Genomic DNA, 107902 nt, shown 5'->3' with positions numbered 1-107902 from the left:
GAGGATCTTATTTATTCGGTTCATCAGCTGCTGAGGTACAATCCTCCGCAGCTCGGGCATGCCAATTGCCCTATTCGTCACAGACGCGTGGATACCGGGCATGTCTCCACGCGTCTGTGAGGGAATGACCCGGCGTATGTACTGAGAGATGGAGGATTCTCTTGATGTTCATCATGATGAGGCGGTCGGCGTCTTTTAAGACACCTCCTGTGACCGCGGTGTTCTGCAATCCGTACAACAGTCTCGGGATCAGGTAAGTGCTTACAACTTTAAGTTTCTTGTCCGACTTCAAAGGAGCCCTGACAACCCGGTCCAGCCAGTCGCGTAAATTGGGAACCTACGGCTTTAATAGCCCGGTAGGCTCGAAATAGTGACCCGGATATTTGAAAGCTTCAAGGGTCTGAAGCTCCGTGTTTTGGCCCCGAGAATTTGGTACGCGCTATTCGAGACCGGGTAGTTTAAGAAATCGAACAAGCCGGGAGCCGTGGATACGGCCGCGCACTTGCCCGTATTTATACTCATCCCTCTAACAAAGAACGTCATGTCCGAACATGTTCTTGCCTCCTCTTAAGCTGTCCTCGAGCACGACAAGGTCATCGGCAAAAGCCACGAACGACACCCTGCCACCAGGGAGTGGGCCACCATCCCTTCCTGAATTCAGCTCGTCCAACAACTCGTCCACCACCAGGTTGAAAAGAAAGGGTGATAAAAGATCGCCCTGGTTTACTCCTTGCCTTATATTGGCGAATGAAAATATACCACAAATATATTGGCTTGGTGGACTGGCGGCGGACCCGAATGGTCGCGTTTGAACCATCAAGTCCACACATGAGAATTCAGACCAGCTCGAGTTAAAGATCTACCGATGGTCTTATGGCTGACTGAGACAAGACGTTAAAAGCCTTGTTCTCATTCTTCCGGAAGCGGATGTAAGTGTCGACACGCAAGACATTGATCAACGTGCCCTTGGTCTTAGAGAACCCTCGCAGATGTGTGTTATGGGCGTGTTGTCTTCGCCACCCGCGCGGGCCGGACGCCGATTTCCCTGTCGTCGACAGGAGACATCGTCTCAAAGATCCCCCCGTACAAACCCTGAACACTCTCACACTAGGCACCTCCGGGTCCTGATCAAGGGGCAGACCCTATAAAAGGGTATCTGCCAGTCCCCCCGGATCCTCGCGGATCCTGCCTTGTAGGCACTCGTCTTCCTCGAACCTTTCACCTCAGTCTGAGACACAACCGGTCTCAAAATAGCATTTCTTTCCAGAGAGATGCCTCCTTCCTTCCTTGGTCTGCACCTTGCGGTGAGAGTTGAGACGGGGTGTCCTCCCGCGGTCTTTGCTTGAACGCAGTGGTGCGTAGACGGTCGCGCACTCGAAGCGCAGCACTCAGGAGCAGGTTGGAAACGGTGCGCTTCCGGCCGGTTTTCCCCTTCATCGGAACAGGCAGTGGCCCCCGGGACGACAGCAGAGGCCCCGGAGGCAAGCCTCCGTTCCTCCTCCAGGAGTACCTGGTATTGCCGCCTCTTCCGCCCGTAGCGGACCTGGTCTACAATCCAACCCGTGCGGTCGGACAGCACACGGTTAATGATGGGAATATTTCCACTCGCCTAGATACCAGCCGTAATCCTAAGGATTCTGGTTTCGTCCCCGGTACCGAGGTTTTTACTCTGCTGCTCATACTCCTAGGAATGTGCCCATCTTTCATGCGACCTCGTGCTCTTGAAGCGCGCACTTCGTCCTATCACCGCACTCACGCGCCCTTATATGCCGCGATAATTTCGCCGCATCGGGAAACACTTTTTCGCAGTTTACACACATATGATGGTTAGAGGGAACGGATAAAACATGGCCCTCATTGCCCGCGCTTACGGGTTTTTGGGTGGCACCATCCATGTCAGATTCGCCTCTTCTACTGGCTGGAGGCGGTGCCTTTGTTCTACTGCTACCCGCCAAAAAAGAAGCCATAAAAAGGCCGACGACCAGGACTGATCCGAGCCGTCGGCCATTAGTACATCACGTCTTCTATTTGGGGCAGCCAAAGACAGAGCGCGTATGTTATGAGCCTGTTGTCTTCGCAGTTTGGTGAGGAGAACTCGATGTAGGAGCCTTTGGACGGCAGAACCGATTGTTATCGGCCGCCAGTTAGACGGGTCTTTTCTATCCCCAGATTTGTAAACGAGTGTTCGGAGCCTCTTTTCAGGTAAGATAACACCTTACCTAAATTACCATTCAGATAAGATAACACATCGGCCTAATAATGCGATAAATAAGACCGAGAGCTCTGCGGATTTGAGCCCTTTAACATCGGTTACCCGGATCCCATCGAAACCAGGGGCCGAATTCTGCCAGTCTTTCTTGGCTTCGTTCACGTCCCCGACGTTAGTCGGACTTATGGGCGCCACACGCGCGGGGCGTTCCTTGTCGTCGACAGGAGACATCGTCTCAAAGATACCCCCGTACAATCCCTCAACACTAGCACCTCCGGGTCCCGATCAAGGGGCAGATCCTGTAAAAGGGTATCTGCCAGTCCCCCCTGATCCCATCTGTACAAGTCCTGTGCCGTTTTATAAAGCGCTGCGCGCTCACCGCAGCCTCTCCTCCGCTGGTTATAAGACCTCGAAGGTCGTTGGACTTTAGTTCCCCGGTCTTTTGGTTACCCACCAAAAAACGAGTCAACGAGTCCGGCGACCCGGACTGATCCGATCCGTCGGCCATTTGTACATCACGTCTTCTATTGGGGCAGCTTCCCAAAGACAGAGCGCGGCTTGCCATAGCCGTCTTGGGACCTGAAGCGGTGTTAGGTGGTCCCCTAAAAATGCCTACCTCTATCTCGGTATCTACACACGTGTGCACTGTGATCGGCAGTAGAACACTGACGCTTTCGCTTTCGCTCGAAATTCACTAAAGTATCACGTGGGACTCAACTCTTATTACGTCGGATTAAGAGAGTCAGGGAGTGTTAATGCAAAAGATCTAAGGTCATTGTTACATACCTTTTCCGAGTCATTGGCAATGTTAAATGCACTTCAATTTCAAACAGAACATTGATATTTCATACTTTTTCACTTACTTCTAGTAAAGCTTGACATAGAAACTCTTATTAATTTTGAGATTAAGTTCAGTAACGTCAAAATTCCAAGTTATAATGATCTGTTTGAATTTCTCGAAAATAAATGTAGGGCTCTAGAATCAGTTCAACATTTGACTACCAACGTTAAAGCAAATAAATCTGCATTTTATAATTTAAATTCATTAGGTCACTCAAAGGTAAAAAGAAAAAAATCTTGATTTGCTTTCCATCAAAAGGTGCATCATCGTTCTACCCCTTCCACGATCAAATGCTATCGTGGAAGGGGTATATGTGCGCCAAGCCTCATACACTTTCAAAATGCACAAGTTTTTTGGAAAGGTCACTAAATGAGCAACTAACTTATGTTAAACAAGCTAAATGAAATTCGTTCATTTCCAGCTCCGATTTTCAAAATAATTCAGGTGGTATTTCCAATCGAGGCAAGCTTGTTGATACTTTGACTACTGTTTCCAGTTCCACTTCCACTACTGTTGCCAATACATTTAGTGTGCATAGTACAGTGTTATTAGGCACAGCAATGGTAGACATTTTCGATGGCAAGGGGAATTGCCAACCTATTCGTATTCTTATCGTTTTCGGTAGTCAGTCAAACTTCATAAGCGAGCGCTGCATTCGTCGTTTAGGTTTGCCAAGACGTAATTTTTTTAGTTCTATTTTTGGTCTTAATGAAATGACATCTGTCTCTACGAAAGATTGGACACTGTACAATAAAAGCAAAACATCTTTCAGAGCCTAAGTATTCTTTTGACGCAATTGTTGTTCAGAAACTTTGTTCAAATATGCCATCTTTTGCGTTACCAAATCACACTTGGTACCATCTAGAGGGTTTAAATTAGCAGACTAACGTTTTTACTTTTCTAGTTCAATCGATTTGTTAATTGGCCCCGAACTGTTTACTCAAATTTTGTGTTCTGCTAAAATAGTAGGTCAGGCTGGTCAACCAACTGCCCTAGAAACAACATTTGGTTGGGTTTTGATTGGTAAGGTATCAGGTATAGTTAATAATTAATCTTTAAATACATTTCTTGCTTCTTCAGAAATCAATCTTGACTTGCTTCTTCCAACATTCTGGGAAATAGAACATATATGTTCCAAAGCGTTTTCTTCACCTGATGACATAAAATGCGAAAACATGTATCGCAACACGATTAGTCTACAGGGAGATTCATAGTTTCTCTTCCATTCAAGAATTTGGAACCAGATCTTGGTGATTCTTATTCTCAGGCCCATCGTAGATTTGTCACTTGAATCAAGACTTACAAAAAATTCTACTTTGTATGCTTTCCATTGTGAATTTATGAAGGACTACGTTGATAGTGGTCACATGTCTCTAGTTACACATTCAACGTCGAGGCCATCTCTTTGCGCTACTTACCGCATCATTGCGAACCTGATAGTGTTAGCACTAAACTGCGTGTCGTTTGGGATGGGTCAGCTAAGGGTCCAAAACGATTGAGTTTAAAAGATACATTACTTGCAGGTCCAAAATTACAACAGGATATATTTTCCCTGCTTCCAAATTTTTGCGATCATCCTTTGGTATTCATTGCCGAAGTCAAACAAATGTTTTATCAGGTTCTTAATACTCCATCTCATAGAGATTTTCAGAGAATACTCTGGCGATTTTCTCCTGATGAACCACTTTCTGAGTGGACATTGAATACAGTTACATTCGGTTTGATTTGCAGTCAATATTTACCCTGTAATTTTAAGTTTTGGGTTTATTTCCCCGTTTTCTCCTACCCTGACTTCTTTATTTCCCCGTAATTTTTTCCTTACTTTTTCTAGTTCCCTTCTGTTATCAAAAGCCGCTATCACCCTCTTCCCCCCCTGACCTCTTTGAGACCACTGATCACATTTACCTCTGATTCCCTTATAAACTCCGTCACTTATCAGTTCCTGCCCCTTTTTGCCTTCCCTTTATATAATCAGCTCGAACCTGACGCTTTCCTTCCTTGGTGGGGTTTTCCACCCTTCTCTTATTAACCCCCCCTCTTTTATCCCTTGCCAGTGCCTCAGCAAAAGTCTTTTTACGTCGGATCGTTTCCCATTCCCCCTCACTTTCCGTTACGCCCCGTGCCCTTGCCAAACCCTCGTCGCCCGAGGTGTCAGTGGTGATCACCAGCACTTCTCTCGAGGTTTTATTGATTGCCCCAGTGCTTTTGACGCCTGCCCCTGATATGTTCCCCACCTGAGTTTGTCTACCATTATTTTCGGTTACCCTAACTTCCTTCTCTGCCCCACTGAAAGTTTGCTTACTACCCCTTGCCGCGTTTCCCACACCCTGGGCCCGTTCAAACAATCCGAGCCTTTCCACGACCGCCTCACTAATTTTGCCTTCCCTGTATTTCTGTAGCTCCTTCTCTTTTTTTTTTCTAATTGTTCCGGAGATAATTCGCATGGTGTTATTTAGCTGTACATCAATCTTGCTCACATGGGCGCTGTTTAACCAGACAGTCGCACAGTATTCAGCTGCAGAGAAGACCAGGCTTAAATCTGAAGTTCGTAGAGTCTCAGCAGATGATTCCCAGGTGGAGCCGAATAATTTTTGGATTATGTTGTTCCTGCTTCTAACCTTCGCAGCAGTTTTTGAGAGGCGAGCTTTGAACGTGAGAGTTCTGTCCAGTGCCCTAGGTATGTAGGTTGTTTGTTATGTGTAAGGCGTCTTCCGTCGAGGCACACCTCAAGCTCCTTCTAAGCTAGCCTGTTGTTAACGTGGAAGCAGGATGCTTCCGTCTTAGTCACGTTAGTTGAGTCGCCATTTGCAGAAATATTCTGCTAACATAGAGAGGTCGGACGTTAGGACAGCTTCTGTGTCAGCGACTGACTAAGTCTGGTAGCTTTAGCCCAATTGTCAGCGTAACCAAACTTTATGCTGTCGGTTTTTTGTTTGTCGACTATACAGGGTGATTCCAAAGTTGGTGCTTTCCTTTCACCTACGAATAGGGCTTCAAAAAATAAAGTTTTTTTTCCCTTTGACGCTTTTTCGAAATATGAACAATAACGAAGGGTGTCAAAGTTTTATTGAAAAAAAAACAAAATAAAAAATAACTTAAATTTAATTTTAACTAACTACAGGTTATTCCTTATCAACAAACATAAACAAAAACAAAAGATTTCAGCCGCCTTTGAACTAAGTTTTAATAATTTGACATTTTAAATTAAAACAGCATATAATTTAAGGCACGCATTAAGACGGTTGTTATTTTTTTTACTGGGAAACGGTGCGTCGTAGCAAAAAATAATAAAAGGTTTTATTTTTAGAATTGAACAAGGAATTTAATAATAAATTTTATGTTGAAAAAAAGCCAGTAGGGTAATATTTTTTTTTCAAAAATGTTTTAAAAAAATTATACGCGCACCACTGGTAAACGCAAGAAAATTGTTGTTTCTTGGAAAATTTGCTTTCCACGTAGCTACTGACACCTACAAAATTTTGTTTAATTACTTTAAGTGGTTTGGCCAAAATCATTAAATTTTTATTTTTTCAGTAAAACTTTGACACCCTGTATCTTCGTTATTGTACATACTTCGAAAAAGCGTCAAAGAGAAAAAAACTTTATTTTTTGAAGCCCTATTCACAGGTGAAAGGAAAGCACCAACTTTGGAATCACCCTGTATATAGACTGAAAAGTAAAGGGGCCAGAACCGACCCTAGTGGCAGGCGGTTGTTGAGCACTTTCAGGCTGCTTATTTTATTTTCCATGATAACCTGGAAACTTCTCTCGCCGATCATTCTATCAATGAGCTTTGCCGTTCAGCAGCTTACAAATGAGCCCCTGTCTCCAGGCGGTGCCATACGCCGCAGAGAGATCGATGAAGACGACAGACGTTTTCAGATTTTTCTGGAAGCCTGCTTCTATGTGTGACGTTGGGGACAGAATTTGGTCCGTGCAGCTTCAGTTGAGATGGAAGCCGGCCTGCTCGACAGGATTTTTAGCAAATAATGCGGGGCTAATTCTGTTATATAGCACTCGTTCCAGGAGCTTGTAATTTGCTTCAGCAGTGCAATAGGTAACTTTGTGGGAGGTGTGCAGATTTGCCTGGCTTTAGGATTGCAACAATCTTGGCAATTTCGGTTGACCATGTTACATAAAAACATAACAACACAATATAACATATAAAAACAGATAATAGAAAGATAATAAATATAACAAACTCCATATAACATCACAATTCGCTAATTACATATAATCTCAAAAGAGTCTTAAATTGGTTTAAGTTATCACAGTTCTTTATGTGTACCGGCAACTTGTTAAAATCACTTGTGCCCCTATACAAAACAGATTTTTGCATTCGACTAGTGCTACATTTCTGCAATATAAAATCAGTGCAATTTCTAGTACTATACTTATGAATATCCTTAAAAAGTTTTAATCTATCACAGATATATTCAGGTAACAAGTTGTGCTTCAGCTTAAATACAAACAAATGCATGTTGAACTCAAGTCTTTGTCTAACGGACAGTATATTTAAAACATTTAACATTGATTTAACGGGAGTACAACGATTGCAATCAAACCTGACAGTTAAAAATTTTTGGCACGGGTGATTTTTCAAATACCAAAACCAAACACAGTATCAGCGTTCTTTATATTTTTATGTTTATGTTATATGTTTAAAGGAAAACATCTGAAGACGAGAGAGGCCTACGTTCGTATACCTTTTTTCATGTACTGTAGTCAAGCACTAGTGGTTCTTCTTTTTTGTGAGTCCATAATAAAGTTTCAATCCAACTATCCAAAATGCTTTGAAATTGAATAAAAAAATTGGGCTTTTTCGATTCAGGTTTGGGGTCTGCGAATCACACCGCAAAACTCATTACCTTCTATCATTTGTCTGAAAAAATTGGATTGGCTTTAAGGATGGTTTGTACTGTTTACCAGTACTATACTAAACAGTATTGCAGATGTATTGGATCTTCTGAACAAGACAGTAGTACTGAAACTACCTTTCGACTGTTAGGCTTTGTACTGAGGTCTCTTAATGTCGTATGTATTCACATTGAATGACTTATTTAGCCAGAAACTGACATACTGGAAAAAGATTTTGACGGTATTGATTCCTTCACTAAACACAATGAACAGTTGATCACAACAACTATAGTCCAGTTTTCCGTAATCAATTGAAGATGTGGATTATGAAAGGAGATAAAGTAGTATCTTTTAAAAATGTGGAATTTCAGCTTGGAAATTCGATTTGTCGCATTGCATTGCTTGGTCGAGTTGGAAATTACAGAAAATTGTATGCATTTAATGCCTGAAACCATTCCAATTTTGGCGGAATTGTCGAAAGGGTGGAACGTTCGTTCAAAGAGACGATACGTGAAATGGAGAATAAGGTAGCCTAACTGCTCTAATTCAGAAGTAGTTTCTCTTGAAACCATAGTAACACTAATCTAATTTGCTTTTTTGTTAGTGGGAGGTAAAATTTTTCGATTTTTTTTTTCGATAATAGATTACACTTTCTTAATAACATTTTAATAAAAGAGTTACTTGTACGTTGATAAAATACTTAACTCTAATACTTACGATAAAATATCCCTTATCAAAAATCTTAATAATTGTCTTATTTCGACTGAACAATGTACCCATTTTTCTAAATTGGACATTTTTATGGATGAAAATGTACCATCGAAACACCGGCACCGAAAAACAGGCTAATCTGTTTCAGATCCAAACCAACTCACGAGTGTACTTTTCCAGTTAGTATTTTTATACCTGTATGACTACACAGTAAGTTCTATAGCAACTTCAGTTCTGCCGCCGTTTCTCATTACAGAGTGAATAACCATGTTGTTAAACTATCTGTTTCTAAACCTGTTTCGCTTTTTACGTTTCGTTTGGTATAAAATGGTATATTTAATAGAGCTTCATTATTCAGAATGTTGGGTTACAGTAATGGGGACTAGGGTTATGAGTGTGGGCATCCATTGTTATGATGAAACCTCACGTTAATGAGATTTCAACATTTTTTAATTAGATAGCTCAAGGTCGTGGATTAATTGCATGAGTTCATAACTAGCTATAGATGAACATACTTGGATATACAGCAGGAAATCAAACGAACCACTCGTTGTATATGTACACGTGTATATTACAAATTAAAATTTTACAAACAAACTACAATGTTTACAACTTTACAAAAATTTACAAAATTTACAAAAGTTGCCGAGAAACAAATTATTGAAAGAATTTAAATTAGAATAAAAGAAAACAAAATGGAAGTTAAATTTAAAACAAATGAAAAAAAAACAAGAAAAGTTAAATTTGAAATTTAAAAAAAACAGGAAAAGTTTTCCCAGTGCCAAACTGTCTCTAACTGCCCTTACCAGTTCTTAAGACGATGTTTGGGTCCTGGAACCTCCAGTATCCTCTTCCCAGTAGTCAGTAGTGGCCACCGCTGATTTCCAGGTAAGAAATGGGGTCCAGAGACTGGTGACAGGTACCTAAGGCAGAAAACAGCAGAACACCAGGGAAAACGAACAAACAGCTTCAACACTTGTTCCGGCAACCAAAAAGGTGACCAGAGGTGATGACAAGTGTTGAAGTTGTTTAGAGCAAACTAATATAACTTAAAAATAAAAATAAAATAAAATTGAATAAAACTAAATCAAGTGAGGAATTGTGGTGGTTCGACTCTGACCTTTTGAGACTCTGTGGCCGGTGGTCGGCTTTTCCAACACGTGAGTTGGTCCGGAAAACTCTGGACAAAGCAGTCCCAGTCAAGCTGATTCAATCCCCGATTGAAATGTTATTTGGTCGGGAAAACCCTTGGATCTTTGGTCGGAAAGCCCTTGAAATTCCGGTCGGAAAGCCCTTGAAATTCCGGTCGGAAAGTCCTTGAAATTCCGGTTGGAAAAATCTCTGAATATCCGGTTGGGCCGAACACAATGCTGTAATTCGGCCAGATGATCACGGATTAAAAATTCACACGCGCTATACCGCTCAGAAAAAAGATCAGATGTCGGCAGTTCGAGTGCTGTAGTGGTAAAAAGACCGATATCAAAAAGTGGGGTGATTAAATAGGCACATGGCACCCGACACAAAGAAACACGACCACAAACCGACGCTTCCCCGACAAAAATCGAAACCAATTACGTGACTACGGCACCTGATAACTTACCAGGTCACGCACCCACATTTACAAAATGTGCACAAAGTGCAATTGGAGGATTTAAGCGATCGGAATCGGTCTACTAGTGTAACTAGGCCCATGTACATTAAAAACACAAATCAAACGAGTTAACGGACGAAAACTCTATTTCGTACGTAACACACTCCCCTAAGTAAACAAAAAAAAATTAAACTTGTTCAATTTTTTTTTAAATGAAAAAGCACCTCGAAACTGACCTGAAGAAAAGCAAACCAAAAGACGATAAACCACCAAAATCAAGAAAACAAATGATGGGCGCCAGTATACCATTTGAAGGAGGCATACAACCTTTCAAACGAAAATGAAGCTCATCACAGCTATGAAGTAGCTCTGAAGAGGAGAAAAACAAACACAAGGTACCAGTTGACTCGCTCCAGTCTCCCACTCAAACAATATTCCCAGGAGAAGTCGTCATGACCCTACAAATCTCTAACCGGTTTAAGTCCAGAAAATTAAAACGGGGTTGAACATGAAACCAACGTTGCGTAAACCTCGTTATGTGAGAGGAAACCTCATTCATTGGTCTCGCTAGAGATAAACAGAGACAGGACTCAACGCTCAGGAAAACCACAGAAAGAGAAACCAAAACAAATCACCTGGCAGGTGGAAATGAAATAAAGAAAACTAACAGGAAAGAGAAGACAATCGTCCACCAACAAAAGGAAAGGTTTTTGATAGGAACCCTCTCTAGAAAACCCGAAAAATACACCGAACGGTTAGTGTATTAGTAACCACACAAAAAAAATTAAATCTACTGGGGTGTTCCGAACGAAACCACTGACGCCAAATCCCACTCAACTAAGCAATTGGGACTGAGGTCGAACACAGTAGAAAGTCCCCGTACTCCAGGGCCATTAAGGTACTTACAGGGACTCTAAGACTTTTCCCCCATGAACTACCCTCCCAAAAACCGTAGAGGTTAAGGGACCATGGCGGCACCCAATTCCGCTCAGCCCTTTACAACAAAGCAAAGTGGTTACAAAGTCAAATCCGGTAAAAGTCAAAATCAGGTAAATTGTCAAAACTGACAACAAGACAAAATAGAGAATAGAAAAAAAAACGAAATTCCCTACATGTACGCAAGATTAAACATTAACGCATACAAGTTGCGGGGAAAAAACAATTGACACAATCGAGCAAAAGAAAAATTGACTCCCTGACACTCCTAAATCGTCCCAAGAACCCTGACCACACGGTAACACTCGTTCCTGAACAAAAAACTAAGAGGAGTATCCAAAACGGAAAAAATCAATAAAGTTACAATTGAGGAAAAATATACTCCCTGACACTCCCAAATCATTCAAGGAACCCTGACCACACGGTAACACTCATTCCAGAACAAACAAATAAAGGGGAGTATCCAAAGCGGGAAAATCAATCAATTAAAGTCACAATCGAAAAAAATTAAATCCAATAATAAACAAGTCAAATTAAATTAAATTAAAAATGATACACGATGTTAAAATGTGTTATTCTGGGTAATACGGTATCCACAGAATCTTTCAATTAAACAATTGAGTATATAAGTACCCGCCACTGTCCCTTAATAATGACACTTATTGAAAAAGATGTTAGGTAACAAATGTCATTATCACCAAAACAAGAAAACAAAAACTTGTTCATTATGGATTCAATCAATTAGAAAACATACGACCGACTCAATTCGTGTACACCTATTAAACCAACGGAATTGCATACAAAGTTAGAGACAATCCTAACAAAAACTAAATCTCAATAATCAGTCAGACGAATGAGCATCAGAATGCCCAGACTCGTCACTTAAAGTCACATCCGGTTTAATGTCGGATACATGCCAATCTCCCAAATTATTTCCATCCCTGTCAACCAAACGGTATACTAAATTAGAGAGGACTTTAGAAATAGTACACGGAATGTACCTAGGTGCCAACTTGGCAGCAAAACCGTCTACTGCTTTAGATAAAATATAATTTTTCTTCCAGACCTGATCTCCAACATGATACTTGACATCTCTCTTTCGAAAATCATAACGTTGTTTACTTTGAATGTAAGATTTATGAAGTCGTTTCCGAACTTCTTCATAGATGTTAGGTAATTCCTGAACTGTATTGGGGTTATGCACTTTATCAGAAATTTCCACCTTATTGTCAGCATTATCACTAATTAAACCATAAAATGAACCATCAACAGGTATATTCCTGCCAAAGTTTAAAAATGCAGGAGAGAAACCAGTAATTTCATGTTTAGCCAGTCTAATAGCCTGGGCAACTTGGAAAATAGATTTATCCCAATCCCTGTGATTTTCATGAATGTAGGATCTTATTGCAGTGATTATCACTTGGTTGACTCTTTCAGTATGGTTCACTTGTGCATGATATCGAGCGTTATACCAAATTTTCTGGACATTATACTTAGTCATGAGATTTTTAAAATCCTTGCTAGTAAACTGACTACCATTGTCACAAGAGAAAATTTGGCAAACCCCAAACAAAAGAAAAACTTGATTTTCTATGAACTTAACTATGGCCTTAGAAGTCGCCTTCGCCATAGGGTGCACAAGTACAAATTTAGTGAACCAATCCACCACAACAAAAACGTACTGGTTTCCCGATTTTGATCTTGGATAAGGACCAATAAGATCAGCTGACAATAACTGGAAAGGAAAATTAACTTTTCGGTATTGACCCATAAGACCTGCCTGGGTTAAATGACTAGATTTACTAGCAGCGCAAATAGTGCATTTTCTAACATAACGGTAAACAGAATCTCGCATATTTGCCCAATAATACAGTTCAGCAACCCTAGACAACGTTTTAGAGATGCCTAAATGACCGGCTGTTTCATGATCGTGAAACTTTTCAAGAATTTCCTGTCTATGAGCCGTAGGTACAACAATTTTCCAATTGGAAACATTGCCATCCAAGTTGTACCTAGAAAATACATGTTTATAAAGACAGTTATTTTTCACCTTAAAAGTCGGAAATTTATCAGGTGATTCTTGAACTTTCACTAACATGTCACGATACCATTTATCCAAAATTAGATTGGTCACATTTAAAACTGCAACATCTTCCAAACTTCTCGAAAGAGCATCAGCTACAGTATTGGCAACACCCTTTCTATGCACGATATTAAATGAATACTGAGATAACTTAACAATCCATTTAGCTATACGAGCAGAAGGATTTTTCATGTTATTCAACCAAACTAAAGAGGAATGATCAGTATGGACCGTAAAATGTGTCCCTTCCAAATAATATCGGAATTTTTCAATGCCAAACAAAACAGCTAACAATTCCTTTTCAGTGGTTGTATATTTACGTTGACATTTGTTCAAAGTTCTACTCGCATAGGCAATAGGGTGTTCCAAACCGTCCTCCTCTTGATACAACACACAGCCAACTCCTGTGTCAGAAGCATCACACATTAAACTAAAAGGCTTGGTATAATCAGGACTGGCAAGAACAGGAGCAGTAGTAAGTACCTCTTTAATTTTAGCAAAAGCAATGCTTGCTTCAGGGGTCCAAACAATAGGTTGACCTTTTTTACGCCCTTTCAAAAGATCTGTAATTGGACTACATAGGGACGAAAAATCCTTAAGAAACCTACGATAATAACCTATCAAACCGACAAGTCGTTAGGAACAGGGTAATCCAAAATAGCAGAAACTTTATCAGGGTTGGTCCTAAGCCCATCACGATCAACAATATAACCTAAAAATTTGAGAGACGACCTACAAAATTGACTTTTGTCCAAATTAATAGTCTAACCAGCATCCTTAAGACGCATAAATAGTTTTTTCAAAATCTCACAGTGTGTGTCAAAGTCAGGTGTGACAATAATAATGTCATCAAGATAATAAAATACATAAGGCTCTAAAGCCGGTCCTATAACCATGTCCATTAATCGACACATACTTTGGGCACTATCATTCAATCCAAAAGGTAAAACTTTATAATGGAAAAGCCCTCTACCATGCACTGCAAAAGCGGTTTTCTCTTTTGAAGTGTCATCAAGTGGAATTTGATGAAAAGCTTGCTTTAAATCAATTGAAGACAGGAATTTCGCATCTCGAACCTTGGTGACAATAGAATCAATAAGAGGCATTGGATATGCACTAGGAATACTAACAGAGTTAAGCTTCCGGGCATCCAAGCACACTCTAAATGAGCCATAACTTTTTTTGACAAGCCACATAGGCGAACACCAAGGTGAATTAGAAGGTTCTATTATACCAAGCTCTAGCATTTCATCCACCTGCTCGTTAAGACACTTTTGCATTGCATATGATAATGGGTATTGTCTCTGTTTGACAGGCTTTTCATTACCGGTGTTAATGGTATGTTTAATTAAATGGGTTAAACCCAATTTATTTTTTGGTGCAATAGTTTTATACAGATCCTTGATCTTATTAAGTTCTTCAGTCTGTGTCAAAGTTAACTCTTCAGCAGACTGAATCTTATTTATAACAGACACCGAATTAAAGATTGATTGATATGACAGGTTTCTAAAATTTAACTGAATATTAAATGCTTTAAGAAAATCATTGCCCAAAATCAACTCATGTTTTAAAGAAGGAATAACTAAAATTTTCAAAAGTCTGGTAACATTACTTAAAGTCATAGGAGCCCAAAAATATCCTGACACACTCTGTAAGTTTCCGTCAGCAGTAGTGACGTGAAATGACGAATCTTCGGTCAAACATAAGTCTACGTCTTTAAGTATCTGCAGACCATCAAAACCCAAAATAGAGATAGAACTACCACTATCGATCAAAGCCAAAAACGAACAATCAGAAATTCTAACATTTAAATATGGACGGTCATCAAACGATTTTTTAGCACAAACAGGGTTAACGGAAATTTTCGCGGACAAAGACAACGCACCGTCTTCAGTAACTTGACTATCACCAACAATAGGAACTTTTTCAGACATAAAAAATTTCACTTGGTCCAACCATTTATGCCAATCCAAAAGATCAGTCACTACTGACTGACTTTTTTGTTCTCTTTCTTTTGAGAATTTTTTGTCAACCTGACAGAAGGATTGTTGGTCTTCCTGCCAGGTCTTGTGACGTTTTTTGAACAATTAGGACAGTTGGACTTCGTAAAATTTTCTTTACCACAACTGTAGCAATACAAACTCCTTTCGGCAGTACATTCAGTGTTTATATGACCGCGTTTCCTACAATTCCAACAAACCACACTGGAGGAAACAGAACTAATATTTCCAGAAAAGCCTGGCCTACTAAGATCAGGTTCCATTAAATTACCTCTATGTGTAGTTGGTCGGTACTGATTTGAAACATAGAGACTGTTCTCTATTCGTTTACACAAAGAAGTCAAGTCACTGACAGCGGTTATGTCATGCAATGCCAAAGTCCTAACATAATCCGGCATTAAATTTTTTCTGATAATGTCTACAACTTCTTTTTCAGAAGGAGCCTCAGTTAATCGATTGAAAAGACCCTCCATAGAACTAATAAATAAACAAACTGGTTCTTTAGGGTTTTGTTTCCTAGCTTTGATTTCTTCTAATAAGTTTCTATCATAGTGGTCACGCAAAAAAGTATCTTTTAATTTACCCACTAAATCATCCCAATCAATAAAACGCCCCTTTTTATGATGATTATACCACCAAGTCCAAGCTTGCGAATCAAAAAGGTCTCCAGCAGAAGCAAAAACCTCATCTGTTGAGCAGCCACGAGACATTCTAAAGGTTTCTACCTTTTCAAGAAAAGCCATTAATGAACCCTCGCCAGTAAACTTTTGCAGTCCCCATTTATGTACAGGCACAGACTTGCTAACAACCTGATTAACTGCATTAGCATTAAAACTGACAGAACCCAAATTTGGGTCAAGAGGAGTTGAAGCAGCTGGAAAAACTTTAGCATCGAGATCATTTTCAAAAGTTAATATCTCAACATATAAATCATTCTTCCTTTGAGTTTCCTCATCAGAAGTATGATTCATACGATTAAGTCGGCCTGAGACACGCCAGAGCCAAGTTGAAATGTTTTTGTATGAAGGATCACTAGATGTACCGGTAAAACCTACTATTTTAACCTTAATTGATGCAATAGATAACGCCAGCTCCTTTTCATCAAAATCAAATTCAAATGGGTTCGACACTTGACAAATACTACGATTGGCATTTTCTTGAGCCAACAGTCCCCTCAAAATTTTACGTCTCTGATCAACAGTACCCAATGGCTTCATAGATCTGATAGAAATTTCATAATCCAGCTCATGGGCTTGCAAGGCATTAATTTGGAGAGCCATTATTAAAATTTCCAGTTTAACCCCAAAAACTAAATAAACACAAGTGATATATAAATTCTACAGCTAAAGTGCAACAAAAACAACTGACTTGGACAACAATCAAAAACTTGATCACTACCTGTGATCCAAGTTACTCAAAACTGATTAAATAAATCAGTCAATCAATAATTAAACACTTAATCAAATTAAGGAAAATTAAAATTGTCCAAATCAGTACAAATATAATCTCTACCAAAAGAGAAAATTAATTCGCACTTTTAACTGCAAAACCGAACCACAATGTTATAGGTAAAACTATAAAAAAAACCTTAAGATAACGGGGCAAATCTGAAACTTCGGTCTAAAAATAGATTGGCACGGTCACAAGCAAAGCAAAAGGTAAAAATGCAACGATAATACGATAAACCAGCAATTCCAAACTTGACACTCTTTAATTTAAGAATAAATATCTTATACTATCAACACGTCTGGCACCGCGAAAAAACTAAGTAAATATTGTAGCCATGCAAAAATACACATGCACAAACAAGGCAGTCTGATAACCCACAATCCAAGCGTGCTCAATCCACTAAAAATCAAAAAGGCCCTTCACGTTGGTCGCCAATTTGTTATGATGAAACCTCACGTTAATGAGATTTCAACATATTTTAATTAGATAGCTCAAGGTCGTGGATTAATTGCATGAGTTCATAACTAGCTATAGATGAACACACTTGGATATACCGCAGGAAATCAAACGAACCACTCGTTGTATATGTACACGTGTATATTACAAATTAAAATTTTACAAACAAACTACAATGTTTACAACTTTACAAAAATTTACAAAATTTACAAAAGTTGCCGAGAAACAAATTATTGAAAGAATTTAAATTAGAATAAAAGAAAACAAAATGGAAGTTAAATTTAAAACAAATGAAAAAAAAACAAGAAAAGTTAAATTTGAAATTTAAAAAAAACAGGAAAAGTTTTCCCAGTGCCAAACTGTCTCTAACTGCCCTTACCAGTTCTTAAGACGATGTTTGGGTCCTGGAACCTCCAGTATCCTCTTCCCAGTAGTCAGTAGTGGCCACCGCTGATTTCCAGGTAGGAAATGGGGTCCAGAGACTGGTGACAGGTACCTAAGGCAGAAAACAGCAGAACACCAGGGAAAACGAACAAACAGCTTCAACACTTGTTCCGGCAACCAAAAAGGTGACCAGAGGTGATGACAAGTGTTGAAGTTGTTTAGAGCGAACTAATATAACTTAAAAATAAAAATAAAATAAAATTGAATAAAACTAAATCAAGTGAGGAATTGTGGTGGTTCGACTCTGACCTTTTGAGACTCTGTGGCCGGTGGTCGGCTTTTCCAACACGTGGGTTGGTCCGGAAAACTCTGGACAAAGCAGTCCCAGTCAGGCTGATTCAATCCCCGATTGAAATGTTATTTGGTCGGGAAAACCCTTGGATCTTTGGTCGGAAAGCCCTTGAAATTCCGGTCGGAAGTCCTTGAAATTCCGGTCGGAAAGTCCTTGAAATTCCGGTTGGAAAAGTCTCTGAATCCCCGGTTGGAAAAATCTCTGAATATCCGGTTGGAAAAATCTCTGAATATCCGGTTGAGCCGAACACAATGCTGTAATTCGGCCAGATGATCACGGATTAAAAATTCGCACGCGCCACACCGCTCAGAAAAAAGATCAGATGTCGGCAGTTCGAGTGCTGTAGTGGTAAAGAGACCGATATCACAAAGTGGGGTGATTAAGTAGGCACATGGCACCTGACACAAAGAAACACGACCACAAACCGACGCTTCCCCGACAAAAATCGAAACCAATCACGTGACTACGGCACCTGATAACTTACCAGGTCACGCACCCACATTTACAACAAAATGTGCACAAAGTGCAATTGGAGGATTTAAGCGATCGGAATCGGTCTACTAGTGTAACTAGGCCCATGTACATTAAAAACACAAATTAAACGAGTCAACGGACGAAAACTCTATTTCGTACGTAACACCATTAAATTGAATTTACGTTTCATCCAATTTATCAATTATACCATCCCATTCAATAAAATCAGCATCTCCAGCGGAAACTATTTGATGGCGGACAACATTTAATTCCAACTATTGCTATTCATCAAACTCCACAATACATTGCAGACACCCGTACTTGACTGGTCTAGTGTAATGGGACTAAGTTTTTAGGTTCGTTCTGCACATCACTCGTGCCACGGTTGCTTTTTATTTTATTTTATTAATTCTAGTTAGGATTTATAGATAGCCACGTTGTTATAATAAAAAAGTCCTGTAAAATCTGCTTTCCGTATACCAGGTGTCCAAGAGCACCCTGGACATAGGAGATTAACATGGGAAAACGGTTTTGATTTTTTTGCGCCTGTACGGTTGATTTGATTGAAAAATCGTATTAATGAAAGTTGTAGTACCTATCACGGACTAATTTTCTGTATTTACAGTATATTTTCAGATCTCTAACTTGAGCCCTTTCGTAGTAAAACACGAACAAAAATGCGAAAATTTTAACTTTTTACCTGCACTGTATAAGCGGTTGTCGAGCAACCGTACCAGCAACAATGAAATGTTTACCCGTTGCCCGACAACCGCCTATACAGTGCAGGCCAAAAGTTTAAATTTTCTCATTTTTGTTCATGTTTTATGACGAAAGGGCTCAAGTTAGAGATCCGAAAAAAATACAGAAAACTAGTCCGTTATAGGTACTACAACTTTCATTAATACGATTTTTCAATCAAATCAACCGTACAGGCGCAAAAAAATCAAAACCGTTTTCCCATGTTAATCTCCTATGTCCAGGGTGCTCTTGGACACCTGGTATAATAAAGCTATCCATATTATGTCTTCTGGGATGTCTGTGGAAAACTTTCATTAGGAGTGTCAAGTCGAAAGCTGTGAATTGCAACTGAACTGTTATCTCAAATACCGTAATGACTAATATGTTCTATATTGTCACGTTTAATTTATGAGCCCTTCTGGATTCATTAATCAAACTAAGCGTCGCGCCGGGATCTCAGTTTTAAGGATGGAATCAAACACTGAGTTTTCTATTAAACACTTAAATCTATTAAATATAGTATACACAAATGGGTCTGCACAATACGGCCATAAACACACTAAAAGTTGACAATTTAACAATTGTACTTACATAGACTGATAAGCTAAGGACTTAGCATTTTCTGGCGGCTGGCTTGGTCACTTTCGTGTTGGAACAATTCTGGAGAATGGACTACTTAACTTGATCTTCTTCGCCGAGGAGAGTCGACATTTCGACTTCTTGGATCAGCTGGTCGCGCTACTGTCGATTGGTTCACACTCCCCCCATACTGCTGAAATCGGCGTGTTTTATACCCGATTGATCGGCTGACGTAGTTTGTTATTGTTCGTCGCCTATTTTTCATATTCCTGCAAAGCAGGTGGCGGTGACTCATCACTGATATGGTGCACCCGGTGCATGATACACTCGGTGCATCATGGTGCGACCTTGCCTCGTGCGCTTAATATTTCGCAATCCTCGAATATTCTTATGTTTTTAAGTCAATAAGTCCATCTTTTGAATTAATGGATTTTCCATTCGTGACAATATTATAAAAAGTTAAAGCAGCAGCAAATCAAATAAAACCGCACATAATTTAACGACTTATTCACACGATATCTAATTAAATAAATTACTAAAAATAAATGTTAGAGTGTTATTTATTTTTGTGTGATGGGATTTTTGCATCACTGCTCATTAACAAAAATGCAATTTCGCAATAATTTCTAATAAGTTAAAATAACATTGAGGTAGTCGCCACACCATTAACTTAGACTCGGTCTTGATTCCTGACTGCTTTGGGCTTGAGACCTTCCTGAGGCTTGGGAGTCATTAATACAAGTAGAAAAATTTGATAACAAAACGAAATTAGCTAAATTTTAAAGAAGTGTTAGCAGCAAATTCAAGTTCGACGTTCAAGCGTGCGATTATAGAAGTCAATTTTTACGGCAGCCCCATAACATAACGTGGGACTTTCTGGTTAGTCACAAATTGACGCTGGATAAATTTTTCCAACAATTTCACTGTATTAAAAGTTATTTCTACGTAGACTTTTTTTATCTGTGTCTGCGAATGCAATTAGAGTGTAGATCGGCCTTAGTCATTTTAGATAGTACGTATAGTTCAGCATTTGCTATGTCTATATTCGTTACTACTACAACTCCTCCAGCTAGTTCACCTACACTGAGTAGGTCCACTAAACGAGCCCCCAGATAGTCACACATTACGTTTATTGTTATCTCTAGAATTATAATTTCCAATGCCAATGGATGTGCGCTTATAGACGGCCATTCATACACATTATTCCGGTATAGTAATTCATTCCGTCGTTAGCCCCTAAACAGACGGTTTCTTGACGCTTTGACAAAATGTTCTTTCGCATCATCAGAGTTATCCACTCCCTTGAGTAGAGAAACGTCAAGCTTTTCATTGTGACTTGGCACCGAAAAGAAAAAATTCATGATGTTTAGAGTATTGATTAAATCGCTAAAGTGACAGACAAAAAAGCTACAAAGAGAACTGCAGTGAATAACAGCATTTCTAAAAAGGACATAATAAATGGTCTCAGTCAGACCCTGATTTGAAAGTAATCAGAAAATGGTTGAAGAAGAATTTGAAACCAGATTGGCAACAGATTTCCAGATATGGACCAAGAGTAACGGGTTACTGATTGCAGTGGAATTCGCTTCTACTGCGAGATGACTTAATTACTCGCAAATGGGAAAGTGCAGACTGCAAACGATTTGTTTACCAAACAATAGTGCCCAATTCCTGGAAAGATAATGTGCTTCGAGAACTACATGACAGTCGAGAAGGAGGACACTTTGGAGTAAACCAGACTTTGGCTAAAACCAAGTCAATGGCCATTAGCTCGAATAACCGAAGCGCACGCGGATAAGGACGGAATTGTTCGAGTAGTGTCAATAAAGAAGCCAGGGGGAGTAATTACCAAACGGCCGATTCATAAGCTTATACCGTTACGTGGAGAATCAGAAAAAAAGGCAGTAGAATATGGAAATAAGAGAAATCAATTTAAAGGCAAAACAAGGTCAGCGAATTTGTGGAAGAAAGCCGTTGTTGCGATTTTATTCATATTAAGCTTAGTAAATTCAGCAAAGGCTCAATATAAGATAGAATATCCAAAACCAGGATTGTACATTGAACATATTGGACAAGCAAAAATAGAAAGGGGAATCTTTCGAATTGACATAAAGCTGAATAAATCTGATATCAGCTTCCACATAAAAAACATAAAAAATGTTACAGCCCAGATTCAGAACGTATGCCAAAATGTGGCAGAGATATCAGAAAAAACTGAATGCAACACATTAATTTCCGATATGCAATTAAAAGAAACTAGACTAGAGTGGGTTATAAAAGGAATATACGACGTTACAAGGCCAAGGAAACGGCGAGGATTACTTGGAAAACTGATGACTTCAATTTTTGGCGTAAATGACGAAGTATACACCGAAATTAACAATCTAGAAAAGAATCAACAACAATTAATACATGCATCTAGTCATCAAACTAAATTTATGCTGCAGGCACTATCTCTGTTTAACGACACCGAAAACAGAATTTACAGCAAGCTTAAGCAGTTTCAAGAAAAGGTTATCAGAAGCCAAGCCGCTATAACTGAGATGAAGCAAAGCTGGTTTCAAGCGGTGGACGAAAACAGACTTAGCATTCACCTTCTGAGCTCATATCAAGTTGGGAACAATTATTTAGATGAAGTATATGACTATTATAAAAGTCTGTCTGACATCTTATACAACACAGGCAACGTATACTCAATGTTAACACCGGGGCAGATAAGGGAAATAATCCAAACTGCAGAGCGCAAAATGCCACCAAGCATTGAAATTTTACCTCAACCCATATTGAAAACTGAACTTGAGGAAACAAAAAAAACAACTACACGTGTATGTGTATTTTATAGTAACTGAGTTCAGCAATTTTACCGTAGTCAAGGTCAGTGCGATACCGTCTGCAGTGGAAGGCGACACGTATTTAACAATTGACCTACCTCAAGAACTGCTAGCTAGTGATTACAATGAACAAAAATATTTTCACATAAGTGAAGAAGAATTTAAGAATTGCATAGGAATCAGAAAACATTTATTCGTATGCTCACCGCCTTTAATAAGGAACATTGAAAACAGCCCGAATTGCATTGTAGATGAAATATATCAACGAACTGAACATTCGAGCTGTCCCGTTAAGCGAGTGAAAATTAAAGCAATGCAATGGATTCAACTTTACACCAAAAATTTGTGGATTTTTGTGTCACCTGATTCATCAAAAGTTGCAATAACGTGTAACGGTAATAGAGAAAATTTAGTCTTAAATAAAACAGGAATCATTTCGATTTCATCAAATTGCATTATATCGACTAATAAAATATCTATAGCAGCTAGGCGCAGCGACGTATTTGCGGTTCTAGCAGGTTTTATCAAGCAGGTGGCGGTAAACTTGACCACGTCAGTAAAGCAACCACCTCAAAGCCAATACGAAGAAAACATCATTTATCCCTCAGATGATTTTCCAAAGCTAAAAGAAATGGAGGAAGACATTGAAACCGAACTAGGACAACATCACTGGAAATCCATAACTAAACATTCTATGTTCACAGGTGCACTGATATCAGCAGCGGTAGTACTTATTATCATGGCGGTCATAGGTAGCAGTCAACAAATGCCGTCGGGCACTAACTACTGCCAGATCTCAACCATCACATAAAACATCTTCAGAGATGATAGAACTGGCATCGCTAAGACGACACAGTCTCAACAATGAGGCCTGATATGAAATCATCAACCTCTAATTCAGCTCGCCAAATTCAGTCGAGCCCGGCAAGATGTTTAGTCTTCAGCTAAACATATATATATCTTAATGTTATATAAATAATCAGGGTAATTAAGGACAATCATAGTTTATGAGTTTTTAACATTTCATAATTACAATTAGTAAGCAAAACGATAATTGTTTAACTATATTCAAAACAGCGTAACATAGCGTTCTATATTATTTAACAGTGGTTGCAATAATTATAGTTCAGCAGCCACCAAACTGTTTATATATTGTTTACAAATGATGACTGTAACAACCATGTCAAAACCATAGAGTTTAATTGTTTCTGAGCCACTGGTATGGTTAATAGTTTAGTAAGATTGTTAGTTACATGCGTAGGATTAAATCAGTATTGAAATGGCATTCAAGACTCTCAATAACTCTACCCACCCAATCTAAACCTTCAGCCTCCTCAATAATAAACAATTATTTGGAAGAAACTGAGTACCAATAAAACTTTGCGAGTGTCATCTATTGGCAAGATGGCCATGTCATCTTTTAGTAGAGCATGTTGTCTATTGCTTAAAACGCATGTCATCTTTTAGCAAATTGGGCATATTTATGTAAAGAGTAAACACACTTCAAAATGAATAAAAGTTATACATTTTATGTCGAACCTTTTATAAAAAAAACTGCTACATAGGTCGATGAAAAAGGCTATGGCAAATTAGTGCATACAATTTGTTTAAAAACATAATAGTTTAAAACTGTATTTATTATTAAGTGTTTACATTTAATAATAATATATATATATAATATTTTATCTTCAGAGTGCCACATATAAGAATGATTACTTTAGTATACAGGGTGTTCAATTTTAAAGCAAATATTTTCTATACCGCAATTTTCTGGGAAAGCCTGTTTCAACCGACACTTATTTTATATACAGCACACTGTATATTAACTTGTCTAAAAATGTTTTTATTTGTAGCTTATTGTAATTTGTTGTTGCATCGGATGGCGCTAATACAAATTCAACATGCAAAAAAAATGTGAAATGCCTAACATATAGAGAAGGGACATAATTCCTTTGATGTTGGGGTGATGTTTTTGGCTGACCTCGAGTTCCCTTTGGTAGGAAACAGGTTGCCGGTTGTCTCTTTCTTTGAAATAAAAATGGCATCCAATTATCAGAATCAAATATAATATAAACTAAATTCTTATAATCATTGTTTACTTCTTTTGAGTCAAAGTGTTTTAAGTTCGCCTATTAATCATTGGAAAATATCAGTCCTTATTAACTATTATTAACTTTAAACCGATGTTTCAAAACAAATATTTGATGTGGTCTGTGATACGGCAACGTTTTTCAACAACTTGAATAAACAACCAATAAAACTCCTGATATTCAACGGCCAAAGCCGATATCAGTCGCTTGTCAATTAAACTTTGGTAGGAAGAGTCCATCTCTCTCTAATTCGCTTTCTCTTTTCAACTGTCTGTTCTTGTTACATAGCAATTCTTTGATATTAGCTACTAAATAGTGTCACGAATAACATAAATTGCACTAAGTTCCGTTACCTAGTTGGGCCCCGGTCTCCCCTAGTGCACTGTCTGAATCAGCAAGACCGGCAAATTGGGGTCACGATGTGGGTATTTAATCAGCGTCTCAAGCCATCGACGACCACCGAACTCTGGGGTCATCCCCAGAGGGAGGTCACGAGCGACAGTCCGAACTTACTAGTGCCCGGACGGCTCTTTACCCTGTTGCAGTACGCACATAGACCCACACCCCCACACCCCCTCCTGGACGGTGTTCGATGCTAAGAGTGCCAAATAAAGACGACATACTTAAGCTACATCTTGTTTCTCTTCCGACGCTACCCCCTAAACGTGACATGGTGGAGGCGCTCCGTTCAATCCCCGTCTATTAATCTTCATATTGATAGACACACCCTCGCAAATTGAAGCCAATTAAGTCACAGGAAAAAGATGAAGAAATAACAGAGAAGAAAGAAGAGAGGCAAAGACCAGAAGAAAGAAGAGAGACAAAGAGAGAGAAATAAAGAGAGACCAGGAGACGACACAACAATGCCCACCCCCACAAGTTCAAACACACCCCAGAAGAATCAAGACGAGTTTTGAAGGACCAGCCTGCAGGTTCGCAGTTGCTTGAACTGAGTAGGGCAATATCAAGAGCGGCCTGTAGGTTGCCCTAAACATTTTAGTGCATAGGAGCACATATTAGTTTGTATAGTATTGGGTAAGATAAAACTAAATTTTTTTTGATAACTAGGTTTCATAAAATAAGTGTATGTATAGTAACAGTATCTCGATTTCTAGACCAGTGACGCCATTCCCGACCTAGGTACTTTGCTGAGGTAGCAAAATCGCGCAAGTATCAGGGGCCACCTAATTACCTCGTTGCGTCCATCGACAAATTGACATGATTAAAGAAGCGAGGAGAAGAGGAGCAAGCCTAGGAGAAACCAGCATCTTCGGATGGGTTCCGCACCGTCGGTTCTACAGCCGCGTGCACCCAGAGTCCCTTAAATGACGGGCTGAAGAAGGTTCTCCAGATGGGCTTAGAAATGATGTATAGTAGTCCAAAGCAACGTGTGCTAAAAAGAGAGCACGCAATGGACCAAAGATGTCGAAGCTAAGCGATGGATTTCCGCTTAGACAATGTAGTGCCGAGAGAAGGTACTAGAAGATGGTGCCCGATGCAGGGGACAATTTACGCTTAAATGAGAAGGCAAGAAGATGGACGCAACAACAAGGTTGAAAGGTGACCCAACGAAAGGAATAAGTCTTTTTTGGGTATGCAAACATGGCAACGTTTAAAAATCGAGAAGTAGTTAAGATATTTGTTCAATAAAGTTTTTCCACCCCTTTTCTAGAAGATAAGTAACATGTGTTAGTTTAAGAAGTAATATTTGATGATAGGTTGGTTTAAATAAAGTACTCCCCCACCTGCATTAGAAAATAAGAATAGAAAATAAGTGAGTTGATTTTGTAAACATGGACTTTTAGTGTTCGGGGCGAACACTTGTTGGAAGGGGGAGATGTCACAAATAACATAAATTGCACTAAGTTCCGTTACCTAGTCGGGCCCCGGTCTCCCCTAGTGCACTGTCTGAATCAGCAAGACCGGCAAATTGGGGTCACGATGTGGGTATTTAATCAGCGTCTCAAGCCATTGACGACCACCGAACTCTGGGGTCATCCCCAGAGGGAGGTCACGAGCGACAGTCCGAACTTACTAGTGCCCGGACGGCTCGTTACCCTGTTGCAGTGCCTTAAGTAAGTCCTTTGGGCGTGTCGGCCATACACCCACACCGACACAACCCCCTCTTGTACAGTGTTCACTGCCTAGCCTAATAAAGAAGACATACTTGAGCTACGATTGTTGTTTCTCTTCCTACGCTACCCCCTAAACGTGACAATAGTATTCAAACAATACTGTCTTAAATTTTTATAGCAATCCATTCAAGAATGGTATACTTTTACTACTATACTTTTATTTTACTGACTCTTAACCTAGTACACAATTACTATCAAATTAAATGAACGTAAAAATGTAAAAAATGACTTCTGTCCATTTGAAAATTTTTACATTTTTGGCTGACATTTTTGTATAACAAAATACTGACATTTTTCACAACCCTTAGAGAGCTTGAACTAAGACTTTAAATTAGTAAATGCTAATTAGTTAGATAAGTTTAAGTTGGTTATTCTTATAAGTTACTTTTCAAAAACTGCACTGTGTTCGAACTAAGGTGCAACACCATAAAATGTAATATTAAAATAGACATTACGCTTGCAAGTTTGTGAATTAAATTTTAAAAATCTCTAAACGTGTGTTTTGAGATACAATTCAGGCCTATTATTGTATATGACACAACTAAAGTTCTAAAATATTCCCAGCTATTAAATAAACTAGGTTGTATGCAAAAACGTCTAGTACAATATTTCTTACCCTGTATTCTGTAATTAATAAAGGAATTACTTTTATTGAAAATCAATCTGTGCATCTCATCTTATAAGAAACGGTTTTTCGAACCCCTCTTTGCTATTAAGCGTCCAAAATCCAAAATTGGAGATTCAGGTCGTTCAAAATAACCAGAAATTTTGCTGTTTTAAAAGAATATCGGAAATATTTAAATTTTTGGTTATTTTCCAAGTTAGCGCAAGATCAATCAAAATCGAAAACTTATAATAGACAGAATAGCTCAATTATTAATTAAAAAAATTAAGTCAACCAGTTGATCTCTACTTCCGACGCGAATAAAAGTGCCTCTCCTAAATATTGTTACGGTCTGGGCCTACTATGCTCGATACTTCTTAACAAGCGCTCGCTTCGGGATGAAACCGATGCGCCGTAATATCTGGCCGGGCGCATATTAAAGTAGGCCACAGTTAGGAAGCGCCGGACCTGGAACAATCGTTAATATTCGACGCAAATCGCGAACCGTTTCGCGGTCATTCTAGAACGTGGTTTGCGAATATAAAAGACGCGGTGTAAACCGCGGGAGTAGTGAATTTGGGAACGCGGTAAAGTTTAAATAGCTGAATAATTGTGGAATTGTAGTAGTGTTTTTAGTAGCTGTGTTAATTATTTTACGGAGTGTTTTGAAGTATTAATAAAGTTATTAATTGTTGAGTTAAACTGACTTTGTGTGAACCCACGGGAAAATCGTAACAATTGGTGTCAGAAGTGCGATCAGATTTTAGTGCGACGTGAATTGGAACTAAACTTCGGGTTAGAGACTTGTGTTCAGAACCGGACTAGAGATTTTCGGAACAGTGGTGTGTTAAATTTATTTTATGCCAATAACAAGACGTCAAAGTGCAAACATGGAGGCCCAACTTGCAGCTATTATGGCAATGCTTGGAAAACAAGAAGAGATTCGACAGCAAGACAAAGAAGAACAAGAAAGGATTCGACAACAAGACAAGGAAGAACGACAACAAGACAAGGAAGAACAAGAAAGGATTCGACAACAAGAGAAGGAAGAACAAGAAAGGATTCGACAACAAGAGAAGGAAGAACAAGAAAAGATTCGACAACAAGATATGGAAATGCGTCAAGAAGATAGAGAGCGTAACGTAGAAATATTGAACGCTCTAGCGGGGACCAAAACAGAAATCCAAGAGTATGTAACCCATAGTCTCAAAAAGATGGCGTGTGATGTTCAGGTAAAATTAGACGATGTTCGGGAGGACATTAATAAAATTCAGGTTGATGTTCGGGAGGACATTAATAAAATTCAGATTGATGTTCGGGACATTCATAAAAATCAGAATGATGTTGAGATAAAGCTACGCGACTTAGAGCAGAAAATTGACAGCAGAGGAGTCAGCTCTACAGTGTTCACCGGAAACGGGCTCAACAAGATCAAGCCTCCCACATACGATGGTCAAACTTCATGGGCAACGTACCAACTCCAATTTGAGGCCGCTGCAAATGCAAATCGATGGAGTAACGAGGAAAAGGCTGTAGCACTGGTGGTGGCATTACGAGGACCTGCATTGGAGCTGTTACAGACTCTGCCTATCGCCCAACAAAGCAACTATGACGCATTAGTAGCTGCATTAGAACGACGTTATGGGGATCAGCATAGGAAAGGAGTGTACCAAACACAATTAAAGGCAAGACTGCAGAAAACTGGTGAAAATTTACAAGAGTTTGAGGCCGAAATTCGTCGCCTTGTGCATCTGGCTTACCCAGCCGTCCCGGATGAAATCCAAGAAGAACTTGTGGCACAGTGTTTTGTAGATGGGATTCGAGATCTGGAAGTAAACAAAATGCTGAAGATGTTCAAAGGAAGCAACAGCAGCGAATTACTAGTTCGAGCGCTGGAAGTTGAAGCTGCGTGCAATGACTTAAAGCCAAGGATCAGGGCCGTGACTATTCAAGAGGAGAGAGAACCGCCAGCCGATCATGCTGCTATACCAATGAATAAAATTGAATCAATGTTCGGCCAAATAGTGCAACAAATGGCAGCATTAGCAAATGGCCAGTCCACACAGTTAGAACGGTCACGCCCGATCACTAGAGTGGAGTGTTATCGATGCGGACGTACGGGACACATCAAACGAGATTGTCGAGTAAGGATACCGTCCCGCTCTCCAACGAGGGACGTACAACCATCCAGGAGGGACCAGGAAAACTCCCACTAGTCAACATTACGGGGCGAATGTTGACTAGCGAAGACAAAGCCCCCAGAATTATCTCCATCAGAAGCCTGGGTAGATCAATGGGAAGCCTGAACGTAGATGGAAAGGTGGATGCGATGAACGTTACTTTTACTTTGGATACCGGTGCGGCAGTATCTTTGATCCGGTCAAACCTTGTGGATAAAAGTCAAATTAAGCCTTTACGAAGAAGTATTCTCCTGCGCACTGTGACTGGAGAATCGGCTAAAGTTTTAGGAGAAATAACAGTCAAGATTTGCCTTGGAAGGATTACGTTTTACCACACTGTGTTAGTAGCGGATATTGAAGATGAATTTATTGTGGGAATGGACCTGATTCGTCAACATGGATTTTCTTTTGATCCCGAACAAAATATCCTAAGGTTTGGAAGTGAAGAGTTCATCCTGTCAACCAGTCACCGCTGTGAGTCACCCATTAATGTTTTGGCATCTCAGACAGTAAAAATAAGCGGCAATTCCGAGCAAATAATTATTGGACAATTGGAGCAGAATTCTGGGAGCTGTGTTGGACTTGTACGAAACCCGGACCGACCAGGAAGATGCCTCATTGGGAAATCACTTGTAAATGGAGGAAGTGAAGTCCCAATAAGAGTTGCAAACATTTTTTCAGACGACGTAAAAATCAACAAAGGCGAAATTATTGCGGTATTCGAGCCTGTAGTCAAAATAACCAATTGCGATGGGTTACCAAAACAGGAGGAGCAGTTGGGGGAAAACAAGCTCTTAAATGAACTTGAAAAGACCTGGAAACATCTGTCAACACCACAACTGAAGAAGGCTCGGAAACTGATTTTGGACCATGGTAGCATATTTGGAACACCGAACAATATGGGAAAAACTACCATTGTAAAACACCGAATTAACACCGGCAATGCACAACCGATTCGACAACCACCTAGGAGACTACCAATAGCCAAACAACAGGAAGTGCAGGAATTAGTGGACAGGATGCTTGACGACGGAGTTATAGAAGAATTCTGCAGCCCTTGGTCATCACCTGTTGTTCTGGTCACTAAGAAAGATGAATCAAGCAGATTTTGTGTAGATTACCGAAAACTGAATGACGTGACCAAAAAGGACAGCTATCCACTTCCCCGTATCGACGACACACTGACGACTTTGGCAGGATCCTGTTGGTTTTCTACTTTAGATTTGAAGAGTGGGTACTGGCAAGTTGGCATTGAGGAGCAAGATAAGGAGAAGACTGCTTTTTCTGCTGGAAATGGGCTGTACCAATTCAATGTGATGCCCTTCGGACTTTGTAATGCTCCTGCTACGTTTGAAAGACTAATGGAAATTGTGCTTCGTGGCCTTAACTGGAAGACTTGCTTGGTTTATCTGGACGATATCATGGTGATGGGAAAAACTTTTGAAGAACATCTGGACAACTTGCAAGAAGTATTTGCTAGAATAGGTGGTGCCCATCTTCGATTGAACGCCAAAAAGTGTTGGTTCTTCCAAAAGCAAGTCGAATTCCTTGGGCATGTGGTGACAGTCGACGGAATCCAGACGGACGACAAGAAGATCCAAGCAATTAGAGAATGGCCAGTACCAAAGGATAAACACGAACTCAGAAGCTTTCTAGGATTTGCCACCTACTACAGACGGTTTGTGGAAGGATTTGCCAACATCGCAGCTCCGCTACATCAACTTACTGAGGACAAAACACCCTACTGTTGGAATACCCAATGTGATCAGGCGTTCAGAAGATTAAAGGCATCACTTTGCTCCAGTCCCATCCTCAGTTATCCACAACCAAAAGGAAAGTTCATTTTAGACACAGATGCCAGTAATTCTGGTATTGGAGCTGTATTGTCTCAAGTCCAAAACGGAGAAGAACATGTCATAGAATACTTCAGTAGGAAACTTACCAAAGCAGAACGGAACTACTGTGTAACGAGAAAAGAGCTACTGGCAATAGTAAAATCAGTCGATCACTTTCACAAGTACTTGTACGGACAGGAATTTTTGATAAGGACTGACCATGCGGCACTCAAGTGGCTCCTCGGAATGAAACAACCGGAAGGACAAGTAGCAAGATGGCTTGAAAAACTCCAGCAGTATAATTTCAACATCAAGCATCGACCCGGAAAGCTGCATAATAACGCAGATGCTCTATCAAGAAGACCTTGCGCCGAAGAATGCAAACATTGCCAGAAAGCGGAACAACGTGAAGGCGTTGTGTCCATCAGAATGGTTCAGCTGAAGACCGATGACGAATGGAGTCCCGATGAGATTAGGAAGGATCAACTAGAAGACAGCGACATAGGCCCATTGTTGTTGAGAAAGGAACAAAGCGAGACAAGACCAACATGGCAAGAAATCTCTAGCAAAGGCCTGACGTTCAAAGCACTTTGGGCTCAGTGGGACTCGCTTGTGGTTGAAGGCGGCTTGCTAAAAAGAGCTTGGGAGAGTGCCGATGGAAAAGAGATAAGGAAGCAGCTGGTAGTTCCCAGAGGAAGGGTCGACCACGTACTGGAGGAAATGCATAATGGAAAGACTGGTGCTCATTTGGGAGTAAATAAGACTTTGGACAAAATCCGGCAACGCTTTTACTGGGTGAACTACTGCCAAGACGTGAAATCATGGTGTCGACAATGTTCCATTTGTGCAGCTAGCCACGGACCACAGACGAGATCCCGGGGACCTATGAAGCAGTACAACGTAGGATTGCCGTTCGAACGTTTAGCCATAGACGTCGCTGGGCCTTTTCCTGAGACCAACAGAGGCAACAAGTACATTCTTGTTGCCATGGATTACTTTAGCAAATGGCCTGAGGTGTTTGCGATTCCAAATCAGGAAGCCAGCACAGTCGCTGATATTCTCGTCGAAAATGTCTTCAGTAGATTTGGTGTGCCGTTGGAGTTACACTCTGATCAGGGACGAAACTTTGAGTCCAAGCTCTTTCAGAGGCTCTGTGACCTGCTAGGCATTAGGAAGACCCGAACAACGCCGCTTCATCCTCAGTCGGATGGAATGGTCGAGAGATTTAATACCGAGAGGTTAAGACCATAGAGCAACATCTCTCAAAGGTGGTTGATCAGCATCAGATAGATTGGGACCAGCATATTCCGCTCTTCTTGATGGCTTATAGAGCAGCAGTCCACAACTCAACGGGACAGTCACCATCTAAAGTTCTGTTTGGTCGAGAACTGCGACTTCCATGTGATGTGGTGTTCGGATCTCCAACAGGCCAAAGCACGAACATTGAGAACTACGTTGACGAGTTGCAAGACAGATTACTGAACATCCATGATCTGGTCAGGGAAAGTTTGAATCTAGCTAGCGATAAGATGAAAGCTCGTTATGATCTGAGGGCCAATTCGGGAGGGTTCCAGAAGGATGATAAAGTTTGGTTGTTTAACCCTCAGAGGAAGAAAGGCAAATCACCGAAATTAACACCTGTTTGGGAGGGACCTTACAATGTGGTAAAAAGGTTAAACGACGTCGTGTACAGAGTCCAACGCAGCCCCAAAGCCAAGATGAAAATTGTCCATCTGGACAGACTCAAGAAATACCACGGATTAGATGAAGCGGATCGGGACGATCAGCTTTAAGAGGGGGGCAGTGTTACGGTCTGGGCCTACTATGCTCGATACTTCTTAACAAGCGCTCGCTTCGGGATGAAACCGATGCGCCGTAATATCTGGCCGGGCGCATATTAAAGTAGGCCACAGTTAGGAAGCGCCGGACCTGGAACAATCGTTAATATTCGACGCAAATCGCGAAGCGTTTCGCGGTCATTCTAGAACGTGGTTTGCGAATATAAAAGACGCGGTGTAAACCGCGGGAGTAGTGAATTTGGGAACGCGGTAAAGTTTAAATAGCGGAATAATTGTGGAATTGTAGTAGTGTTTTTAGTAGCTGTGTTAATTATTGTACGGAGTGTTTTGAAGTATTAATAAAGTTATTAATTGTTGAGTTAAACTGACTTTGTGTGAACCCACGGGAAAATCGTAACAATATTCTAAATGAGTATGCCAAGTCAGCTTTAGTTTGAGACATAACTTTTTAAAAGATCACATTATTAATTGAATAAAGCTGATATTGGTGCGACACTCTGTATAAGATAGCAAACTAGTTAGGACGCGCAGTATATATTAATATAAGGTAAGTGGCCTTCAAATTGGTTATGTACTCTCGATCGTTTGGCCTCCACCCCCCTCACTCTTATATGCAACGACGAAATTTGGTATATGCTCTCGATCAACTGGCCTCCAGTGTGTAATTCCGCGGTGTTGCCGCTTTTTTGAGTCGGATTAGCGGTATTTCATGCGGAGTTGATGCCGCACAGGCCATGTGTCGTTTGTATAAACGTATGAGATTGCTCCGCCACGTGGTGGAATTTTTGTGAACTACATTGTATAACTGTATATGTGTATTGCTAAAATGGCCTCCGACATAAATTTTGCGTACGGCCTCCAGGAGACCAGAGAGACATCCTGAGAAATTATTAAGGTCGATTCGTATTGGCCTCCGATTTTTCGAATTCGCCTCCGTTTTGGAGGCGTGTGCGAATGTTAAAGTATGCGAGTCGGAGGTGTATATGTCGAAATGCATATATATACATCCGACTATCATCGAAGCGTCCATACATTAACAAATATCTATCTCCTGGGCGTCCATCGCATCCGAGAGTCCGTATACGGACGCCCTGAATCGATTTCTTTGAAACTCGTCGCATTTTAATATACTGACTGCCATAAGACTGTACGCAAAATTTGATTTTGACGCCGTGAAGATAGCACCGCGAACGCTGGACGTATATAAATGTATATCGTAGTTCAGTTGCTTTGCCGCTGCGAGCGATCGCGTTGTATACGTTGTGTATATTTTGCTTCGACTTTACTGATTGGTGAGCGTCGGTTAATTTTAGAATTGTTTCAGACCGGGAGAATTTAAATGCACCAGACATGTTAATTTGGCACCATCGCATTTTAGTTTCAAGTTAAGATGAGACGTGCGCGCAGTGGTTTTTCAAAGGACTATGTAAGTATAGTTTTACTTGTGGTATTGTTTGATTCTACTTCTTGATTAGTAATTTTATTGCCTTGATTATAACGATGGATAGCTGTAAGCCTATGACTACGCGTTTCTTTAAACAAACAACTTTTTTTGTCCTAAACTACAACAGTAATATTTATTTGCAAGTTCTTTAAATGACTAACAACACATATTGTGCTTTATTTTAAAACTTGTTAGTTTATATTCAGTTTTCTATATTTCATATCATTATATTTTTTCTCGCCTTACAGTGGATTTAATTAAAACATTGTATCGAAAACAGTTAGTTTTTAGGATTATAATGTTAGTGCCACAATTGCTATAACGTATAAACTTATGAATTGTACCATAGTAGTACAGGGTAATTTGACGATAGCGTAATAGTTATTTATGAAACAAGTGTGTTATGAAGCAAATAAGTCTCGATTATGTATGATACAGAAGCGTATTATACAAAATTTTATGCAACACCTCTAGTACTTCGTTAAAAACGCATTTTTTCTATTGACAATTATTTTTTTTTAGGTTTGCATCATCCGTCAAATTAATGTGTCAAATAAAAACGCTATAATTGTCAATAGATAAAATTTTATTTTTAACGAAGTTGTAGAGATGTTGGATAAAATTATGTATGATACGCTTGTGTTGTCGCAAATAAGTCACTCCAGAAAAATAAACCACTAGCCTGACGGCTCAAGATAAATCTCTAAATCTCTTTAACTTTTCTTGTTAGTGAGTTATGCTTTAACCCACTAGTGAGTTATAAATTATAAGTCACTATTGAGTTATGAGCTATCTAACTCATTTAAAATGACCATAGTTATGCTGTTAAAATGATGAGGTGTTATAATGATAAAGTTCATAATCTCAATTACTTGGAGAAAACTTTTTTTTTCAGAGAGGGGGTGTGTGGGTGTGTGGGTGTATATGCGTAAGCCCTCCTGAAGTGTCGCCAAGCAAAACCCGCTAGATACGAGCAGGGAGCCCCTATGACCGACACGCCCAAAGGACTTACTTAAGGCACTGCGCGAGCCCTCCTGAAGTGTCGCCTAGCAAAACCCGCTCGGTACGAGCAGGGAACCCCTATGACCGACACGCCCAAAGGACTTGCTTAAGGTACTGATAGGGTCAAGAGTTCGGACGGTCACCTTGTGGTATGCGTAAGAACTCTTGTCTTTTCAGCCTGGGCTTCCAAGAAGGTATCGAGCCGTCCGGGCACTAGAAAGTTCGGACTGTTGCTCGAAGACCGACCTAGAGACCAGTGATCTTAGATGGTTTGAGACGCTGATTAAATACCCACATCATGACCCTAATTTGCCGGTCTTGCTGATTCAGACGGTGCACTGGGGGAGACCGGGGTCAGACTAGGTAACGGAACATAGTGCAACTTATGTTATTTGTGACATCTCCCCCCTCCGAAGAGTGTTCGCCCCGGACACTTAACCCTAACTTAACTGTATAACCTACGTGCCCCATGGCTTTATTTACATCGTGTGACCATTCGTAACTTAAGTTTATTACGCTCCTCTCGTTGTCTCCCATGTGGTTCTCCTGGAATCTGTCGCTCCTTCGTGGAGGGCGGCCTTGTCCTGCTTCGTCTTGTCTTTCTGCGCGCCAGAACACCCGTTACTCAGTTCGCGGGTGGTGGCGCCCTCTAATGACTTTCCTTGTCAACTTCGAAGTGTGCGGGATGGTCGCTCATTTTGTGGGTTCCTAGGTTGTGCTGTCCTGGCGGGAGAGGGCGTAACGGTCGGTCAACCTACTTAAATATGTATTTTGTAAGTTATGTTTTATTGTTTATGCTTAATTGTTTAGACTATGTAAGCTTTATGAAATATACTGAGTTTGCAACCTACATATGCAAAATGTTACCCTTACAACCTATTTCATTATTCAACTGGTCGCCGAAGTGCAACGTTAAAAGGAAACAATGGAGTCATGTAAGTTCACTTTTTCCCGCTTCTCTCTATTTTTTTCTTCTTCTCTTTCTTCTTTTTAGCCCCAAGTTACCAAGGTTTCCCCTGTAGTCGACGGCGGCTAAAGGCCCGGGTGCTGCGCCTACTGCACTCTAACCGTCCTGACTTGCCCCAAGTATGTTACTGTAAGAGTTGATTTGGGACTGCCATTTGTTTTTTTTTTTTTTTTTCTTCTTCTTTTTTAAGGGATTTGTACCGGAGATGTACGTTTTCAAGGTGCAGTTTGGGGACTGGCCTCCATGTTACCCGGATACGCACGTTCTGCTCCGCGAGGGGTCTTTTTGTGGTCAGTTATGCCTGATCACATTTACCCCTCCCCTTCGGCGACCTGTATTACACCTATATTATTAGTTTTTAGTATTGTGTACTTTTCTAGTCTTAAATATACTTCTATCCTATCTAGTTGTTTGCTTGTTCTATGCAAAATTTGTGTGACCTGCCTTATTGCTCGTCTACTGTGCGCGCGTTTCCTGTCAGCTGTCGTTCTAGCCGATGAGCCACACCTTCGGTCAATGTCTTGCCTAATTCTGATGATTCGTCAATTTTCAACATGAAGGTTCTCGGTACCTGATGGCGTCCATCTGCTACCACGCTTGATATCTCTAAATTTGCCTGGCTTTTTTGCTTTAAACCTTCAGTTTCGGTGCTCTGACGGGGTGATTTGTGTTTTTTACGGGAGGTAAGGTAGTGTTTCAGAAGGCCGTATAATATGATGCCGATCACTATTCCTCCAATTAGCCACGTTGTTACGCCCAGCCAGTATTCCTGCGTGCCCCCCCCGAGTGCTTGGGGGGCCCCGTTTTCCGTGTGGGCTGTCTGTGCCAATGCAAGTAATGTTGGTCTTCGTAGTAGTAAGTAAATTACCGCTATTGATAAGACTATGTTCCACGTGAACATGAAGGTGTGGTTGCCCTGGTGTATTTCCACGTGGGCCAGCCTTACTTCTTTTTCTGAGGTTAGGTTGACGTGTGGCAAGTTTGTGGTCCAGTTACTGTTTAGGCATTCTGATTAGGTTATGGAAGGTAGGTAAAAACGCGTGGTTATCTGATGGTTTTAATACGAATGTTTTTAGGTTAGTCCATGCAGCTGGTAGTATGCGGCGTATGGAAGCTGGGTTTTCTTCGTCTTTGCAAGGAAATCGTTTTTGGATGACAATGTCCTTGTCTACTAATAGCTGGCACTTGCATGGTAAGTTGATTTTTAATGCCCCTGGTAGTCTTAACATTTCCTCCCCGAGTTTATTGGTGCTTTTAGGGCAGCTGATTGTCGTGTTTGCTTTTGGGTGCGTGATGAGGAATTCTTCGGACCCCGTTTCTGATATGACCATTAGGTTTGACTGGTGGCAATGCATGGGGCAATGTTCCGCTATGTCTTCCACTGTGCATCCATGAAACAGTTTTCGAGCGCACGAAGGGCCTTGAGTTTGGTCGCCGGAGAATCTTGGTAAGTAGCACAGCCTGTCTTGAAATGGTTTGCATTCGTGTAGTGCAATGCCTGTGATTTATTTTAGGACCGTGGTTCGCTGGTTATTAGCTACGGCCATCATCAGTGGTGAGTGTTTTAATGTGCATGTCTGACCTTGCCATGCAAATGGGTTTGTCTGGAGTTGGAATAGCTGCCACTGGTGGTTTTTAGTTACTGTTGGTACCTTGACATGTACTACCAGCTGTTCTCCGGAGAAGGTGCACTCGCTTATTGGTATACGGAAGTATGATGCTAAGTTGGATACAGGTATAGCCAAATCGATGTTGTCTTTCCCTATTTCGTATTTTATTTTATTTAGATCGCTCCTTAACGTTTCAGGTTGAATTAGTGACAGTGGTATATGTTTATGTCTACATTCTTGTATTGCGGATTGGCTCCGCATTCTTCTAATTAGTAAGATCATTTTCGTTGCCATTCCAAGATTTGCTTATATGTTTCCCTCTAGAGACCCTGTCGCTAATTCCCTTCCTGCTAGTTCCCTTTTCCGAACCTCGTTTAGGAATTGTGCACCCTATTTTCTGTTGTCTTGATTGCCATGTTGGTTTCTTCCTGGCAGCGTTTTTGTTCTTCAGAATGTGTGCTGATTAGTTTCAGCGTATCACTCATAGTGCCATGTAGGGCATTTATATGTGCCTCCAGTTTACCCTCTTCCATGGACATTGAGTCAAGTTTTTCCTGGGTTGCTACCCCGCAGCAGTAATTAAGCCCGTCCGCGATGAATCCCAGTGAGAACGTTCGTTTCTGACGTTTTTTCTTACTAGTCTCTGTCCACTCCGGGTACCATGCTGCTTTGTACTTGTCCATTTCTATATCTATTGCCCTTTGTAATTCTTCTAAGTGTTTTTTGGCTCTGCAGTATATCTGTTGGTCACTGCTCAAGCAATTATCTACTCGTCTGAACCCTGGTTCTGGGCTTAGTCTAGGTTCTGTCCATGGGATAACGTATGTCAGTGCTATAGTGCCCTCATAAAGTATTTTTTCTGGTAGCGTTTTCCATGTTGCTCCTGCTGACACTTCCACATGCTGTGTATCCGACGTGCCTGGCCTACAAAAATTGTTTTTATTACTGTCTCCGTTCCTTGTGGACCGACCGACTCGTGCTAGTCATTGTTCCTCTTCCTTGCTTTCTACGTCTGAATCTACATCGGATATATCCCCCAATGTCCATTCATCATAGAATGGTAAAATCCTCCCTATGTGCACTATATCCGTTTTTTTCCCTTTTTCCTGTTTTACTTCATAGTTAACTTCACTGAGTTTCTTTATTATTCTGTAGGGTCCGAACCATCGTAGCAGTAATTTCTCGCTTTTTCCTACTTTCCTGATTGGGATGAATATTTTCACCCTCCTATCCTCCTACCTCAAATTCACCATCTCTGTGATATTTGTCGTAAATGTCTTTGTCCTTTTCCTGTTTTTTGTGGATATTCTCTACAGCAATTGCCCTTAGTAGTAAAGCTTTCTCTCGTAGTTTGTTCGTGTTCGGTTCGTCCTCAGTTTCTAGGAGGGTGGCGTCCAGTGGTAGTGTGGGGTTTTTTGCGAATATTAGTTGAAACGGGCTAAAACGTGTCGTCTCTTGTTTGGCCGTATTGTATGCGAATGTCACGAATGGTAGATAAGTGCACCAATCTGTCTGCTCTGTATTGCAGTATAGTGACAGCATGTCAGCCAACGTTTTGTTTAAGCGTTCAGTTAGGCCGTTGCACGAGGGGTGGTATGCCGTTGTAAAAGTGCTTTTTAATCCCATAATCTGCTGTAATTCCTGCACTAGTTAGGACTGGAATACCTTGCCTCTATCGCTGAGGATGCTTCTAGGAACGCCGTGAATTAGTATTACTCGTTCTAATAGAAACCTTGCCACAGATCCTGCCTTCCCGTTAGGCAGGGCCGCTGTGATGGCGTATTTTGTCGCGTAGTCTGTCACCACTACTATCGTTGTCTTGCCTTGGTTACTCCTCCGGAATGGTCCCAGTAGGTCTATCCCTACTTTATCAAATACCTTGCCCACTTTTATTGGCTGGAGTAACCCCAGTTGGTTGTTATTTGTCGGTACTTTTCTTGCCTGACAGTCCCTGCATCCTTTAATGTAATTTTTGACGTCCTTAGTCATAAAATCCCAATAGTATTTGGGGGTGAGTCTACTTATGGTTTTTGTTACCCCCATATGTCCGCTGGTAGGTGCGTTGTGAGCTTCCCACAAAATTTCTTCCCTAAGTGACCGGGGTATCACGAGTGCGTGTTCCAGTCCTTCCTTAGTTTGTGTTGCTCTATACAGGACGCCCTCTTTCAGCCTAAAGTTCTTTATTTTTCGTCGTGTCAATGCGTCAACGTTCGTTGCTTCGGGGTTGCTTATTGCTGATTTTAATTCAAGTATGGTCTTATCCTTATTCTGCAATTCTCCTATGTCTAAAGTTGATACCGTGAATGTGGGTATATCATCTAATTCGTCCAATTCAACTTCGCTCCACCCTGCCACTGGGTTCCGTGATAGACAATCCGCGTCTTGGCGCTTACTGCCTTTTTTGTAGACTACCGTGTAGTCAAATTCTGCCAACTTGAGAGCCCAACGTGCTAATCTTCTCGAGTGATCTTTCACATTGTGTATCCAGCGTAATGCGTGGTGATCTGTTTTTACAGGGTGTCCATAAATTAGATGCCTTAGGTAGGTCATTCCCCAGACTGCTGCTAATAGCTCCAGCTCGCAGATTGAATAGTTCTTCTCACCTTGTGACAAGGACCGGCTTATATATGCTATAGGGTGGTCTTGACCGTCACTGCCTTCTTGGAGCAGAATTGCCCCTATCCCATCTATACAGGCGTCCGTGTGCATTGTACACCCTACATTCGGATTGTAATGTTTCAATACTGGGGTGACGTGAGTTTTTCTTTCAGCCGCTGAAATGGTTTTACTTGATCTTCACCCCAGCAGAATTTGATTTTTTTTGTAGCCTCATGTATTAAGATCAGATTGGCTTCTCTCATTCTCTGGAATACTTTTTGTAATTTAGCTAAGTGGTCCTCTAAGTTCTCTGAATAAATAATAATATCATCTAGATATATTAGTATGTCCCTCCACTTTAAGTCCCTAAATATTTTATCTGCAAGTTGTTGGAAGGTTGCTGGTGCATTGCATAGACCAAAGCTTAATACGTTGAATTCGTATGATCCATGTCCCTGTGCCGTGAAAGCCGTGTATTGCTTGGATGACTCTTCTATAGGTATCTGCCAGTAACCCGAGAACATGTCCAGAGTTGTAAAGTACTTGGCATTTCCCATGTATGTGAGAATGTCATCGATTTGTGGTATTGGGTAACATGATTTTTTGGTGACCGGGTTTATAGTTCTTTTGTAGTCCACGCAGAACCTAGTGGTGCCATCTTTCTTTTTCACCAGTACAACGGGGCTCGCCCATGGCGAGTGGCATGGTCTTATTACCCCGCAATCGAGCTTTTCTTGTATTTGTGTGTCAATGATATCTCGCTCGGATTGTGAGACTCTATAAGGGCGGCATTTTACTGGTTTATCTTCTGTCACTTCTATTTTGTGCTCTATAAGTTGTGTTTTGCCCATATATTTTGGTGACTTGCAAAACACATCCTCATATTCAACCAGTAGACTTTCTAGTTCCCTTTTGAACTGCTTGTCCCTAAAGTGGTCCAGTTTGTGGTCACTGTGGTCTAATGTCACAACTTCTTCGTCTATTCTCTGTGTTGTAAAGAGTGCTGTTGTGCTCAAACCACTGGGCTCTTCTAGCCGTGCCACTGTTGTGTCTTTGTAAATAACCCTTCTAGTTGGCCCTATGTTCTTGAGGGTCAACGATATAGAGTTTTCGGCTCTTTCTAGGTTGCATAGTAAGTTGTTGCGTACTAGCCATCCCTCATTTTGTACTAACATCATTTCTGTAGATAAGGGTATTTCTGGTGCAGTTTTGATGGATTTTTTTCTCTCCTGGCTTCAGGGTGTAATCTTCCTTTGCTTGCAACTTAATTATCAAGCGGTCATCGTTCTCTATGTAGTTCCAGGGGCTGGTTTCTTGTGTCTTGATTTTTCTTGGTCGGGGTTCTTTATTTCTTGAAACCAGCACCGTCATACTTGTTTCCTTGAATGTCTCATACAGAAAGTCTTTAAGCTTCTCCCAATCTGACTCGCTGTTTGCAGATGTCAATCTAGGTATAGCCACCTTACTTATTTTATTTCGTATTGCCCAATCTTTCAATTTCCTACAGCAATGTTGGAGCATATGAGTAGGGATATATTCGCTACCCTCTTCTTTTACTATCATCTGTAGGGTATGTCTGTTTTTCCTAAACAAACTGACCACGCTCCCTATGGGTAGCTCTTCTGTGTTGTAATCTGCCAAATGGTCCCTGATAGCTTTTCCCACACCTCTGTCCTTACTGGGAGCAGAAGAGACTGCAACGGCCCATGCAGTGCTGCTCGGAAGACTGAAGATGGACCCAGGTATTTCCTGGACCACCTCTGTCCAGCTCCGTGTTATGCATGGTTTCTTGGGTGCAGAATTTCGCTTTCCCCCGAGCGGTAACACCAAGTCATGATTTAGGGTGAGTGTGTTGGATATTAAGCAAATTGCTGCCTGCATTTCTCTTAAGAATTCCACGCCCAAAATAAGAGGTTGTGGTGTATTCTCCAATATTGTTGCTTTAATCTCTATTTTTTTCCTGTAGTTCCCTATGAGCTCCAGTGATGCCATTGTTTCGCCTAGACTTCTTACTTTCTGACCGCCTGCTGTCACAAGCAACGTGGGTGGGTCTCTGATGTTTTTTGTTGACTAGGAGATGGCTTATCACATTTAGTTCCGCACCTGTGTCGATGATCGCCGGTACGTAACAGTCATTTACAACAGTATTAATATATAGTATTTTGTAGAACGTCGGGCCCCGAGTCGAGAGGGTGACGGGGCTTAGTTTTGCCACCCCCTGGAGTTTGGGTGTTGCTGTCTACTTCTGCAAACAGCAGCAAAGTGGCCTATTCTACCGCAGTTGTAGCATCTAGGCCTATTATCGTACGTCCTGGTGGATTGGTGCTGTCTTCCAGGAGTACTGGCATGGTTTGTGCCATAGACTTTCCTGGGCGGTGGAGGGGTTCTGTTCTGGCGGGGACTGTAAAAGGGTGGCTGTCTTTGCCCTACTGGCCCATAGTCTTTCCTGGGCGGCGCCGGGGTTCTGTACGAGCGAGTACTGTCAAACGGAGATTGTCTTTGCGCTACTGGCCGTTCTTCTGTTTGACGCTGTGGTCTGAAGGTAAGTGGCGTCGAGTATTCTTCAGGGGCATTGTCTATAGTAGCGCAAAGTTTTTTGACCTCGTCCAAACTCCTGGGTGGGTGGAATAGTGGAGTAGCCAACCAAAGAGGAAGAGAGCTCGGAACTTTCCTGGATAGAAGAGAAGATATAGATGTGATAGCACCGGAAGAACCCACGCACTTCAGAACCAACAACGGAGTGAACGATGTACTAGATTTCGCACTCATTCGCAACCTTGCAATGAGATACGAAATCACAGTAAACAATGAAGGTTTGTCCGACCACAATCCAGTCTTCCTAGCACTAGGAGAAGAAGGAAACCAGCAAGAAACGACATTCACCAGCAGAACAACTGACTGGGAAAAATTCCAAGCAATCCTGCAGCGCGATTTTCCCCCGATTCCTAGACTCGAACATCGTCAGGATATCGAAGACGCAATACTTGCATTGGAAAATGCAATAAATGCAGCGATAGAGGCCAGTACCACCACACAAACCAGGCCAAGAATCAGGAATTATCTTGCTGGAATTCCTGAGACTACTAAACAACTGATCCAGGAAAGAAGACGAGCCAAAAGAACTGCCATCAGGACAAACGATCCCGGAGACCGAAACCTCCAGAATCGACTCAACAGGAGAGTGACAGCAGCCCTGCAAGAACACCGAGACAAGCAGTGGCAAGAACATCTAGAAACTCTAGCCCCACAAGACCGCAGCGTCTGGAAAACCTGCAGAACGCTCAAAATAAAGAGAAAACCAATACCGCCTTTGCATGGAGAAAACGGGATCGTTTTCCTGAAACAAGACAAGGCAGAAACATTCACCGACAGTTTGGAGCAACAGTTTCGAGAAAATGACACCGAAGATCTCGAAGCTGAAGATTCGGAAACCGAAGTTGAGAGAAGAGCCCGAGGTATCAATGGACAGCCGGACAACATACCAATTCGGCATACCTCGCCTGAAGAGCTCCGAGACATCATACGGAGTCTCAAACCCAGAAAGGCACCAGGATGTGATGGAATTGGAAACATTCCACTGAGAAAACTGCCAAGACAACCACTAGCCGCACTGACCAACATTATCAACGCATCACAGCGTTTGCGGCCTTTTCCAGACCGATGGAAAATGGCAGATGTGATTTTGTTTCCAAAACCAGGAAAAGATCACCTATTTCCCCAAAATTACAGACCAATCAACTTACTTCCAAGCATGGGGAAATTAACGGAAGCAATCATCCTGAAGAGGCTCAAAGAAACTGAAGAAGAACTGCACATCATTCCTGATGAGCAGTTTGGATTCAGACATGGACACTCGACAGAACAACAAATCCACCGAATGGTTGAATTCATCACAAGTGGATTCAATCACAGGGAAGCAACCGGAGCAGTCTTGCTGGACGTATCAAAAGCCTTTGATCGCGTTTGGCACAAAGGACTGCTCATCAAGATGCTGGATCCCGGATTCCCAATCAGCCAAGTAAAGATAGTGAGATCTTTCCTGACCGCGCGAAAATTCAGAGTAAAGACTGAAGTAGTCTGCTCGACGTACAGGGAGATGGAAGCAGGGGTACCGCAGGGGGCGGTCCTCTCACCGTTCCTGTACAACATCTACACAAGCGACATACCGCGCGCAGCAGGATGGAACCTGGCGCTATACGCAGACGACACCGCGCTACTGGCCCCCGGAACGTCAGGCTACTCACTCTAAGACTCCAAGGCGAACTGGAGACACTGGAAAAATGGTGCACAAAATAGAAAATCAAACTGAACGCCGCCAAGACACAAGCTATACTTTTTAGCAAGCGGCGCAAACTCAGACCGGCAACCAACCTCCGAGTCCAAGATGAAGATATTCCATGGAGAAACAACGTGACATACCTCGGCGTCGACCTAGACAAGACACTAACATGGAAGTGTCAAGTCGAAAAAGCCAGGGCGAAAGCAAAGCTTGCCAGGGCTCAGCTCTACCCAGTCATCGGTAGAGATGCGAAAACTAGCATCAAAACAAAGCTGACTCTTATCAGGACAATCATACAGCCGCACCTGACATATGCCTCAGCAGCCTGGGGATATGCAGCAAAGACCCGACTTGAAACGCCTTCAAGCAGTGGAAAACATAGCGCTAAGATCAGCCATAGACGCCCCATGGTATGTCAGAAACGACACCATCACCAGAGATCTCCAATACAAAACAGCGACAGTAAAGATCAAAGAACATGCACGCAAGTTCTTTGACAAGATGGCGGAACACCAGAATCCACTCATAAGGAACGCCATCGACTATGACCCAGAAATGGAAGCCCCCCATAAACGGCCAAGACATCAGTTGCTGGACGATAGATGACAGCACTGAACACCCGATCATGACCACACCCGAAATTGACAACACCCGATTATGACTTCAACTTCATTTTTGGACCAAGTATTATTAATGTTTTCTGTTTTTATGTTACAGGTAGCAGCCATGACCAATCCAGCCAGGATAAAGAAGACCAACCCCTCCACCAACGACTTTCCCCCCGGGTGGCGAGAATTTATTCTCAAAACTTGGGTATAACCCAACCGGGTATAACCCCCGAAAGGGAAATACCAGTGACTGTTAACGGAGTCCTTCTTCCGGACCTTTCCTTTTGGTCTACAGCGATGGGAGGGTAAAAAGCAGTAGTCTTGCTTGACCCGCTTATATGAGACCATTCTCTCCTGTCATTTATAATGGCGCACCTAACTTATCAAATTTTAAAATTGCTACCTTTCGACCTAACATCCTCATGACTTGATTAGATTACTTCAACAGAAGAAAAAATACCTGCTTAGTGCAAGGAACCCCAATTAAAAGTGACCCCGATAAGGAGGACGTGGAATGTAATAAAACTGGAAGAAATATTTTGTATGCCCTTGATCTGGTAAGGCAGGATGAGGTCCGATGTACACCGTGAAAATCCATCGTGGTCGTCACATTATGTCACATTTGGGTACCAAATTGCGCGACTTCTTCTTCTTGTGCCCTGTGCTTGGCCGCACGGTGGCGTCTGCACTCTTCATACAATGCGCAGAGTGCCGTTCTCGGCTCTTCGAAACATGGTGTCTGCGTCGCTGATGTTACACCAGTTTCGTATGTTTCTTAGCCAGGAGTGTTGCTTTCTTTCTGGACCTCGACGTCCCTCTATTTTTCCTTGTAGAATGAGTGTAGGAATGTTATATTTGCCTCCTTTAAGAATATGGCCAAGACAGGCTACTTTTTTTTCTTTAATGATGTTAATTATTTCTCGTTCGTAGCCTGCAATTCTTAAAATTTCTTCATTCGGTGCATGTGCGATCCACGGCACGCGCTAGAATCTCCGGAGGGTCCACATTTCAAACGCCTCGATGCGATTCAGGATTCCAGCTTTGAGAGACCACGTTTCTACGCCGTATAGTAAGATGGGCCAAATGTAACACAACACTTTACTACCCGTAGTCTAAGTGTTACAGGCAGACTGCGAGCTAATAGGAAGTTTTTATGTTGGAAAAATGTTGTTTTTGCATAGTTCCTTCTAAGTTTAAGCGCGACTACAACCGGACAAAATAAAAAGAACACCGAACAGGTGGAGGTTGGTAAGGATTAAAAAAATTCATAAAACTTGCTGTAGAATGCCAATCAGTTGGAAAATAAATCGTAAGTTTGATAGATATGAATGGCTAATTGCTGGTCTTTGTTCACTCCCAATGTCAACTTCTGCACAGTTACTCAGTTCGCCATGCGTAGATTGACATTAAAAGGAATAGAAAATAAAGACACTTTTCCTGATACACATTACCCACATTAAATAAAAACTCTTCGGCCAAATACTGTGGAGCTGACAAAAGAATAAATTACGCCCATAATAAATGTAGCAAAACAGTAACAAGTAACTATAAATGTTATTAAGTACTGTCATAGAAAAGCAAAATAGCAAATAAAACTACACACAACTCACCTTTCCATCTTTAGTTTATTATTGAAATAAATAATTCCGTGCTATTAAATACACTTATTTATTTTATATCAGATGCATTGAAACATTTTCAAGGCTTTAGTACTCTTGGTAAAATCTTCTAGCATTCAAAGTTTTTAAGCAATAAATATTTTTGTCTCCCTGCTGTTTACTGTTTCATACATTTACTTATTACAAATAACGTAGCCACCAGTTGATTTGATAACTATGAATTCACTATCATACCGATAGTCTGACACTTCTAATTAAGAAATTACCGACATGGTCAATTATTATCTTAATCCTTATTTATTCATTTTCATATAATTTCTTCATTTGAATTCGCCATTGATTGTTTGAAACAATTTCTTAAACTGTCACCAACGTCAAAACTTTCACTAGTCAGTAGACAGTTAACAAAATAACTGGGGGTTACATTATTTGCAATGAAAATCTGTAAAATGACAAATAGCACGAAGACAGAAAAACATTCTGGTTCTGGTATTTTTTGAATCAAGCGACTGAAGAACTTGCCACTTGCTAAAGACAGATATTTTATTAATAAAAACATGAGCCTTACTTGCAGACAAGTCTAGTGCAAGATTCATTAAAATCAATCGAAACGTTCTCGAAATATTGCTAAACTGAACTAACTCTGAAAATAGTTTTTTTTTAAGAAATTGGATCATCAATAGCAATGGAACCAGGCACTTCTTCCTAATGACAATTACGTCAAATCGTCATATTTTGATCTAAAGAAGGTCACGGTACCTTATTGATCATAGTCTTACTGTACACTCTGTAGAATACCTAACTTTGAGAAATAATATTGTAGTACCTGATGCTCTTCTCGAATCTGATCTGATCAGAAAAACTGAATAAATAGTGTAAAGATTTGTGATAACTATCCATGCGATAAGTGATTTTAGTGAGTTTTGATACTGTTAATGATAAGGAATAGGTTATTTTTATTTTTCCTACACCTGAGTTTGAAATTTGTATTACTTTAATAGAGTAATTTTATCAATAGCATGACAATTTTATTTTTTGTATTGTTCTTAATCAAGAACATGAAAATTTTATGACGTAGCGGACATTGAAATCCGGCTGAAGGCGAAAAAAGTTTTTACTACATCATAAAATTTCTATTTCTTGATTAATTTACGGACGGAAATTCTCACTTTATTATACATTTTTTATTATTCCAAAAATTATAAAATCGATTCAAGCCAGATTTTTGTATTATAAATAATTATGGCAGTTAAGTAAACAGGTTACATATTGTATTTATTATACAGGGTGTCCCATAAGTGACACGTCACAGTGACACCGCAGGTAGGTCAGCCAAAGAGACACCGAACCAGCCTAACATGACCCTAGTAAAAGTTGCATGGTTTTCGAGTTATTAGCAAATTACGATTTTTCATGAATTTTCACATTTTTTAACATTGTCAGTGCCAGAGTTCTGTTGGAAAGCTCTCGAAGCTTATTTTTTTATTGTATGGAATCCTAAATAGTTACTTAAGATGCCATGAACATGTTTTTGTCAAAAAGTAATGTAAAGTTCCGAAAATAACTGGATAAATCTTGATTTAAATTATCAGCAAAATAAGAATTTTCACTTTGGGCACTTGCCGTTAAAAAAAAATGTTGAAACGAAACGAGCAAATAACGTCAAAAGATTAAGAACGTTATGCAAATTCAGATATGGTACAATACAAGTATCTTATTCCGATAAAATTAGGTATTTTCATAACTTTACCGATACCCTATTAAACTAAGTTAAAACTAGGAACCCCGCTAGCCATCGCTGTCAGGTAATTTTGCCGCTCGCTATGATATCGCATTTGATACCGGGCTTTCTCACCAAAGGAAAAAGATGGATAAGGTGAAGAGAGGGAGGAATATCAGGAATTGTAGGTAGTTTGCCCCGTTTAAGATAGCAGGCAACTCGACCGGTCCTACTATTTGTCCGTTAAAAATTCCCGTCCACAAATTGAATTTAAATTGGTATTGGGACCGGTCTTCTCTTACTTCATGCGGGTTTTCTAATTGCCAGCTGTGGATATTATGCAAATTGGCATATCCATCCCTTCTGCAGGCCGATTCATCACTCCAGAATACTTCATTAAAAAAGTTGGGATTTCCTCTCCATTTTTGGATCATTTTGCGACAAAAGTCAACGGTGCGTAGTCAGCTGAGTGTGTTCGCGTTGGATTTGGAAGGGATGGTATTTGTGCCGTTTCAAAATACGGTGTGCTGAGGATTTTGGGACGCTAGTGCGGCGTTCAATGGTTCGCACTGAAGTGCCCGGCTCCACTCGTACTTCTTCTAAAACCACGTCGTCGTCAACAGTCCGAGGTCTTCCAGCTCGGGTATTCGTACCTGGTAGCCTGCCCTCGCGATAAGCATTTACGGCTCTCAAAATAACATCATAGTTCGTAGGATTACGACTTGGATATCGTTACTAATACAACCTTGCAGCTAATCTTGCATTGTAAGTCACATTGCCTCGATTCGAAACACGCCTAGTTTCGCCATAAATCAGGTGCATGTCAGCGTACTCACTATGAGTAAACTGGAGATTGCGATTCGCCATTGATGCATACAAAAATCAGTCTCCGATAGAGTGCCGAGTTGTCGTTTTATTCCACAAACAGTCCACAAATAAAGAGTAAATCAGAGTCCAGAGAAATGCCAAGTCGATTTTAGTTTAGGAACACACGAATACAGAGACACGGAGAACACGGGTATCGCACGAAACGCAAGGTAACGAACTGATTTGCTTCGCAGGGCCACTGCTGCTCGTGCTACATGTAAATTATCGGACAAAGCATTCTATCCATCCCTTTCTTTAACAAGTTGATAAAGACAGGACAAAGCCCGTGATGTGGGGGTAATAGTAATAATAATAATAAATAAAAAAAAAATCGTAATTTGCTAATAACTCGAAAACCATGCAACTTTTACTAGGGTCATGTTAGGCTGGTTCGGTGCCTCTTTGGCTGACCTACCTGCGGTGTCACTGTGACGTGTCACTTATGGGACACCCTGTATACCACCATACCAAATAATTATTAATATACTAATAATATCTTGGCATACTATCGGTTTGTGTCTCCTGTAAAAATTGCCAAAAAACGCAAATATTTGTCAAATCGACGTCGACATTAAGAAGCGTTTACGAGGTAATCAAAACACAAACAAAAACATAGCTGGGTAAGGGTACTGTTCTGTGAGCTGATGCTGTATAAAAATGTATACAAACAAACAAAAGAACAACTTAAATGTTTACTTAAAACAATTAGGAGAAAAGTTTTATTTTACATTAAAATTACTTTCCAATGGTGTGAACCCTATTCTGTCTATTTGATTACCCTAATATGATAAAATAAATTATAGTCATTTTTATTTTAAAATGTGTGCTAAAGTCAGGTTGGGTATGGAAGCATTTATTACAGAACTTGCAATGATAATAGTTTTCTAAGTCATGGTTGATATTATGATGATCTTTTTTGTCAGAGGTATGGGTGTTTGGTTTTTCGTTTTAATAACAGTTCGCACTTAAGATTGGTTCGGAAATGGAACGGATTTCTGGGTGCTTTTTTACATTAAAAGAAGACACATTTAAATCAGTTTGCATAACGCGAGTCTCACAATTTGCATCTGGTAATTGATGTGATGTGACATTTTTCAATGAAGCTCTTTTAAAAAACAAAAACAAACAGTCTGTGCATTTATACTCGGGTTCTGGTTTATAGAAGGTTCTAGGTTCATGCTGTGTCCAATGACATAGATCACAATTGCTAATTTGGGTATCAAGTTGCAGGATTGTTGATGTTGGTGACATTTGACCACGCGACCATCCTTTCGCGGTTCTAGGCGCGTCAAACATTTGTAATAAGGTCGTTTTGCTTCATGATCCACATTTGGAAATTGTGTACACAGCGACTTATGTCTGAAATAAAAACTAGTTTACTTTCAATTCCCAATCAACTTAAATGTAATTTGTTAAAGGATAGATTACCTATTTGTATATATCTAAACTGCTCGTCAAAAAGAATGGGACAGCAAAATTTTTGCTCTTTTTTGAGCGGCTGCTTCTTCAAATTGATTTACTTGATTCTAATAATTTTTGTGAGGATTAAAAGGTATTTTCTTCCTCTTTTATTTGACCTAAATAATCTTTTTGAAAGGTGCCACGGATCCGAGTATACAGGGTGTGACTGAGGAGTAGTCAAACAATGAAAAATTCGGTATAACGCCATTTCTCGCAAACAAATTTTTTACGTTTTACAATAGCCTTAATCGAGTCTTGCGGTCAATATCTCTAAACGTTTTCGCCAGTTTGGCGATTAAAGGCCGTTTACAAAATTTATTGCAAAATTTTTAAAATGTGGTAACTTTTGATTCTCTTGTTTAAAATTAAACAATTTCTTTAGATCTTTTGTGGAAGAAGAGCAGGATTAGCAAGTTTACACTTAAAACTACCCAGTTTAAGTAAAAAACATACACTGCGAGATACAGGGTGACCCAAAAAAAAAATTGAAAATAAAATCATATGTTTTATCATAAATCTTAGCACGTTTACTCATTTTAATGGAAAATAATGATATTGGATAGAGAAGCACACTATTTGTTTAGTAATCCAATTCATATCTCTAGACGTTTTCGCCAGTTTGGCGATTAAGTGGCGTTTACGATATTTATTTGCTCTATTACGTTCATATCCGGTGACCTTGCAGGCCACTCCGTTCGTTCGATGTTGTTCTCTCTCAAAATTTCTCGCACGATTCTGGCTCGATGTGGACGAGCATTCTCGTCAATTTTTCCCAAAGTTTCGAGAAAAGGAAACAACGATATCACGTATACACATATTCCTGTACCTTTGCGCATTCATACGATCCTCAATCAAAATGACTAAATCTGTTCTTCCATTCCTCATAATCCCGCCCCAAACTGTAATTCCACCTCCCCGAAAAGCAACCCTAGCATCCATGCATTCTTCCATATATCGTTCATTTCTTTCTCTCCATACCAATAATCGCCCGTCAGATTCATACAAATTGAACCGACATTCATCCGTGAACATACACTTACTCCATTCATCAATTCCCCATCATGACATCAATAATGTCATTCGATGCCAAAAATTCGAAGCGTCGAAATAAATTGTCATTATTGACAATAGCGTGTTGCTATGGTACTCAACACACGTCTACAAATGCATGCACATAAGATTTTATTTTGATTTTTTTTTGGTTCACCTTGTATGAATGCAGTTTACTGCTGCTAAGTTTTTACTTAAATTGGGTAGTTTTAAGTGTAATTTTTCTAATCTCGTATTTCATCCGAAAAGGATCTAAAGAAATAAATTGTTAAATTTAAAACAAGGGAATTAAAAATAACCACATTTAAAAAAAATTCAATAAATATCGTAAACGCCCCTTAATCGCCAAACTGGCGAAAACGTCTAGAGATATGAATTGGATTACTAAACAAATAGTGTGCTTCTCTATCCAATATCATTATTTTCCATTAAAATTACTAAACATGCTAAGATTTATGATAAAACATATGATTCATCTAATCCCTGGTATTTCTTGAGTCTGTCCAGATGGACAATTTTCATCTTGCCTTTGGGGCTGCGTTGGACTCTGTACACGACGTTGTTTAACCTTTTTACCACATTGTAAGGTCCCTCCCAAACAGGTGTTAATTTCGGTGATTTGCCTTTCTTCCTCTGAGGGTTAAACAACCAAACTTTATCATCCTTCTGGAACCCTCCCGAATTGGCCCTCAGATCATAACGAGCTTTCATCTTGTCGCTAGCTAGATTCAAACTTTCCCTGACCAGATCATGGATGTTCAGTAATCTGTCTTGCAACTCGTCAACGTAGTTCTCAATGTTCGTGCTTTGGCCTGTTGGAGATCCGAACACCACATCACATGGAAGTCGCAGTTCTCGACCAAACAGAACTTTAGATGGTGACTGTCCCGTTGAGTTGTGGACTGCTGCTCTATAAGCCATCAAGAAGAGCGGAATATGCTGGTCCCAATCTTTCTGATGCTGATCAACAACCTTTGAGAGATGTTGCTCTATGGTCTTATTAAATCTCTCGACCATGCCATCCGACTGAGAATGAAGCGGCGTTGTTCGGGTCTTCCTAATGCCTAGCAGGTCACAGAGTCTCTGAAAGAGCTTGGACTCAAAGTTTCGTCCCTGATCAGAGTGTAATTCCAACGGCACACCAAATCTACTGAAGACATTTTCGACGAGAATATCAGCGACTGTGCTGGCTTCTTGATTTGGAATTGCAAACACCTCAGGCCATTTGCTAAAGTAATCCATGGCAACAAGAATGTACTTGTTGCCTCTGTTGGTCTCAGGAAAAGGCCCAGCAACGTCTATGGCTAAACGTTCGAACGGCAATCCTACGTTGTACTGCTTCATAGGCCCCCGGGATCTCGTCTGTGGTCCGTGGCTAGCTGCACAAATGGAACATTGTCGATACCATGATTTCACGTCTTGGCAGTAGTTCACCCAGTAAAAGCGTTGCCGGATTTTGTCCAAAGTCTTATTTACTCCCAAATGAGCACCAGTCTTTCCATTGTGCATTTCCTCCAGTACGTGGTCGACCCTTCCTCTGGGAACTACCAGCTGCTTCCTTATCTCTTTTCCTTCGGCACTCTCCTAAGCTCTTTTTAGCAAGCCGCCTTCAACCACAAGCGAGTCCCACTGAGCCCAAAGTGCTTTGAACGTCAGGCCTTTGCTAGAGATTTCTTGCCATGTTGGTCTTGGCTCGCTTTGTTCCTTTCTCAACAACAATGGGCCTATGTCGCTGTCTTCTAGTTGATCCTTCCTAATCTCATCGGGACTCCATTCATCATCGGTCTTTAGCTGAACCATTCTGATGGACACAACTCCCTCACGTTGTTCCGCTTTCTGGCAATGTTTGCATTCTTCGGCGCAAGGTCTTCTTGATAGAGCATCTGCGTTATTATGCAGCTTCCCGGGTCGATGCTTGATGTTGAAATTATACTGCTGGAGTTTTTCAAGCCATCTTGCTACTTGTCCTTCCGGTTGTTTCATTCCGAGGAGCCACTTGAGTGCCGCATGGTCAGTCCTTATCAAAAATTCCTGTCCGTACAAGTACTTGTGAAAGTGATTGACTGATTTTACTATTGCCAGTAGCTCTTTTCTCGTTACACAGTAGTTCCGTTCTGCTTTGGTAAGTTTCCTACTGAAGCATTCTATAACATGTTCTTCTCCGTTTTGGATTTGAGACAGTACAGATCCAATACCAGAATTACTGGCATCTGTGTCTAAAATGAACTTTCCTTTTGGTTGTGGATAACTGAGGATGGGACTGGAGCATAGTGATGCCTTTAATGTTCTGAACGCCTGATCACATTGGGTATTCCAACAGTAGGGTGTTTTGTCCTCAGTAAGTTGATGTAGCGGAGCTGCGATGTTGGCAAATCCTTCCACAAACCGTCTGTAGTAGGTGGCAAGTCCTAGAAAGCTTCTGAGTTCGTGTTTATCCTTTGGTACTGGCCATTCTCTAATTGCTTGGATCTTCTTGTCATCCGTCTGGATTCCGTCGACCGACACCACATGCCCAAGAAATTCGACTTGCTTTTGGAAGAACCAACACTTTTTGGCGTTCAATCGAAGATGGGCACCACCTATTCTAGCAAATACTTCTTGCAAGTTGTTCAGATGTTGATGTCTTTCAAACGTAGCAGGAGCATTACAAAGTCCGAAGGGCATCACATTGAATTGGTACAGCCCATTTCCAGCAGAAAAGCAGTCTTCTCCTTATCTTGCTCCTCAATGCCAACTTGCCAGTACCCACTCTTCAAATCTAAAGTGGAAAACCAACAGGATCCTGCCAAAGTCGTCAGTGTATCGTCGATACGGGGAAGTGGATAGCTGTCCTTTTTGGTCACGTCATTCAGTTTTCGGTAATCTACACAAAATCTGCTTGATCCATCTTTCTTAGTGACCAGAACAACAGGCGATGACCAAGGGCTGCAGGATTCTTCTATAACTCCGTCGTCAAACATCCTGTCCACTAATTCCTGCACTTCCTGTTGTTTGGCTATTGGTAGTCTCCTAGGTGGTTGTCGAATCGGTTGTGCATTGCCGGTGTTAATTCGGTGTTTTACAATGGTAGTTTTTCCCATATTGTTCGGTGTTCCAAATATGCTAGCATGGTCCAAAATCAGTTTCCGAGCCTTCTTCAGTTGTGGTGTTGACAGATGTTTCCAGGTCTTTTCAAGTTCATTTAAGAGCTTGTTTTCCCCCAACTGCTCCTCCTGTTCTGGTAACCCATCGCAATTGGTTACTTTGACTACAGGCTCAAATACCGCAATAATTTCGCCTTTGTTGATTTTGACGTCGTCTGGAAAAATGTTTGCAACTCTAATTGGGACTTCACTTCCTCCATTTACAAGTGATTTCCCAATGAGGCATCTTCCTGGTCGGTCCGGGTTTCGTACAAGTCCAACACAGCTCCCAGAATTCTGCTCCAAATGTCCAATGATTATTTGCTCGGAAATGCCGCTTATTTTTACTGTCTGAGATGCCAAAACATTAATGGGTGACTCACAGCGGTGACTGGTTGACAGGATGAACTCTTCACTTCCAAACCTTAGGATATTTTGCTCGGGATCAAAAGAAAATCCATGTTGACGAATCAGGTCCATTCCCAGAATAAATTCATCTTCAATATCCGCTACTAACACGGTGTGGTAAAACGTAATCTTTCCAAGGTAAATCTTGACTGTTATTTCTCCTAAAACTTTAGCCGATTCTCCAGTCACAGTGCGCAGGAGAATACTTCTTCGTAAGGGCTTAATTGACTTTTATCCACAAGGTTTGACCGGATCAAAGATACTGCCGCACCGGTGTCCAAAGTAAAAGTAACGTTCATCGCATCCACCTTTCCATTTACGTTCAGGCTTCCCATTGATCTACCCAGGCTTCTGATGGAGATAATTCTGGGGGCTTTGTTTTCGCTAGTCAACATTCGCCCCGTAATGTTGACTAGTGGGAGTTTTCCTGGTCCCTTCCGGATGGTTGTACGTCCCTCGTTGGAGAGCGGGACGGTATCCTTACTCGACAATCTCGTTTAATGTGTCCCGTACGTCCGCATCGATAACACTCCACTCTAGTGATCGGGCGTGACCGTTCTAACTGTGTGGACTGGCCATTTGCTAATGCTGCCATTTGTTGCACTATTTGGCCGAACATTGATTCAATTCTATTCATTGGTGTAGCAGCATGATCAGCTGGCGGTTCTCTCTCCTCTTGAATAGTCACGGCCCTGATCCTTGGCTTTAAGTCATTGCACGCAGCTTCAACTTCCAGCGCTCGAACCAGTAATTCGCTGCTGTTGCTTCCTTTGAACATCTTCAGCATTTTCTTTACTTCCAGATCTCGAATCCCATCTACAAAATACTGTGCCACAAGTTCTTCTTGGATTTCATCCGGGACGGCTGGGTAAGCCAGATGCACAAGTCGACGAATTTCGGCCTCAAACTCTTGTAAATTTTCTCCAGTTTTCTGCAGTCTTGCCTTTAATTGTGTTTGGTACACTCCTTTCCTATGCTGATCCCCATAACGTCGTTCTAATGCAGCTACTAATGCGTCATAGTTGCTTTGTTGGGCGATAGGCAGAGTCTGTAACAGCTCCAATGCAGGTCCTCGTAATGCGACCACCAGTGCTACAGCCATTTCCTCGTTACTCCATCTATTTGCATTTGCAGCGGCCTCAAATTGGAGTTGGTACGTTGCCCATGAAGTTTGACCGTCGTATGTGGGAGGCTTGATCTTGTTTCCGGTGATCACTGTAGAGTTGACTCCTCTGCTGTCAATTTTTCGCTCTAAGTCGCGTAGCTTTATCTCGACATCATTCTGAATTTTATTTATGTCCTCCCGAACATCATTAATGTCCTCCCGAACACCGTTCTGAATTTTATTAATGTCCTCCCGAACATCGTTCTGAATTTTATTAATGTCCTCCCGAACATCATTGAGACTATGGGTTACATACTCTTGAATTTCTGTCTTGGTCCCCGCTAGAACGTTCAATATTTCTACGTTACGTTTTTCTTGCCGCTCTCTATCTTCTTGACGCATTTCTATATCTTGTTGTAGCATTCTTTCTTGTTGTTGTCGAATCCTTTCTTGTTCTTCCTTCTCTTGTTGTCGAATCCTTTCTTGTTCTTCCTTGTCTTGTTGTCGAATCCTTTCTTGTTCTTGTCGAATCCTTTCTTGTTCTTCCTTGTCTTGTTGTCGAATCCTTTCTCGTTCTTCTTTGTCTTGTTTAAGCATTGCCATAATAGCTGCAAATTGGGCCTCCATGTTTGCACTTTGACGTCTTGTTATTGGCATAAAATAAATTTAACACACCACTGTTCCGAAAATCTCTAGTCCGGTTCTGAACACAAGTCTCTAACCCGAAGTTTAGTTCCAATTCACGTCGCACTAAAGTCTGATAGCACTTCTGACACCAATTGTTACGATTTTCCCGTGGGTTCACACAAAGTCAATTTAACTCAACAATTAAAAAATTTATTACACTTCAAAACACTCCGTACAATAATTAACACAGCTACTAAAAACACTACTACAATTCAACAATTATTCCACTATTTAAACTTAACCGCGTTCCCAAATTCACTACTACTGCGGTTGACACCGCGTCTTTTATATTAGCAAACCACGTTCTAGAATGACCGCGAAACGCTTCGCGGGTTGCCTTGACCATTCAAGAATCTTCCAGGTAACGCTTCCTAACTGTGGCCTACTTTAATACGCGCCCGGCCAGATATTGCGGCGCATCAGTTTCATCCCGAAGCGAGCGCTCGTTAAGAAGTATCGAGCATAGTAGGCCCAGACCGTAACAATATTATAAAAATTTCTAAAGATTTTTTGTAAAGAATGTCATATTATCTGTAACGAATGTTTTCTCTTTTCCTTTCATATTAGGTTTACGTAGTTAACCAGCTAATAAACATATAATATTATTATAAAACTATTGTTATTTATTACAAAAGTAGGATCAATAAAAAATCTGTCTGCATACAGGATTTTATTTTATTTTTCACCGAGATCGTTTTAGACAGTCGTACAAAAAATATAGTTTTATCGGGGTTAATACCAGAAGAGCTCAGAATTAGCCAGATAATTTTTGCAATTGTCTTAGAATACCTACTTGTTTTTGGTGTAACTGCACTAGAGCCGTTGTAACTAATATACCCTGTGTTCGTAGTCACGCATAAATTCTATTAAAAATCAGAAACTCTCTCTCAGAAGTTACCCTTGTAACGCCTTTACGTACCGGTACTGGTACGGTTTTTGCCACACCTAGGGGTAGGTGCTTCGAAACTCGGGCGCCACCTTATTTTTATTTGGAGAAGCGTAACTAAGGAACTCGCTTCGTATACCTGGGGAGCTTTTACACAGTCGAAGACAGAGTTCACGTTTATCTGTGAAGGGATGAAGGGAGTGGGATAAAAATAAGGAAACACAGGGTTGTCAGCAAAACTAAACAAGTCGTGTTAACTAGGAAAAATAACAGTTAACAATCATTCATATTCTAACCTACTTAAAAACTGTATCAGAACAGAACAAACGGAGAACAACACAGTATCGTGTTCAAATCAATAAACGGTACAGTCGGACCTGGAGATCTCAACTAAATTAATACGGTAACTTTGAAACGGAAAACAAACGGACAACACAACCTAGTGTTCAGAACGGGGAACGGTACGGAGAACTAAGACGGTTTCGAAACGGTTTTCCCAGCCAGGGTAAACAGACGGTTACGGTATGAATGACGGATTCGGACGGTACGAAAACTGTGCTATGGGGGCACAGACGGGCTCAAAGAATCGGTATCAGCTTTCAAAAGGTCGGCCTTGGGAGTCGACCAGTTGGGGGTTAAAACGGCCGGAGCTGACAGTCCGAAGAAATCAGTTCGGAAAGACCTGGGTGAATTCAGGCTTGGTTACAGGATTTCGGTTACAGATAACCGGCAGTGTTATAACATCCAGTACCGGCGGTCCGAAGGAAACAGTTCGGAAATACCTAGGCGATAGTGAGATTGTAGCCTCCGAAGTTGACCAGCAGTGTTATAACATCCGGTACTGGCAGTCCAGAGGAAACAACTCAAATCACCGAGAGGTTTTCGGAGTCGTGGCCCTCGAAGTTAACCAGCAGTGTTATAACATCCTGTACTGGCGGTCCGAAGGAAACGATTCCGAAATACCTTCACCTTCAAAGCTTGCCCCCAGGAACAATAAAATTTACCGTTCAGCTGGCTGAAGCGTCGGTCGGTAGTCACTAGTCGATGGTCCGGGATGAACTGAATGTGTAGCGCGCGGCGCATTACTGTTTACCAGCTCGCGAGTCGCGACGGCGCGATGTTGCTTCGTTTACGCTACCGCGGCTGCGCGCTGAACCTTTATCAATCGCGGTGGTGCGTTCACCATTCTGTCGCGAAGACGCATTGTAACTTAAGCGTGTGAGGCTGCGCATTGTTTTCTTTAATCTAATACTACATATTAACAAAAAAAAATTAGTAACTTCGTTACACCCTTTACTGAGGAGTTTACTTTATCGCGTTGCCTACGGTAGCGAGGGATAAAATTTTTTTCGCTTGCTGTCTAGAGCAACGGCCACAATGCATGCCATTATTGGAAATGTCAGTGTCACCAGTTTGATGTCAGTATTCAATTGTGTATAGTTTTGATCCCGTTTTTGAGTACCTACGCAGTAAGGTTAGTTGTATTAGATATTTAGCGGTTTGTAGAAAAAATATTGTATGTATTACGCGCACAATGTGACTTTAATGACTCCACTTTGTGTCGCGCAGCAAACGTCATTCTCAGAGCATAAAAGTCATACATTTTGCGGTTAATACATAAATAACTATTATGCGCGACTTTTCGGACCCACTGTATAGTATATTATTAAACATTCGTACAAAAAATAAGTTTCAAAATCTTTGCTGTTCTGGTGGCTGCAACGAGTTGGTAGTAAATAAACAAAATATGGTATTTTTTTATCAATTTTATTAATTTCCAAAAACATGCTTTAAAAAAATGGCAGCTAATTGGTCTGCAAAGAGAAGAAAATAGTATTAAAAGAAAATGTTTTATTGATGTAAGCTTACTCCTTGTGAGGTTAAGGCCTCCACCGCCCCTCCAACCACGGCGCCGGCTCTGGCCCTGGCCCTGTCCACGGCCCCAATCTCCCCGGCCCCGGGCTGAGCCCCTGTTGTTGTCTCCGGCCTCCCGGGGCTGCTGGCCAGTTATAGGACGGACCTAGCCAGGTTCGGGTCGCTGGGGACGTTCGGGGCACTTGGGGGGCTGTTGCGTACAGAAGTCGCACATACACATCGCATCTGCAAAAAAAAAAATAATAAATTTTCCCGAACGTTAATTTACTATTGTCAAAAAATATTTAAATACATGTTTGTTTTATTTCCTGAAATATAAGGTTTTGGTTCATTAAAAAAATAATAGAATATAATTAAAAAACTGAAAAGATAAACTAACCAAATAAAAAACTACTTTTTTGAGAATGTCGACTGAGCACTATGTTGCTTTTTACTGCAAATGGCCGCCAAAGTCAAAGCCAACAAAAATAAACTATTTTTCAGCTTTTTCAACATACAAACAAACATTTTTTGTAACATGTAATATACCATTTTAAAACAAAAACCTCCTCCTCCTCGGGGATGGATGCCAGAGTCTCTGGCATCTCAAGTTTATTATTGTTTTGACTCCTGAAACAATTTGGTAAAGTAATTGCAAAGCGAGTAATTTAAAAAAACAACAATGTAGTCTAGTCTAGTGATCGACCGATATGAAATTTCGGGCCGATACCGATTATAGCCTATATATCAGTATCGGTCGATCACTACTAGTCTAATTTTGCTAAATGAAACGCTGGACAGTTAAAACATATCACTTCAAAATAATTTAACTGAAATTTCTTCGAAAGAAATCGAGCGGTTTCTTTCAACAATATGCCAGCAATTTAGTTAATTAACACGAGATATTATTGGCGCTAGACGAGTACCTATTTAATTACTTACATTTTTTCAGAACACCACTACAAACTACCAACACCAAGATCAAAACAGAAATGAAGCCACCCAACACCCAACGAAACCGAGAAAGCCTTAAAACCAACAAAGATAAGAGACAAAAACGAACAATTCTGACCAATTCCCATTGTATAACCATACCATTGTAAAAAAGTTGCCAGATTTTATTAGATTAAATTGCGTTCGCTAGAATAGATAATTCAAAATTGCCACCCTCTGTATCGGCACGTATAGGAACACCTGCATTCTTGCCTTCATGGAATTACCCAAAACGCCACTAAAAAACTGTTTTGATATATATCCCCCGATTTACCGCTCCCTGTTCTAGGCACGTACACGTCTGTTATATGGCGCCAGAGTGGAAATTTTCAGTTTGAACTTGTTAAACCACATACATTTACAAAATACATTTTGCGATTAGACGCTATACTTGCAAAAAATCTAATTATTCTTAAACATGGCTCTACTATGGGTAATGTAACAATAACTGGAAGTTTCTATCCCAAAAACCAAAAACCAACAATATATGCTTAGTATTCGTATTCATTATGTTCAATTTTCAAAGTCCCTACGGCATGCAAGGACAAGTGATTGGTACCCAAATGTATCTACTAATAGTCACTATTAAAGGCCAGAAAGACAATGTGGGAGGCGGGACAGTTTGTCCAGAAACCAAGAAAAACCATCAAAATATACGCTTAGTATTCTTATTCATTATGTTCAATTTTCAAAGTCCCTACGGCATGCAAGGACAAGTGATTGGTACCAAAATGTACCTACTAATAGTCACTATTATAGGCCAGAAAGACAATGTGGGAGGCGGGACAGTTTGTCCAGAAACCAAGAAAAACCATCAAAATATACGCTTAGTATTCGTATTCATTATGTTCAATTTTCAAAGTCCCTACGGCATGCAAGGACAAGTGATTGGTACCAAAATGTACCTACTAATAGTCACTATTATAGGCCAGAAAGACAATGTGGGAGGCGGGACAGTTTGTCCAGAAACCAAGAAAAAACAACAATATATGTTTAGTATTCGTATTCATTATGTACAATTTTCAAAGTCCCTACGGCATGCAAGAACAAGTGGTTGGTACCCAAATGTATTGTTGCGAAGCGAACTTTTGATTATTAGTTAGGATTTCTTTAGTTATTTGTTGTTACCCCTGTATGTTATGTTGCTTTGTTTACGTTCTACATTCTTTTGTCTGTGTTCTAGAAAATCCTGGCTCCGTTGCTTATATAGAGAGAGATTTATGTTATAGCTTAATGAGTGTGAGAGAGAAAGTCTATTTCATGAATATTTGGGAACTTTCTAGAAACCATGGAAGCCTATATAAGCAGCTGAACCAGGCCTGGTTAGTTAGTTGTTGAGTTGATGGTTGTAGTGAAGTCGAAGTTGACAGATAACGAGGTTAAGTGTCAGTGTCAGTTTATTGTTTGTAAACAATATACAGTGTTGTACAAGAAGTGTGTCATTAAGGAGTACGACGGTACATTTGGTGTCAGAAGTGGGATAGGAGAATCGAAGAAGAGTTCCAGAGGAAGACAGAATAAACCGACAAAAGCAGAAGGTGTGTTGGATGCCTGTGAGTACACGACAACAAAGCGCCAAAATGGATGAAGGAATGAAACAACTTATGGAGATGATTCAAGCAATGAAAGCAAGCCAAGACCAAAAGCTCGAAGAAATGAAAGCAAGCCAAATAAGTCAAGAGCAGTTCAAAGCAAGCCAAGACCAAATTAAAGACCAGTTTCAACGACAAGATGAACAATTATACCGAGTAATAAATGAAATAAAAGGAGAAATGGACAACAGGATGGAAATTTTGGAAGAAAAGGTAAATGAGAGGATAAGCGGTATGGAGGAGACCGTTCAGACCTTGCGAGAGGAATTTGACAAACTACAGGAAAAGTCTTCAAAGCCAACCGTAGTCGCCAGTTCTAGTGTCTGCTCAAATATTAAGCCACCAGTTTTCTACGGTAAGACCTCATGGCAGGTTTACAAAAAACAGTTTGAGGCTGCCGCAGAGGCCAACAATTGGACATCAAGTGACAAAGCCACTGCCTTGGTTTTGTCACTTCGAGAAGAAGCACTGGAGGTTTTGCAGACTTTGGACGAGAGCCAGTACAAAAACTACGACGACTTAACCCAACATTTAGAGATGAGATTTGGAAATAAGCACCTAGAACAAGTATACGAAGCTCAGTTGTCTAGTAGGACCCAAAGAAGCACGGAAACACTTCAACAGTATGAAGCCGACATTGCTCGATTAGTTTGTCTGGCCTATCCAACGGCCTCTCACGACATTAGAGAGCGAATGGCAGTACGGGCTTTTGTACGAGGTCTTAAAGATTGTGACACAGAGCAAGCAATACGATTAGCGAGATGCCAAACTTTGCATGATGCTCTTGCCTACGCTTTGGAGTTTGAGGCGGTCAAGCAAGTATCACGAGGACATACTCGACTGCGTCAAGTCAGAAGCCTTACACCGGAACCGAGAAACCGATATTCCAATTCAGATCACACAATCACTCAGTCAGACTTGAATCGTCAGCTGGAGACATTTCGAAAAGAACTATTGGGAGCGTTAAATAGAAGAAGTCAGAACAACCGAAACGCTCAAACCACCACGTTTACTCGGTCATTGGAATGCTGGAACTGTGGAGAAAAGGGGCACATTCAATCGCAGTGCCGCAAACCTAGAAGAATGCAGAACCAGGAAAACGAAGAGTAGCCAGTTTTCCGGGGCAAAAGCTGGCTACGCAACACTGTCAAGCCCCACCAACCATAATTAAAGTAGCCCGTCTTCAGCACGAAAACACCAGCTTAATAGTGACCGGTAAGATTTGCGGCCGGGATTGCCAAATGGTTGTTGATACCGGTTCTTGCCATACTATCGTAAGGCCGGACATAGTGAAACACTGCAGGATTAGCGACACTGGTACAAAGTTTATATTGGAAACTGCCGCTGGTGAGTCAATGCCTGTTCTGGGAATCCATGAAGCTGAAGTGAAGCTTGGGCGGCATGTCTTCAACCATACCGTTTTTGTGGCCAACATAACTGATGACGTCTTAATGGGCTTAGATCTTATGGAGCAACACAAGTTCCAGCTGGATTTCGAGAATAGACTGATCAAGACTGGACAAGACGAGATTGTTATGATGACACCCGAACAAGATATGCGTGTGAGGAAAGTTACGTTGCAAGAAGATGTCAACTTACCTGCAAGATCAGAGACCATCGTTAAAGTTAATTTGGATAGAAAAGCGGAATTGAGCAAACTTCAGCTGATAGAACCGAGTTATGAAGATGAAGATGATGCTGTGAAGAAGGGAGTTCTTGTAGCCCGCACTCTAGTCCAGCAGAAAAACGGCCAAGCATACGTAAAAGTCGCCAATTTGAAAGAATGTGGTCAAAGATTAAAAAAAGGCGATATAACAGCCAAATCCGAACCAGTACTTATGGTGACTAAGGAGTCGCACGAAACAAAACCAAACCCCGACAGTGACCTTCCTGAGTGTTTGGTGCACTTAATGAAAAAGACGAGCTCAATTTTGACTGATCAAGAAAAACAGACTTTTGACCGTTTGCTTCACGACTACAAGGACGTGTTCGCCTTAAATGAAACGGATTTGGGAAGAACTCATTTAGTGAGGCATAAAATTGAAACAGGGGATTATTTGCCCATTAAGCAAAGACCCAGACGACTCCCATTGGCTAAGCAGGTAGAAGTGGAAAGTCTTATACAGGACATGGCGGATCGCAGCTTCATTGAGCCATCCACCAGCCCTTGGAGTTCTCCTGTGGTACTTGTTACTAAGAAAGATGGGTCGACAAGATTCTGCGTGGACTATAGAAGACTAAATGAAGTTACTAAGAAAGACAGTTATCCCTTGCCCAGAATAGATGACACCATAGACACTCTGGCTAACGCAAAGTGGTTTTCCACCTTGGATCTAAAAAGTGGATACTGGCAAGTGGAGATGGATCAACGGGACAAAGAGAAAACTGCCTTCTCAACTGGAAATGGCTTGTGGCATTTTAACGTCATGCCTTTTGGACTTTGCAATGCTCCGGCAACCTTCGAAAGATTAATGGAAACGGTTCTACGAGGATTGACTTGGAAAACCTGTCTTGTTTATTTAGACGACATCATTATTATGGGCAAAACATTTGAAGAACACCTGCAAAACGTTGAAGAAATCTTCAAGAAGTTCAGAGGGGCAAACCTGAAATTAAATCCGAAGAAGTGCAGCTTTTTCCAAGAAGAAGTCGAATACTTGGGACACGTTATATCGTCAAAAGGAGTAAAAACCGACCCGAAGAAAACTGAAGCTGTAAAAAATTGGCCTGTTCCGAAAGACAAGCATGAATTAAGAAGTTTTCTGGGATTGTGTTCCTATTACAGAAGGTTTGTTCGTGGATTTGCTGATATAGCTAGACCCCTACACAAATTGACGGAGAATAACCAGCCCTTCGAATGGACTACAACATGTCAGGAAGCCATGGAAGAACTGAAAGTAACCCTTTGTTCTCCACCAGTTTTGGCTTTTCCACGACCTGGGGAAGAGTTTATTGTGGACGCAGATGCTAGTAATATTGGTTTAGGCGGAGTTTTATCTCAAATCCAAGATGGTGAAGAACGAGTGATCGCCTATTTCAGCAAATCACTATCAAAGCCAGAGAGAAATTATTGCGTAACCAGGAAGGAGCTATTAGCCGTAGTGAAAACAGTCGAGCAGTTTCACAAATACCTGTACGGACAACGATTCAGACTAAGGACGGACCATGCCTCTCTGAAATGGCTATTTCAATTCAAAAATCCAGAAGGACAAATAGCTCGATGGTTGCAAAGACTTCAAGAATATGACTTCCAGATTGAACACAGAAAGGGACGTTTGCACGGAAACGCGGACGCAGTGTCACGAAGACCTTGTGTGGAAGGTTGCAATCACTGTAAACGCCTGGAGATAGCTGAATTTGGAAAGCCTTGTCGAAGGATCGCTCTGAAAAACGACATCGCATGGGATCGGGAAAACTTGGCTGCCGATCAACGAGAAGACCCCGATTTAGGACAGATAATTAACTGGAAAGAGCGTGGAGAAAGACCAAATTGGGAGGAGATTTCCGCTAAGTCTCCAACATTAAAGGGATATTGGGCATTATGGGAGTCCCTTATTATTGATGGAGATTTACTAAAAAGAAAATGGGAAAGTCCGGATGGGAAAGAAGAACGACTACAGGTAGTTCTGCCAAGAAACCGAGTTAGTGACGTACTGAAAGAAGCCCATAATGGAATTGGTGGAGGGCACTTTGGCATCAACAAAACGTTAAATAAAGTTAGGGAAAGGTTCTATTGGCTACAAAGCCGCTCAGATGTAGAAGATTGGTGTCGGCGTTGCGCAGACTGTTTCAGTAGCAAGGGTCCCAAAACTCGAAGCCGAGGATGTATGAAGCAGTATAATGTCGGAGCTCCGTTTGAGAGGATTGCCGTTGATGTAGCTGGACCTTTTCCCAAAACTAATTCCGGAAATCGCTATGTCTTGGTTGCAATGGACTACTTCAGTAAATGGCCAGAAGTATACGCAATACCAAACCAGGAAGCCGCTACTGTAGCAGAAGTTCTGGTTGACAACTTCTTCTGCAGATTTGGAGTACCGAGGGAGCTGCATTCGGATCAAGGGCGTAATTTCGAATCGGCAGTATTCACGGAAGTGTGTGACCGATTGGGAATTAAGAAAACCAGAACTACTCCATTACACCCACAGTCAGACGGAATGGTGGAACGTTTCAACCGGACACTAGACAACTACCTAAGGACAGTCGTCGATAACAATCAGACAGATTGGGATCAGCACATTCCGTTGTTCCTGATGGCTTATCGATCGGCAGTACATGATTCCACTGGCAAAACACCAGCTAGTGTTGTCTTTGGAAGGGAGCTTCGTTTGCCAATGGATCTTCTTTTTGGACGACCGGAAGAACCCCCAGCCTCTTGTGATAGCTATTCAGAAAAATTGGCGCAACGCTTGCACGTGATCCATGAGGAAGTCCGGCAGAAGTTGAAATTTGCAAGCGACCGACTAAAGACAAGATATGACAAAAGGGCCAACAGCAGCGGATTCCAAGCCGGTGATCAGGTCTGGTTATACAATCCTGCTCGAAAGAAAGGAAAGTCACCGAAGCTACAGAGGTCATGGGAGGGACCCTACGACGTTATAAAGCGTCTGAACGACGTCGTCTACAGAATACAGCGAGGACATCGGGCGAAAATGAAAATAGTTCATCTGGATCGACTTGCACCTTACCGACCACCCAAAGCTGGTGGAGTTGATGATCGGGACGATCAACTCTAGGAGGGGGGCAGTGTTGCGAAGCGAACTTTTGATTATTAGTTAGGATTTCTTTAGTTATTTGTTGTTACCCCTGTATGTTATGTTGCTTTGTTTACTTTCTCCATTCTTTTGTCTGTGTTCTAGAAAATTCTGGCTCCGTTGCTTATATAGAGAGAGATTTATGTTATAGCTTAATGAGTGTGAGAGAGAAAGTCTATTTCATGAATATTTGGGAACTTTCTAGAAACCATGGAAGCCTATATAAGCAGCTGAACCAGGCCTGGTTAGTTAGTTGTTGAGTTGATGGTTGTAGTGAAGTCGAAGTTGACAGATAACGAGGTTAAGTGTCAGTGTCAGTTTATTGTTTGTAAACAATATACAGTGTTGTACAAGAAGTGTGTCATTAAGGAGTACGACGGTACAGTATCTACTAATAGTCACTATTAAAGGCCAGAAAGACAATGTGGGAGGCGGGACAGTTTGTTCAGAAACCAAGAAAAACCATTAAAATAGACGCTTAGTATTCGTATTCATTATGTTCAATTTTCAAAGTCTCTACGGCATGCAAGGACAAGTGATTGGTACCCAAATGTACCTACTAATATACACTATTATAGGCCAGAAAGACAATGTGGGAGGCGGGACAGTTTGTCCAGAAACCAAGAAAAACCAACAATATATGTTTAGTATTCGTATTCATTATGTGCAATTTTCAAAGTCCCTACGGCATGCAAGGACAAGTGATTGGTACCAAAATGTACCTACTAATAGTCACTATTATAGGCCAGAAAGACAATGTGGGAGGCGGGACAGTTTGTCCAGAAACCAAGAAAAACCAACAATATATGCTTAGTATTCGTATTCATTATGTGCAATTTTCAAAGTCCCTACGGCATGCAAGGACAAGTGGTTGGTACCCAAATGTACCCACTAATAGTCGCTATTATCGGCCAGAAAGACAATGTGGGAGGCGGGACAGTTTGTCCAGAAACCAAGAAAAACCAACAATATATGCTTAGTATTCGTATTCATTATGTTCAATTTTCAAAGTCCCTACGGCATGCAAGGACAAGTGGTTGGTACCCAAATGTACCTACTAATAGTCACTATTAAAGGCCAGAAAGACAATGTGCGAGGCGGGACAGTTTGTCCAGAAACCAAGAAAAACCATCAAAATATACGCTTAGTATTCGTATTCATTATGTACAATTTTCAAAGTCCCTACGGCATGCAAGGACAAGTGATTGGTACCAAAATGTACCTACTAATAGTCACTATTATAGGCCAGAGAGACAATGTGGGAGGCGGGACAGTTTGTCCAGAAACCAAGAAAAACCAACAATATATGCTTAGTATTGGTATTCATTATGTTCAATTTTCAAAGTCCCTACGGCATGCAAGGACAAGTGATTGGTACCCAAATATACCTACTAATAGTCACTATTATAGGCCAGAAAGACAATGTGGGAGGCGGGACAGTTTGTCCAGAAACCACGAAAAACCAACAATATATGTTTAGTATTCGTATTCATTATGTACAATTTTCAAAGTCCCTACGGCATGCAAGAACAAGTGGTTGGTACCCAAATGTACCTACTAATAGTCACTATTAAAGGCCAGAAAGACAATGTGGGAGGCGGGACAGTTTGTCCAGAAACCAAGAAAAACCATCAAAATATACGCTTAGTATTCGTTTTAATTATGTACAATTTTCAAAGTCCTTACGGTATGCAAGGACAAGTGATTGGTACCAAAATGTATCTACTAATATACACTATTATAGGACAGAAAGACAATGTGGGAGGCGGGACAGTTTGTCCAGAAACCAAGAAAAACCAACAATATATGCTTAGTATTGGTATTCATTATGTTCAATTTTCAAAGTCCCTACGGCATGCAAGGACAAGTGATTGGTACCCAAATGTACCTACTAATAGTCACTATTATAGGCCAGAAAGACAATGTGGGAGGCGGGACAGTTTGTCCAGAAACCAAGAAAAACCAACAATATATGCTTAGTATTCGTATTCATTATGTTCAATTTTCAAAGTCCCTACGGCATGCAAGGACAAGTGGTTGGTACCCAAATGTACCTACTAATAGTCACTATTAAAGGCCAGAAAGACAATGTGGAAGGCGGGACAGTTTGTCCAGAAACCAAGAAAAACCATCAAAATATACGCTTAGTATTCGTATTCATTATGTACAATTTTCAAAGTCCCTACGGCATGCAAGGACAAGTGATTGGTACCAAAATGTACCTACTAATATACACTATTATAGGCCAGAAAGACAATGTGGGATGCGGGACAGTTTGTCCAGAAACCAAGAAAAACCAACAATATATGCTTAGTATTGGTATTCATTATGTTCAATGTTCAAAGTCCCTACGGCATGCAAGGACAAGTGGTTGGTACCCAAATGTACCTACTAATAGTCACTATTAAAGGCCAGAAAGACAATGTGGGAGGCGGGACAGTTTGTCCAGAAACCAAGAAAAACCATCAAAATATACGCTTAGTATTCGTATTCATTATGTACAATTTTCAAAGTTCCTACGGCATGCAAGGACAAGTGATTGGTACCAAAATGTACCTACTAATAGTCACTATTATCGGCCAGAAAGACAATGTGGGAGGCGGGACAGTTTGTCCAGAAACCAAGAAAAACCAACAATATATGCTTAGTATTCGTATTCATTATGTTCAATTTTCAAAGTCCCTACGGCATGCAAGGACAAGTGGTTGGTACCGAAATGTACCTACTAATAGTCACTATTAAAGGCCAGAAAGACAATGTGGGAGGCGGGACAGTTTGTCCAGAAACCAATAAAAACCATCAAAATATACGCTTAGTATTCGTATTCATTATGTACAATTTTCAAAGTCCCTACGGCATGCAAGGACAAGTGATTGGTACCAAAATGTACCTACTAATATACACTATTATAGGCCAGAAAGACAATGTGGGAGGCGGGACAGTTTGTCCAGAAACCAAGAAAAACCAGCAATATATGCTTAGTATTGGTATTCATTATGTTCAATTTTCAAAGTCCCTACGGCATGCAAGGACAAGTGATTGGTACCCAAATGTACCTACTAATAGTCACTATTATAGGCCAGAAAGACAATGTGGGAGGCGGGACAGTTTGTCCAGAAACCAAGAAAAACCAACAATATATGCTTAGTATTCGTATTCATTATGTTCAATTTTCAAAGTCCCTACTACAATTTTTCAAGTTTTTAAGTCAGTAAGTCCATCTTTTGAATTAATGCATTTTCCATTCGTGACAGTATTTCAAGATGGGGGGCATGTTTACGTTTTGAATCGCCTAGCTGAATGGCAACAAGCAGCCAACGCCCGATGCGCCAGCGCCATCACCTGTTACGGCGGTCCGCCGCACCGCCGCAGTAATTGTCTATGAAGCCCCAAGTCGTTGGTATCGTTTGCCACGGTTCATTGGCATTTTTTCGTAGACACCACAGCCCCCCATCGTTATTAATACGTTTATTTCATTAATATACCGTTCAAGGTGGAGCTGGGCATTTTCATTTATCAGTAACAATCCGTTTTGATTAATAGAGTCAATTAACATGGACCACACGACCACAAAACCATAGTCAATCAACTAACTAACTAACAACTAACTAGTCAATCAACTATGGTTTTGTGGGCCTGAATGGCTCGAAACCTCTGAAGAAACGTGACCTATTGACATTACCAACGTTACGTTTCAACGGAAACCTACATTACACCGAAAGGGCTATTTTCAGTATATATATTCAAGTGTGACAGGGTAACCTAAAAAGTGTGACTTTATAGAATATAATATTTTTAAATATTATTTAGTATATTTTATATCACCAGTTGCAGTAGTTGTAGTTGAAAAAAAAAGATTATTTTTTAATGTTCCCTTTATATTTATTATACAGTCTTTGGCAATACCTACTAATCCGCTTAAGTTCCGCTTTAAAGTTGATATGATTTTTTTATCAAATATAACCATAGATAGCCTTTAAAAAGACGGCCTCTTTTCGTGGCCTGCTAAGTCACCCGATGTCTCTAGATTATATGATACAATTTGAACAATTGCATTCGAAATATTTTTTGTGTTTAGAGCTGAAAAACGATTTTTTGTGCAATACAGTAATTTAAAGAGTAAAAAGTGATATGATGGCGAATCACGCATGACGAATGTTGATAGATTGGAATATGCAGGGCCTTGACGGTTTAGAATTTAACTTTTTTTTATTATTCTGAAATTATCACGGTACCACGAGAGATTTAAAATTACCAGTAACTTTTTTGGTGGCTTAGTTGCAACTTTGCAAATTTCACTCGTCCTAAAGGACTAGTGTAATTATGGGAAACATGTTAGAATAAAAATTATCTGGTTAATTTAAAAGCGCGAGCGGTATTTATGCCTGGTTTCTATAGAAACTTAACATTAAAAAAATAATAAAGGGAGGTCCAAATTAATTGTACGATACTTAAAGGGTGGAGAGTAAAAAATAAACACCAAAGTGTTGTAACGAAGTTACTAATTTTTATTAATTTTATTTCTTGGATACGCGTGACCTTCACTGCTGGGTGCTTGACCGCGGCCGTCGTGGCGTCGATGTAGTCGGGGCCGTCCGGAGCCGTTCGAAATGGTTCGGTGGGCGCTGGTAGTGGGTACCGCCACTAACAGCCCCACCGTTGGTTGGATTCTTCGATCACCAAAAGATCGAAACCAGCCAGCCTAGCCGTTCCGTGCCGTTGATAACTCTTAACTCCGCGTATCTGTAAGTAAAAAATATGCACATACCGACGGCACGTCCGGTATTTGTTTTGTTTGCTGTTTTAAACCCGTACCGTTAACTGTAGTTATTTTAACAAACTGTAAACTGGGGCATTTTCAGTATTTTTCCGGGGTTTTCCGTTTGGGGCTATATTTCAATATCTAATATCAATATTTCAATATCTTTACTGAACGGTATTCCATTTGAGGGTATTTCTGGTAAGACGGCGCCGGCTGCAGTTACTTTATTTTGAAAAGAGATAGGTAATCCTTCTGGTCCTGTTCCGGAGAAACGGTGTAGCAAGCAGGAACGGTGAATCCTGTAGCTCGTTTACTTGGCTCAGGGAAACGGAGTAGTGAACGGGTTTGGGGTACTGGAGGGATTAGCGGCTGTGTGACTGGTAACGTCACGAGACTTGAAACCTCTGTTGCATGATTCTGGGGAAACAGTGTGCAACGGAGGCTCTGTTTGTCGAACCCCGGTGAATCGGGGCGGCATATAGAGATTAGGTCGAGTGACGGGAACACCGCTGGTCACGTAATTGGGCCCCTTAAGGTTTTTGGAGCAAACTCCGGCGCCGAGTAGCCAGTTCTACATAACCGTACCGTACCGCCGTACTTACACCGTGTCTGCATAGTGACAGTCATAATCTACAGTAGTCAGGCTAAACAGTAGTGAAGGGTCCGTAGCTAGTTTTCTTTACCGTTACACGCTTTCCCCGAACCACCGAACAAGGTAGCTTTCGATTCATTAGGTAACCGTTACCGTAAGTATTTGCTGTATGTACAGAGAGCCGCAATACAGTACGTTTAGTGAAAACAGTTGTTTTGATTTTGTTTATTTCCCGAACCCTCTGGAACTTTCTTCAGCTCTCTAAAGGCTACCCAGGCACCGCAAAGTGGACCTTCAGCCACTATAAATAACGAAGGTGGCGCCCGAGGCAACGTAACCGAGGAAATCCGCTAGAAAAGCGCTACAGTGTCATGTAAACTATGGTTGAGAAGTGTGCCTCAATATGTGCCCCTTTTAATTAACTAACCAAAAAAATTCGTATTTGGGATGCTTATATTTTAAAGTGCTACTATTTTAAACTGATTATTTATAAATTTTTTAAATTTTTAAATAATAATCTGGACTGGTACGATTTTTTTTCATCATGTGTTAGAGTATCAAAATGACGGTATCTGAAAAACTATGCAAAATGAAAATAAATACTCAGACAAGCATTTTCAAGGAGAAAGTATGAAATATCAGATGTGCCACATCAGAATGACTTAAAATTACAGCTTAAATAAATTTGAAGATGTCAAATTTTTGATCGACCACCGTCTCTGTCCAGATTATTTTCAAGAATTGACAAACTCTCATATGATCACTTTAAAATGGCGAATGTGGTTTGTGGCATTAGGATGAGCACTCCGCAGAGACACTTTTCGGCTACAGTTTTTATGAGATTTTGGAGTCTATTTTTTTGTACTTTCAAACCTTGAATTATCCGACAATCAATTTTGACCACCCTATATAAAATAAAATAAAATATGAAGTTTCTGGAGGGTTTATACAGTCAAAATAAAATAAGGTTTATGAATTTTATAAAGTTGAAGTATGTTTTGATAAACACATACATATTGTTACGATTTTCCCGTGGGTTCACACTAAGTCAATTTAACTCAACGATTAATAAATTTATTACACTTCAAAACACTCCGTACAATAATTAACACAGCTACTAAAAACACTACTACAATTCCACAATTATTCCGCTATTTAAACTTATCCGCGTTCCCAAATTCACTACTCCCGCGGTTTACACCGCGTCTTTTATATTCGCAAACCACGTTCTAGAATGACCGCGAAACGCTTCGCGATTTGCGTCGAATTTTAACGATTGTTCCAGGTCCGGCGCTTCCTAACTGTGGCCTACTTTAATACGCGCCCGGCCAGATATTACGGCGCATCGGTTTCATCCCGAAGCGAGCGCTTGTTAAGAAGTATCGAGCATAGTAGGCCCAGACCGTAACACTGCCCCCCTCTTAAAGCTGATCGTCCCGATCCGCTTCATCTAATCCGTGGTATTTCTTGAGTCTGTCCAGATGGACAATTTTTATCTTGGCTTTGGGGCTGCGTTGGACTCTGTACACGACATCGTTTAACCTTTTTACCACATTGTAAGGTCCCTCCCAAACAGGTGTTAATTTTGGTGATTTGCCTTTCTTCCTCTGAGGGTTAAACAACCAAACTTTATCATCCTTCTGGAACCCTCCCGAATTGGCCCTCAGATCATAACGAGCTTTCATCTTGTCGCTAGTTAGATTCAAACTTTCCCTGACCAGATCATGGACGTTCAGTAATCTGTCTTGCAACTCGTCAACGTAGTTCTCAATGTTTCTGCTTTGGCCTGTTGGAGATCCGAACACCACATCACATGGAAGTCGCATTTCTCGACCAAACAGAACTTTAGATGGTGACTGTCCCGTTGAGTTGTGGACTGCTGCTCTATAAGCCATCAAGAAGAGCGGAATATGCTGGTCCCAATCTTTCTGATGCTGATCAACCACCTTTGAGAGATGTTGCTCTATGGTCTTATTAAATCTCTCGACCATTCCATCCGACTGAGGATGAAGCGGCGTTGTTCGGGTCTTCCTAATGCCTAGCAGGTCACAGAGCCTCTGAAAGAGCTTGGACTCAAAGTTTCGTCCCTGATCAGAGTGTAACTCCAACGGCACACCAAATCTACTGAAGACATTTTCGACGAGAATATCAGCGACTGTGCTGGCTTGCTGATTTGGAATCGCAAACACCTCAGGCCATTTGCTAAAGTAATCCATGGCAACAAGATTGTACTTGAAAATGGTGAGGTTTTGTTTTTTGTTTATCAATCCCAATCCTCTGACCGGTTTCGCCGTATTACGGCTCATCAGAGAGGCTATAGGGCTTGATAACCAAAGAACAAAACCTTCGTTCCAGTATAGTCAACTGGATGCCAGAAATGAGAGTTGTGTGCAACCTCTGGTGACATCTGTACTCAACTCTATGAGTTAGAAAGTACAGATGGCGTTCCAAAATCTAGGAACAGCACCATTAATGCCGAATGATGCGGCATGACCGTAACATAATTGTACCGTGGTATTATTATGATTCGATGAAGACGTAAAGTTACAGATAATTTTTGTGTTCCTATGTTTTCCATAATTTCACGAGGACGAGGAAAATTTGTAAGGAAAACATGCTATGGAAAATTAACTGGTTAATTTAAAAGTTCGAGCGGAATTTAGTAAGATCATCTCGCAATGTCACCAAAACGTCTCATTTTTATTAGGTTGAAGATTACAAACTATTTTCCTCTATCTCACAACCTCTTTAAGACTCTATGGCAAATTTTATTTTTTAAGCGTCAATATATCGAAAATAATTGAATATAGATATAGGATATGATACATGAAACATACTTGGAATCGTCAGGAGTATTTAAAAGTGTAGCAAAAACAGAATGTTTGATTTAAAATAAGCAAGTACTTACTTCCGGCACAACAGGAAGTGCTGTAACAATGAAAATATTTTAATAGAATTGGACATGATGGCTTTACTATGTTGCCAAGTTTTCAAAACTCATCTATTTATCGTCTTTCTTATATCAATCGATGTCTTTAGTCATGGGACATCTTGTATACATTGACAATTTTATAAAAAGGAAATTTACAAACCAAAAATTTTTTTTTTTTTAAATATTTTGTGTGCAGTAATGTTTCAATAACAGGTTTTCTGAAGAACTGGAAACATATATTCCAGGGCACGTTCTAAATAACAGACTAACCACTGTATGTGTATGCTACGTTTTGTGTAGCGAAGTGTTTCATTCTTGAGTTATTTCCGAAAAACCAAAAACGAGCAGTTTCAAAAAAGTGCTGTATTATCTCTAATTTGAAAATTTTTCTGAACATTGTTAGAGCAATTTTTTAATTACTATTTTCCTGTGTATTTTGTTTTCAATTCCCACGTTTCGGTTTCAAGATACTATCTTCAACTTTTTTTCCATGAACTCCATTTTGTTTTTATCTGGTTTTTTTGCTTTAAAAATAGGATGATATAACATGTTAAAAAACATAAAAAGTAGTTTCTATCTAAGTTGGCATTGACTTCATAAAAAAGTTTTTTGGTAGTGTGACGCTATTTATTCGGGAGTTCTAATTAAAGTGTGTTTTAGAATTAAAGTTATTGAGAATTGCTTCTGGCGCCACCTGGTTTCAATAAAGTATTTAGAGTTTTCGAAATGTGAATCAGGAAACACAATTCGTATGCTTTGGTAGCTTTTAAACAGCTGGAGACAAAGTTCCCATTAATCTGTAGTAACAGTGGTTCAGGTGGTGACAAAGCTAATAAAAGCCAAAAGTATCAAACAACTACCTTTTTTTCTTCTTTCGTTACTCTATAATTTCAGCAAGCTTAAGAGAACCAATTAACTGCTCAAATAAGCATTTTTTAAATCCCCCCCTTACTTTAATCTAATCGAGAATGAGAGTGTGCAACTTGGTTACGGTACGGGTCGGATGAGATGCTACTAAGCAATTAACCGTCCTAGTGCAAACAAAGTTACGGTGTCACGGGTCAGTAAAAGAGTCGGCAGGAGGTACTATTGAAATATTGAAACCACCCTCGTATAGACCGAGCCTTGTAGTGGTCCAGTTGTCAAGCTAATGGTTTTTGTCACCTTTGCCCGGTCTAGCGAACCTTGTAGCGTAGCCAACAAAAAAAACAGGGACAGGACGTGTGGCCGGACTGTCAACTGTCACAAACGCCCGGTCTATCAAACCATGTAGCGGTTGTGTTAAATTCGGAACTAACGTGTAGCGCCCGGTCTGTCGAGCTTCGATGCTACGAAACTAAGAGGGCCGGAGAATGGCCAGACTGGGGAAATGACACAAACGCCCGGTCTATCGAACCATGTAGCGCTTGTGTTGAATGCGGAATTAACGTATAGCGCCCGGTCTGTCGAGACTCGACGCTACGAAACTAATAGGGCCGTAAAATGACCGTACTGGGAAAATGACACAAGCGCCCGGTCTATCGAACCATTTAGCGTTTGTGTTGAATGCGGAACTAACGTGTAGCGCCCGGTCTATCTGTTTAATATTGAGGAGGTTGAAGGTTTAGATTGGGTGGGTAGAGTTATTGAGAGTCTTGAGTGCCATTTCAATACTGATTTAATCCTACGCATGTAACTAACAATCTTACTAAACTATTAAACATACCAGTGGCTCAGAAACAATTAAACTCTATGGTTTTGACATGGTTGTTACAGTCATCGTTTGTAAACAATTTATAAACAGTTTGGTGGCTGCTGAACTATAATTATTGCAACCACTGTTAAATAATATAGAACGCTATGTTACGCTGTTTTGAATATAGTTAAACAATTATCGTTTTGCTTACTAATTGTAATTATGAAATGTTAAAAGATCTATAAACTATGATTGTCCTTAATTACCCTGATTATTTATATAACATTAAGATATATGTTTAGCTGAAGACTAAACATCTTGCCGGGCTCGACTGAATTTGGCGAGCTGAATTAGAGGTTGATGATTTAATATCAGGCCTCATTGTTGAGACTGTGTCGTCTTAGCGATGCCAGTTCTATCATCTCTGAAGATGTCTTATGTTTGGTTGTTGGTTGAGATCTGGCAGTAGTTAGTGCCCGACGGCATTTGTTGACTCCTACTATGACCGCCATGATAATAAGTACTACCGCTGCTGATGTCAGTGCACCTGTGAACATAGAATGTTTAGTTATGGATTTCCAGTGATGTTGTCCTAGCTCGGTTTCAATGTCTTCCTCCATTTCTTTTAGCTTTCGAAAATCATCTGAGGGATGAATGATGTTTTCTTCGTATTGGCTTTGAGGTGGTTGCTTTATTGACGTGGTCAAGTTTACCGCCACCTGCTTGATAAAACCTGCTAGAACCGGAAATACGTCGCTGCGCCTAGGAGCTATAGATATTTTATTAGTCGATATAATGCAATTTGATGAAATCGAAATGATTCCTGTTTTATTTAAGACTAAATCTTCTCTATTACCGTTACACGTTATTGCAACTTTTGATGAATCAGGTGACACAAACATCCACGAATTTTTGGTGTAAAGTTGAATCCATTGCATTGCTTTAATTTTCACTCGCTTAACGGGACAGCTCGAATGTTCAGTTCGTTGATATATTTCATCTAAAATGCAATTCGGGCTGTTTTCAATGTTCCTTATTAAAGGCGGTGAGCATACGAATAAATGTTTTCTGATTCCTATGCAATTCTTAAATTCTTCTTCACTTATGTGAAAATATTTTTGTTCATTGTAATCACTAGCTAGCAGTTCTTGAGGTAGGTCAATTGTGAAATACGTGTCGCCTTCCACTGCAGACGGTATCGCACTGACCTTGACTACGGTAAAATTGCTGAACTCAGTTACTATAAAATACACATAAACGTGTAGTTGTTTTTCTGTTTCCTCAAGTTCAGTTTTCAATATGGGTTGAGGTAAGATTTCAATGCTTGGTGGCATTTTGCGCTCTGCAGTTTGGATTATTTCCCTTATCTGCCCCGGTGTTAACATTGAGTATATGTTGCCTGTGTTGTATAAGATGTCAGACAGACTTTTATAATAGTCATATACTTCATCTAAATAATTGTTCCCAACTTGATATGAGCTCAGAAGGTTGCTAAGTCTGTTTTCGTCCACCGCTTGAAACCAGCTTTGCTTCATCTCAGTTATAGCGGCTTGGCTTCTGATAACCTTTTCTTGAAACTGCTTAAGCTTGCTGTAAATTCTGTTTTCGGTGTCGTTAAACTGAGATAGTGCCTGCAGCATAAATTTAGTTTGATGACTAGATGCACGTATTAATTGTTGTTGATTCTTTTCTAGATTGTTAATGTCGGTGTATACTTCGTCATTTACGCCAAAAATTGAAGTCATCAGTTTTCCAAGTAATCCTCGCCGTTTCCTTGACCTTGTAACGTCGTATATTCCTTTTATAACCCACTCTAGTCTAGTTTCTTTTAATTGCATATCGGAAATTAATGTGTTGCATTCAGTTTTTTCTGATATTTCTGCCACATTTTGGCATACGTTCTGAATCTGGGCTGTAACATTTTTTATGTTTTTTATGTGGTAGCTGATATCAGATTTATTCAGCTTTATGTCAATTCGAAAGATTCCCCTTTCTATTTTTGCTTGTCCAATATGTTCAATGTACAATCCTGGTTTTGGATATTCTATCTTATATTGAGCCTTTGCTGAATTTACTAAGCTTAATATGAATAAAATCGCTACAACGGCTTTCTTCCACAACTTCGCTGACCTTGTTTTGCCTTTAAATTGATTTCTCTCATTTCCATATTCTACTGCCTTTTTTTCTGATTCTCCACGTAACGGTATAAGCTTATGAATCGGCCGTTTGGTAATTACTCCCCCTGGCTTCTTTATTGACACTACTCGAACAATTCCGTCCTTATCCGCGTCATCATCATCATCATCATCAAACAGCCTGTCTCGTCCACTGCTGAACATAGGCCTCCGTTAACGATCTCCATCTATTTCGATCCTGGGCATCCTGGATCCAATTTGGTGCTACTCTTTTTATGTCATCCGTCCACCGGGTCGGCGGACGACCTCTGTTCCTGAACGCATCCTGCCTAGGTCTCCACTCTATGATCTTTTTGGTCCATCTTTCGTTGGTCATTCTTGCGACATGTCCAGCCTAGTTCCACTTTAGATATGTTATTCGCTGGATTGCATCGGTAACCCCTGTTCTCCGACGTATCCGATCATTCCGAATCCTGTCTCTCAGCGTGGCTCCCAACATGAAACGTTCCATGGCTCGCTGGGCCACTCTTACTTTATTTACTGATTTTCGTGGTAGAGTTAAGGTCTCCGAACCATAAGTCAGAACCGGCAGAACACACTGATCAAACACCCTCCGCTTAAGGCATATGGGGGTGTCGGACTTAAAAATGTGCTTCAGCTTCCCATAGGCGGCCCACGTTAGTCCTATCCTTCTTTTGATTTCGCAGGTTTGATTGTCTCTGCCAATCGTAATATCATGGCCCAGATATCTGTAGGATGTAACTTGGGAAATTTCTTTTCCTTCTACTAAGTAGTTTCGGTTTGGGACTAGATTTGTCATGAACATTGTTTTCGATGGATTGATTTTAAGCCCAACTTTATGTGAAGCAGATGTTAGTCTCATAAGGAGTTTCTCTGCCTTATCCAAGCCATCTGAGATCAGTACAATATCGTCAGCGAACCGAAGGTGACTGAAATTTTCGCCGTTAATATTTATACCCATATTCTCCAACTCGACACTCTTGAACATATACTCCAGCAAAGTGGTAAACAGTTTAGGGGAGATTGTGTCGCCCTGTCGTACACCGCGCTGCACTCTGAATCTATCTGTCTCTCCATGGAGTCTTACGCTCGCTGTTGCATTTTCGTATATATGTTGCAGTATAGCAGAGTATCTGTGGTCTACTCGGCAGTCGGCAAGTGCTTTAAACATCTCGCTGTGCTTGATGGAATCAAACGCCTTTTCGTAGTCCACAAATATTAACACGAGTGGCTTGTTGTACTCAACGGACTTCTCGATCAATGTCTTAATAACTTGCAGATGGTCATTTGTTCCGTATCCGGATCGGAAACCTGCCTGTTCTGTCGGCTGGTAGAGGTCCAGTCTTATCCGCGTGCGCTTCGGTTATTCGAGCTAATGGCCATTGACTTGGTTTTACGTTATCTTCTTTTAAGATTACTACTTCTCCCGTTTCTAAATTGTTTGATTTGGATGCCCATTTGTACCGCTGCTGAAGTTGATGTATGTACTCTTGCATCCATGTATTCCAAAATTCTTTACGCATTTTTTGTATCATTTTCCATCTTTGATTCATATTACTAATGATGTCTTCGCAGATTGGGGTAATCGGTGACAATAGTTCTCTTCCGATTAGAAAGTGACCTGGTGTGAGAACGGCAACATCGTTTATGTCTTCGGACAACGGACACAAAGGCCTTGAGTTCAATGATGCCTCAATAAGTGTTAACAACGTATATCGAAAGTCAATGTTGTATCTCCAATCACTCGTCTTAAATGATACTTTGTGGATTTGATGCCCGCTTCCCAAAGACCACCAAAATGAGGTGCTGAGGGAGGGATAAAGTGCCACTGTATGCCCAACGATGTGCTTCGATCCTCAATTTTCTCCTTTCTGAGTAACGCGATAACTTCTGACTCGATTAAGTTGTTTGCCCCTACAAAAGTTGTGCCATTGTCACTATAGATGTGTGCACATTTTCCTCGTCTAGATATGAACCGTTTTAACGCTGCTAAAAATGTTTCAGCTAGCATGTCACTTACTAGTTCAAGATGTTGTGCCTTAGTTGCTAAGCACACAAATACTACAATATAACCCTTGTATGATTTATTTCCTCGTCCTTTTGTGGTTCGCACTTGAATTGGTCCTGCATAATCAATTCCAGTGTGTAAAAATGCCGCTGATTGAGTCACTCGATGTGGTGGTAACTGTCCCATTAACTGCTGTGCTGTAGCAGCTTTATATCTGATACATTTTACACAATTGTTAATTATCTTTTTTACTGCCTTTTTTCCATTAATCAGCCAAAATTTTCTTCTAATGAACGCTAAGGTATTCTGGCTACCTTGATGTAATGTTGTGGTATGCGCATCTCTTATAATCAAGTTTGTTAAATGACATCTTCCTGGTAAAATTATGGGATGTTTTTCTGTGTATTTTAATAGTGAATGTTTAAGTCTCCCTCCTACTCGTAGGATATTGTTTTTGTCGATAAACGGACTTAAATTGACTATTTTACTTTGTTTATCTATTAAACACGGTCCTTCGAGTCTAAAATAATTAATCAGTAACCTATGTTAGCCACAGAACAAAAAATCTAATCAAGTAATATTCGGCCGCGAGTCGCGTATACAAATCGATAACTCAGTGCAGATCGCGTATACAAGTGCAGATAACAAGTAAAGTGAAGTGATTCATTCAGTGCAAGTGAAGAGTTTAATCTCAACACAAAAATGGAAACCGTTAACAAATTAAGCAAAGCTCAAGAGGTATTAGGACAAGAGATCAAACGCATTCACACCAATATAAAGAAAGACCCATTAAACAGAAAAACCCTACAATACGTTGAAGAAAGGAGAACTCAAGTTCAGAAGCTATGGAACGAAGTTAAAGTAAATGACACCCAGCTCAAAGAGCTGAAAACATTAGAAACGCAACACGCTACGTACTTTGCTATCAATTACTTTGAACAAATCAGAACCATTTATAACAATGCTCTACAAGAGTTAAACAACTGCAAGGAAAAACTACTAGACGAAGAGAGAAAACAAGAATTAAAGCAACAAGATAAGCAGAAAAAAGTGCCACTCTAAATCAACTCACGCAGGAACAAACCTTGCGAATGAGCGATTTGGATGAACTGGTTGAAGAATTCACTGCAACATTTGATCCCGAGGTAAAAAGTGGACTTTTTGACAATTTTGACAATTTTGAAAGACTGGAACATCGTAACATCCTTACACTGGGAAATTTCAAAATTGGACGTTGATAAAGTCTCAAAATATTTTGAGGAAAACAAATTCAAGCAACTTCGTACCTTGATTGCCAAAATTCAAGGACAATCTAACAGCAAATCATCACCTCTGAAAAGCGAGGTAGAAAACCAACAACCACAAACGTCAGTGAATAGAACCAATAACATCAGCCTACCTCAAATAAAGACTGACGATTCCATAAGATTTAAGGTGGCGTTAGCACCGTCACAAAAGCTTTCGAAAAGAACAATATTAGCGGACATTGCAAAACTATTCGATCCGTTAGGATGGCTAAGTCCAGTATTAGTCAAAGCAAAATTGATCATGCAAACATTATGGTTAGAAAAACTTAGCTGGGATGAAGAAGTCTCATAAGAAATAGCAGCTTGTTGGAATAAGTCTCGGCAGCAGTTAAAGTCCGTTGAAGAAATCAGCATTCCGCGTTGGACGTATCAATCAACCAAGAACAAAATTGAACTACACGGATTTAGCGATGCTTCAGAGAAGGCATACGGAGCTGTAGTTTACGTAAAAACTATAAATAACGACAAAAGCATCAAAATCACACTATTGACTGCAAAGTCAAAAGTAGCACCAATAAAAACAAAAACAACACTACCAAAACTTGAGTTATGTGCAGCAGTATTGTTAGCAAGATTACTAACTAGAGTTAAAACGGCTCTACGTTTGAATAAAACACCCACATACGCTTGGATTGATTCCATGATAGCATTATCATGGATCCAAGGAACGCCCAATAATTGGAAAACATTTGTGGCAAATCGAGTATCTGAGATACAAAACTTGGTGCCATCTCAGCATTCGAATCATGTGAAATCTGAAGAAAATGTAGCAGATGTAATATCACGAGGCATTGATCCCTCTAAAATCAAAGACTTTGTTCCATGGTGGCAAGGCCCAACGTGGCTGCAAGGAAACAAATACCCAGTAAACGCAAAAATTCCAGAGACCGAAGAAGAAAGGAAAAAGAGCATACAAGTAAATGTAGCGCAAAGAAGTGAACCCAAAATTCATGAAAAAATTTCATCATTGCTGTCAATGAATCGCATAATTGCCTATTGTTATAGATTCATTAACAATTGCAAAAAAACAGGCATCAGGAAAGGTACATTAACAATTCAGGAAATTAGCAACGCTGAAGAAAAAATTGTTCGGTTAGAACAAGCTGGAGCATTTCACGCGGAAATTCAAGCTCTAAAATCAAATAAAACAATTTATAAACAGTTTGGTGGCTGCTGAACTATAATTATTGCAACCACTGTTAAATAATATAGAACGCTATGTTACGCTGTTTTGAATATAGTTAAACAATTATCGTTTTGCTTACTAATTGTAATTATGAAATGTTAAAAGATCTATAAACTATGATTGTCCTTAATTACCCTGATCCGGCTCGAAGGACCATGTTTAATATTGAGGAGGTTGAAGGTTTAGATTGGGTGGGTAGAGTTATTGAGAGTCTTGAGTGCCATTTCAATACTGATTTAATCCTACGCATGTAACTAACAATCTTACTAAACTATTAAACATACCAGTGGCTCAGAAACAATTAAACTCTATGGTTTTGACATGGTTGTTACAGTCATCGTTTGTAAACAATTTATAAACAGTTTGGTGGCTGCTGAACTATAATTATTGCAACCACTGTTAAATAATATAGAACGCTATGTTACGCTGTTTTGAATATAGTTAAACAATTATCGTTTTGCTTACTAATTGTAATTATGAAATGTTAAAAGATCTATAAACTATGATTGTCCTTAATTACCCTGATTATTTATATAACATTAAGATATATGTTTAGCTGAAGACTAAACACTATCGAACCATGTAGTGATTGTGTTGAATGCGGATCTAACGTGTAGCGCCCGGTCTGTCGAACCTCGACGCTACGAAATTAATAGGGCCCTAAAATGGATGTAGCGTTTGTGTGAAACCTGCAGAAAACAGCAGTACGGGGTGCAGGGGGCGGTTCGGTACTAACAAGTAGTCTAGGTAACAAGGGGAACACCCGGTCTATCGAGCCTCGGTGTTTAAATAACAGGTACACAGTGCACTAGGAGGGCTAGCCACCAAACAGGTATACTTACTATGGTGCGGCGGTGCTGCTCGGAGGTTGAAATGTTGCTCTGGAAAGCTGGCGATCTCAACAGCCCCGAACTGGCGGCACACGCCATTTAATAAACAGTCAGGTCCCCCACTTTCGGGTAGTGGGAAACGCAGCCCTACTCGAGTGACGCGTACAGAACCGCAGTACTGCAGGAGACCGGTACGCTTCGGCCAACCTGACCGGCTACGTCAACTGGTGAATTTTAATTACAAGGAAAGCCGTAAACCATTAATTTCCTATTACGCGCTATCATACTGCAGTGTTGTTGTAAACCCTGTAATTTTACCAATTGTTTCCAACAAGAACTGTAAAAATCCGACTTACCAACCTTGAGAAAATGTAATAACTTAAAAATACAGCTTATCGTATTTTTGGCAAAGTACTAGCACTAGTTACTTTACTAAACGGCTTCTATTAATAGTACATTTATCCGCGATATGCTGCAACACAAACAAAAGAAACCCAGTTTACTTGTTTTTTAATAAACATAATGAAAATTTCGGTCCCTAAACAAAACAATGACCTACAACGGCCTTCTGAGCTTAAGCGTAAACCCCAAATAAATAAAAAACGACAACTTTAAATTTTACCTGCTCACTGGTCACACGCGCGGCGCGAACTCATCCCGACACCTCCGGCACACCGGTCACACCAACGTGTTGACCTCTCGCGGTCCAGGCGACACTGAATCCCCCGGGACACAAAGCGACGTGCCGTTGGGGAAACTCTGGGAGGCGGGAGGACGGTCTTTTCGTCCTCTGCAAACTAGGGCCTGCACGGGCAACTGCTGGACATACAGTGTGACCCATTTAGAATGGAAACACCCCTATAAAATTTTAAGTTATTAACCGATTTCAATGATTTTTTTTTTGAAATAATTAGGAATGAAATGTCTATTACGGGAGAAAATTAAATACACAGCTATTTGAAAGCACTATAGATCCAGTGGCGTAGTAATTTTTTCAATAAAAAAATCGCTAATAAAAATTCTCCATTTTCTATCAAGAAAAAGTATCGTAATATGACCTGAAAACTGAAATAAATATTTAAAAATTTTTTCCGTAATAGACATTTCATTCCTAATTATTTCAAAAAAAAAATCATTGAAATCGGTTAATAACCTAAAATTTTATAGGGGTGTTTCCATTCTAAATGGGTCACACTGTACGAATCCGGTACCCACATCTTGAGCAAAATCAGATGGAAAGCCGGGAGCAGATCGGCCGATGGTGCCCTTCGTGGCCGCATCTCCAGCACAGTCTCCTCTTGACTAGCAAAAATAACGGTAATTCCGCCGGATTTTCTGGCGTTCTAAATGGGACCGACATCGGCGCGGTCTCGGTGTCGCTTGCAAGATCTGCCAGCGTCAACCTTCTATTAGGTGCATCGGCGGCCAAGCCCATTAGCTGTGGCGGTTGAGACCGTAAGGCCGGTGCTTGCTGAGCACTTGTCTCCGGCATCTGCCGCGGGAAAGTTTCCACGGTCGGTGTTTCCTCGTTATCAGTCACAGCAAACAGAATGTCTAAGCACAGGTCTTCGGAAGTCAACTCCAATACAGGCGAGTCAGACACCTTAAAAAAACAAACATTTCAGCGATTAACTGGCGTCCCAGAGGCACGGAAACTAAAAAAAAATTAACACAACAAGCTTCCCGCGAGTTATTTTACAGTCAACAAACAAAATTGGAAATGCCTATGCACAGAAAGAATAAAAAATAGAGGTCGGATTTAAGGCACGTTTACGTGGATACGCCGGCCATCGCTGGTCTTCAAGTGCCTTCGGAACCGGAGGTTTCGGGGGTAGTTTGGTGGGCGCAACTTTTGTAGTTGTGCCACCAATCCGGCGGACCATTCTCGTGGATTCGGCGTAGCCACGATTTCGTCGGCCACTTTTCCCAATTGTTCAGTTTCCTCATCGTTTACCAAAAACGTTCAGGGAAGAAAAAAAAGCCTTCTGGCGGTTATGATTGACCTGTCCTACGATCGAACTCCGCACTAGCCTAGATATAAGCCGACTTAAGGTCCTTTATATGGATATGTTGAAAAGTTTTGCCGGTACAATCTTTAAGATCATAGACCACGGGAGAAACAACTTTAACAACGGTATACGGCCCTGAGTATTGGTGCGCAAGTTTTGAGGCAAAACCTCGGACAGGTCTTGAGCATCTTGTTAGTACGCTCGACACCAACACTCACGACTCTTGCGAAATGGCTTGTTTGCCCTGCTTTAAAGTGTCCCTGATGGCGTCGTAGTACTCCATGTACTCGGGGGGCAGATGCCTCAACCGTCTCGAGTACCTCAAAGGCGTTTTGCTTCGTTCAATTTTCACTTTTGCCGAATTCACTCGGGCCGGTACTTCCGGCATGGCTTGCTTGCTTGCGGAATTTCCGGTACATTTTCGATTTTCTCACTTGCGCTAACATTAGATGAGTGGAATTTTGATCCTAAAGGAGGTACTCACTGACATTGACTGTCAGACGTCCACGATTTGTTTGGTGGTGGTAATATTGTTAGGTCATCCGACACTAGTTTGATTCGCGCTATACAATTCGAAATGCCTCGCCTCGGCAACTACTATATGTCTAGTGCTGTCTTTGTCATATACGGTGTACACAACAGAGAAAACAACACTTTGTTAACTGTCAGTGTAATTTTAACCAATCGGCATTTAGGCAAGTAGTGACTGACCGGCAACGGATCAGTAAGGGTGTACAAACAAATCCGCGCCCATTTAGGATTTGCACATAACCTTAATTAATAAAACTATTTTCAAGATATTCCAACACAACCAAAACCAAAAATGTTAAATAGTGCAAGAAACTTTCTCGCCTCCTGGTAGGTACATGAGGTACCTTTTGGTGACCGAGCTGTTTATGGTGGCTAAATGGGACAGGCAGATGTTTCGTATCCTTTTTCTCGTTTTCAGTGTTATTTTTAAATGTAAGTCCATTCCTTAGCTGTTTGTACAGATGTAATCGCCCTGATACTGCTGACCATACTAGGGCTATTCAATAAGTTGATTGTGGTTGGTGGTGTAAGGTTTTTACGTCAACTGTATGTAAGTTACACTTACCAACCTGTTATGGACCAATTACAGAGCGGATCAGCTGAGTTGTAGTTAAGTTTATTCAACAATTGTATATTTAAGCCTTAATTGTAAGTATAAACATTGTTCACAGTAGGTGTTTGTATACTCTTAGCAACTTCTGGACAGTTTGGTAAATGGCTTAATAGTGATGGCTTAATAGGGAGTTGCAGCACTTAATTTAATCGACCACGTGACTGTATTAACCTGCTACTCACTGGAAGATTAGCTTGTGGCGTATACGGCGGAGCGAAACGGTGAGCTATTCCTAATTCCTCAAGCAACTCTTTAAACCGTTGGCCAGTAAATTGGGTGCCATTATCGGACAGCACGGTCTTTGGACAACCAAAACGAGTTACAATTCCCTCGTAGAAAGCCTGGCTTACGGCTCGAGCTGTTGTCTTCCTTATTAATCGGCACTGTACCCATTTAGTGAAACGGTCTTGAAAAACTACTAGGGAATTGTTTCCTTTGGCCGAACGAGGTAAAGGGCCAACTAAATCGGTACTGACGGTTTCCTAGGGATTTTTTTTACGAGACGGTTGCATCTGGCCTGGAGGTGCCTGCTGTGAAAGCTTATATCTCAAGGAGGAACAATTACGGACATATTTAGCGATATCACGCATCATTCCCGGCCAGTAATAACGTTGGGTAATTCGGACGGTAGTTCTTGCTATTCCCAAATGTCCGGCGGTCGGTTCATTATGGTTCTGCCGTAGAACGGCAGTTCGGTTCGGCGGTGATACATTCATTTATATCCCAGAAATGTCGGAACAGGCGGCCGTCTTTTATGCAGTAATCGGGAAACTCACTAGGATTGCTCTAAACGGCTTCTTTGCAAGATACCAAGAACACGGCAATCAATAATCTAAAACAGAGGTAAAAAAGTAAAGTAAAAATTCAACGATAGTACGATAAACCAGCAATTCCAAACTTGACACTCTTTAATTCAAGAATAAATATTTAAACTATATACACGTCTGGCACCGTGAAAAAAAAAATTAAGTAAATATTGTAGTCATGCAAAAACACACATGCACAAACAAGACAGTCTGATAACCCACAATCCAAGCGTGTTCAATCCACTAAAAATCAAAAAGGCCTTCACGTTGGTCGCCAATTTGTTATGATGAAACCTCACGTTAATGAGATTTCAACATTTTTAATTGTGTTAGCTCAAGGTCGTGGATTAATTGTATGAGATAATTACTAGCTCTTAATAAATGAACACTCCTGGATTTACCGTAGGAAATCAAACGAACCGTTAGTTGTATATATATGAACATGTGTATATTACAAAAAAAAAAAAAAACAACCACAATATTTTACAAAAATTACAAGGTTGCAAGACTAATGTTGTGAATAAAATGAAATAAAATGAAATTTAAACAGGATCGAAAATGAATTAAAGCAAAAAAAAAAACAGAAAAAGTTTTCCCAGTGCCAAACCGTCTCTAACTGCCCTTACCAGTTTTTAAGGACGATGTTTGGGTCCTGAAACCTCCAGTATCCTCTCCCCAGTAGTCAGTAGTGGCCACCGCTGATTTCAGGTAGGAAATGGGGTCCAGAGACTGGTGACAGGTACCTAAGGCAGAAAACAGCAGCACCAGGGAAAACGAACAAACAGCTTCAACACTTGTTCCGGCAACCAAAAAGGTGACCAGAGGTAATGACAAGTGTTGAAGTTGTTTAAAGCAAACTAATATGAACTAAAAAAAAAATTAAATAAAACAAAATCAAGTAAGGAATTGACCTGGTGGCTCAACTCTGACTGAGGCTCTGACCTTTTAAAACTCTGTGGCTGCTGGTCGGTTTTTCCAACACGTTGGTTGGCCCGGAAAACTCTCCCGGTTAGGTTTATTCAATCCCCGATTAGATCTCTGGTGGAAAACCCTTATATCTCTGGTCGGAAAGCCCTTAGATCTCTGGTCGGAAAGCCCTTAGATCTCTTGTCGGAAAGCCCTTAGATCTCTGGTCGGACCGAACACAATACTGTAATTCGGCCAGATGATCAAGGATTAAAAAAAAAATTCACAAGTAACACACGTGCCACAACGCTCAGAACCTAGGTCAGATGTCGGCAGTTTGGGTGCTGTAGTGGTAAAAGGACCGATATCACAAAGTGGGGTGATTAAATAACCACATGGCACCTGACACAAAGAAACACGACCACAAACCGACGCTTCCCCGACAAAAATCGAAACTGATCAAGTGACTACGGCACCTGATAACTCATCAGGTCACGCACCCACATTAACCACAAAATGTGCACAAAGTGCAAATGGAGCTATTAAGCGATCGGAATCGGTCTACTAGTGTAACTAGGCCCACGGACATTAAAAACACAAACCAATCCAGTTACGGACGAAAACTCTATTTCGTACGTAACATACTCCCCTAAGTAACCAAAAAAAAGTAAACTTGTTTAATTTTTTTTTAAGTGAAAAAGCACCTCGAAACTGACCTGAAGAAAAGCAAACCAAAAGACGGTAAACCACCAAAATCAAGAAAACAAATGCGATGGGCACCAACATACCATTTGAAGGAGGCATACAACCTTTCAAGCAAAAATGAAGCTCATCACAGCTATGAAGTAGCTCTGAAGAGAGAAAAAAAAAACACAAGGTACCAGTTGACTCGCTCCAGTCTCCCACCCAAACAATATTCCCAGGAGAAGTCGTCATGACCCTACAAATCTCTAATCGGTTTATGTCCAGAAAATTAAAACGGGGTTGAACATGAAACCAACGTTGCGTAAACGTCGTTATGTGAGAGGAAACCTCATTTATTAGTCTCAGTAGAGATAAGCAGAGACAGGACTCAACGCTCAGGAAAACCACAGAAAGAGAAACCAAAACAAATCACCTGGCAGGTGGAAATGAAATAAAGAAAACTAACAGGAAAGAGAAGACAATTGTCCACCAACAAAAGAAAAGGTTTTTGATAGGAACCCTCTGTAGAAAACCCGAAAAATACACCGAACGGTTAGTGTATCAGTAACCACACAAAAATTAAATCTACTGAGGTGTTCCGAACCAAACCACTGACGCCAAATCTCACGTAACCAAGCAATTGGGACTGAGGTCGAACACAGTAGAAAGTCCCCGTACTCCAGGGTCATTAAGGTACTTACAGGGACTCTGAGACTTTCCCCCCATGAACTACCCTCCCAAAAACCTTAGAGGTTAATTGACTATGACGGCACCCAATTTCGCTCAGCCCTTTACAACAGAGCAAAGTGGTTACAAAGAAAGTCAAATCCGGTTAAAGTCACAATCAGGTAAATTGTCAAAACTGACAAGACAAAATAGAGAATAGAAAAAAAAATTAAATTCCCTACATGTACGCAAGATTAAACATTAACGCATACAAGTTGCGGGGAAAAACAATTGACACAATCGAGCAAAAGGAAAATTGAATCCCTGACACTCGTTTCTGAACAAAAAAAAACTAAGAGTATCCAAAACGGGAAAAAATCAATAAAGACACAATCGAGGAAAAATGTACTCCCTGACACACCCAAATCGTTCCAGGAACCCTGACCACACGGTAACAGTCATTCCAGAACAAACAAATAAAGGGGAGTATCCAAAGCGGGAAAATCAGTTAATTAAAGTCACAATTGAGAAAAATTAAATCCAATAATAAACAAGTCAAACATAAATAAGTACCCGCCCACTGTCCCTTAATAATGACACTTATTGAAAAAGGGGTTAGGTAAAAATGTCATTATCACCAAATGAAGAAAACACAAACTTGTTCATTATGGATTCAATCAATTAGAAAAACATACGACCGACTCAAATCGTGTACACCTATTAAACCAACGGAATTGCATACAAAGTTAGAGTCAATCCTAACAAAAACTAAATCTCAATAATCAGGAGTCAGACGAATGAGCATCAGAATGCTCAGACTCGTCACTTAAAGTTACATCCGGTTTAATGTCAGATACATGCCAATCTCCCAAATTATGTCCATCCCTGTCAACCAAACGGTATACCAAATTAGAGAGGACTTTAGAAATAGTACAAGGAATGTACCTAGGTGCCAACTTGGCAGCACAACCGTCTACTGCTTTAGATAAAACATAATTTTTCTTCCGGACCTGATCTCCAACATGATGAAAATCATAACGTTGTTTACTTTGAATGTAAGATTTATGAAGTCGTTTCCGAACTTCTTTATAGATGTTAGGTAATTGCTGAACTGTACTGGGGTTATGCACTTTATCAGAAATTTCCACTTTATTGTCAGCATTATCACTGATTAAACCATAAAATGAACCATCAACAGGTATATTCCTGGCAGAATTTAAAAATTCAGGAGAGAAACCAGTAATTTCATGTTTAGCCAGTCTAATAGCCTGGGCAACTTGGAAAATAGATTTATCTCAATCCTGTGATTTTCATGAATGTAGGATCTTATTGCAGTGATTATCACTTGGTTGATTCTTTCAGTGTGGTTTACTTGTGCATATATAGCGTTATACCAAATTTTCTGGACACTATACTTAGTCATGAGATCTTTATCAAAATCCTTGCTAGTAAACTGACTATCATTGTTACAAGAGAAAATTTGGCAAACCCCAAACAAAAGGAAAACTTGATTTTCAATGAACTTAACTATGGCCTTAGAAGTCGCTTTCGCCATAGGGTGCACAAGTACAAATTTAGTGAACCAATCCACCACAACAAGAACGTACTGGTTTCCCGATTTTGATCTTGGATAAGGACCAATTAGGCACTCCAGCAAATCGGCTGTTTTACGTCATATATTTTTGGAAGGGCAAGCACAGGACATCCTACCATTAGTTTCGTTGTAGAGATCGCTTCTATAAGACGTTTTTTTCGTGGATAATTAGTAGTGGATTGTGAATTTACTTAAAATGGCTAAAATGAGTGATTACTATTTTAAAATACGTGTCCAAAACCCCGAAGTAGCGGTTAGGTACGAACAGAAAATAAAAGTTATTGGTGTTGCCCCCTTTGAACTTAAAGATAACCAGTTTAGCACACCGGCTGCAGATTTTCCTCATGTAAGTAACATGGATATAATTAGCTACTTAGTTCTTTCTACTAGCTACTATACTGCCCAGCAAATGAAAGCATTTAAAAGTTTGAATGCATTCAAATACTTTGATGCTGGCTTTGTAAGCAACTGTGGAGCTCATAAAATTAGTGACTATATTGTGTTGATAGGAAAGGTATTTTACTTTTCAGTCAGTTCTCTGAAAACAATCTATATTTTTTATTTTTTATTTAGGTCAAACATTCTCAAAGAATGAATGAACATCCCCTGAAGGTTTGGATTATTTGTCAGCTAGATGGAAGTGTAAATAGTGCTCATTGCACCTGTATGGCTGGTTTAAGTGAAGTTTGTAGCCATGTAGGAGCTTGGTTCTACGCAGCTGAGTACATAAACACAATGAAAGCAAGCACTTCTTCAACTGATGTACGAGCCATGTGAAAAGTTCCAACAGTACGAAAAATTGAATACAAACCTGTCAGTGAAATGAATTTTGGAACTACCTTTCACTACACAGACAATCAAAGTATTGTCACGTTTAAATTGTGAAGCCCTTTTGGCTCAACAAGTTAAACGAGACGTGCGTTTATTACTTTAATAAACGCCTTTACCGAGATCTTGTTTCGGAGGTAGAATCAAACCACTTGGTAGAAAAATATAATTTAATAACTAAATAACAGTTAAAACTAATTGACAAAATAGTTTGTTTATCAACTTAGTGAATCGGAATAAACCCTTCAACAATACCTTTTACATGCACAAAATATTACAATAATAAATCTATACTTACATTTGTTAAGCAATTTTGAGGGCAGCTTCCTGAAGGGTTTGGCACTCGCGATTTATTATAGTTTAAGGGATGGTTTACTATTTAATTAATTTATGAACCCCCCGGTGCGGGTTGCAGAATTCAGGACGACTACATTCTGTGGCGTGAGCGGAGTCTTCTGGCTAGGTACTGCCTTCTCCGACGTGGTGCACAGCAAAAGTGGACTGACTGGAATGAACCCCTCTCTATGGTATAACTTCCTTCTAATAGCATTCCAGACACTGGTTCCACCAATCAAAACTCCCAGACCTGGTCTCCTCTAGCCGACAACTCGTGACGACCTTTCCTCCCTCGGTACATGGAAATATTCCACATATTTCGCAACTCAGCAATTGCATCATAAGTGCAGTTGCACTTTGACCGCATTCCACAATTTTAATGTTTCCGCTCAAGTAATATAAATTCCACATTTTTTAATGTTTCCGTTCGAGTGAAATAGATTTGATTTATTTCCTTCGTGACAGTATTCCCCCATATCAAATCAGGAAGTAAATCATTTGATGTGCAAAATAGATGAAATAGGCAGCACTTGTCCACTGATGCGGATTATTGAGCCATTTGCAAGTCACATAGCAAGCCAAGTTCCATTAGAAAATAGTATTGACAACCCATATGCCAGCCTTTACCAAGAAGAGTTCCAAACATATTCTTTAGCTGAACTTGTCAGTATTGGGTTTTTCCTCAATATTTCCATTGCCGAAGATGATTGTCTTAAAGTGCAAGAAGCCACAGTTAGTCAGTCATTATGTGAGAGTTGGTTTCAACAACGAATAGGACGAATAACAGCCTCAAATTTGAAAAAAGTCACCAGAACATCTTTGGATAAGCCATCTCTTTCTTTAATAAAACAGATATGCTATCCACTCAATTCCATTTTTAAAACAGCAGCCACTGAATAGGGAAAAAAACATGAAAAAGATAGGATACAAGCTTATGAAAATGAGCAAAAAATTTTTCATGATAACTTTGTAATCAAACCAGTTGGGTTCTGCATAAATTCAGAATATCCATATATTGGAGCATCCCCAGATGCCATGGTTTCATATTTGTGCTGTGGATCAGGATGTGTGGAAGTCAAGTGTCCATTTCTGTTAAAAACCAATTCAATTGAAGACATGTGTAAAAAATCATCATTTTTTTTTAAAACAAAGTGAAAATGGAATTTTTTTAGATAAATCACATTCATATTTTTATCAAATCCAACAACAGATGGCAATTACCAAAACACAATTTAGTGATTTTGTTGTTTGGAGTCCCTCAAATGCACTATTTGTGGAAATAATTGACTTTGATCAAAAGTTTTGGGATTATAATTCTGAAAAAAGTACACTCTTTCATCAAAAAATAATTTTACCAGAACTTTTAGGGAAATTTTTTACTACAAATTCTGACAAGTCAATGTTGTATTGTGTTTGCAAATCTGCAGATGATGGTTCACCAATGATTTGTTGTGATAACGAAAACTGTGACATTAAATGGTTCCCTTTTAAATGTGTTAATTTAAAAGAAACTCCATGGATTGACTCCAGATTTATGGTTGTGCCCAAATTGTATTAGGATTTAAGGTCAGATCAATATATTACTATTGTTTGACTAATAAATAAAGTTGTAAACCTTTGTTTTTTTCAGTATACAATTTATTTTATTATTAGATTTAGTATTACTAGTACTTATATGTACTAGTTTTTCATATAATAAATCACACTGTTTATGAGTTAAGTTTCTATAATGTTCTAAATTTGTTACAAACGTATTATGTAATATTATAAATAACAAGATTTAACATTTACATAATAATATAATAAGTTGATGTCATGTGTGATTTTCTTAATATAAAAAATACCTACCAAATAATAATTATATTGTTTATGATATATTCAAACAATTATTATTATATAATGCTTTAATATACCATTGGAAACTAAGTTTATTGCATTTAAATTTATATAATTTAAAAATACTTTAATTTAATGGGACAACTGAGGGACATAAATTTACTAAACCACAGCACACTAACACTATCTCATCAAGCAAAGCATTCGTTTCTCGATTTGCTAACAAGTGATGTGACTGTGACTTTGACCTTGTTTCTTCTAGATCCACAGGGTCTAACTGATCCTTGCCCCGTGTAAAAGCAGGTAATTTTACTGTTGCCTGAAACAACTCCACAAACTCTTTAATCAAAATTTCCCTATCTGCCATTATAACATCTCCTGGACATAACTTCTGTAGAAATGTAGAATTCTGGGTAATGTATTTATCTGAAATGCGTCCTCCCCAACCCGCACTAATGTAAGAAATAGAACCTTGAGGAGTGATGCCAATCAGATTTGATAGTCTCACTGTGCTTGTAGTTAGACCAAGCCTGAGCAGCAGTGAGTAAATTGGAAGGTGTTTCGCACCTTATTTCAAAACAGTCAATAATCACAGCAGTTTTGCCATGAAATGATTCTTTGAAACATTTTGGCATAGTTTTCAGTAAAACTGCTCTCTCTGGCCATACAATAAGACTTTTAGAACGCATGTACGTAATATGTATGGTGGTTTTAAAGTTTGCTGACGCAGTTGAAACACTTATGCCACACCTATATGAGATGTCAGTGTAATCTAAGTTCAACCTTAGTTTCATTAATGTCAACAGCAATTGGTCCTGTGAGGCCAACACATTTTTTCCATGAATTTTCATATATTGTTTAATAAAAGCAAGACATAACTCAAAATGTTTGTAGGATGGCAGCCCAGTGTAATAATGTGTCTTAGTATTGTTGAATTTTATGGCCTCGCATGATATTTGGGTTTTTAACATTTTAGAAATTTGTTCTGTTTTGTTGGCTAATTCAAGACAAATCTTCTGCATTTTAATCAAATCAACATCTGTTTGGGTGGATTTGGATAAATTATTATCACAGTGGCATATTTCTTGAACATTTTCTTCGTGAGAGGAAGTACTAGCAACCTAAATAAATAAAGCATAATACCTATTAATAAAAACATTATCTTAGCAAATAATTGCCCAATTACTCTGCAAAAAAGAAAACTACGGGCAGGAACAGTTTATATACACCATCCTGTAAAACCAATAAAAAATCACATAAAAAATGAAGTATAAACTATGCAATATAACAATGAGGTACATTTGGGTGTGATATACAAAAAGGAGAGTCGACTAGCTTACCACTAGTTCTTTATCTTCAAGAAGTACTTTTCTATCCTTTTATCGTTCATAGCGACCAAGATCTCTCGGTGTCTTTTTTGAGTATCCAAGTAATAATGATGGTACCCAGTCTGGATGCAGTTGATCTGTTAGCTTAGCAGGTTTTCCTAAAAATTAAACCCCTTTGCTAATGTTTTAAACAGTATTAATACTTTAAAAAGTCTTTATGTACCTGTAATAAAATGTTTAGAACAAACTTGTGCATATTTTAGTTTAGCCTCGGTTAAATCAGCTCTATTAATTGCTGTTAACCACTGTTGCTTTCTTATTTTCGACAATTCTATCAGAATTGTTTTGTGTTTTGGACTCAACACTCTAGGAATTTTAAAGAAAACTAAGCTAAGCTAAGAAAATCACTAGCTAAAATCACTAGCCAAATTTAAGCTAAAACTCTATCAGTATTCATAAGAAATTGTGTGTTTCAATTGCCGTGTTTGCCCTTCCAAAAATTTCGATCAGCTGTTTTTGACATTTCGTTGGAGTGCCTAATAAGATCAGCCGACAATAACTGGAAAGGAAAATTAATATTTCGGTATTGACCCATAAGACCTGCCGTGCATTTTCTAACATAACGGTAAACAGAATCTCGCATATCTGTCCAATAATACAGTTCAGCAACTCTAGACAGCGTTTTAGAGATGCCTAAATGACCGGCTGTTTCATGATCGTGAAACTTTTCAAGAATTTCCTGTCTATGAGCCGTAGGTAAGTACAACAATTTTCCAATTGAAAACATTGCCATCCAAGTTGTACTTAGAAAATACATGTTTATCAAGACAGTTATTTTTCACCTTAAAAGTCGGAAATTTATCAGGTGATTCTTGAAGTTTTACTAACATGTCACGATACTATTTATCCAAAATTAGATTGGTCAAATTTAAAACTGCGACATCTTCCAAACTTCTCGAAAGAACCTCAGCTACAGTATTGGCAACACCCTTTCTATGCACAATATTAAATGAATACTGAGATAACTTAACAACCCATCTAGCTATACGAGCAGAAGGATTTTTCATTTTATTCAACGAAACTAAAGAGGAATGATCAGTATGGACCGTAAAATGTGTCCCTTCCAAATAATATTCTCAAAATTATGATATAACTCATATAGACATCTTTAGATTGTCCTAACAACTAACGGTAAATACGTTGAAGGTGTGTGTAAGAAATAATCTCATTTAGACCAAAATAAATTGCTGTGATATTCTTCTTCTTCTTCTTTCTTTCTAACATGGTGAACCATATTTGTAGGCTACTGCCTGTTCATTGCCAGCATGTCCTCCCCGGAGGATGATGTCCAGCATTCTCGCCATCGTTTTGGTGGTCTTCCCTGTGATCTTTTTCCTACTGGGTTGTTCATTTTTGCGGCTTTGACGAGTCTGCTGTCCTCCATTCTTTTTATATGTTTGTTTCAAAATCTTCGTCTCTGTCTCACCCACCTTCCTCCTGTATTTCGCATTGTTGTAGCACAGTATGTTTGTTAAAAATTTTTAAAAAGTTCAATAAAGGTTAAAACACCTTTGGGAGGTAATAAATTAAAAAATTAAAAAGTTAACACGTTAAAAAGTTTGACCAGGGTCGGACCGGACGTCTTTTATTTAAAATTTTACCTAAACCACCTACCAGTTCATCAAGGTCTGCTTTCATTTGAGTCGTAGAGACGCGCAGTAGCGCGTCTAAATGTTCATCTGGTAACCGCAAACAGTTCTTATTCTTATCTATTGACAAATTCTAATTAGGGGCGCCGGATAAAACTTTTCTCAGAAACTGGTTTCCTCCCGAACCCCTTAAGTGACGACATCAGTAGCGGTGGCATTTCAAAGAGACAAAATTGAGGCCCCTCAAGGTGAGTTGAGCAAGCCCGGCAAATAAGTTTCTGTTAACTATGACATTGCCATAACTCATGGAGAAGGTCAATTAGCTAGCTTTGACAAAAAGCTTGACGCTGTAAAAAAAAGATTCATTAATTACTTACTTACAATAATTACTTCAATTTTTTTACTAATAACCGTACATATTGTCACGAATAACATAAATTGCACTATGTTCCGTTACCTAGTCGGGCCCCGGTCTCCCCTAGTGCACTGTCTGAATCAGCAAGACCGGCAAATTGGGGTCACGATGTGGGTATTTAATCAGCGTCTCAAGCCATCGAAGATCACTGGTCTCTGGGTCGGTCTATCGAGCATCAGTCCGAACTTTCTAGTGCCCGGACGGCTCGATACCTTCTTGGAAGCCCAGGCTGAAAAGACTAGAGTTCTTACGCAACCAAGAGGTGACCGTCCGAACTCTTGACCCTATCAGTACCTGAAGTAAGTCCTTTGGGCGTGTCGGTCATAGGGGCTCCCTGCTCGTATCGGGCGGGTTTCGCTTGGCGACACTTCAAGAGGGCTTGCAGTGCCTTAAGTAAATCCTTCGGGCGTGTCGGACATAGAGGTTCCCTGCTCGTATCGAGCGGGTTCCGCTTGGCGGCACATCAGAAGGCCTTACGCACACACGCACACACACACCCAGACCCCTACACACCCCCTCGTAGAGAGTGTTCCATGTGCATCCCGCCTGCAGCGGTGCTGGCGGCCCTCTTAATCTGGGGGTAAGAATTGGTTAAGTGTTATCTTCAGTATAAAAATAAAGAAGACATACTTGAGCTACGATTGTTGTTTCTCTTCCTGCGCTACCCCCAAAACGTGACAATATATACAAAATAATCATACAAAATGGCAGAAGTTGACGATCATACTATATTCCAAAACGAGAAGAAAAACGTTTTTTTGTAAACTTTGAATTACGTCATAACATAGATCTCAAAAACGTGAAATAGGAACATGCAAACCGTTTTGCGCTATCTTGACTTCATTGCTCCAAATATAGAAAATTTCAATGTTAAACGGTCGTTTTCTCGAGAACGACAATATTTAGTGAGAAACTAATCAGAACAAAAATTGTCTAGGCTAAGAACGGCCATGCACTACCACCCACCGAATCAAGAAAGAGCTCTCAATCACTCCTGGTGGTGCCCTTCCGTCAATTCCTTTCAGTTTCAGCTTTGCAACGATACTTCCTCCGGAACCCAAAAGCTTTGGTTTCCCGGAAACTGCCCGCCGAGTCATCGGAGGAACGTCGGCGGATCGCTAGCTGGCATCGTTTAAAGTTAGAACTAAGAACGGCGAAGTTAGAGTTATTTGTCAAGTTGATACTTGATTTGATAACTGATCTAGGACGGTGATCGATCACTATGTAAGCGATATCTATTACTTGATATCGGTGGCTTCTTAGCGTTACCCAGAATGCACTACGTGGAAGTGAGCCGCTTTCGCGTTCCATAATTTTGTTTTTTTTTTAAATCTTATAACTAAAGTATATACAAAAATAAAGCAAATAATATACTTTGGGTCATTGGGTAGTCGCCAAAATCGGTTTAGAAATCAATCGAATTGAATGAGTAGTCGGTCAAAATCGGTGCAAAAATCATTCGAATTGAATGAGTAGTCTGGTCAAAATAGGTTTATGTATCATTTATCTTAAATGAGTTGTCATAAATAATTGTCGTATTCACCGGTTATTTTTTTTTTGTTTCTTTTTGGGACAAATTTCATGTTTTACAAAATGCATGTCTGAACCGCGCTTAACGATATTTGTCGGTCTGGTTCCCAATCCAGATGTTCCCGCCTTATTGACGGAAGCAACACTGCGAAACAATTCGGCGTCGGAATACATCTGGTTGTCCTCGTCGCTGTCTTCGTCGAAACCAACACCGCCCCAAGGAATATATGTTGAAAGAAAATTGTCGGGAGTTCGGGCGACGGTGATGGGGTGGAGGAGGAGCCACGGATGGAAGACGCCATAACTGGGACTCGGTATAGGGATCGATTTGGACATCATCGTCTTCGTCGTATCCTACACCGCCCATAGGAATAACCTTTAATTCTTTTTGAGGAGTATTACTGATGTGTCGCCGGGGGACTGGCATTGGCATCAGAACCAACGGAGGGGGTTTAAGAGATACATTATCTTGTACTGGTGGTACATCGTCGTTTAACTCCGTACCAGACATAATAATGCGCTGTTCTACTTGACCCTGTTGCTGACTGGAGGCGGGATTCGCATCAAAAACCTCGTAATATTGTCACACCCGTGTTAATAGTTACGGTGCACACCCAGTAACCACCATAGTCAGCAAGGTTAGCGTAATGAGGTCGCTGACGAGTATAAAAGATCGGCTAAGGCACCGAACTCTGGGGTCATCCCCAGAGGGAGGTCACTGGTCTCTAGGTCGGTCTTCGAGCAACAGTCCCAACTTTCTAGTGTCCGGACGGCTCGTCACCTTCTTGGAAGTCCAGGCTGAAAAGACAAGAGTTCTTACGCATACCACGAGGTGACCGTCCGAACTCTTGACCCTATCAGTACCTTAAGCAAGTCCTTTGGGCGTGTCGGTCATAGGGGCTCCCTGCTCGTATCGAGCGGGTTTCGCTAGGCGACACTTCAAGAGGGCTTACGCACCCCAGTACCTTAAGTAAGTCCTTTGGGCGTGTCGGTCATAGGGGCTCCCTGCTCGTATCGAGCGGGTTTCGCTAGGCGACACTTCAGGAGGGCTTACGCACCCCAGTACCTTAAGTAAGTCCTTTGGGCGTGTCGGTCATAGGGGCTCCCTGCTCGTATCGAGCGGGTTTCGCTTGGCGACACTTCAGGAGGGCTTACGCACCTACACCTACACAATCCCCTCTTGTTGATGTGTGTGATGTGCGTCCCGCTAGCGGCCCTCCTAATCTGGGGGTAAGAGTTAGCCTAATAGTAATTTAGTGCCGAATAAAGGATACATATTTGAGCTACGTTCTTGTTTCTCTTCCTACCTCTTCCTACGCTACCCCCTAAACGTGACAATATACCACGTTTGGAGTGAAACGTCTTTTGGTTTTATGCCGAAAACCACCTTGACGCGTACCACACTCCATAAAACAGCGTACATCTTCGCATTTTCCAACTCTGGAAAACGCAACGTACAACTGACCATGGGTAAAGCAGGGAGATTGAAGATAAATTCCCACCTTATTGAATGTTTGACCTTGGGCTTTATTAATTGTTCCGCAGAACGCCAATTTGACGGGCAACTGAAACCGGACAATGGGATTAGGAACAAACGGGTCGCTGGCAGTCATTTTCATTTTCGGAATAAGAGTACGCTTACCTTTGGAAGTACCGCACAATATTTTGCACTCAATGTAATTGTCGGCGAGCGAAGTTACGAGCATTCTCGTACCATTACATTGACCTTCCGTCACGTCGAGGTTTCGAAGCAACATAACTACAGCCCCCACTTTCAAGTGAAGAACGTGGGGCGGCAATGATGTGGATTCGATATTATTAATGACGTCCATCGGAACGTCAAAATCATCACCCTGTCCTTGCTGGTACTCGTCAATGCTGACATACAGCATCGCTTGTCCCGGCAACCGATTTAGGATATTGGAATTAACTGTTTTGACAACGTCATTAGTTGGGCATAAAATAGCCCTAGAACCGTCAGATACGAATTGAAAATTGTCACCGTACACAAAGGTAAGTAATTTATCTAATGAGGGTACTAACAACTCGGTAGGAATTTTGATCAAATCGATTGGAGCGCGGTCAACGTCGGATAAATTGACGTATGGTGGAGTGCCCTGACCAAGACGTAGCAACCAATCGGCAAAAGTACCACTGAACATTTTAGACTGTCGAGTTTGTTCTCGTTTTGGAAGTTGAATCATCGAGCGAGCTCTCATATTTTCAGATAAAGGCAATACTGAGACTTTTTTCCACTATGCCGAAGTGTTGATACGAGAGTTAACGATGGAATGACTCGACGAAGTTCCAGAAAGTTCAACAGGAAGAACTTGTCGAAAGTCGCCACCGAATATGACGCACTTGCCACCAAAAGGAAGGTGACGATTTTCCATCACCTTTTTCAGATAGCGAATCGATCCCAAATGATTAGTGCGGCTTCTCTAATGAAAGCGGACCTTTCGTGCTCTAGAGGAAAACCCGCAACCGTTTTGTCGGTCAACCAAAGCGGCAACTTAAACGTTTGATGAACGGTTTGACCGCCAATCAAAAGATTCGCAGCAATACCCGTCCATGCGACAGCTATAGTTTGTCATTTCAGAACCGTACGCACGTACTTTATAATAGTATTGTTACGATTTTCCCGTGGGTTTACGCAAAGTCAGTTTAACTCAACAATTAATAAATTTATTTACACTTCAAAACACTCCGTACAATAATTAACTCAGCTACTAAAGACACTACCATTTTTGTGTTGTGGAATTGTACCACAATTATTCCACTATTTAAACTTTACCGCGTTCCCAAATTCACTACTACTCCTGCCGTCTGAAACCGCTTCTTTTATATTCGCAAACCACGTTCTAGAATGACCGCGAAACGCTTCGCGATTTGCATCGAACGTCCAAGATTCTTCCAGGTGTGGCCTACTTTAACACGCGCCCGGCCAGATATTGCAGCGCATCGATTTCATCCTGAAGCGAGCGCTCGTTCAGATGTATCGAGCATAGTAGGCCCAAACCGAAACAGTATTATAAAGGTGAGTTTTTCCAGTGCCACCAGGTCCGTCGATGAAGAAGACATTGGTAGTGGGAGCGGTTCGACTATAAAGTGTTTTGTGTTCCACAAAGTTGATTAAATTCAAATAATAGTCTAATGGTAAATAATCAATTCGCTGTATGAATTTGATGGTATGAAGAATTATCGCAAACGCACGTTTTTGATCATTGTTAAGACCTTCAATTAGGCTAGCATCATTGTTATTTGCATTGGGGGAGAGTTGTCTGTCGTTATCACTGGCGTCGTCTTCGTCGTAGGGTTGTTGTTGTCGTTGTTGTGCGCCTAATACGCCGCCAGCTAAGCCATCTGTAATACCGATATCAAACCGGGAAGCTCCCGGTTTGTATCTGCCTAACATGGCGTTAACGGCGGCATAGCAGCGACGTGTTGCAACTTCCGCTGTCGCACCTTTGCGGCTAAAAATTTTTTCCACAAAGGTGCAATGTGCGGTAGCTGATCTTGAGTGGCGACCGAACATATGGTAGCAAATAAGCGACGAATACTCGCCGGAGTAACACGTAAAAAGGCCTCATCCATACAACGCTCGTATTCGGAACTGTTGCGTAAGAGTTGCCTCTCTACGCAAGCCTCCTCAAACGTGGCACACAATTTACCGTTTACGGTATGAAGATCTTCGAAACTTTGTGGGCCTTGTACGTGCATTAAGAGAATCCTTAAAAAGTATTTCTCCAACTGCGGATCGTTCGGCGACACCGCATACACGGACCCTATCATCTTACTCGCGACTTGACGTGGCGCCCAGGTACCGGTAGCCGTTCTCCAGTTATAATACTCAGGAATTTGCACATAATATAGGTCGTGAGCATTCCGATGTTCTCTATTAAGGGCAAAGAAAGCCTCCAATTTAGATGGACGATTAAGGACTTGGTCTAATAGATCAATGTCGTCGCCATCATCGAAAGCGATATCCCTAAAAGCGGGCAAATGGACAGGTAGAAGAGTGACCGAATGGGACCTATCGTGCATTTTAAATTCGAAAATGCGCCAAGTTGATTCTAAAGAAGTAACATAGCGACAATCCAAATAGCGCTGAACCTCGTCGAAGACCGCACCAGCAGGTAAAGTTTCTTCAACTCTGACATGAGAATAATCCGCCCCCTTGAACATATACTTATGCGGATACTTCATCGTTTTGATCGAACCGACAACCTCGAAATTTATAGGCGAATTATATTTTGCCAAAGCATATGGACTATATGGTACGATATTTCGATTGTCGAAACGCTTGGTACCGTCCGGGAAAGGATAAGGAACGGTAACGCCGTCGTCGGGACGTTTATAAATGGGACGCTGATTGATGTTCATGCGTAAGCGAGTTTCATTAGCAAATTCGATGGGGAAACCAAACCTACATCTACCGTCGATGATGCAGGGAGCATTGCGATTGTCAATGCATTTACAATGAACGTGATGGCGGGCTACTTGTTCGTATAAGCCGGGCTGCATTGTTAAATCGAGAATAACTGCCCTAACGATAGAATCAACATCGTCGACCGTCTTAATTTGATCGTTTTGAACAAAGGTAAAATGTGTGCGTGTTGCAAACCACGTTTTTGAAACTCAATTACGTAATGATAATTGAGTATAATACCGTAAGTTTGTTTGTGCACAATATCGTGGATAAACTCGTTAAGTTTGTCGTGGAAAACGCGACAAAGTAAGTCGGGACGATGTTCCCACCGTTGATAGGGTAATAAATTGTTGATTATTTCGGGCCAATGGGGATTACATGTCAAAGTAATTAAAAGATCGAGTTTGCCATGTTCGCCATCACGGCCATTGCATCAAGGTAGCGCCTTTCGATGTTTCGATCACTACCTTCGAAGGAAGAGGGCAAAATAATGGGACGACCTATTCTATCGGGCTCCTTAAATGGCACGGGTAAGCCGCCAGGGGGAGCAAGAGCGCCGACGCCTATAGCGGCTACGTAAGCCGCACGATTTCGATGATACCGGCGTAAATTTTGTTCCGCGGCCAAACGCCATTTAGTTTGATGTTTTCTAATAAACCATAAAGTATCTGACTCGGCTTTACACCAAGCATCGACAACGTACTGCTGGAATAATTTCATACCATAATGGATGTTGCTAAAACCGTTACGAATTTGAACACGGTAGCGGTAAAATTGTCTAACGGACATATTACCACCGCTAACTAACTTGACATCTAAGGATCTACCAACATCACCTTTTGGGAATAATAATGGATAAACCATTGGATCGGCTAATTTACTCAGAGATTTAATTTGCTGTGGATAATCGTTAATGGGACCGAGGGGGGGGGGGCAGCAGCGGCGACAGCCCTAGGTCGCAGTTGTAAATCGACTGGAAATGGTGGATAATCACCAATAAATAAAGCAGCTATGTCGTTGCAAAATTCGAAATTACAATTTGCTTCCCGGCAAATTGTAATTTCGAAGTTGGTGATTAATATTTGAAACGAAAGCGATATAAACATCCTCTAATGGACGATTCGCGGGGCGCTTTTCTTCTCGCAATTGTTCCGCTATACTCATGTAAGTATTTACATATGGATTTTCACGTCTCAGAACTGTTTCGACTAAAGTCAACAGTTCCGCAGAAACGCCAGAATCCACCGAAAATTTTCTTTTATGCGCCATGGCTTCGGCAACGTCAATAAAAAAATAATGATTTAGACGCGGATTAACTAAATCTTGAGTGTTCGGGACGCATTGGACATAGTGCGATACCTGTCCGGTAACGGCAAAACGACGGCCTTCGTGCCGAATGTTCGCGGCAGCTGCTCCACCGGGCAGTGAAGTCTTAAAAGAAGCCATAGCGCACAATGAATTAATATAACGAATTTTATTGCGAAAAATATTACTTTCCGCGGAATTGCCACTGAATAGAGCAACAAATTCAGGGGGGGTTTCTTGTGGGGGGGGGGGGGTTAGTATTACATCGCCGTTTTTGCAACAAAAGCGTCTGGTATTTCGAGTATTGGGAAATTCGTTTCTGAAGAATTTTGCGCCGCAAGATGCGACCAAGTTTCCCAAACTGAAATGATCCAGACACATTCGTTCAATTCGACCGGCGGAGGCATGCCTCTTTCCACCTCCGCTTGCGAGCGACATTTTCGGCGACAAAAACGCGTCGTAACGGAGGATGACTGATAATTGCGGAAACGTTAGCGACGGCATTGCCAGAAGCAGCAACCGAAGAAGATGATACGGCGGGAATCCGCAACGACGATGACGACGTCACCAGCGGGCGCGCCGGTGGCGTTTTCGTTGTCATCGGGAATCGCATCCAGTAATAATCGAGAATTGTTAGAATTTGATGAAGAAGAGCTCCGCCCCCATAGAAGAAGTTTGAAGAGTTTGGGTTCTGCGTCTACGTTGAGAACGTCGGGATATTACAGAACGGCTGCGAGACCGAACAGTATTAATCGAGCGTTGTGTAGAAGATTGCGATGTTGAAGAGGTAGTTGTAGATTGGGACGATGGCAGGGTAACAACTTGTCGTTGACGTACAGGTTTGCCCCTTTGAACGGCTAAAAGCCGATCTAGGAGTGACCTGTCGTCTTCGCTACTACTACTGGTATCGTTAACACGGGCAGACTGCATTTTGATATTGGTTTTTTTCAAAAATTGTTAAAAAATTTTAATTGACTGGTAAAATAAATTGGGAGTCAATTGTTTCGGGGAAAATAAAGATAAGTTGATAAAAAAATTAAAGACAGTAGCAAATAATAATAAAAAATAAATAAAAAAAAGAGCGCTGCTGAAATATAAACACGCTATCGATAAATCAATTTGTAAAGAAATGGTTATAAACGTTTAATAATTGAAATAAAGAATAATTTGTAATTTAAAAGAGTATTAGGAGTAAATCGAATTTGGAATAATATTCATTTAATAAGTTAATT

At 40.5% G+C, this 107902-nt stretch overlaps 4 protein-coding genes across 4 annotated transcripts; all 4 read right to left on the bottom strand.

Annotated features, from left to right (window-relative positions):
• Positions 1–13896: 13896 nt before the first annotated feature.
• On the bottom strand, positions 13897–90837 carry LOC145739503 (uncharacterized). The gene is made up of 2 exons (XM_081994903.1): positions 90716–90837; positions 13897–17998 (listed from the first exon to the last, which is right to left on the bottom strand). Exon 2 carries the CDS (start codon positions 16506–16508, stop codon positions 15213–15215), a length of 1296 nt encoding a protein of 431 aa, XP_081851029.1. The 5' UTR covers positions 16509–17998; positions 90716–90837; the 3' UTR covers positions 13897–15212.
• On the bottom strand, positions 81158–81885 carry LOC145739561 (uncharacterized). Its single transcript, XM_081994955.1, has 2 exons — positions 81635–81885; positions 81158–81548 (listed from the first exon to the last, which is right to left on the bottom strand). The coding sequence occupies exons 1-2, from the start codon at positions 81883–81885 to the stop codon at positions 81158–81160; spliced, it is 642 nt and encodes a 213-aa protein (XP_081851081.1).
• Positions 90838–101651: 10814 nt separating the features above from the next.
• Positions 101652–103155, bottom strand: LOC145739560 (uncharacterized). Its single transcript, XM_081994954.1, has 2 exons — positions 102579–103155; positions 101652–101734 (listed from the first exon to the last, which is right to left on the bottom strand). Exons 1-2 carry the CDS (start codon positions 103153–103155, stop codon positions 101652–101654), a joined length of 660 nt encoding a protein of 219 aa, XP_081851080.1.
• A 748-nt stretch (positions 103156–103903) lies between these two features.
• LOC145739559 (uncharacterized) lies at positions 103904–105460 on the bottom strand. Its single transcript, XM_081994953.1, has 3 exons — positions 104350–105460; positions 104150–104299; positions 103904–104037 (listed from the first exon to the last, which is right to left on the bottom strand). Exons 1-3 carry the CDS (start codon positions 105458–105460, stop codon positions 103904–103906), a joined length of 1395 nt encoding a protein of 464 aa, XP_081851079.1.
• Between the last annotated feature and the right edge of the window lie 2442 nt (positions 105461–107902).

The sequence above is a fragment of the Ips typographus genome, unplaced genomic scaffold (genome assembly GCF_016097725.1).
Source record: "Ips typographus isolate SLU unplaced genomic scaffold, UJ_Ityp_2.0 IpsContig33, whole genome shotgun sequence".
Classification (NCBI taxonomy): domain Eukaryota; kingdom Metazoa; phylum Arthropoda; class Insecta; order Coleoptera; family Curculionidae; genus Ips; species Ips typographus.
This window is presented reverse-complemented; position numbering and strand designations above follow the sequence as displayed.

Coding starts and splice junctions, on each gene's coding strand:
- LOC145739503 (XM_081994903.1), bottom strand. CDS start 16,508: ATGGCTCTCCAAATTAATGCCTTGCAAGCCCATGAGCTGGATTATGAA.
- LOC145739561 (XM_081994955.1), bottom strand. CDS start 81,885: ATGCTAGCTGAAACATTTTTAGCAGCGTTAAAACGGTTCATATCTAGA. Junction 81,549..81,634: donor GCGGGCATCAAATCCACAAA/GTATCATTTAAG, acceptor ATTGAACTCAAG/GCCTTTGTGTCCGTTGTCCG.
- LOC145739560 (XM_081994954.1), bottom strand. CDS start 103,155: ATGAGAGCTCGCTCGATGATTCAACTTCCAAAACGAGAACAAACTCGA. Junction 101,735..102,578: donor ATTGTGCGGTACTTCCAAAG/GTAAGCGTACTC, acceptor TTGTCTTTTCAG/CCTGGACTTCCAAGAAGGTG.
- LOC145739559 (XM_081994953.1), bottom strand. CDS start 105,460: ATGCAGCCCGGCTTATACGAACAAGTAGCCCGCCATCACGTTCATTGT. Junction 104,300..104,349: donor TATGCCGCCGTTAACGCCAT/GTTAGGCAGATA, acceptor TCGGTATTACAG/ATGGCTTAGCTGGCGGCGTA. Junction 104,038..104,149: donor TCTTAACAATGATCAAAAAC/GTGCGTTTGCGA, acceptor AACACTTTATAG/TCGAACCGCTCCCACTACCA.